Genomic DNA, 144179 nt, shown 5'->3' with positions numbered 1-144179 from the left:
ATAAATCTCATACATACACATACACATAGTACATAAGACCCTCCGGTCTGCACATAGATACCACTCTAGGTAATGTATAGTGAGAAGACTCACCTCAGGTAAATTGGATAATCTCGAACTCGAATACTGATCTAACCTCCACCTAAGGACATAAACAGTTTCATCTAATTAACAACGGATCTCAAAGGCTATATTAATTCCCCTTTATAAATCCTCAGAAGGGTAAAATACCATTTTACCCTCCCCCAAGACCCATAGTCCAAATGTTGACCAAATCCTAAAAGTCAACTCAGTCAACGGTCCAACTTTGACCAGACTCGCCGAGTGTACTCGTGGGACTCGGCGAGTTCATGCGCATCCTCTAAACCTTCTAAGGCCTCACTTGGTCTTGTCGATTTAAACTTTCACTCGACGAGTTACCATTGATCACGAATCGTGGGGCAACCAAATTCGACTCGTTAAGTCCTCTCATGGACTTGGCGAGTTTCCTCCATGGCAACTCCCAAATGACCTCCTGAGGTCAGATCTGTTTCTCTATCTTATAGATCTGACCTTTAAACACTCAAAAGTCACATAAAGGTCCAACCTTTATATTCATGCAACACTCATAAGGCTCTTTTTGGTGAAATAGCTCCTAAAATGGCAACCTAGGTTCAAAACTCCATTAGAATTGCATAAAGTTGGATGTTTGGAACTCCCTGGACCTAAAAGGGTCCAGATCTCGAACACAAGTTGCAAGAGTGGGGTTTGAGGCATCCAAAACCCCAAAAAGGAATGATTCAAGCCCTAACCCCAAATAATGAAATTCGTACGATAGAGAGAAAGAGAGGTCCGATTTGGTACCTGAAAATGAGACTCCTTGCTTGGATAACTTAGAATACCAACCTCCTTTGATCCTTCTTGCTGGAGCTCCTCTCCTTTCTTGCAAAATCACACCAATAAGCTCAAATGGCCTTCTCTCTTTCACTCTACATGCTCAAGCTCGATGGGATTCTCTCTCTGGGATGGTAGCCGCAAATGAAGGCCATAAGTGCCTTTAAATAGGGCTCAGGCCCGTAGATTTAGGGTTTCTGCCAACAACACGGACTCGTCGAGTCCACACACTGACTCGTCAAGTCCACTCATTAATCCGAGTCACCAGGCGCGGTCTGACTCGACGAGTTTAGGCGCCAACTCGTTGAGTCTACTCATTAACTCAAAACAAATACCTCGATTATGATACCTGGAAATTCGAATGTTACATTTTACTTGGATTTTATAAGGACTAGGAATGATTGAAGTAGAATCTTTCTGAAATCAACAACTCAGTTCCGATCATCGTTAGTGTTCACTTCCCAATCATCCCAAGCTTCGGAGACAGTCTGAATTCACTATTCACTTTCCAATTTGTTCCGACTTTTAGAGGTAGTATGAACTAACTGTTCACTTTAGAAATTTTCATATCTTCGAAAATTGTAAGTATTCTCTTTTTGCATTTATTTTTCAAAAATTTAAAAATCCAAATATATATATATATATATATATATATATATATATATATATATATATATATATATATATATATATATATATATATATATATATTTTCATTTATTTTCATAAATTCAAAAATCCAAAAGTATTTTCTTGATTTTGCATTTATTTTTCATAAACCCAAAAATCCAAAAATATTTTCTTTGTTTTTGCATTTATTTTTCATAAATTTAAAAATCCAAAAATATTTTCTTTGTTTTTGAATTTATTTTCATAAATTCAAAAAATAAAAAAAATCCTTATGTTTGTGTTTTGAAAAATCAAAAATACCAAAAATATTTTACACCTATGGAATTGACGATAAATTCATTTATGAATTTTAGTCTAAAACAAGGAATTGACGGTCGACATCATACTTTCTTTCAACCATAACCTTTCACGACTTACACGTAGTCTCTTGATTATTGAAGTAATAACTACTTTGGTATAGGGCTACAAACATTCTGCGTTTATGATCGTAAGTCATTGTTACCATGATTTGTGTGAGACCCACCAACCATTCTTTCCACTTTCTTATTCTCCATTAATTCTAGTTCATGAATTGTAATCCAAAGATTCTGGGTAACAACCAACTGGGGTCGAGCTTACAGAAAGATATGTGTTTATGATCTCGAAGTTGTTATTTCCATGACTTCAGTGAAACCCAACAAACAACTCCTTAATGAATTGAAAATGAACAATTTATTGGTCTCGATTTTTACAAAATGAATTGACGGTGTACCAAATGTTTGACATCTCAAATAATCTTTTGTGTGATCTTAATGAGGTGATTGAATCCGGATCATTTCTTCCAAATAGATCCAACTTTTACATTCAAAATTTTTTGAGATCTTTATTTGATTGACCTCAGTGTTACGATCCATGAGCCATGTTATATATATATATATATATATATATATATATATATATATATATATATATATATATATATATTATTTGAATCACATTGATCAATCAAGGTTTTGCATTTGTATCTCTGCTCTTATTTTAATAGATCTACAAATGGAACCAAGCCTGCCCAAAATACTTAACAAAAGAAGCTTTTCGTAATTTCTTCACAAATTGGCAATCATAATAAAAACGGGGAACCATACAAGTACTTATGAGTCTCTCTTGACTAAGAAGGAAGAGATAGTCGCCCAAGATCATACTGTTTTTTCATATCAAATAATTTTGATATCACAAATCCCATTTTTTTAAATTTGCTTAATTCTTTTTCTTTGGCACAATCTTGCACTAAAGTCCTAGTGATTTTACAAACTCTGATTTCTGTTCCGAATGGTTACTACTATTCCGAAGGTGAATCTTGATTATAATTCCAATGGAAACTATTTTGGCATATGCAGAGCTGCAGGGTGGATCATTGTTTCCGAACTGCCGCAAACCGAAATGGGCATGTTCAATTAAAGATAATTAAAATAATGGTGCATCTTCTTGTATTCTCTGACGTATGCATTGAAAATTCAAATGATGCTTGACGGTTACAAGAATATGATGAGCTGACATTCAGTTATTGGCTACATTTGTGACGTGATCAGCATGGGAAACGATGACTTTCTCTCTCCACTCATCAACTTTGATTTAAATTGAAACTAAACAGTTTTAGTTTCTATCATTACAACTAAAAGCTTAGGCGATTACAGAAAAATTCTCTCTACTGTTCATCATCTTCTTCAACAATCATGACCTCATCTGAGCGTACTTCTTTTGTTGATTAGTCTACTTCAACTATTATGTTGAACACTAAAGCAAATCAAAACCTTATTGTTGATCTCGATGCTTCAAAATACAACACATTGATCAAGCCCTTAATCGAGTGTTTACGTTTCTCACCATTGACGAAGGCTATGACGATGCATGAAATAGTTCCTCTTATTCATCTCTCACAGGCGTATCCTACTGCAAGTTACAACAAACCAGTCGAGATTATCAATTTTGATGTTGCTTGGAACAAAACTTCAATCTCCAAAACACATTTTTTTCAATTGCTAGGGCTCCAATTGTCTACTGAGTCTGTTGATCCAAAATCAATTCAAGCAACAAGTATGATCGAGATGTTCTTCCAGATGGGATATACTTCTGATATTTCGTTGCTCTCTAAATTCAAAAAGTCATTTTTGCTATCAGTTTCGGATGGTTCATTCACCATTTTATTCAAAAGTTTATCAGAGAGGGTTTCAAGATCTGACAGTGCAAGTAAAATCTTTTACACACTGATTTATGGGCTTTATATTGGAACAAAAGTTGATTTTGGTTCAGTAATATGGAATCAGTTTGCACAAAGTGTCAATTCAAATACTCGAAACATGGAAATTTCCTATGCTAGATTTTGGTATATACTGGTAAAGAGTGCTCTTCTTCACTACAAAATTCTAGATATGAAGGATTCGTTGATGGTAGAGATTCCGATGATGAAGAAAACAACTTTTATCACTACAGATCTAAGGAATTTTGATTTTGTTGGATCGATTCCTGAAGTGATGATGGAGAAAGTCCCTTTGAACAATGCAATAATTAGGGCTTATTGGAAATTACCTATGTCTAGTTTTCGTGAGATTCCCTTTGATTTGAAGAAAATTATTGAAGCTGGTGATCTACCAAAGCGAGGAGGGAAAAGGAAGCCAAAGCAACTACAACTGTTGCTACAACTGTCTCTAAGAAAATAAAAAAGCTAGTGAAAAAACCAAAGTCACCACCACATGTGTTTGAGGATGATTCTAAACAGCGAACATATAGTGACGTTCAAGGAGAAGACATTATCCGAAATGATGAAGATGATATTGCTACTAATACTACAGTTCCAATTGTTTCGGAGCCTTCTACAACAGAGGAATCTCCGAAGGTATCTACTCCTTAATCCTCATTTGTTCCACCTGAATCGAATATATTTGAGAATATTATTAATGAGCCATTTCTGAACTTATCTCAAACTCCACAACTACCTCTTTTTCCTACATCCAATTCTCCAATGACAACATGAATTCCGATTTTATCCATTCCACCTTTACCAAAAATCAATTCAGTAAATACATCTCAACCTCAGATTTCTATACCTTTGTCAACTCCAATCTTTACTAAAACCATTATGAATCCTACAACAACCTCAACTACAACTCCACCAGAAGGCCCTACTTTCGAATCCTAAAAGGAGGAGAATATTTCTTCAGACATCACTATTAACACGTGTAATATGGAATCAAATGCCAATATTGTTTTGACTACTGGGAATATTTCTTCTTCAGTTCCTAATTCTAATGCCGATGAAGATGTCATTTCTGGGGATGATCTAGAACCCATTGATGATTTCGTTTTTCCATCTTTTACTGTGAGAGTTGATAGTGGTGATGATGATGCTCCGATAACGAAGGGTCAATTCAGATAGCTGAATCAGAAGCATGATTCAATTTTGAATCATAAAAATACTTTTTCAACAACGAACTAGGAAAATCTTGTGACGACTCATTCGGCTACAGTTGAGATGTTAACTTTTGCAAAGGCAAAGGTTCATGAAGATACAAGGAAAATGGGTGAATCTTTTGCAAAAGCAAAATTTTGAAGGAACTGAGAAAGTCAAGAAGCTTTTCAAAGAAATAAAGGAATTTATGCATGATTTCAGAAGTTCTTCAGAGAAAAATGTTGCTGATGTGAACAAAGTTATTAAAGGCTTTTGTATTTCTTTACAATCGGAGAAAGACACTTTTTCTAACTTAAGGTTTGGCATACAGAAGAACAATGCAGATCATCATACGTCTATTTCAAATACCCTTCTTAGACTGCAAAATGATCTTGCTACTAAAAACAAGATTATGGATGAACTTGCTGAACAAACTCAAAAGGTTAAAGTTCTAAAGGAGCAACTCAAAAATGCTTCTATCAATCTCGGAAAAATACATGAATAGATGTATTTCGTTCAAGGAAGAAATTTTGAAATAAGAAAATGATTGTTAACAAGTGTTGACTCAAGGGATGCTCCGTTTGTTGGTCATGTTGGTCAAATAGTTGATGGCAAGTTGAAACCGATCATTGAAAAGATGAACAATATTCAAGGTGTTCCGAGAAGTGGGACTTTTGTGAAACAAGGGGGAGAACCAAAGGTGAATATTAAAGATCCATATCAGACAGGTTTTATGGAGAAAACAAATGATGTTGATAGGATTGTGCTAGAAAAGAAGAAGTTTTCTAAAAAGATGAAGAATATGAAAGAAGTCAACACTTGTTGGGAGGTTAATATAACTTTCGGATTGGGTAAAGGAAAAGTAAATATTGTTACAGAGGAGGTAATTGAATTGAATCCTGAGATGACAAAGAAGGAAAAGATTGAGAACGAGAAGAGAGACAAGGAGCTGGATGAGCTTATTTCTTTAAAAGCAAAATTGGATGCAGAAGATGTTGAGCTCAAGAATACTAAACAAATTCTTGCGAGCAAGAAAACATTATTTCCTGAATGGACGCTTGATCGGATGCAAGAAGAAGCAATTGATGATCCGAACTTATTGAAAAAGAGTCTTCTTTCTAAGAGTAGGCGTGGAGAGCTTTTTGCGGGGAAACTTGCAAGTACAGTTTGGTTTGGTTGGAACTGAAGAAATCCTTTGATACTAACAACGATGTTGAGTGTCAGTTGGATTTTCTGATCACTCCTAGAGTTTTTCTCTTCCGATGCTTTGAAAATATAGAGAAAGTTCCTTTATCAAACATTGCAACGAATAAGAACCTCTTTTTCGTTTTATCTGAAGTACTCCAAGCCATAGTATGAATCCTAGAGTTTGAAGAGGATTGTAGGACTCAAGGTTGGGATTCCTAAAAATGCTGATAGGTTTCGGAATGTACATTTCAAAGCTTTCAGAGGACATAATAGCATCATTCATGAGTTTACTTTGGCTGACCTTCCATTTCTAGGTCCTTATGATTGGATTTCGATGTTCAATATTGTTGTGAAGGGTGTGGCGAAGTATGAACCAATTTATAACCAGCTGAGAAAATTAATCAGCTGTTATATTCTTGAAATGGAAATGATGGATGTTGAGTTGCCTCGGTGCTGAAGAGGAAACCGATTCTGAAGTCTTTTGATCAACCTGACAACATTGAAAATCTTAAGGTCGGATCAATTGACAAAGAAAGATGGAGTATCGTTTACAAGGCAAAAGAGAATGAAGTGGTCACAAATTGTATGTTCTTCTTAAAAGACGAGCATTTGTATTCTACAACAGCTCTGAATCAAATATTGGCGAGAGAAGAATCGAACAAGACAAATTTAGCTATAGATACGAAGTGCGTTTCTGATATGATAAAGTGATACATAACTATCAAAATGACTATTTTGAATATTATTTCAAAGATTTTTGAAGTTCAGAAGAAGAAGTAATGAAGACTACAACAGCTGCAAATTGACGCAAACAGAGAGATTGTTAGGTTTCAGAATTTGTTGTGTCAACGTTGTAGTGTTCTGAATTGTATTAGTCATTATTTTGATTCCGAATTTAGCATGTTGTTTTTGGAATTTATATATCCTTTCAAGTGACACTTTTCACACCCTATATATAGAGTTCTTGTTAGTAGAATGGGAAGTGATTCGTACATAATAATTCATGTTTTATAGAGTTGTACAATACAATACTTCAATGCACAAATTGTTGTGTATGAAAAGAAATTGTTGTGTACGAATCAGTTCCCTAGTAGAATATGTACGTTGTTCTTTGGAGCAAATAGAGAATAGTTTTGCATTCTTTGTAACGAACTGTTTTAAAGTGCCTATTAATCAAATCAGATCTTATTTACTCGTTGTTGTTCAAAATTTTCGATTATAAAATCTTTTGTTCCTAAATTCTATCATTATCATGTAGTTTTACTAAATGTTATTTTCTACCCGCTAGTATTTTCGGTTAGAATTTCAAATATAGTTTTAGTTGTGCTGGTTTGAATAGAATGCTTCGATGTGATCTAATTTAGCGAGTTCAAATTAATTCAATTTTAAAATATAATTATGAATATTTTGAATTAGATTAAAATTTGATTCTGCCAATCAAATTATAAATTCGGTTGAATCTATTTTGGTAATTCGGTTTGAGAGAACGGATGCATTCCAAAAAAACAAAATTCAATTTTTTAAATATGTCATTGCTTAAGGCTTTTTTTTTTTTTTTTTTTTTTTTCTAGCGAGACATTTAATATACTTGAAAAACCAATTCTAAAAAATTAATATATGATTAATAATATACTAAAACTAGAAAATAAGTAAATAAACAAGATATTGTTATTCCGGTTTTGGACTATTCTATTATATTTATATTTATTTTAGTAAACAAAATCATTCAAAAATACAACATAGTAGTTTTGTATTTGCGAATATCAATTAGAAATTAAATACCATAATACTAATCCCTTATGTGACTAAACGATTAATCCTACACCATGAAAAACGACTTCCAGCAACAGACAATAAGTTGAGAGGTTGGGGGAGGGGGATTCCTTCTTGATTGTTTTGTAAGTGAGGATTGGTTTCATGGAGTCACGGTGGAAGGCGGAAGAAGGTCGATCCAAGGGTCGTCGTAACACATCTACGTTGAAGGGGCATAATGAGGGGATTGTAAAAGGCAATCAACACCTTACAACTTCAACACTTAGCAAAATTTTTAGATTTTCCCTGTAACTAATAATACAATCTTAACAAATCTGAATCAAATTTCCTAGAAAACTTTTCTAACTACATAATTTGTCATAATCACTATAAAGGTTTGAAACTTCATAATATTCACATAAATAACCAATACTCCCTTATGATCATTATAGCTTTCTAATACAGGTAACATATATGTTGTATAAATACTACTTGATATATATAAAATTTCATCTCCATAACACAATTTATAGGGAATTAAATTATAAGTATCACAACATTTCCAAATTATGTCTAATAGTTGATTAACCAATATCCATAAAGGCGAGTTAACTCATCTGTCTTTTTTACTCTTAATTTTTAGTTTAAGGCTATACTACAACGCACCTAGCTACCATAAATCACGATTCAGATACATACTTGTAATATTCGACTTTTTAACATGAAGTACATCCAAAGTTTTCGACTTTTAATTTATAAATAATATGGTGTACATTCATGTTTACTATATATATATATATATATATATATATATATATATATATATATATATATATATATATATATATATATATATATATATATATATATATATATATATATATATATATATATATATATATATATATATATATATATATATATAACATGTACACAGGATTATTTATAAATTAAAAGTAGAAAACTTTGGGTATAGTTAATGTTAAAAAGTCAAATGTTACAATTTGTTTCAGACTCCTGTTTTAAGAGAATTATGTGTCTTGTAGACTTGTGATATATCCCTAAACTAAAATCGACAATCGATGATATAACACTAGTTTTAGTGGGTCATGAGTGGCAAAAAATCAGACTATTTAAATAATTTTCGTAATTGTTTGTTAAATCATGGGAAACGCTTTCTATGATTCGTGTTTACTTAATTAATCTCCTTTTTCAATCTTCCCGATATGTTTAGTGTTTTGTATTTTCATTTAAAGAAAAGCAAATACACCATTTTAAAAGAAAAAGGTCCTGTTACGTATTAAGAAAACTTTTGACAAAAAGCACATAGCCCAAACATGTCTTGGGGGTATTAAGACATTAAAGGGCAGCTCTTATGTGGGGTAGTCATTGTTTGGTTGCACCAAGCATAGTTCCCTACCAAAGGCAAAGCAGGAGCCCTCAGATAAACACCCTTGTTGGGTTGTTCCCATGTGCATAAATTTAATAGCAACATTCCAAGATGCTATTCTCTTTGCACCAAACCGTCTTCTTGTAACTTTTTGTACAAAATACTTATTTAATTTATAAATATCGTTTTGACTATATATATATATATATATATATATATATATATATATATATATATATATATATATATATATATATATATATATATATATATATGTCAAGGTTGCAAAAAACGTTCGACGTTAGCTAGTCGGTGGACTGGAGTCAATTGATTAATCGGCTAGGCGGAGATTAATCAGAGGATTAATCGGATTCCATAATCGATAATTTGTTGAATTTTAAGAAATTAAATATGACTAATATGATATCAAAGTTCATAAATACCACTAATATGATAACAAAATAGGTTAATATGATTAATATAACACTAATCATGCCTCAAATAGTTGTCATTGAGATAAAAACCTCCTCAAAATGTTAAAATTTAATCGTTTAATAATGTTTCATTCATTATATATGCAAGGATTAATTGTTAGGCGCACTCTAATCGGTCGAGCAGCCTAGGGATTAATCGGGACCTAGTCGGGATTTTTACAATAGTGATATATATATATATATATATATATATATATATATATATATATATATATATATATATATATATTCCAAGATGCTATTCTCTTTGCACCAAACCGTCTCCATGTTATTTTTTTGTACAAAATACTTATTATATATATATATATATATATATATATATATATATATATATATATATATATATATATATATATATATATATATATATATATATATATGATCGGGTGAGGACTCATTTTAAAATGAGGATCCGTGACGACATCTTAAAAAATTTTAAATAAATCTAAAAAAATACAAATCATAAAATCGAGCATATATCTATGTTCGGGAGAAAAAAAAATTGGATTATTAAAATTGAATCATTGATCAATTTTAATAATGCGATTTTTTTTCTCCCGTACATAGATATGTGTTCGATTTTATGATTTGTTTTTTTTTTTAGATTTTTTTTTCAATTTTTTTAAGGTGTACTCACCAGTTATGATAAGAAAGCAAGAATATTAATTATCTTAGATCTTCCTAACAGTGGAAAAAGGAATGTTTATTGGGGTGAAGTAATAATCGATAATGGAGCAAAGAAAATATGGATGGTAAAAGGATGATGGATGAAAGAGATGTTATCAATGCTGATATATTTACCAAGTGAAAACCAAATTGAGTATATAAGTTAACTTGGATCATAATATATTGAATTAAATAAAGTTTTTGTTCTATACAACATTTTGATCTTTATTATTTTTTAATCATTTAATTTTGAATCATAAAAAATATAATAATTAAGGATCATTAAATATTTGAATCAAAATATATTTAGATCATAACAAGTTAATGATAATAAAAATATTGAATCATAATACCTTTGAATCATAAATATTTTGAATTATCTCTATTTGCATCATATTATGTTCAACATTTTTTTAAATAACTTTTAATCTTTTAAAATCAAGTTTGGTATCTAAAACATTTTTGTTACAAAGTCATTAGAATAGTGAGTAAAAGTATTTCTTAAATTTTTATAATTTTACTGCATTATATATATACATATATATATATATATATATATATATATATATATATATATATATATATTCAAATTTTCATAATTGTGCTAATTTTGTAGAGAATAAAATTTTAAGAACTTTTGTTTTTTCAGTTTTTTTTCAAAGAAAAAAAAGATTATGGCCAAAAAATTAAGCAGGTGAAAAAAAAAACTCACCAACCAATAAGAGTTAGACACTTGTCATGCTGTGGAGCATAATTGTTATGCTGGTAAGAATGTTGCAAGTTGTTATGTGGTAAGAATGTAATTTTTATGACAAAACTAGTGGAAGCACAATTGTTATGTCAAAGCTAGTGAGAGCATAATTGTTATGCTGGTAAGAATGTAATTATTATGCTAGTTGGAGCACAATTATTACGTTGAGTGTTGCAAGTTAGCAATGCTGTTTATAGGAAACAAAGTTTTAATTTGCAAAGGTGCAGAGTTTGAAAAATTGTTTCGCTATAGAAGGATTTAAGGGAGAGGCTAATCATACTTCATTTCGAATCTAAAAGTTTAGCTTGAAATTTTAATATAACTTAGTCATGGATATATATGAATGTAATGTTGAAATGTTTCAACATTAGAAATTCTATATATGGAAATATTATAGCAAGAGACTAGTCTAGTATCATGTCTTTATGTAAGACATTATGAATCGTATCCCATATGCTCCGGGTATAGAATCGATTGCATAGGCTGTAATATTCGCCTGTTTTGATTTTTTCAAATGCATAGGCATTAAGAGGGAAAAAGGAATAGGACTTGATATGACTAAAGTAGTTAAACAACTATAAAGGACAATCTAATGTTCTCTAAGGATTGGTCGCTTGTGAACAGTTGGAAGTATAGTAATGGATGGACCATATTGATATAAATCTGAATAAATAGGAATCTATTGAGAATAGATAGTCATATGGCAATTATGGAAATGTTTCCATGATGGGAGTTGGATATTAAGAATCTATGTGTAAGATAGAAAATTTTATGCAAGAAGGATGTTCAAAAGAATGTACTTTGAATATGAGACTTTGTGTCCATGGAATTGTTTAGTAACAAATCTCCAATGGAATGTTTTGTAATATCATTGTCCAAGTCTCTGTGACTTTGGTGCATTGACTTTACAAAGGGATCATCGCATATAAGTTTAGACTCTAACACATTCGAGTAGTGACGAGAATTTGGAATTCTTATACTTAAGGATTTGGAATTGTGAAATGAGCATCATTGGAAATGTGTTCAATTGATCTATTTCACAAATAAAGGACTATAGATAAACATAGTGTGCATGCTTAGAGCATGGGATAACTATTGTTTTAATTCAAGTATTAAGTTGGTTAATCGAAACATTATACAATGAATAATGTGTAATCAATATGGTGATTAAATAATAAATGTTTTATTTATATTCAAAAGTTTTGAGACCACTCTTTCAAAAAAAAAGTTTTGAGACCATATAGGATTGGATTATTCTTGTGTTTCACTTCACATGTTTTGACTTCCCGAATAATAAGATTATTCAAACATCCACAGTCAATCATACTTTGAAAGTAAGTAATGAGGTAAGACTGTCATGAATCTGGCTGTAGATTGTCTAAGTGTTTAGACATAGCAAAAGTTTGTTGTAGTATTCATGAGTACTCCTGTAATAAGATTTGAGTATTGGATTAAACCCACACTCACTTGAATCACTTCATGGATTTTATCACGAGTGATTGTGAGACGATAATATCTTATATTCTTGAAACGAAGACATATAGTTGTTGTTTACGACTCAATTGCACATTGATAATACGTAAACGCATCAGTAACTTGATGTTATAAAACGCATTGTTGTGTGTGATTTGATGAGTAAATAGTACAAGTATATGAGTCGATATTTATTTGTTACTTTTACCCAAAGTGGGATAAAAGCGATATTAGTGGGCCCCTCGATGATTTAGTGATAACACACTAAGCGCTTGGCCAAGCCTAGACTAAGTTGATGTGTTCAATTGTAGTCTATAGTCAGTCGTCATAAATCGGAAATCGGGAAACAACACATGGATAGATAGAATAATTATAATCATGTCTCAGTCCATATGATATGTTGTAGAATGGAGGAATATTTGATCTCTTATCTAAAGGACGCGTTACTGATAAGATCAGAGTTCGACAACGTCTTTTGAAAGCTATGATTGCTAATCGAATTCTGAAGTCGTACTTGCAATAATAGTTATTAGACTTATCCAAGTGAGAGACTATTGGATTAGGTGTCTAAGCCCATAACTATTTTTGGTATGTGCTTGATTTGATTATGAGCATGGTCCTTTTGGGTTGCCTTCACCATAGCAATTTGATAGGATAAACTATGTGAAAGTGGTTAATTGTGATTTATTAATATATTATAAGAATAATATATTAATTAAGAAATCATATTATTCAATTAGTATTGATCAGAAATTAATTTAGTGATCGAAAGAAACTGATTAAATTAACGGAGACTAATTATGTAAATCAGTAATAGTTGTAGTTTTGGCTCACGGACCTTATTAATATAGGGTGGACGAAATCTCTGTGAGAGTCCATAACTGTAACGCCTGTGTTTCTGGGCTTGTCGTTAATGTTGATATAATAGTCTAGGTTAACCTTTGTAACCCGTTTTGAAATAATAGAAGTGTATTATTTGAGTATTATGTGTTATGTGCTTAATTGTGTGTCTTAATTTAATTAAGAATAAAAATAAGCATCAAAACAAAATGTTAGATAAAGCCGATATCTATATGGATAATGTTGTAGTAGTTGAAACAAGGTTTCCGAATATATAAAGAATGCCGAAATCCGAGTTACAACGAAGAAGTTATGACCTGTCGAAGTTTTGCGACAGAACAGGCAATGCTAAATGACGTAAAAAGTGAAATTTACGTTAGTGCGATATTTAGCCTTAGTGATCTAAGTGAATGTTGTAGAGTTCCTTAAACCGAGAGCGTGCATGAAAAGAACGCCTAAATCTGACTTCGTATGAGGAAGTTATGATTTTTCGAAGTTTCGACTTAGCGGTATGCTGCCCGAATACTCGAAATAGAGATCGAGTGATATTTAGCCAAAAATTTCTAAATGAGAAGTGAAGATCTCATTGATAGTAGTCCAATGATAAAAAGATAGGCAAAAACGGAGTTCAGATGAAGGAGTTATGAATTTCGAACAGAGTTTTCCTGTCCCGGCCTACTAAGAATAATATATAAGTAATATACTTATAATATATTAAAAAATCAAATCAAAATTAGCCAATGGAGTCTAAACGAGAGTTGTAGAGCATAATCTCACCTTCGCGTCGATATAAAGAACGTTGAAAACGGAGTTCGTATGCGAAAGTTATGAATTTCTGAAGTTCGGGGCGCGAACCCCAAAGCTGTGTCAGAGACCACGACGTGGCAAGCAGTGCCACGACGTGGCAAGTCTCCTGACACCTCCGGGAGGCCCCCAGATGCAACTTGGGATGACGCATGCAGTGACGACTAAGCCCACGACGTGGAAAAAGGTTGCCACGATGTGGCAAGGGCCAAATTTGCCATATAAATAGATTTGAAGGGCCAGCCGTTTAGGGTTGCTATTTTCTCTCTTCTCTCTCCCGTTTTACCTCGATTTGCGTGCCAGAAGTACCCCGAAGCCCCAGTAATATCCCCGACGCCCGAAGCAAGTTTCGAAGCCCCGAAGATCCCGAGAAGTGCGATTCCCGAGCCGAAGCTTTGCCTGCGAGAAGTTCGATTTTTGTAGAGATCTTCCAGATCTGCTGAGGATTACTACTTCTGCAAGCCGTAGTGTTGTCCGATCATCTTCTGATCAAGTGAGTGTGTAGTTACTTTCTTCTAACGCATAATTATGAAGTATTTTATACGAAATACGTGTTATGTGTATATTTTGTTGTTATGTGTGTGAATGTATATTCACTTTCTTCTATCTTATAGATCTGATTATTTCTCTATGAAATACGTGTTGTGTGTTTGCCTCATCTGTTATGTGGAAAATGTATTGATTGAGCATGCTATACAGGTTTTGAAACTATGTATAAAAATGTATATTTTATCTACTAATATGTTGGGTAGAACATGGGTAGATAGTTGGTGTGTAATAAATAGATGAGAGGTCTCAATGTTGTTTTGATCCAGTCATCTAGCGGAATTTAGATCACGGCCACGGACTTTTCTAGACAGTCTAGTGGAACACTAGAAGGCTCTTAACCTTTAGGTGTTAATGAACTTGGGTGTTCATTCGTTGTATTCCATCCCCCTCATGGTTGCCTTATTTGACTTATATTGCTGAGGAACCCCCGAAGCATGTGTAGTCGCCCCGATGAAATATTCTTAGACTAGGTCCCTTATGTTAGTTGTCTTAGGGACGTAAAGTGAGAATAACGGGAATGGGTAATTGGGTTATTGTTGGTTGGTGGAAATTAAATATAATTATTTATTGTGGGTTGAAAACCCTATATGCTCACCAGACTCCCAAGCCTGACCCACTCAGTTTATTTGTATTATAGGAAGTGGCGCAAGGGAATAAGATGGATGAACCATCAAGTTGTTTTGTTTACAAGTCTGTATATGTATATATTTGTTGCATGACTTGTAATGTTATCGTTTATGCTTTATGGTCTGTATCGGAACATGACATCCCGAGTTTTGATTATATATTGAAAATACATTTCTTTTATGAAATGCTTTGGTAAACATTGTTTTATCACGTTTTGTTTTTGGGAACAAATTCCGCAACTCTTTCAAATCAAAAGGATTTACTCTGAAATTATTTTAAAAGCATAAATGAAAATCGGTCTTTTCTGGCCGAGATTTTGGGGATGTCACAGTTGGTATCAGAGCATTAGTTTAAGCGAACTAGGAATTTGTAGGATTTCTACACTTAAACTTAGAATGCTAAGTGAAATTTTGAGATATGTGTCTGTTATGTTTTAGACACGAACACTAGTTTATTTTAGGAAAGTTGCCTAAAATGCTTTATGTGCTAAATGTTATATGTTGCCATATATGATATTATTTGTTCGGATCTATGGTTTGTTGCCGACCGGATCTAGAAACCTTATGTGTGTAGGATTCTAAGCGTATGTCTACGATATTAGAACTAGCATGTAAACGTTTCGGAGTGATAAGGATAATTTGAATATCTATCGTGAATGAGGATCTAATTTCACCTTATTCGGTGTGTAGATAAAAAATGGTGAGAACAAGAAGTGGAGTTGGAAATGCTGATGAAAACAGGAATCAACCACCAGTGATTGAACAAATACCTGTCGTAGCAGCAGCACCTGAGCCAATAACCATGACTGGTGTGCAAATGATGATTCAAACAATGTTGGATCGTCAGATGGATGAAACTAGGCGGTTGCTTCAACATAATCGTGAAGAACTGTCAATTCCCGAATTAAATGAAGGGCACTCCGAAGGTGGAAACTTCAGTGGTTCTATTGGTCAAGCCAACCCACCGATAGTTAGGCAAAACAACCATGATGGAAGGAATGATGGAATGGGATGCAAGTACAAGGACTTTCTAACTTGTAAACCATCGAACTTCGATGGAAAGGAGGATCTGATTGGAGTTATGGATTGGATCTCATAAATGGAATTGGCCTTCATGACTTATGGCTGCAGAGGCAAGTTGCAAACTATCTATGCAGTGCGTCAATTCCGAGGTGGAGCCGTTTGTTGGTGGAACACTCTAGGGAAGACTTTAATCCCTAATGAGCCACTGCAACTGACATGGGCAGAATTCTTGGTGCAGTTCAAGCGTAAGTTCTGCTCGGCCCAAATATCTATTGGAATTAGAGAATAAGTTTTTGGCATTGACGAAAGGCAGCATGTCAGTTGATGAATACACTAATAACTTTAAAGATAAGATGGAGTTTGCTTTGCATATCGTTCCAGATGAGCTGACAAAGGTGGACTGGTATACGAAGGGACTCCCATGGGAGTACGAGGTGCCAGTACATCAGGCACATACTCTAGAGGCAGCTATCTGGGCTGCCAAGTCTGTTGAGAACATGATTAAGGGGAGAACCACTGACAAGGTTGATGTTGGTGAGAAAAGAAAGTTTGAGGGAACATATGGTTCCGGTAAGAAAGGCAAATTTTCGAAATCTGATTCGAAAAAGTTTGGTGGAGGAAAAAGAGGCGAAGCGAAGTGGTGTGATAAGTGTAAGAAAAATCACTTTGGGAAATGTAGTAAGGATGTAACCTGCTATAAGTGCGGAAAAATTGGGCATTTTGCCAATGAGTGTCCGAACAACAAAAGGATGTGTTTTGGTTGTAATGAAGAAGGGCACATTTTGAAAGACTGTCCGAAGAAGGAGGCAGCATAGCCCAACATTCCACCAAAGCCGAAGGCGAGAGCCTTCCAGATGACACTTGAAGCTGCGAAAGATGAAGCTGATGTCGCTTTAGGTACCTTTCTCGTAAACGAATTACCTGCTCAAATTTTGTTTGATTCTGGAGCCAACTACTCCTTTATTTCGCATGAGTTTAGTAGGAAACTAGCTTTGCCTGTTAATAGACTAGATAATGCTTTATTAGTCGAAGTTGCTAGTGGCAAGTTTGTACCTGTTAGCCATCGTACAAAAGACATCTTAATCGACCTTAATGGGAATAAGTTTCACGAGGAATTATTACCTATCGAACTTAATGGTTTCGACATCGTTTTGGGAATGGATTGGCTTAGCGCCAATGACGCCGAGATACTGTGCAAGAAGAAGATAGTTAAAGTCAACCCGCCTGGGAAAGATTCGTTTATGGTGTATGGGGACAAACGCAGAGTGAATTCTGGAATCATTTCCCTAATGAAAGCCAGTAAGTGTTTGACCAAGGGATGTACATCATATTTAGCATTCGTGATTGATGCTAAGAAGGAAAAGAAGGTGATGCAGAGTATTCCAGTGGTGTGTGATTATCCGGAAGTACTTCCCGAAGATCTTCCTGGATTACCACCTGATAGACAAGTGGAGTTCAGAATTGACTTGTTACTAGGAACCACGCCATTGGCAAAAGCACCTTACGGATTAGCACCGACGGAGATGAAGGAGCTGATGATCCAACTTCAGGAGTTATTGGACAAAGGTTTCATTAGACCTAGTTCATCGCCCTGGGGAGCTCTGGTGTTATTCGTAAAGACAAAAGACGGGAGCATGAGAATGTGCATTGATTACAGAGAGCTGAATAAGGCAACAATAAAGAATAGATAATCGTTGCTGAGGATTGATGACCTGTTTGATCAATTGCAACGTTCGAGCTATTTCTCGAAGATCGACCTAAGGTCAGGATATCATCAGCTAGAAGTAAGAGAGCAGGATATAGAGAAGACTGCATTCAGAACCTGATATGGACACTACGAGTTTTCGGTTATGTCATTTGGACTAACCAATGCTCCAGCAACATTCATGGATTTAATGAACAGGGTTTGTAATCCGTTCCTAGATAAATCTGTAATGGCAGACACTTGCAAGAAGTGTTAGAAGTTTTGAAGCAGGAGAAGCTGTATGCAAAGTTCTCCAAATGTGATTTTTGGATTCATGAAGTCCAATTCTTGGGTCACGTGGTTAACCAAGAAGGGATAATGGTTGATCCAGCAAAGATTGAAGCTGTTATGAAGTGGGAACAACCGAAAAGTCCCACGGAGATCCGAAGCTTTTTAGGATTAGCCGGATATTATTGAAGGTTTATCCAAGGCTTTTCTTCGATTGCTACTCCATTAACAACCTTCACCCACAAAGGAGCTACTTATGCTTGGAGTGATAAGCATAAAGAAGCATTCGAAAAGCTAAAGAAGAAGCTATGCGAGGCACCGATACTTTCTCTACCTGATGGAGTTGAAGAATTCGCTGTTTATAGCGATGCGTCTGGGGTTGGATTGGGTTGTGTTTTGACCCAAAGATAAAAGGTGATAGCATATGCGTCTCGACAGCTGAAAGTGCATGAAAAGAATTACCCGACTCATGATTTGGAGTTGGCCGCGGTAGTTTTCGCTCTGAAAATATGGAGGCATTACCTCTATGGCACGAAGTGTAAACTTTTCACTGATCATAAGAGTCTCCAATATCTCTTTAATCAGAAAGAGTTAAATATGAGGCAACGACGCTGGCTAGAGTTACTCAAGGACTACGAATGTGAGGTACTTTACCATCCTGGTAAAGCTAATGTTGTTGCTGATGCTCTCTGTTGGAAAGTCAATCTTGAAAGGAAGAGGCCAAGAGCGTTGAGAATAGAAGTTGTCTCAACAATTGTGGAGAGTATAAAGAAAGCTCAAGAAGAAGCTTTAGAGAAGAATAACCGAAAGGCGGAACGTTTGGGTAAAATGTTAGTGTTCGGTATAAACATTCACGGACTGAAGGTGTTCCAAGATCGGATTTGGGTACCTAAGTTCGGAGGAATTAGAGATCTTGTGATGGAAGAAACTCAAAAGACCATGTACTCGATTCATCCGGGTAGCACTAAAATGTATAGGGACCTGAAACCCTACTACTGGTGGCCGACGATGAAGCTTGATGTTGCAAAGTATGTGGCCGAGTGTGTGACTTGTGCGAGAGTCAAGACACAACATCAGAAACCATATGGGAGTTTAGAACCATTGCCTGTGCCTATGGGTAAGTGGGAAGACATTGCTATGGATTTTGTCACTAAACTGCCCAAAACAAAGAATGGTCACAACATGATTTGGGTGGTCGTTGATCGATTCACTAAAAGTGTGCATTTCATAGCAGCCAAGGAGAAATGGTCTATGGAGAAGCTTGCAAATTATTACATGAAGGAAATTGTGAGGCTTCATGGTGTTCCGTTAACGATTGTATCGGATCGTGATAGCCGTTTCACCTCAAGGTTTTGGAAAAGTCAACAAGAGGAATTGGGTACCAAGTTGTGTTTAAGTACAACATACCATCCGCAGACTGATGGTCAAAGCGAACGAACGATACAAACACTTGAAGATATGCTAAGAGCATATACCTTGGAATTCCTAGGTAATTTGGATGAACATTTACCTTTGGTAGAATTTTCCTATAGTAATAGTTTTCACTCGACCATTAAGATGGCACCTTACCAAGCTTTATATGGACAGAAGTGTTGTACGCCGTCTTGTTGGCTTGAGGCTGGGGAAAAGCAGTTTATGGGTCCCGAGATGGTCCATCAAACCGCTGAAAAGTTGAAAGTAATTAGAGAAAGAATGTTAGCAGCTCAAGATCGTCAAAAGAGCTATGCTGACAAAAAGCGAAGACCGATGACTTTTGAAATTGGAGATTCGGTTTTGCTTAAAGTCTCGCCGTGGAAGGGACTTATAAGATTTGGTAAAAGGGTAAAATTAAGTCCAAGGTTTATTGGACCGTTTAAAGTTCTTCATAGGATTGGGAACCAAGCTTACAAGCTCGAACTACCAGAAGAACTGAATGGAATTCATAACACTTTCCATGTGTGTTATTTGAGGAAGTTCACGGGAGAAGTTCCCGACATGATTCCACTGTCGGAGTTGAGAATCAATGAGAACAAAAGGTTGATTGAAGAACCAGAGGCAATCGTTGACCGAAAGACAAAAAAGTTGCGACGAAAGATGGTCGACTTAGTGCTTGTCCGATGGAAACACACGAATGGGTCGAATCTCACCTGGGAGACAGAGAGTGACATGATGGGTCACTATCCGCATTTGTTTGTTGATGTGTGATTCCGGGGACAGAATCATTCTAAGGTGGAGAGAATTGTAACGCCTGAGTTTCTGGGCTTGTCGTTAATGTTGATATAATAGTCTAGGTTAACCTTTGTAACCCGTTTTGAAATAATAGAAGTGTATTATTTGAGTATTATGTGTTATGTGCTTAATTGTGTGTCTTAATTTAATTAAGAATAAAAATAAGCGTCAAAATGAAATGTTAGTTAAAGCCGATATCTATGGATAATGTTGTAGTAGTTGAAACGAGGTTTCCAAATATATAAAGAATGCCGAAATCGAGTTACAACGAAGAAGTTATGACCTGTCGATGTTTCGCGACAGAACTGGCAACGCTGAATGACGTAAAAAGTGAAATTTACGTTAGTGCGATATTTAGCCTTAGTGATCTAAGTGAATGTTGTAGAGTTCGTTAAACCGAGAGCGTGCATGAAAAGAACACCTAAATCTGACTTCGTATGAGGAAGTTATGATTTTTCGAAGTTTCGACTTAGCGGTATGCTACCCGAATACTCGAAATAGAGATTGAGTGATATTTAGCCAAAAATTTCTAAATGAGAGTTGAAGATCTCATTGATAGTAGGCGAAAACGGAGTTCAGATAAAGGAGTTATGAATTTCGAACAGAGTTTTCCTGTCCCGGCCTACTAAGAATAATATGTATAAGTAATATACTTATAATATATTAAAAATCAAATCAAAATTAGCCAATGGAGTCTAAACGAGAGTTGTAGAGCATAATCTCACCTTCGTGTCGATATAAAGAACGTTGAAAACGGAGTTCGTATGCGAAAGTTATGAATTTCTGAAGTTCGGGGCGCGAACCCCAAAGCTGTGTCAGAGACCATGACGTGGCAAGCAGTGCCACGACGTGGCAAGTCTCCTGACACCTCCAGGAGGCCCCCAGATGCAACTTGGGATGACGCATGCAGTGAAGACCAAGCCCACGACGTGGAAAAAGGTTGCCACGACGTGGCAAGGGCCAAATTTGCCATATAAATAGATTTGAAGGGCCAGCCGTTTAGGGTTGCTATTTTCTCTCTTCTCTCTCCCGTTTTACCTCGATTTTCGTGCCAGAAGTACCCCGAAGCCCCGGTAATATCCCCGAGACCCGAAGCAAGTTTCGAAGCCCCGAAGATGTAACGCCTGTGTTTCCGGGCTTGCCATTTTTAGCAATGTAATAGTCTAGGTTAACCTTTGTAACCCGTTTTGAAATAATAAGAGCGTATTATTTGAGTATTATGTGTTTTGTGCTTAATTGCTTAATTATGTGGTTTGATTAATTAAGAATAAATATAAGTGTCAAAATTTAAGTGTAAAATAAACTTGATATCTTTGGATATTGTTGTAGTAGTTGAAACGAGGTTTCCGAATATATATAGAACGCCCAAATCTGACTTCGTGTGAGGAAGTTATGATTTATCGAAGTTTCGGCTTAGCGGTATGCAGCCTGAAATACTCGATTTGATATCGAGCGGTTTTTAGCCGAAACAATCTAAACGAGAATCGAAGATCTCATTGTTGGTATCAAAGCGATGAAAAGTTAGGCGAGAACGGACGTCAAACGAAGAAGTTATGAATTTATAACGAAGTTTTTTCTGTCTCGGCCTATTAAAAATAAATAATAAAAATAAAATTAAAATTAGCCGACGAAGTCTAAACGAAAGTTGTAGAGCGTGGTCTCACCTTCGCGTGAATATAAAGAACATCGAAAACGGAGTTCGTATGAAGAAGATATGAATTTTCAAAGTTTATTAAATAATTAATAATTAAATTTAATTATTAAATCCCGGTATTATCCGAAGACGAGTCATCGGACTCATCCGAAGTACGCCCCGCGTACACCGAGGTATGTCGACATTCGCACTCGAGTACTTCGGATACGTAAGCCATGACGATCTGAGGTGTACGCCCTGCGTACTCTGAGGTTCCAGCCTCTATAAATAGGATCTGAAGGCAGCCGACTCCTATGCTATTTTTCTCTCTTCTCGCTCCCGTTTTGCATCGATTTGCGTGCCAGAAGTACCCCGAAGCCCCGGTAATATTCTCGAGCCTCGAAGCAAGTCCCGAAGATTCCGAGAAGTGCGATTCCCGAGTCGAAGCTCTGCCCGCGAGAAGTTCGATTTTTGTAGAGATCTTCCAGATCTGCTGAAGAATACTACTTCTGCAAGTTGTAGTGCTGTCCGATCATCTTCTGATCAAGTGAGTGTATACTACCTTTCATAAACACGATAATAATACAAGTATGGTTTGAGTGTATTAAGTATATTGTTGTTTATATGTGTGAGTGTGTAGTTACTTTCTTCTATCTCATAGATATGAGTTATTCTCTATGAAATACGTGTTATGTGTGTGTGCCCCTCATCTGTTATGTGAAATATGTGTTGATTAAAGCATGCTATACAGGTTTTAAACTATGTATAAAATGTATATTTTTATCTACTAATATGTGGGGTAGAACATGGGTAGATAGGTGGTGTCTAATAAACAGATGAGAGGCCTCGTTGTTGTTTGATTAGTCATCTAGCGGAGTTTAGATGACGACCACGGACTTTTCTAGATAGTCTTGTGGAACATTAGCAGGTTCGCCACCTGTAGGTGTTAATGAACTTGGGTGTTCATTCGCTGTACTCCATCCCCCTCATGGTTGTCTTATTTGACTTATATTGCTGAGGAACCCGCAAAGCATGTGTTGTCGCCCCGATGAAATATTCTTAGACTAGGTCCCTTATGTTAGTTATTTTAGGGACATAAAGTGAGAATAACGGGAATGGGTAATTGGGTTATTGTTGGTTGATGAAAATTAATTTAATTATTTATTGTGGGTTGAAAACCTTATATGCTCACCAGGCTCCCAAGCCTGATCCACTCAGTTTTATTTGTATTACAGGAAGTGGCGCAAGGGCATAAGATGGATGAACCATCAAGTTGTTTTGTTTACAAGTCTGTATATGTATATATTTGTTGAATGACTTGTAATGTTATCGTTTATGTTTATTGGTCTGTATCGGAACATGACACCCCGAGTTTTGATTATATAATGAAAATACATTTCTTTTATGAAATGCTTTGGTAAACATTGTTTTATCATGTTTTGTTTTTGGGAACAAATTCTGCAACTCTTTCAAATCAAAAGGATTTACTCTGAAATTATTTTAAAAGCATAAATGAAAATCGTTCGTTTCTGGCCGAGATTTTGGGGATGTCACAGTTGGTATCAGAGCATTAGTTTAAGCGAACTAGGAATTTGTAGGATTTCTACACTTAAACTTAGAATGCTAAGTGAAATTTTGAGATACGTGTCTGTTATATTTTAGACACGAACACTAGTTTATTTTATGAAAGTTGCCTAAAATGATTTATGTGCTAAATGTTATATGTTGCCATATATGATATTATTTGTTCGGATCTATGGTCTGTTGCCGACCGGATCTAGAAACCTTATGTGTGTAGGATTCTAAGCGTACGTCTATGATATTAGAACTAGCATGTAAACGTTTCGGAGTGATAAGGATAATTTGAATATCTATCGTGAATGAGGATCTAATTTCACCTTATTCGGTGTGTAGATCAAAAATGGTGAGAACAAGAAGTGGAGTTGGAAATGCTGATGAAAACAGGAATCAACCACCAGTGATTGAACAAATACCTGTCGTAGCAGCAGCACCTGAGCCAATAACCATGGCTGGTGTGCAAATGATGATTCAAACAATGTTGGATCGTCAGATGGATGAAACTAGGCGGTTGCTTCAACATAATCGTGAAGAACTGTCAATTCGTATGGAAGAGCCCGAATTAAATGAAGGGCACTCCGAAGGTGGAAACTTCAGTGGGTCTATTGGTCAAGCCAACCCACCGATAGTTAGGCAAAACAACCATGATGGAAGGAATGATGGAATGGGATGCAAGTACAAGGACTTTCTAACTTGCAAACTATCGACCTTCGATGGAAAGGAGGATCTGATTGGAGTTATGGATTGGATCTCAGAAATGGAATTGGCCTTCATGACTTGTGGCTGGAGAGGCAAGTTGCAGACTATCTATGCAGTGCGTCAATTCCGAAGTGGAGCCGTTTGTTGGTGGAACACTCTAGGGAAGACTTTAAGCCCTAATGAGCCACTACAACTGACATGGGCAGAGTTCTTGGTGCAGTACAAGCGCAAGTTCTGTTCGGCCCAAAATCTGTTGGAGTTAGAGAACAAGTTTCTGACATTGATGAAAGGCAGCATGTCAGTTGATGAATACACCAATAACTTTACAGATAAGATGGAGTTTGCTTTGCGCGTCGTTCCAGATGAGATGAAAAAGGTTGACCGTTACGCAAAAGGACTCCCATGGGAGTACGAGGTGCCAGTACGTCAGGCACATACTCTAAAGGCAGCTATCTGGGCTGCCAAGTTTGTTGAGAACATGATTAAGGGGAGAACCACCGACAAGGTTGATGTTGGTGAGAAAAGAAAGTTTGAGGGAACATCTGGTTCAAGTAAGAAAGGCAAATTTTCGAAATCTGATTTGAAAATTTTTGGAGGAAAAGGAGGCGAAGCGAAGTGGTTTGATAAGTGTAAGAAAAAGCACTTTGGGAAATGTAGCGAGGATGTAACCTGCTACAAGTGTGGAAAGGTTGGACATTTTGCCAATGAATGTCTGAACAACAAAAGGATGTGTTTTGGTTGTAATGAAGAGGGGCATATTTTGAAAGACTGTCTGAAGAAGAAGGAGGCAGCAAAGCCCAACATTCCACCAAAGCCGAAGGCGAAAGCCTTCCAGATGACACTTGAGGCCGCGAAAGATGAAGTTGATGTCGCTTCAGGTACCTTTCTCGTAAACGAATTACCTGCTCAAATTTTGTTTGATTCTGGAGCCAACTACTCCTTTATTTCGCATGAGTTTAGTAGAAAGCTAGCTTTGCCTATTTATAGACTAGATTATGCTTTATTAGTCGAAGTTGTTGTGGCAAGTTTGTACCTGTTAGCCATCGTATGAAAAACATCTTAATCGACCTTAATGGGAATAAGTTTCACGAGGAATTATTACTTATTGAACTTAATGGTTTCGACATCGTGTTGGGAATGGATTGGCTTAGCGCCAACGATGCCGAAATTTTATGCAAGAAGAAGATAGTTAAAGTAAACCCGCCTGGGAAAGATTTGTTTATGGTGTATGGGGACAAACGCAGAGTGAATTCTGGAATCATTTCCCTAATGAAAGCCAGAAAGTGTTTGACCAAGGGATGTACATCATATTTAGCATTCATGATTGATGCTAAGAAGGAAAAGAAGGTGATGCAGAGTATTCCAGTGGTGTGTGATTATCCGGAAGTATTTCTCGAAGATCTTCCTGGATTACCACCTGATAGACAAGTGGAGTTCAGAATTGACTTGTTACCAGGAACCACGCCAACAGCAAAAGCACCTTATCGGTTAGCACCGACGGATATGAAGGAGCTGATGATGCAACTTCAGGAGTTATTGGACAAAGGTTTCATTAGACCTAGTTCATCGCCCTGGGGAGCTCCGATGTTGTTTGTAAAGAAGAAAGATGGAAGTATGAGAATGTGCATCGATTACAGAGAGCTGAACAAGGCAACAATAAAGAATAGATATCTGTTGCCAAGGATTGATGACCTGTTTGATCCATTGCAAGGTTCGAGCTATTTCTCGAAGATCGATCTAAGGTCAGGATATCATCAGCTAAAAGTAAGAGAGCAAGATATCGAGAAGACTGCATTTAGAACTAGATATGGACACTACGAGTTCTTGGTTATGTCGTTTGGACTAACCAATGCTCCCGCGACATTCATGGATTTAATGAATAGGGTTTGTAATCCTTTCCTTGATAAATCCGTGATAGTGTTCATAGACGACATTCTGATTTACTCGAAAAGCCAAGAGGAGCATGGCAGACACTTGCGAGAAATGTTAGAAGTTTTGAACCAGGAGAAGCTATATGCAAAGTTCTCCAAATGTGATTTTTGGATTCATGAAGTCCAATTCTTGGGTCACGTAGTCAACCAAGAAGGGATAATGGTTGATCCAGCAAAGATTGAAGATGTAATGAAGTGGGAACAACCGAAAAGTCCCACGGAGATTCGAATCTTTTTAGGATTAGCCGGATATTACCAAAAGTTTATCCAAGGCTTTTCTTCGATTGCTACTCCATTAACAGCTTTTACCCACAAAGGAGCTACTTATGCTTGGAATGATAAGCATAAAGAAGCATTCAAGAAGCTAAAGAAGAAGCTATGCGAGGCACCGATACTTTCTCTACCTGATGGAGTTGAAGACTTCAGTGTTTATAGCGATGCGTCTAGGGTTGGATTGGGTTGTGTTTTGACCCAAAGAGAAAAGGTGATAGCATATGCGTCTCGACAGCTGAAGGAGCATGAAAAGAATTACCCGACTCATGATTTGGAGTTGGTAGCGGTAGTTTTCGCTCTGAAAATATGGAGGCATTACCTCTATGGCACGAAGTGAAAACTTTTCACTGATCATAAGAGTCTCCAATATCTCTTTAATCAGAAAGAATTGAATATGAGGCAACAACGCTGGCTAGAATTACTTAAAGACTACGACTGCGAGATACTTTACCACCCCGGTAAAGCTAATGTTGTTGCTGATGCTCTCAGTCGGAAAGTCAATCTTGAAAGGAAAAGGCCAAGAGCGTTGAGAATTGAAGTTGTCTCGACCATTGTGGAAAGTATAAAGAAAGCTCAAGAGGAAGCTTCTGAAAAGAATGACCGAAAGCAGGAACGTTTGGGTAAAACGTTGGTGTTCGGTGTAAACAGTCATGGACTGAAGGTGTTCCAAGATCGGATTTGGATACCTAAGACCGGGGGAATCAGAGATCTTCTGATGGAAGAAGCTCGCAAGACCATGTACTCGATTCATCCCGGTAGCACTAAAATGTATAGGGAACTGAAACCCTACTACTGTTGGCCGACGATGAAGCTTGGTGTTGCAAAGTATGTGGCTGAGTGTGTGACTTGTGCGAGAGTAAAGACACAACATCAGAAACCGTACGGGAGTTTAGAACCATTGCATGTGCCTATGGGTAAGTGGGAAGACATTGCTATGGATTTTGTCACTAAACTGCCCAGAATAAAGAATGCTCACGACATGATTTGGGTGGTCGTTGATCGATTCACTAAGAGTGCGCATTTCATAGCAGCCAAGGAGAAATGGTCTATGGAAAAGCTTGCGAATTCTTATGTGAAGGAAACTGTGAGGCTTCACGGTGTTCCGTTAACGATTGTATCAGATCGTGATAGCCGTTTCACCTCAAGGTTTTGGAAAAGTCTACAAGAGGAAATGGGTACCAAGTTGTGTTTAAGTACAGCTTACCATCCGCAGACTGATGGTCAGAGTGAAAGAATGATACAAACACTTGAAGATATGCTGAGAGAATGTACCTTGGAATTCCTAGGTAATTGGGATGAACATTTACCATTGGTAGAATTTTCCTATAATAATAGTTTTCACTCGAGCATTAAGATGGCACCTTATCAAGCTTTGTACGGACAGAAGTGTTGTACGCCGTCCTGTTGGCTTGAGGCTGGGGAAAAGCAGTTTATGGGACCGGAGATGGTTCATCAAACTGCTGAAAAGTTGAAAATAATTAGGGAAAGAATGTTAGCAGCTCAAGATCGTCAAAAGAGCTATGCTGACAAGAAGCAAAGACCGATGACTTTTGAAATTGGAGAATCGGTTTTGCTTAAAGTCTCGCCGTGGAAGGGACTTATAAGATTTGGTGTTGGCCCCGTCATTCAGCAGAGTATGGATGACAACCACAGACTATTCTAGATAGTCAAGTGGACAATAGCAGGCTCGCAACCTATAGGTGTTTTGGACTGTGTGCTCACCAGTTGTACTCTAAAAACCCTTGATATGTGTTGTGAGAAGAGTCTCGGAAACAACACTGTCAATAGTCGAGATTAACCCTGGCGACTATGCAACGTAGTTCCTAAACCCCTTGACATGTGTTGTGAGAGGAGTCTCAGAATCGATATTGTCGATACAAGAGAATAACCCTGGAGACTATGAGACTTAGTGCCTGTTGAGTAAACCATGCCAACGATGGACTTCGTGTTGATTCCTTAGGATGATCCTTAGGAATAAATGAACGAGAAATAGATGATTCTTATGGTAAATCCTTAATTGTAAAGAAGATAATGGGAATGGGTAATTGGGTTAATTGTTTGATGATTAAACATAATAATTATATTATTGTGGGTTGAAAACCCTATGTACTCACTAGGTTTCCCAACCTTACCCACTCAGTCTATTTATATCACAGGTGTTGATATGAAGTTACATTACACTGAGAGATTAAGGAGATATAATCACTAGTGATAATGAATCTAATTCTGTTTATGCTCATGTTTTTGTATTGACGATGACATCCCAAATGTTTTAAGATGAATAAAAAATACTTTTCTTCGGAAATGATTTGATATTTATCAGGTTTTATTGGGAACAAATTCTGCAACATTTTTATTAAAAGAGGTACTCTGATTTTTATAAAGCATAAAAACAAAATCGGTCTTTTCTGGCCGTGAAAATGGGGATGTCACACATGTACACCAGAGCATTAGTTTAAGCGAACTAGGAATACGGATTTATTTCTAGACTTAAACTAGAATGCTAAGCAATGATGGTGAGGAGTGTGTCTAATAAATTTTATGAAAGTACACCTAAATAGACACGAGCACTAGCTCATTTAGGGAAGATGCCTAAATTGCTTTATGTGCTAAATGATTGTGATGTTTTATGATGTTATCGTTTGTTCGGATCTATGGTCTGTTGCGACCAGATCTGGAAATTTTATGTGATCAGATTTCTAAACGTTTGATGATGGTATTAGAACTTGCATGTAACTTTTCGGAGTAATAAGAAGACTTACACGTCTAAATCTTCTATATCTATATTCTTGTCTCGATGTACTGAATGCATGCTTCCGTGAAAATAACATCATGGTGAAGACTCATAGAGAATTGAGTAAATAAAAGAAATGAAAAGTCTTATGATAGTAAATGACACCTATCGGAAGATATCGTAAGAGTGGTATCTTGCCTTTAGAATATGTCAGACAGTACGTTTAGAGGAGTACGGTACGACCGAAGTACACCTTAGATTAGTAGGATGATGGAACGATTGGTGTAATTCCCGAAGTTGTCCCATCGTATGGCATTTCCACCACCAACCGAGTTGACGTAAAATTGATGATTGAAGATACGCATGGAAGAAGTCCTAGTAGAGTCTAGGGAAAATTTTATGATTGTTTGGACACATTTATATGTGTTAAAATTGTTTTTTGTGATAAATGACTTGGAAAACTGCGAGACAATACTTGGGAAGAGTATGAGTAGGTGTGAATGGTAGTAGAGGCCTATACTACCAGAAGCACAAGACTCACACTTGGATCAGGGAAAGTCACAAGGTTACCAAGAAGCTAGTAATTGATTCCGTTTTGTTTATGTATGTCGTTACAATTATTTTGGTAATGATTAAAAAGATGATTGTTATTCCGACCCTAGTGGTCATATCAAACTGAGTCCGGCTACGATAAGTATGTTACGTGGTTCAGAGAACCATATTCATTGTAACATCTGACTTAAGCCAAAAAGATTGAAGTAAAAGATAATCGAAGCAGTATCACACTCATAGTTAAAGAAGTTGGTAGCTAGAAATGCTACATGTTGAAATGTGATTATATCACATTAGAACATTAAGAAAAGTATATTCCATTCCAGAATTTGACTCTAAGAGACCTGAGTCTAAGCATTGCAACATATGTTGAGAGGTCATTAGAACGTGACCCATCAGTCTATTGTGGAAATCGAATAACTTATCTTAAGGTTGTTAAGAAGAAGAAGGATTCTCCAATAAAGATCGAGATCATGACATGAAGATCATGATTGGAAGTCTAACATGAGATGGAGAGCGGGTCCCAGATCGGGCACCGCCTGCTGTCAGGAAGTCTTAGAGTTAGATACTCGTTCGAAGAAACATCAAAGTCACGGTTATTACTTAGGATGAAGAGATAACGTATGGAGTCATCATGTAATCTCTGTTTCGATGATGATACCGTGACGTAATCATCCTAAGGGGAGATAATTGTAACGCTCGTAGATCTGGGCTAATCAATTTCGAGATAATAGGGGTCGAAAATGACTTTTTGACAAAAGATTATTTAGAATAAATAATCTTGACCAAGTTGTAGAATATTTCTCAAGGGTTCCGTACATATAAAAAACGAGGAAATTCGAGTTATAACGAAGAAGTAATGACCTGTCGAAGTTTTGCGACGGAACCGGCTCGGCACCGGGAGACGTAAATAGTGAATTTGCGATAGGGTTGTTTTTAGCCTTAATGATCTAAACGAAAGTCGTAGAATATGTTAAACCGAGAGCGCCATAAAAAGATCGCCCAAATCTGACTTCGTATGAGGAATGTATGATTTTTCGAAGTTTTGGCTTAGTAGTGTACAGCCCGGAGTTCGAATATTAGTTCGAGCGGTTTCTAGCCGACACAACCTAAATGATAATCAAAGATCTCGTTAATAGTAGCGTAACGGAGAAAAGACAGACAAAAACGGACGTCGGATGAAGAAGTTATGGATTTTTAACGGACCAATCTTGTCCCGGCCTGTTAAAAATATAAATTTAAAATAAATTCAAATTTAGGCGACAAAGTCTAAATGAAAGTTGTAGATTACCTTCCCACCTACGCGTGGATATAAAGAATGTCAAAAACGGAGCTCGTATGCGAAAGATACGAATTATTTAAGTCGGAATGAGAAATTATGAAGTCTGTTACAAGAACGATGACGTGGCAAGATCCCAGCCGTCCGTTGCTGATCTCGGTACTCGCTTCGGATGGAGACACGTCGCCTTCGGTACGCCCAGCGTCCGAGCTCGGAATGCCCAACGTACAACTGCATTTCCTCGGTCCACAAGCCTCCATATCGCACCATCCGGAGTTCGCCACCTGTTGTCCCTATCCGAACTACGCCCGGTGTGTTGTTGTTGTATGCCCAATGTACAACCGAAGGCTCGCACCTATAAATATCTTGCGAGGGTTGCTGAGTTCCATGCACCAAAATCACTTCTCTCTCTAGTTTCTTTCTCTCTCTAGGATCCCAACCCCCCCCCCCCCCCTTAAACCATACGTAAACCCCCTAACACCCGAAGGAAGCCCCGAGGCTCCCAGAGTCCCAAGAAAAAGGGTCTTTCGGTTCGGAGACGCTGCTCCAAGCGAAGCCCGGTTTTCTATAAAACCCGTTGTAAGTGAGATACGCCTATGCTATTTTTAATATAGCTTCTAATTAATTATAGTAAGATTATTAGGACCTTAAAATAATTATTCGGGCTACAATTATGAGTTATATAAGAGTGTTGCTTAACGCTTATATAATAGTAATAATAGCTAGACTATTAATTAGTCACGGTTAACGTTAGACTAAACCCTAGTGGTATTTATACTAGGTTTTGTCAAGGGAAATTCTTTTGAGATAACGAAGCGCTAATCACCACCTTAACAAGTGAGTGCATAATTGCTTTCATCTTACACTATCACACCCCCGAATCTAGACGGCGGAAACGTCCAGGGGCAGATGAATTTGTGTACAGTATCATAACAACTGAATATAAATGAAGCATAGCAACCAAACATCATACATTAGAAATACACACTTACATAGTTTACATATTGAACTTGTTCATCAGTTACACAAAAGTAAGAAAGTAAAATTTCGTGAAGTTGCACCACTTGATCTCCTAGTCGAACTTATTACTTGTTAATGGATTCCTGAGAATACAAGTTGTTTTGAAAAGCGTCAACTAAAAAGTTGGTGAGTTCATAAGCAGTTTTGTATAAAAATGGTTTTTATACTTGTTTAGAATAGTTTCATAGTGCTTTCAGAAATCTGATATTTTCTCAAAAGGAAATGGTTTGAAACATTTGTGTTTGATGTTATATTAATGCATGTGTGTTAATGTTTACGAAAATAGAAAGAGAATGATTTCCAAACAACCTGGTGTTGTCTGCAATAGATAATGCCGAAATCTCAACCCCGGTGGTTGACTACCGGTGCTTATAGATTGTCGTTTTATAAAAAAGAAGGTTTCCCCACTACTAGAAAATAGACCTTTAATGACGCGCTTTTTACGACACGCTCTAATTAACGACACGCGAAAGGACATGCCCTTAAAATAGTGTCATCTCTAAAAAAAATTTAAGGATTTACGTCACGCTTTATTGCGTGCCCTTAATTTAGTGTCTCAAGAAAAAAAATTAAAAACATGGAGGGCGCTTTATCTTAAACGAGCGTCGCCTGTATCTATCGCTTTATAATTTTAATGAAACGCGCTTTTAGTAGACAAGGAGGAAACGAAATCCCCAAAATTTTGAAAACCCGCCTTGTTTTTTCTATCTTCTATCTATCTTTCATCCTTGCAATCCACTCTCCCCCTCTGATACTCTCTCCTCTAGACCTCTCTTCTATCTATCTTTCATCCTTGTTTTTTCTATCTTCTATCTATCTTTCAACATTTCTCCATTTCTTATTTTTGGAGCTCAGCACCATCCATTCAGAGGTCAATGGTGGCAAATATTCTCATTTCTCCACCATTTTCTCCCTCTCAAACGTCTATATTTCTGTAATTGTTATCGTAAGTGTGAAAATCTCTAACTTATAGCTTCAATTTAAACTTTATGTTGTTCTAGGGTTATATTGAACCATAGTAAGAACGCGTACTGGATATGGGATACGATTTCATACCGAAGGCTTGGGAACACGTCTTGGATGATCCAACGATTTTAAAATTGAACCGACCTTACCTTTATTCGTGTATCTGGAACATAGGAACGATGATTTAGATCGCCGATTGAAGTTTGGGAACACCGATTAAAGTTTTGGAACGCCGACTTGAACAACATTTGTGCGTTGGGTGCGTCGACTCAATATATGGTAACAAAATCTCACATTTTCCAGCAATTAATTGTGTATATCTTAATTGTAAGGGGTATCATGTCCTTGACTAAGAATTGGAATCACAGTGTTACATGCTGCTAGTGTTAGAAAAAACTCATGAGTAAAAATTCTTTCATTCCCATTTAGCCCTTTATGAAGCAACCCCATGAGATCAGGATCCACAGTAATATCATATTTTATATTCTTTCCTTTCATGTCTGCTTCTGTTGAAACAAGAATTTTATAAACTGACAAAAAGAATGTTATAAAATAAAACTACTAAAAGAAAGTCAAATGTTAAAAAGTCAAACCTTGATTAACTAAGGGAAACTTTATGACCATTTAACTCTATTAGCTGTGAACTCATATATGTTTCTATTAGGTTGTTCACATCTAATTACCCCTGATATTGACCCTAATGGCATTAAAGATGTTTCTTGTCTAGCATAATGTGTCTTTAAATTCGACTATCCATCTAAATTCATGGTTTGTATGTAAGCAATGCCACTAGGATCACTTGTCCACATTAGCACCATGTCACAAGAGATTCTTTGTTGTTCTCATTACTGTCTGATCTGTGTCTTCTCCAATCCTCGTATCCATCTTTTATAGCAGCTACTGTGAGAACAAAAAGGAGAGGGAAAAGAGAGACTGTTCTTCCAAAGACTGCAAGAGGAGGAAGCTGATTGAGAGCTGCAATGGCTAAAAAGTATATGTAAGCCACTCGATCAAACTAAATGAAGAGATTCTTGGGTAGGAAGTTTATAAGTGTGTATTTGCTAGTGGTGATCTTGTTTCCTGTGAATTCATACTTCATTGGTTCTTTGAGGATTATCAATGTATATCAGTCTAGAATTATCACGTGCTAGGTTTTCATTATCTACTTGCATGCTTTTATAATGAATCTCAGATCAGGGAAATGTATCTGGGACCCAAGAAAAAGCAGCAAGAGATAACACCTTTTCCTTTCACATATAGAGCTTTATAGTGAATGTTGCAGATAGAACTTAGGTTCAAAGGGGTAAAGTTTGATATTTCTTTCCCCTTCATTCACAAAGTGAAAACTGGAACTTCAATCCATTTTGTGTCCCCAACAAGAAGACATATTGGCCCCTAGAAGAGGAGAAGGTCGGTGTGGTAACATGAGGATCCTTTTAAGGCAGCAGCAAAGGGTGAGAGCACTACTCTCTCCTTTTATAAATAATAATGCCTAAACTTATTCTTATTGTGTTCAGATCCTTTTAGTCTTGCTGAAAGTGGGTTGGTATCCAAATGGGTTTGCCTCAGAATATTGTTTTGTCTGAGCTTATCTGGTCCTGCTAAAGTGGGTTGGTCTCCAAATGGCGGCCTACGGACCGGGTAATCTGTTGTTTCCTACATTTACCCTTTCATCATTTTCAATTTCCTTTTGCATTTTATATGCTTATGAGATAATCTTCTATCAGACAAGGTGTATGCCTTGTTTCTGTTGGACCTATTAGTTTCCCACTATTACTGATTAGATGAGTAGGGTGACCTGTAATCATGTATGCTTGCCACATAAAGCTGTATTTTTCCATACTTAGCTTACTTGCACCAACAGTTATTAAGCAAAAAGCTTGTAGTGGGTGGTTTAGTTTTGTTAGTTGGATTTCACATGATCATCAAAGTAATTTGCTTTAGAGATTTGCTGGAGGCTTCTGTTGCTATATGCTAAACCCAACATGCTATTAGTGTTGTTGTTCTTGTAATTGTGATCATTCTTTGCTAATACAGCTATGCATTTGAAATCAGAGGCTATGATTTGTTGGGTTGTCATTGGTAGTGTATTTCTTTATAGTTAGCTCTAAAATGATGTTTTTTAACTGCAAATGAAAATAGGATGTGTTGCTCTTGTTTTATGTTTGAATATCAATGTGGACACACCCGATGTTATAAAGATTTCACCTTGTGCCGGAATGGAGTGTTGGATAGGTATAGTTATGACATTCACATTCTTCTTCTTGCTATTAACTTCTCTTCCTCAAGACTGTCAGTTTTTTTCTAATTACATAGTCCTTCAGATGTTGATATTTAAATGTATTCATTTTCAGATCCATTTTCTATGGCCCCAAAAAAAGCTCTTGAAACAATTGGAAAACATTGAGTTTCCAGTATGAAAGGTGGCCCCACAAAAAGCGAGCAAATGCGATTTCTTCACCTGGTGTATTAATCTGTGATCAGCTCTTCTGAGCGAAGAGAAGATCTGAGTTGGTACAAGGGCATCTATATCGTATCAGAATGAGGTTTAGATATGCATTTTACCTTCTTTCTAACTACATGTGCGTTTAGACTTTAGATTGATTGTGATATGCATTTTACCTTCTTTCTTACTTTTTATTTTGATGTTATTTTAGGAACAAGGGCAGCTATATCGTATAAGAATGAGGTTTTTTGCCTTTTTTGAACCAATATGTAAGTTCATAATTTCCCAAACTCTTCTAAGAACGATTCTAACATTTTGGATTGTATTTTTCTTTCTTGGCTTCTTTTCGAAGAAAAGAACTTCCCACATATTATACCAATCATGTGGACATTAGGGACTTATGTATCAGCTAGCAAACAGTTTGAATTCACATTTTTCTTAGATCAATTTGGCTCTTCTGTTATGAATACATGTTTCTTAGATAAATTTGGCATCAGCGACTTATTATACCATTATTTTTTTACCCTTCAAGGTTTGTATTTTTAACTAGAACAAGGGTATTTTGTAATTTTTTTGTCTACTGATGCTCTTTTTTTTAGTTCAGGTCCTCTCACAGAGGAGGATGCTATTGTAGATATAATGGGACGATATGGATACATCGATTCAGGCTGCAATGTTTATTAAGCTTCTTTTTTCCAACAATACCATCCAAGAATATGCATCTAGTGAGACTGTTAGAGCTATAACCGGTAAATCTTAATAAGTAAAAATTGAAAATACAATGCTATATTGCCTTTAACTTATCTCCTTCTGCTGATCTTTCATCTCTTATTGCAGCTGCTATCGAAAAAGATTTATGGGCAACAGGAACAGTCCATGAGGAATATTTAAAAGCCCTAAACGCACTTTTGAAGCAGAAAATGGTCCCCGGAAAGATCATGCATCACATTGTTCAGATTTCATTTTTCATCTACTTCCATTTCTTTCTTTTATAATTTTCTACTTTCTTTCACAATTTTTCTTATTATAGTGGATTTGACATGACAGGAGCTTTTAGGAGCAGACAATAAAATTTGTCCAGAGGAGGAAAATGTAGAAGTCCCCCCCCCCCCCCCCTGATTTTTCTTATTCACTTTATATAATTAAACTTCAAAATTAGATCTTAATTCCCTTAAAATTTAACTACATGATATGAGTAAAGTCCCCCCCTGCATACATTTTTGCAGCCTTCATCCCAACTCTTATGATAGCTGGGCTTTATTTCTTTGATCATAGTGTTGCTTGACAGTTAGCTCAACAGAAAGAATTCAACCTCAAGAATCCTTCAGCCTATTACTTAATAAAAATTTGTAAGTATAGTTAAACAAACTTTTACATGTTGACAAGGTAACACTTTCTTATTTAATTCACAAAGTCAACATGTTGACAAGGTAACACTTTCTTATTTAATTCACAAAGTCAACATGTTGACAATAGAAAATAGATACAAGAATAAAAATTGCATATGGGCTTGCAAGGCAATGGGTTGGTGCTTCTGCAGTGATAAAGCAATGGTAACATTCTATACTTATGGTTTTCCATAATTAAAATAAAGCAATGTAAATGTAATACTGATGTACTTTTCCATTTTTTGCTGTCAGAATGGTTATTAGATGAACTTGCAGGGTTAAGCACTAAACATGGGCATCTATGTTTTTATGGAAATTGTGTTGTCTGCAAAGCAGATGATAGTTCTGCAACTGCTTTAAGCTCCTCTGATGCTTCCAAATCTTTGTATAAAATTATGAGGTTGTTGCTTTTTTACTTAATGGATTTGATGAGTTAAGAACTAAACATGGGCATCTATGTTTCTTTAAATATAGCTGGCCTAATGTATCAAAAAAATAACCATTTACCTTTTTTTCCATCTTCTTTTACCCTTCCAACTCCCCACATTAGAATTGATGAATATTGCAAAATTTGCTTTTCAGATGTAAGGGTAAAATGGTAATTCGGTCTGATTCAGATGGTTTATTCAGTCTAGAAATGGTATTCTTATTGCTAATTCATGTTTAATATTAATTTCAAATTGTAAACGGTGTTCTTATTTCTTTAAAGGTTGAGTCGAGGCTGAAGGAAACAACTTCTAGACTTGAACAACAATTGGCAGAATAACAGGTTGCAAGATTGAAGGTTGAAGGAAACAATTTCTAGACTTGAACAACAATTGTAAACAGTGTTCTTATTTCTTAATTCTATTTTTTTTTCTTTTTAGTTATATTATAATGATATTGCTGACTCTGCCTTTGGTTATTTTGACCAGGTTGCCCTCATGCTTGAAGGGATGGGTTCATCAGCACAAATCTTGTTTACAGTGAGCAGGGATGGGTTCATCAACACAAATCTTGAAACGTTACTTATCATTCACAACTATAAAACTTGTCCATGATTTTTCAGTGCATGCATCTTTGCAGGTTTATTCTTGTTTCTTGTCATTTGTATTGCATTTAATGATAAGGATCAGGAGGGACTTTATGTCTTTTTTTATCATTCAAAGTTTTGGAGCAGGGAGCTAATTCAGCAAGCAAGCGTATGATATTATTCTCATTTTTTATAAAAAAGATTATGTCTTAATAAGTTAAATCTTAGAAAGATCGAAAAGAAAGTCAAAGTATGTTAATATGTGCAAGTAGTGATATCGTATGATGTTGGCGCAGGAACTTGATCATATTGTGGAAGAACTTGGAAATATTGCTAAAGTGAATCTCCTTTAACACAGATCCATTATTTCACTAATTGAATAGGTTTATTTATTGAAAATTTGTTATCCTGGAGTTCCATAGATAGCACATTTGACTAGTGTCAAATTGTTCTTGCATATGCTACAACTTAAATGGGATCTTACTTAACTTACCAATGTTTTTATATTTATGATAGATTGGTCCATTAAAATGTTGGCGAGGTGGGTTATGCCTTTGAAGATCTATTGGAGATAGAGATGTTGGGGAGTTCATTATTCCAGTTCCTCATGTCAAACAAGTGAAGGTTAGTTTAGTAATTAAACTCAATTTATTCCTCTTTTTATTAACAACTTTTATTTATTCATGATCTTCAGCTATCTTCTGCTGGTGGGTGGCTTGTAATTTCAAGTGATGGAGTCGCAGATTGGCTCCGGAATCAGCAGCAGCACAAGTTATCAAAGTACGGAAACAAAAAAATGTCAAATTTGTAATAAAATATTATGCAATGGATTCTATTTTTTGTATATGATATTTTGTATGAAATTAACTTTTATGAAATGGATTATATTTTTTGTATATGATATTTTATTTTCTATTATGAGGCATTAAATGCAAATTTAATTTGAAAATCAGTAAATCTATAAAAAAAAATATATTTTTTAAACATTTAAAATTATGATACGCAAAACTGTGTGTCATCTTCATTTATGACATGGCCTTTCTTGACAGGGCTTTCTTGATACGCATTGCATGTCATTAACACGCGCATCGTAAGGTTACGACACGCGAATGCGTGTCATCTTCCTTTATAACAGGGCCTTCCGTGATACGCATTGCGTGTCGTAAACGCGCGTCATAACTGTGGGTCGTAAATGAGCGTCGTAAATGCACGTCGTCTATAGACAACACGCAAAAGCGCGTCGTCTCTCTTTATGACAGGGCCTTCCTTGATGCGCATTTGCGCGTCGTCTGAGCCTTTTACGACGCGCAATGAGCGTCATAAAAGGCTGTTTTTCTTGTAGTGCCCATTTTATCCCAAAAAGAAAATAGAATGGTTTCTTGTTTTATCCCAAAAAGAAAATAGAATGGTTTCCCGTTTTATCTCAAAAAGAAAATAGAATGGTTTCTTGTTTTATGTCAAAAAGAAAATAGAATGATTTCCTGTAAATCTTATAACGTTAATTCCTCTAAGTGAGTCGGTATAACCATAGTAAATAATGACAATTTCGCATGTCTTTGCGTCTTTGGGACGCCGATGGAATAGGATAAGGTTTTTGTCACCCTAGACTGGCCTAGTCTAACTGTAGCGAACAGCTCAGGTGTGGGGTGTCACCCCGTATAAATATATACACAAACTCCCGCTTTTCCTACAGGAAACTCTAGTTATAACTATAGGCTATGATTGTACACTCAAAGGTGCCAACCGACAGGTCTCACTAGATCATTAATTGAAAATTTACATGGAAAAGAAAGAAGAACACATATAAAACCCATTTCCAGGCCCAATAAACATGTAAGTGGACCACTAAGGCCCACTATGCGTATCTATTATTTCCAGGCACAAAAGGAATGTGAATGTCTACCCTGAGCCCAATATATATGTAAAAGGACACTAAGGCCCACTAAACATGTATATTATTTCCAAGCCCAATAAGGATAAGAATATCATTTTTAACCATTTGTTATTGTTTTGTTTATTTTAGCTCGATTATTTACAAAATTGATATGAAAAGCCCACTTTTTTGTAAAAATGACGTTCTTGGCCCAATAAGCCACAAAGTTTTCAATTAAGGCCCAATTATAGGAAAAATAAAACTTTAGCCCCCATTTTGTTCAAAACTTGTGTTTTTGACTAGTTTGTGGTAAAAATAACATTTTAAACTCATTTTTTTGTCAAAAATATCATTTTTGGCTAGATTTTTGTGAAATACACATTTTTCTGGTTTTTGGCTTTTCTGACCTAGTTTTTGGAAAATTTGTAGAAAAATCATCGTAAGTCGAAATATGGATCCGTAAATTCTGGAAGTTTGAAAATTTTGTTTACTTTGTTCACAATTTTTCTCATATTTTTTGTTGGTCTCTAACAAGTGTGAAATTTCTCACCTTCACAGGTTGGTCCGAAATTATTTTAAATCTGATAGGCAGTTTTGTAAAATTCGCCAAAAATAGTAGAAAAATCGTATGAAAATGTGAGAGTATTCTAGAGAGGGATATGAGAGAGTTCTTGTGTTGTTTGAAGGGAATAATGAGGTGAAAATGGGGAGGGTTGGGGTGGTTTGGACAAATTTAAGGAGGGGGGGGGAGAGAAATTAAGGTATAATGCATGTTGGTTAATACAAGTGTGCCTAGATGTATGGTGTGTAAATACATTGATATATGATGTATAATATGGAGGTGTCATATGCATAAAATCCCTTATTTTCTCTTTTTTTTTGTTTAATTAACTACATGGGCCGAGAATTGGGATTACGGTTGGAGATGAAATGGTTTTGGGCTCCTTTTTCTTAGCTTGCTCGAATTTATGGAGCTTAATAATAATTTTCGGCCCATTGGGCTCTAAAGGAGGGGTTATCGGCCCATTTGGGCCCAATAAGTGAGTCTTGGTCCAACAAGGGTTTTAGTTTGAGAATTTGTAGGTTAAAGCCCAAATATGATTGAGTTTGACTTATTGGATCGAGTTTTGGGCTTATACAAGGAGATTATATTGTTTTAGGAATTCACATCTTGACCTAATTTTGCCGGATGAGACATACACATAGATATCAAGTATTTTATATAAACTACATGCTATGTGTGCATATTATATGTATAATTGCTATCTATGCTGGATGAATGATTTTATACAACTTTTAAATGAATTGAATTGTATATGTATTTTTTTATCTACAAAATATGTTGGGTAAAACATGGGTAGATGAAATATGAGTTGGGTGATGAAATAAAAGGTGATATAGTCCGTGAGATAAGGGTGATAGGTAAACGATGAGAGAAGCCTTTGACCCATGTGTTGGCCCCGTCATTCAGCAGAGTACGGATGACAACCACAGACTATTCTAGACAGTCCAGTAGACACTAATAGGGTCGCAACCTGTAGGTGTTTTAAACTGTGTGATCACCAGCTGTACTCTAAAAACCCCTTGACATGTGTTGTGAGAAGTGTCTCGGAAACGACACTTTCGATAGTCGAGATTAACCCTGGCGAATATGCAACGTAGTTCCTAAACCCCTTGACATGTGTTGTGAGAGGAGTCGCAGAATCGATACTATCGATAAAAGAGAATAACCCTGGCGACTATGAGACTTAGTGCCTATTGAGTAAACCATGGCAACGATGGACTTCGTTCCAATTCCTTAGGATGATCCTTAGGAATAAATGAACGAGAAATAGATGATTCTTAGGGTAATACTTAAGAGTAAAGAAGATAATGGGAATGGGTAATTAGGTTAATTGTTTGATGATTAAACATAATAATTATATTATTGTGGGTTGAAAACCCTATGTACTCACCAGGTTTCCCAACCTAACCCACTCCGTTTATTTATATCACAGGTGTTGATATGAAGTCACATTACATTGAGAGATTGAGGAGATATAAATCACTAGTGATAATGAATGTAAGTTTTGTTTATGCTCATGTTTCTGTATTGATGATGACATCCTAAATGTTTTAAGATGAATAAAAAATACTTTTTTTCGAAAATGATTTGATAATGCATTTATCATTTCTTACTGGGAACAAATTCCGCAACATTTTTATTAAAAGAGGTACTTTGATTTTTATAAAGCATAAACAAAATCGGTCTTGTCTAACCGTGAAAATGGGGATGTCACACATGTACACCATATGAATGTTGTAGTGCTCAAAACCCATCAAGTATAGCACATATAGCAGCAGTCAAATACGACTTGAAAGGTAAGTATGGATATTTTGGGGAATACTTACTGGAGCTCGACTAATTGCATACAACTTACCCCCTTTTCATTTCAAAATCGTTTTAGAAAATCTCATCAATTCCTTAGTTTGAGTCCAGGCACACCCAAGAGTATGCCTGAATCCCTTAAAACAAGGCTCTGAATCCAACTTGAAACCCCCCAAAATTCTAACCAAGATTTTTCATTTAACAATAAAAGTATTTACTCAATTTATAACAACAAGGATCTTGATAACACCATTTGATTCAAACATTTATCAGAGTATTGTCAAAAAGTTATCATGTACGTAAATCTCCAAATGGATACGATGCAATCAATTCGTGCCCCTCGTTTAATATAAGAAAACCTGAAACATTTAAACCAAAAATCGTAAGTATAAAGCTTAGTGAGTTTCTCCAAAATACCACCCACAACACAAGTAAACCGCTATGGGTAACAGCAACCTTGGAGACTACCCGAAGTCTCAGTGGGAAAATAACACGCCCTATATGTTATCAGCAACCCTGGAGACTACTCAAAGTCTCATCACACACAGTATCACATATCACAGTAACAACAATAAGACCCAGCTGGTCAACACGTATATACTATCACACATGAAAGCATACAAGAGTCACAAGGACAGCAAGCATCCTACATACACAATTTAGTGGGTCGACATTGGTGCCTTCGACCCACGAGCACAGTATAAAGACTCATCTCAATCTGAGATAACTAAAATACACACGCGCTACTGCTATCGAGTTCCTCACACTAAACACATCCAAATTATCCTTAATTAATAATTAGGACAATTTCCCACAATTCAAGGTCCAATTGATATCGCCTCATAACAATGGCTAAAATAGTATTTTACCCTTCCTATACTTGGCCCACCCAAGCAAGGCCCAAACCCAAAATGACTCAAGGATAAAAAATGGCCCAAAATCTAATCAGGCGCGTGTGCCCGACGTACGACGCTGAAGCCCAAATTCATCTCCAAACCTCTTAATGCCTTAAGAGAACATGCATAACTTCTAGATTTGATTCTTATGGGACGTCCTAAGCCATAAAGTTCCTGAGTTTATGACTTCGCAAGGCTTAATGGTGTCCAACCCAAAGCCCTAAATCTCTAACTTCATCAAAACACAACCAACTCATGCATGGAAGGAAAAGAAGGGCCGAGATCACATTTTATGGTTCCCAATAACTCCATAATGGTTAAAATTTCCAACTTTATCCATTAGAATGGTCCAAACTCCCAAGATCTAGTTTTTAAGTCTCATAGGGACAAAAGTGCATCCTTTTCAACCGAATCCATTAAGTCCAAGTCTCCAACTTTTAGATCTGAATAAATATGATGCTTAGATGGAAAATGTTTCCAACTTTATCCATAATAATGTCACAAACTTTCAAGATCTAAACTTTATGCACTAAACTAACCAAAAAGTCATAACACCCAAAACTAGTTAGCTCTAACAAATGCATCATTAAGATTCAAGCTTTATGACTTAATGACCTCAGCAAAGACCAAATATGAGGCTCAAAGGTTCTGGAGTGACTTCTACTCACAATAACCACAACTATGGGACAAAAACATGACAAATCATAACTAAACTAGATCTCCATCAGAAAGCCATCAAAATTAAAACTTTATACCTCTAGAAGCTAGATCAAGATAAACAAGGTCTAGATCTCCAAGCTCCAAGACAACCCACACTTCTCCAAGGAGTTTTTCTTCTTCTTCTTCTTCTTCTTCCAAATGCACCAAAAATCCACCCAAAATCACTCCAAGACTCAAAATCTTTCCAAATGGGACTTGGGTTTTGAATTTAGGGTTAGATAAGATGGAGTTTGAAGATAAGAAGGTTGGGGAATGAGTTAAGGTCTTTAAATAGGGTCCAAGACCCTAAATTACGGTTTGCATCTAAGTCGCGAATGCCCAACGTTCATCTGGTATGCCCAACATACCAGAAAGGAACACCCCGATCAACATACACTAGTACGCTAAGCATACACACCACATACGCCCATCATACGCGGCTTAGCCCAAAATCCACATAACTTCACACGGTCATAACATCTTCATTCCAACTCCATTTTCGATGATCCGTATATCCAAGGAAAGATATTGGGGAACTCTACAATTCTTCCACCCTATTTAAATGATTTTGACATAACACACATCGAACGAAAATCCTTAATTTATAAAAGAAGTCTGAAACACCACTTTTCCAATTTTACCCTTTGACTCCAAAGCAGAAACCGAACTCTTGGATCAAATAATCTACATTACCCACATCCAAATGGGTCTAAACCTCTGTTTCCCAAAACCCGAAACCTCATGATACTTGATCTTCAGGTCACCTGTGACATCCCCAAAATCACGTCCATAAAAGACCAGTTTAATTTATGATTTTAAAATGATTTCACAGTAATCCTTTGATTTAAAGAGTTGCGGAATTCGTTCCCAAAACAAAATATGATAAAATAAGATTTACCAAAGCATTTCTTAAAGAAATGTATTTTTCATTATCTTACAATACTTGGGATGTCATGTTCCGATAAACAGACCAAAAGCATAAACATTTCAATACAGACCTTACAACTATTATTTACAACAACATGTCTATAATCCAAAAATAACTTGACAAGTCATCCAACTTATGCTCTAGCTCCACTACCTATAATACAAACAAACTGAGTGGGTCAGGCTTGGGAGCTTGGTGAGCATATAGGGTTTTCGACCCACAATAAATAATTATATTTAATTCCACCAACCAACAATAACCCAATTACCCATTCCCGTTATTCTCACTTTACATCCCTAAGAGAACTAACATAAGGGACCTAGTCTAAGAATATTTCATCGGGGTGACAACACATGCATCTGGGGTTCCTCAGCAATATAAGTCAAATAAGGCAACCATGAGGGGGATGGAGTACAGCGAATGAACACCCAAGTTCATTAACACCTACAGGTGGCGAGCCTGCTAGCGTTCCACATGACTGTCTAGAAAAGTCTGTGGTCGTCATCTAAACTCCGCTAGCTGACTAAATCGAAAACATCGAGACCTTTCATCTTTTTATCACAAGACGACTATCTACCCATGTTCTACCCAACATTTTAGTAGATAAAATATACATTTTTATACATAGTTTAAAACCTGTATAGTATGTTCATTCAAAACACATTCCAGATAAAATATGAGACACATACACATAACACGTATTTCATAGAGAATATATTATCTCCATGAGATAAAAGAAAGTGAATATACATTCACACATATAACAACAAAATATACACATAACAAGTATTTTGTATAAAATACTTCATAATTATGCCTTAGAAGAAAGTAACTACACACTCACTTGATCAGAAGATGATCAGACAACACTGCGGCTTGTAGAAGTAGTATTCTTCGGTAGATCTGGAAGATCTTCACAAAAACCGGACTCCTCGCGGGCAGAGCTTCGGCTCGGAAACTCTTTTTTTCTCAGGATCTTCGGGCTTCGGGACTCGCTTCAGGTCTCGGGATGATACCGGGGCTTTGAGATATTTCTTGCATGTAAATCGAGGTAAAACGGGAGAGAGAGGAGAGAAAATAGCAACCCTAAATGGCTAGCCCTTCAAATCTATTTATAGGGAAAAATCTGCCCTTGCCACGTCGTGGCACCTTTTTCCACGTCGTGGGCTTGATCGTCACTGCATGTGTCATCGCAAGTTGCATCTGGGGGACTCCCGGAGGTATCAGAAGTAGGGGTGAGCATTTGGACCGGTGGACCGGACCGGACCGGACTGGACCAGACCGTTTTTTTGGACCCCCAGGCCGGTTCTCGGTTCTAAGATTTCTCTCCGGTCCGGTCCGGTTTTTTTCCCGGTTCGGTCCGGTTTTTACCGGGTTTAGAACCGGTTGGAAATGATTAAGATTTTTGTGACGTTTTTTAAACACCTATAACTCATTCGTTTTAAGTCGGCTTGACCTGCGGTTTTTTCCAATATTTAGTTTACAGTTTGTAGATGAATTTAGACTATAATTTTGTTTATTTTGGTATTATATTCACCGCGTTACAATGCTTCAAAGTAGAGCTATCAAAGCTGAAAAAATTCAGTTTTTCAGCAACATTTTGTAATCTGTGACTTTTTTAAACACCAATAAATCATTCGTTTTAAGTTGGATTGACCGGCGATTTTTTCCAACATTTAGTTTACAGTTTGTAGATGAATTTAGACTATAATTTTGTTTATTTTGGTATTATATTCACCGCGTTACAATGCTTCAAAGTAGAGCTATCAAAGCTGAAAAAATTCAGCTTTTCAGCAACATTTTGTAATATGTGACGTTTTTTAAACACCCATAACTCATTCGTTTTAAGTCTGATTGACCTCTGGTTTTTTCCAACATTTAGCTTATATTTTGTAGAAGAATTTAGACTATAGTTTTGTTTATTTTGGTATTATATTCACCGAGTTACAATCATTCAAAGTAGAGCTATCAAAGCTGAAATGTTTCAGCTTTTTAGTATTATTTTATACTATAATTCTGAGTCCGCGTTTAGCATATGTGGTAGAGTTGTAAGTGAGTATCAGACTAGTTTATTGATATTGATAGTTGAAGCTTTGTTATGCACCCAAGATTGGGTGATAAAGTCTACAAATCCGATAGTTGACAACGTTGATGACATCTTGAACGATTATGATATAGCTTTGGGTAAAAAAATTACAATCTTTATTCTTTTTTTTATACAATTATTTTTTTTAGTTAAATACTAACAACATTTTCATTTGTGTTTATGTAGAGATTGCACAAGATTTAAATATGTTACATATGGATGACAATGATATGGGGTAGAGACCAATAGAAGATTAGATTATGAGTTTATGAAGTTTATTAGCTTGATTGATTTTAAAGTTTAAACTATGATTTTTGTTGTTACGGTAATACTTTTGTATGTTTATCTTAAAATTGTTTAACTTTTGTTGGTGAACTTGATTTATATGTTAGTTGCTTTTATTTGGAAAATTAATTTTTGCAAATTGCAAGTTATAAAATTATACATTAATGTAGATTAGTTAGGCATGAAACGGAAACGTATTAATTTTGCAAGTTATAATATTATACATCAATATAGATTACTTATTATACTCTATGTAATTAAACTTGTACCGGTCCAAACGGGTCCAAAAACCGGAAAACTCGGACCTGGACCCGGACACGGACACGGACACGGACACGACTCATCCGGTCCGATCCATGGTCCACAAAATTCTCCATAACCGGTCCGGTCCGGGCCGGTCCAAATGCTCACCCCTAGTCAGAAGACCTATCACGTCCTGACACTACTTGCCAAGTCATGGTCTCTGACACAGCTTTGGGGTTCGCGCCCCGAATTTCAGAAATTCATGACTTTCGCATACGAACTCCGTTTTCGACGTTCTTTATATCGAAGCGAAGGTGAGATTATGCTCTACAACTCTCGTTTAGACTCCGTTGGATAATTTTGACTTTATTTTTAATATATTATAAATATATTACTTATATATTATTTTTAGTAGGCCAGGACAGGAAAACTCCGTTCGAAATTCATAACTCCTTCATCCGAACTCCGTTTTCGTCTGTATTTTTATCGTCGGACTACTATTGACGAGATCTTCGACTCTCGTTTAGATTGTTTCGGTTAAGAATCACTCGATCTCATATTTGAGTATTTGGGTTGCATACTGCTAAGTCAAACCTTCAGAAAATCATAACTTCCTCATACGAAGTCAGATTTGGGCGTTCTTTTTATGCACGCTCTCGGTTTAACGAAACCTACGACTTTCGTTTTGATCACTAAGGCTAGATATTGCTCTATCTTAAATTCATATTTTACGTCATTCGGCGTCGTGTCGGTTCTGTCGCGAAACTTCATTTTACGTCATTTTACGTCATTACGTCATTCCTTATATCTCTGGAATCCTTGTTTCGACCACTATAACTTTATGAAAAGATATCAGGCTTATCTCACACTTTAATTTTGACGCTTATTTTATTCTTAATTCAATTAAGCCACACAACTAAGCATAAAACACATAATACTCAAATATTTCGTCATTAATACTTCAAAAGAATTACAAAGGTTAACCTAGACTATTACATCAACAATAATGCCTAGCCTGGAAACGCGGGCGTTACAATTCTCTCCCCCTTAGGATGATTCCGTCCCCGAAATCACACATTAACAAACAAATGCGGATAGCGACTCAACATGTCACTCTCCGTTTCCCAGGTGAGATTTGGCCCATTCGAATGTTTCCAACGGACAAGCACTAATTCAACCATCTTGCGTCGAAGCTTCTTAGTCTTTCGGTCAACAATTGCCTCAGGTTCTTCGATTAACCTTTTGTTTTCATCAATTCTCAATTCAAAAATTGGAATTATATCGGGAACTTCTCCCGTGAACTTCCTCAAATAACACACATGGAAAGTGTTATGAATTCCATTCAGTTCTTCGGGTAATTCGAGCTTGTAAGCTTGGTTCCCAACCCTCTAAAGAACTTTAAACGTTCCAATAAACCTTGGACTTAACTTTCCCCTTTTACCAAATCTTATAAGTCCCTTCCATGGCGAGACTTTAAGCAAAACCGAATCTCCAACTTCGAAGGTCGTCGACCTTTGCTTCTTGTCATCATAACTCTTGTGACGATCTTGAGCTGCTAACATTATTTCCCTGATCACTTTCAACTTCTCAGCAGTCTGATGGACCATCTCGGGTCCCATAAACTGCTTTTCTCCAGCCTCAAGACAACAAGACGTCGTACGACACTTCTGTCCGTACAAAGCTTGATAAGGTGCCATCTTTATGCTCGAGTGGAAACTATTATTGTAGGAAAATTCTACCAAAGATAAATGTTTATCCCATTTACCTAGGAATTCTACGGTACATGCTCTCAGGATAGCTTCAAGTGTTTGTATCGTTCTTTTGCTCTGACCATCAGTTTGTGGATGGTAGGCGGTACTTAAACACAACTTGGTACCCATTTCCTCTTGTAGACTTTTCCAAAACCTTAAGGTGAAACGACTGTCACGATCTGACACAATCGTTAACGGGACACCGTGAAGCCTCACAATTTCCTTCACATAAGAATTCGCAAGCTTATCCGTAGACCATTTCTCCTTGGCTGCGATGAAATGCGCACTCTTAGTGAATCGATCAACGACCACCTAAATCATGTCGTGAACATTCTTTGTTCGGAGTAGTTTAGTAACAAAATCCATAGCAATGTCTTCCCATTTACCCATAGGCACAGGTAAAGGCTCTAAACTACCATATGGTTTCTGATGTTGTGTCTTCACTCTTGCTCAAGTCACACACTCGGCCACATACTTTGCAACATCAAGCTTCATCGTCAGCCACCAGTAGTAGGGTTTCAGGTCCCTATACATTTTAGTGCTGCCAGGATGAATTGAGTACATGGTTTTGTGAGCTTCTTCCATTAGAAGATCTCTTATTCCTCCTAACTTAGGTACCCAAATACGATCTTTGAATACCTTCAGTCCATGACCGTTTGTACCAAACACCAACGTTTTGCCCAAACGTTCCTCCTTGCGGTCATTCTTTTCAGAAGCTTCTTCTTGAGCTTTCTTTATACTCTCCACAATTGTCGAGACAACTTCTATTCTCAACGCTCTTGGCCTTTTTCTCTCAACATTGACTTTCCGACTGAGAGCATCAGCAACTACATTAGCTTTATCGGGGTGGTAAAGTATCTCACAGTCGTAGTCCTTGAGTAACTCTAGCCAACGTCCTTGCCTCATATTTAACTCTTTCTAATTAAAGAGATATTGGAGACTCTTATGATCAGTGAAAAGTTTACACCTCGTGCCATAGAGGTAATGCCTCCATATTTTCAGAGCGAAAACTACCGTTGCCAACTCCAAATCATGAGTCGGGTAATTCTTTTCATGCTCCTTTAGTTGTCGAGACGCATATGCTATCACCTTTTCTCTTTGGGTTAAAACACTACCCAATCCAACCCCAGACGCATCGCTATAAACAGCGAAGTCTTCAACTCCATCGGGTAGAGAAAGAATCGGTGCCTCGCATATCTTCTTCTTTAGCTTCTCAAATGCTTCTTTATGCTTATCACTCCAAGCATAAGTAGCTCCTTTGTGGGTCAAAGCTGTTAATGGAGTAGCAATCAAAGAAAAGCCTTGGATAAACCTTCGATAATATCCAGCTAATCCTAAAAAGCTTCGGATCTCTGTGGGACTTTTTGGTTATTCCCACTTCATCACAGCTTCAATCTTTGCTGGATCAACCATTATCCCTTCCTGGTTGACCATGTGACCCAAGAATTGGACTTCACGAATCCAAAAATCACATTTAGAGAACTTTGCATACAGCTTCTCCTTTTTTCAAGACTTCTAACACTTCTCGCAAGTGTCTGCCATGCTCCTCTTGGCTTTTCGAGTAAATCAGAATGTCATCTATGAACACTATCACAGATTTATCAAGGAACGGATTACAAACCCTATTCATCAAATCCATGAATGTTGCTGGAGCATTGGTTAGTCCAACGACATAACCAAGAACTCGTAGTGTCCATATCTAGTTCTGAATGTAGTCTTCTCGATATCTTGTTCTCTTACCTTCAGCTGATGATATCCTGACCTTAGGTTGATCTTTGAAAAATAACTTGAACCTTGCAATTGATCAAATAGGTCATCAATCCTCGGCAACAAATATCTATTCTTTATTGTTGCCTTGTTCAGCTCTCTGTAATCGATGCACATTCTCATACTTCCATCTTTCTTCTACACGAATAACACCGGAGCTCCCCAGGGTGATGAACTAGGTCTAATGAAACCTTTGTCCATTAACTCCTGAAGTTGCATCATCAGCTCATTCATCTCCGTCGGTGCTAATCGATAAGGTGCTTTTGCTATTCGTGTGGTTGCTGATAACAAGTCTATTCTGAACTCCACTTGTCTATCAAGTGGTAATCCAGGATGATCTTCGGGAAATACTTCCGGATAACCGCATACCATTGGAATATAGTGCATCACATTCTTTTCCTTCTTAGCATCGATCACGAATGCTAAATATGATGTACATCCCTTGGTCAAACACTTTCTAGCTATCATTAGGGAAATGATTCTGGAATTCACTCTGCGTTTATCCCCATACACCATAAATGACTCTTTCCCTGGCGGGTTTACTTTTACTATCTTCTTCTTACACAATATTTCGGCATCATTGGTGCTAAGCCAATCCATTCCCAACACGATGTAAGTTCGATAGGTAATAATTCCTCGTGAAACTTATTCCCATTAAGGTCGATTAAGATGTTTTTCATACGATGGCTAACAGGTACAAACTTGCCACTAGCTACTTCGACTAATAAAGCATTATCTAGTCTATCAACAGGCAAGGCTAGTTTTCTACCAAACTCATGTGAAATAAAGGAGTAGTTGGCTCTAGAATCAAATAAAATTTGAGCAGGTAATTCGTTTACGAGAAAGGTGCCTGAAGCGACATCAGCTTCATCCTTCGCAGCTTCCAGTGTCATCTTAAAGGCTCGCGCCTTCGGCTTTGGTGGAATGTTGGGCTTAGCTGCCTCCTTCTTCTTCGGACAGTCTTTCAAAATGCGCCCCTCTTCATTACAACCAAAATACATCCTTTTGTTATTCGGACACTCATTGGCAAAATGCCCAATTTTTCCGCACTTGTAGCAGGTTACATCCTCACTACATTTCCCAAAGTGCTTTTTCTTACACTTATCACACCATTTCGCTTCGCCTCCCTTTCCTCCAAACTTCTTCGAATTTGACTTCGAAAAGTTACTTTTCTTATTGGAACTTGAAGTTCCATCAATTTTTCTCTTTTCGCCAACTTCAACCTTTTTGGCGGTCCTTCCCTTGATCATGTCCTCAACAGACTTGGCAGCCCAAATAGCTGCCTCTACAGTAGGTTCCTGACGCACTGGCACCGCGTACTCCCATGGAAGTCCTTTTGCGTATCGGTCAACCTTTGTCAGCTCATCTGGCACGATGCGCAAAGCAAACTCCATCGTATCGGTGAAAGTGTTTGTGTATTCATCAACTGACATGCTTCCCTTGGTCAATGTCAGAAACTTGTTCTCTAACTCCAACAGATTTTGGGCCGAACAGAACTTGCGCTTGAACTACACCAAGAACTCTGCCCATGTCAGTTGTAGTGGCTCATTAGGGCTTAGGGTCTTTCCTAAAGTGTTCCACCAACGAACGGCTCCACCCCTAAACTGACGTATTGCAAAGGTAGTCTGTAACTTGCCTCTGCAGCCACACGTCATGAAGGCTAACTCCATTTCTGAGATCCAATTCATAACTCCAATCGGATCCTCCTTTCCAGTGAAGGTCGATGGTTTGCAAGTCAGAAAATCCTTATACTTGCATCCCATACCATCATTCCTTCCTTCCTAGTTGTTTTGCCTAACTATCGGTGGGTTGGCTTGACCAAAAGATCCACTGAAGTTTCCTCCTTTTGAGTGCCCTTCATTTAATTCGGGATCTTCCACTTGAATTGATAGTTCTTCACGATTCTGTTGAAGCAACCGCCTAGTCTCCTCCATCTGACGATCCAACATTGCTTGAATCATCATTTGTACACCAGCCATTGTTATCGGCTCAGGTGCTGCTGCTACGACAGGTATTTGCTCAATCACTGGTGGTTGATTCCTGTTTCGTCAGCATTTCCAACTCCACTCCTCGTTCTCACCATTTTTGATCTATACACCAAATAAGGTGAAATTAGATCCTCATTCACGATAGATATTCAAATCATCCTTATCACTCCGAAACGTTTACATGCTTGTTCTAATGTCGTCGACGTACGCTTAGAATCCTACACACATAACGTTTCCAGATCCGGTCGGCAACATAACATAGATCCGAACAAATAATATCATATATGGCAATATATAACATTTAGCACATTAAGGCATTTTAGGCAACTTTCCTAAAATATACTAGTGCTCGTGTCTAAAATATAACAGACACACATCTCACAATTTCACTTAGCATTTTAAGTTTAAGTCTAGAAATCCTACAAATTCCTAGTTCACTTAAACTAATGCTCTGATACCAACTGTAACATCCCCAAAATCACAGCCAGAAAAGACCGGTTTAATTTATGCTTTTAAAATGATTTCAGAGTAATCCTTTGATTTAAAGAGTTGAGGAATTCGTTCCTAAAACAAAATATGATAAAATCGAAGCGAAGGTGAGATTATGCTCTACAACTCTCGTTTAGACTCCGTTGGCTAATTTTGACTTTATTTTTAATATATTATAAATATATTACTTATATATTATTTTCAGTAGGCCGGGACAGGAAAACTCCGTTCGAAATTCATAACTCCTTCATCTGAACTCCGTTTTCGTCTGTCTTTTTATGTTTGGACTACTATTGACGAGATCTTCGACTCTCGCTTAGATTGTTTCGGTTAAGAATCACTCGATCTCATATTTGAGTATTCGGGCTGCACACCGCTAAGTCGAAACTTCGGAAAATCATAACTTCCACATACGAAGTCAGATTTGGGCGTTCTTTTTATGCACGCTCTCGGTTTAACGAACCCTACGACTTTTGTTTTGATAACTAAGGCTAGATATCGCTCTTTCTTAAATTCATATTTTACGTCATTCGGCGTCGTGCCGGTTCTGTCGCGAAACTTCGACAGGTCATAACTTATTCGTTATAACTCGGATTTCGGCATTCCTTATATCTTCGGAATCCTTGTTTCGACCACTACAACTTTATGAAAAGATATCGGGCTTATCTCACACTTTAATTTTGACGCTTATTTTATTCTTAATTCAATTAAGCCACACAACTAAGTATAAAACACATAATACTCAAATATTTCATCATTAATACTTCAAAAGAATTACAAAGGTTAACTTAGACTATTACATCAATAATAATGCCTAGCCTGACTTAAGCCAAGAAGATTGAAATAAAAGATAATCGAAGCAGTGTCACACTCATAGTTAAAGAAGTTGGTAGCTAGAAATGCTACATGTTGAAATGTGATTATATCACATTAGAACATGAAGAAAAGTATATTCCATTCCAGAATTTGACTCTAAAAGACCTGAGTCTAAGCATTGTAACATACGTTGAGAGGTCATTAGAACGTGACCCATCAGTCTATTGTGGAAATCGAATAACTTATCTTAAGGTTGTTAAGAAGAAGAAGGAGTCTCCAATAAAGATCGAGATCGTGACATGAAGATCATGATTGGATGTCTAACATGAGATGGAGAGCGGGTCCCAGATCGGGCACCGCCTGTAGTCAGGGAGTCTTAGAGTTAGATACTCGTTCGAAGAAACATCAAAGTCACGGTTATTACTTAGGATGAAGAGATAACGTATGGATTCATCATGTAATCCCTGTTTCGATGATGATTCCGTGACGTAATCATCCTAAGGGGAGATAATTGTAACGCTCGTAGATCCGGGTTAGTCAATTTCGAGATAATAGGGGTCGAAAATGACTTTTCGACAAAATATTATTTAGAATAAATAATCTTGTCCAAGTTGTAGAATATGTCTCAAGGGTTCCGTACATATAAAGAACGCCGAAATCCGAGTTATAACGAAGAAGTAATAACCCGTCGAAGTTTTGCGATGGAACCGGCTCAGTACCGGGAGACGTAAATAGTGAATTTACGAGAGGGCTATTTTTAGCCTTAATGATCTAAACAAAAGTCGAAGAATATGTTAAACCGAGAGTGTCCATAAAAAGAACGCCCAAATCTGACTTCGTATGAGGAATGTATGATTTTTCGAAGTTTTGGCTTAGCATTGTACAGCCCGGAGTTCGAATATTAGTTTGAGCGGTTTCTAGCTGACACAACATAAATGATAATCGAAGATCTCATTAATAGTAGCGTAACGGTGAAAAGGCAGACAAAAACAGACATCGGATGAAAAAGTTATGGATTTTTAACGGACCAATCATGTCCCGCCTGTTAAAAATATAAAATTAAAATAAATTCAAAGTTAGGTAACAAAGTCTAAATGAAAGTTGTAGATTACCTTCCCACCTACGCGTGGATATAAAGAACGTCGAAAACGGAGCTCGTATGCGAAAGATACAAATTTTTGAAGTCGGAATGAGAAATTGTGAAGTTTGTTGCAAGAACGATGACATGGCAAGATCCCAGCCGTCCGTTGCTGATCTCGGTACTCGCTTCGGATGGAGACATGTCGCCTTCAGTACGCCCATCGACCGAGCTCGGAATGCCCAACGTATAACTGCATTTCCTCGGTCCACAAGCCTCCATGTCGCGCCATCCGGAGTTCGCCACCTGTTGTCCCTATCCGAACTACGCCCCGTGTATTGTTGATGTATGCCCAACGTACAACCAAAGGCTTGCACCTATAAATACCTTGCGAGGGCTGCTGAGTTCCATGCACCAAAATACTTCTCTCTCTATTTTCTTTCTCTCTCTAGGATCCCAAACCCCCCCCCCCCAACCCTAGGTAAACCCCTAGCACCCGAAGGAAGCCCCGAGGCTCCCGGAGTCCGGAGAAAAAGGGTCTTTTGGTTCGGAGACGCTGCTCCAAGCGAAGCTCGATTTTCTATAAAACCCGTTGTAAGTGAGATACGCCTATGCTATTTTTAATATAGCTTCCAATTAATTATAGTAACATTATTAGGATCTTAAAATAATTATTTGGGCTACTATTATGAGTTATATAAGAGTGTTGCTTAACGCTTATATAATAGTAATAATAGCTAGACTATTAATTAGTCACGGTTAACGTTAGACTAAACCTTAGTGGTATTGATACTAGGTTTTGTCAAGGGAAATTGTTTTGAGATAACGAAGCGCTGTCTGAGTTCGGAATCACCACCATAACAAGTGAGTGCATAGTTACTTTAATCTTACACATAGATATGAAGTATTTTATATAAAATACGTGCTATGTGTGCATATTATCTGTATACTTGCTATCTATGTTGGATGAACGATTTTATACAAGTTTTAAATGAATTGAACTGTATATGTATTTTTTTTATCTAAAAAATATGTTGGGTAAAACATGGGTAGATGAAATATGAGTTGGGTGATGAAATGAGAGGTGATATAGACCGTGAGATAAGGGTGAGAGGTAAACCATGAGAGAAGCCTTTTACCCATGTGTTGGCCCCGTCATTCAGCAGAGTATGGATGACAACCACAGACTATTCTAGACAGTCCAGTGGACACTAGCAGGCTCGCAACCTGTAGGTGTTTTGGACTGTGTGCTCACCAGGTGTACTCTAAAAACCCTTGATATGTGTTGTGAGAAGAGTCTCGGAAACAACACTTTCAATAGTCGAGATTAACCCTGGCGACTATGCAACGTAGTTCCTAAACCCCTTGACATGTGTTGTGAGAGGAGTCTCAGAATCAATATTGTCGATAAAAGAGAATAACCCTGGTGACTATGAGACTTAGTGCCGGTTCCTTAGGATGATCCTTAGGAATAAATGAACGAGAAATAGATGATTCTTAGGGTAAATCCTTAATTGTAAAGAAGATAACGGGAATGGGTAATTGGGTTAATTGTTTGATGATTAAACATAATAATTATATTATTGTGGGTTGAAAACCCTATGTACTCACCAGGTTTCCCAACCTGACCCACTCAGTTTATTTATATCACAGGTGTTGATATGAAGTCACATTACATTGAGAGATTAAGGAGATATAAATCACTAGTGATAATGAATGTAAATTCTATTTATGCTCATGTTTCTGTATTGACGATGACATCCCAAATGTTTTAAGATGAATAAAAAAATACTTTTCTTCGGAAATGATTTGATATTTATCATGTTTTATTGGGAACAAATTCTGCAACATTTTTATTAAAAGAGGTACTCTGATTTTTATAAAGCATAAACAAAATCGGTCTTTTCTGGCCGTGAAAATGGGGATGTCACACATGTACACCAGAGCATTAGTTTAAGCGAACTAGGAATATGGATTTATTTCTAGACTTAAACTTAGAATGCTAAGCAATGATGGTGAGGAGTGTGTCTAATAAATTTTAGGAAAGTACACCTAAATAGACACGAGCACTAGCTCATTTACGGAAGATGCCTAAATTGCTTTATGTGCTAAATGATTGTGACGTTTTATGATGTTATCGTTTGATCGGATCTATGGTCTATTGCGACCAGATCTGGAAATTTTATGTGTTCAGATTTCTAAACGTTTGATGACGGTATTAGAACTGGCATGTAACTTTTCAGAGTAATAAGGAGGATTACACGTCTAAATCTTCTATATCTATATTCTCGTCTCGATGTACTGAATGCATGCTTCCGTGAAAATAACGTCATGGTGAAGACTCATAGAGAATTGAGTAAATAAAAGAAATGAAAAGTCTTATGATAGTAAATGACACCTATCGTAAGATATCGTAAGAGTGGTATCTTTCCTTTAGAATATGTCAGGTAGTACGTTTAGAGGAGTACGGTACGTCCGAAGTACACCTTAGATTAGCAGGATGATGGAACGATTGGTGTAATTCCCGAAGTTGTCCCATCGTATGGCATTTCCACCACCAACCGAGTTGACGTAGAATTGATGATTGTTTGGGCACATTTATATGTGTTAAATTTGTTTGGGCACATTTATGATTGTTTGGGCACATTTCTATGTGTTAAATTTGTTTTTTTGTGATAAATGAATTGGAAAACTGCGAGACAATACTTGGGACGAGTATGAGTAGGTGTGAATGGTAGTAGAGGCCTATACTACCGGAAGCACAAGACTCACACTTGGATCAGGGAAAGTCACAAGGTTACCAAGAAGCTAGTAATTGATTCCCTTTTGTTTATGTATGTTGTTACCATTATTTTGGTAATGATTAAAAAGATGATTGTTATTCCGACCCTAGTGGTCATATCAAACTGAGTCCGGCTACGATAAGTATGTTACGTGGTTCAGAGAACCATGTTCATTGTAACATCTGACTTAAGCTAAGAAGATTGAAGTAAAAGATAATCGAAGCAGTGTCACACTCATAGTTAAAGAAGTTGGTAGCTAAAAATGCTACATGTTGAAATGTGATTATATCACATTAGAACGTGAAGAAAAGTATATTCCATTCCAGAATTTGACTCTAAGAGACCTGAGTCTAAGCATTGTAACATACGTTGAAAGGTCATTAGAACGTGACCCATCAGTCTATTGTGGAAATCGAATCACTTATCTTAAGGTTGTTAAGAAGAAGAAGGAGTCTCCAATAAAGATCGAGATCATGACATGAAGATGATGATTGGAAGTCTAACATGAGATGGAGAGCGGGTCCCAGATCGGGCACTGCCTGCAATCAGGGAGTCTGAAAGTTAGATACTCGTTCGAAGAAACATCAAAGTCATGGTTATTACTTAGGATGAAGAGATAACGTATGGAGTCATCATGTAATCCCTATTTCGATGATGATTCCGTGACGTAATCATCCAAAAGGGAGATAATTGTAACGCTCGTAGATCCGGGCTATTCAATTTCGAGATAATAGGGGTCAAAAATGATTTTTTGACAAAATATTATTTAGAATAAATAATCTTGTTCAAGTTGTAGAATATGTCTCAAGGGTTCCGTACATAAAAAGAACGCCGAAATCCGAGTTATAACGAATAAGTAATGACCTGTCGAAGTTTTGCGATGGATCTGGCTCGGCAACGGGAGACGTAAATAGTGAATTTACGATAGGGCTAATTTTAGCCTTAATGATCTAAATGAAAGTCGTAGAATATGTTAAACCGAGAGCGTCCATAAAAAGAACGCCCAAATCTGACTTCGTATGAGGAATGTATGATTTTTCGAAGTTTCAGCTTAGCGGTGTACAACCCGGAGTTTGAATATTAGTTCGAGCGGTTTCTAGCCGACACAACCTAAATGATAATCGAAAATCTCGTTAATAGTAATGTAACTGTGAAAAGACAGACAAAAACAGATGTCGGATGAAGAAGTTATGGATTTTTAACAAACCAATCTTGTCCCGGCCTGTTAAAAATATAAATTTAAAATAAATTCAAAGTTAGGCGACAAAGTCTAAATGAAAGTTGTAGATTACCTTCCCACCTACGCGTGGATATAAAGAACGTTGAAAATGGAGCTCGTATGCGAAAGATACGAATTTTTGAAGTCGGAATGAGAAATTGTGAAGTTTGTTGCAAGAACGATGACATGGCAAGATCCCAGCCGTCCGTTGCTGATCTCGGTACTCGCTTCGGATGGAGACACGTCGCCTTCGGTACGCCCAGCGTCTGAGCTCGGAATGCCCAACGTACAACTGTATTTCCTCGGTCCACAAGCCTCCATGTCGCACCATCCGGAGTTTGACCCCTGTTTTCCGTATCCGAACTACGCCCCGTGTAGTGCTGTTGTACGCCCAACGTACAACCAAAGGCTCGCACCTATAAATACCTTGCGAGGGGTGCTGAGTTCCATGCACCAAAATCACTTTTCTCTCTAGTTTCTTTCTCTTTCTAGGATCCCAACCCCCCCCCCCCCCCCCTAAACCCTAGGTAAACCCCCTAACACCCGAAGGAAGCCCCGAGGCTCCCGGAGTCCCGAGAAAAAGGGTCTTTCGGTTTGGTGGCGCTGCTCCAAGCAAAGCCCGGTTTTCTATAAAACCCGCTGTAAGTGAGATACGCCTACGCTATTTTTAATATAGCTTCTAATTAATTATAGTAACATTATTAGGACCTTAAAATAGTTATTTGGGTTATTATTATGAGTTATATAAGAGTGTTGCTTAACGCTTATATAATAGTAATAATAGCTAGACTATTAATTAGTGACGATTAACGTTAGACTAAACCCTAGTGGTATTGATACTAGGTTTTGTCAATGGAAATTGTTTTGAGATAACGAACCGCTAATCACCACCTTAACAAGTGAGTTCATAATTACTTTCATCTTACATTGTCACAGCCCCGAACCTAGACGGCGGAAACGTCCGGGGGCAGATGAATTTGTGTACAGTATCATAACAATTGAATATAAATGAAGCATAGAAACTAAACATCATACATTAGAAATACACACTTACATAGTTTACATATTGAACTTGTTCATCAGTTACACAAAAGTAAGAAAGTAAAATTTCGTGAAGTTGCACCACTTGATCTCCTAGTCGAACTTATTACTTGTTACTGGATTCCTGAGAATACAAGTCATTTTGAAAAGCGTCAACTAAAAAGTTGGTGAGTTCATAAGCAGTTTTGTATAAAAATGGTTTTTATACTTGTTTAGAATAGTTTCATAGCGCTTTCAGAAATCTGATATTTTCTAAAAAGGAAATGGTTTGAAATATTTGTGTTTGATGTTATATTAATGCATGTGTGTTAATGTTTACGAAAATAGAAAGAGAATGATTTCGAAACAACCCGGTGTTGTCTGCAATAGATAATGCTGAAATATCAACCCCGGTGGTTGACTACCAGTGCTTATAGATTGTCGTTTTATCAAAAAGAAGGTTTCCCGTTTTATCCCAAAAAGAAAATAGAATGGTTTCATGTTTTATCCCAAAAAGAAAATAGAATGGTTTCCCATTTTATCTCAAAAAGAAAATAGAATGGTTTCCTATAAATCTTATAACGTTTTCCTCCAGGAAATAGAGTCGTTATAACCATAGTAAATAATGACAATTTCGCCTGTCTTTGCGTCTTTGGGACGCCGACGAAATAGGATAAGGTTTTTGTCACCCTAGACTGGCCTAGTCTAACTGTAGTGAACAGCTCAAGTGTGGGGTGTCACCCTGTATAAATCTATACACAAACTCCCACTTTTCCTCCAGGAAACTCTAGTTCTAACTATAGGCTATGATTGTACACTTAAAGGTGCCAATCGACAGGTCTCACTAGATCATTAATTGAAAATTTACATGGAAAAGAAAGAAGAACACATATAAAACCCATTCTCATGCTCAATAAACATGTAAGTGGACCACTAAGGCCCACTATACGTATCTACTATCTCCAGGCACAAAAGGAATGTGAATGTCTACCCTGAGCCCAATATATATGTAAAAGGACACTAAGGCCCACTAAACATGTATATTATTTCCAAGCCCAATAAGGATAAGAATATCATTTTTAACCATTTGTTATTGTTTTGTTTATTTTAGCTCGATTATTTACAAAATTGATATGAAAAGCCCACTTTTTGTAAAAATGACGTTCTTGGCCCAATAAGCTACAAAGTTTTCAATTAAGGCCCAATTATAGGAAAAATAAAACTTTAGCCCCCATTTTGTTCAAAACTTGTGTTTTTGACTAGTTTGTGGTAAAAATAACATTTTAAACTCATTTTTTTTTTGTCAAAAATATCATTTTTGGCTAGATTTTTGTGAAATACACATTTTTCTGGTTTTTGGCTTTTCTGACCTAGTTTTTGGAAAATTTGTAGAAAAATCATCGTAAGTCGAAATTTGGATCCGTAAAGTCTGGAAGTTTGGAAATTTTGTCTACTTTGTTCACAATTTTTCTCATAATTTTTGTTGGCCTCTAACAAGTGTGAAATTTCTCACCTTCACAGGTTGGTCCGAAATTATTTTAAATCTGATAGGCAGTTTTGTAAAATTTCTATCAAGGGCTGATTTTTGAGTTTAAGTTATCTAAGTTTGTTGACAACACTTGTGTTTTGCTATTTTAAGTGGATAAATCCCAGATCTACAAGTTTACAATTATTATATGTGAGGACACATACTTTTCTCAAGGTTTATATAAAGATCCAAGTGATAAACTTCATTTTCAAGCAAAGATCTAAAAGTTAAACACATAAACATGCATATATACATAGATCTAACACAAAAGCCCAAAAACATTATAAAACCGAAAACAAGGGAGTATGAACTCACCTTGGGGGTTTTTGAGATGTGGATGAAGAAGAAGATGGAACTTTGAACCTAGCTTGAGTTTTTGGTGAAATCTCAAAATGGTGGTGGAGTTAAACATCTTAAGGAAAGATCTTAGCATAGAAAGGAGTTAAACATCTTAAGTGTTAAGTAAACTTACCAAGATGACAATACTTGATGCAAAGCTCTTGAAATAACCCACCAAAGTCACGATTTTTAGATGAGAAAAGGAAGAACTTCTTTGTGTTCTAGAGAGGGATATGAGAGAGTTCTTATGTTGTTTGAAGGGAATAATGGGTGAAAATGGGGAGGGTTGGGGTGGGTTGGACGAATTTAAGGAGGAGGGGGAGAGAAATTAATGTATAATGCATGTTGGTTAATACAAGTGTGCCTAGATGTATGGTGTGTAAATACATTGATATATGATGTATAATATGGAGGTGTCATATGCATAAAATCCCTTATTTTCTCTTTTTTTTTTGTTTAATTAACTAAATAGGCCGAGAATTGGGCTTAAGGATGGAGATGAAATGGTTTTGGGATCCTTTTTCTTGGCTTGCTCGAATTTATGGAGCTTAATAATAATTTTCGGTCCATTGGGCCCTAAAGGAGGGGTTATCGACCCATTTGGGCCCAATAAGTGAGTCTTGGTCCAACAAGGGTTTTAGTTTGAGAATTTGTAGGTTAAAGCCCAAATATGATTGAGTTTGACTTATTGGATCAAGTTTTGGGCTTATACAAGGAGATTATATTGTTTTAGGAATTCACATCTTGACCTAATTTTGCCAGATGTGACATACACATAGATATCAAGTATTTTATATAAACTACGTGCTATGTGTGCATATTATATGTATACTTGCTATCTATGCTGGATGAGCGATTTTATACAAGTTTTAAATGAATTGAATTGTATATGTATTTATTTTTATCTACAAAATATGTTGGGTAAAACATGGGTAGATGAAATATGATTTGGGTGATGAAATAAAAGGTGATATAGTCTGTGAGATAAGGCTGATAGGTAAACCATGAGAGAATCCTTTGACCCATGTGTTGGCCCCGTCATTCAGCAGAGTATGGATGACAACCACAGACTATTCTAGACAGTCCAGTGGACACTAATAGGGTCGCAACATGTAGGTGTTTTGAACTGTGTGCTCACCAGATGTACTCTAAAAACCCCTTGACATGTGTTGTGAGAAGAGTCTCGGAAACGACACTTTCGATAGTCGAGATTAACCCTGAAAACTATGCAACGTAGTGCCTAAACCCCTTGACATGTGTTGGGAGAGGAATCTCAAAATCGATACTGTCGATAAAAGAGAATAACCCTGGCGACTATGAGACTTAGTGCCTATTGAGTAAACTCTGGCTTCGATGGACTTCGTGTCGATTCCTTAGGATGATCCTTAGGAATAAATGAACGAGAAATAGATGATTCTTAGGGTAAATACTTAAGAGTAAAGAAGATAATGGGAATGGGTAATTGGGTTAATTGTTTGATGATTAAACATAATAATTATATTATTGTGGGTTGAAAACCCTATGTACTCACCAGGTTTCCCAACCTGACCCACTCAGTTTATTTCTATCACAGGTGTTGATATGAAGTCATATTACATTGAGAGATTGAGGAGATATAAATCACTAGTGATAATGAATGTAAGTTCTGTTTATGCTCATGTTTCTGTATTGATGATGACATCCTAAATGTTTTAAGATGAATAAAAAATACTTTTTTTCGAAAATGATTTGATAATGCATTTATCATTTCTTACTGGGAACAAATTCCGCAGCATTTTTATTAAAAGAGGTACTTTGATTTTTATAAAGCATAAACAAAATCGGTCTTTTCTGACCGTGAAAATGGGGATGTCACACATGTACACCATATGAATGTTGTAGTGCTCAAAACCCATCAAGTATAGCACATATAGCAGCAATCAAATACGACTTGAAAGGTAAGTATGGATATTTTGGGGAATACTTACTGGAGCTCGACTGATTGCATACATCTTACCTCCTTTTCATTTCAAAATCGTTTTAGAAAATCTCATCAATTCCTCAGTTTGAGTCCAGGAACACCCAAGAGTATGCCTGAATCCCTTAAAACAAGGCTCTGAATCCAACTTGAAACCCCCCAAAATTCTAACCAAGATTTTTCATTTAAAAATAAAAGTATTTACTCAATTTATAACAACAAGGATCTAGATAACACCATTTGATTCAAACATTTATCAAAGTATTGTCAAAAGTTATCATGTACGGAAATCTCCAAATGGATACGATGCAATCAATCCGTGCCCCTCGTTTAATATAAGAAAACCTGAAACATTTAAACCAAAAATCGTAACCATAAAGCTTAGTGAGTTTCTCCAAAATACCACACACAACACAAGTAAACCGCTATGGGTAACAGCAACCTTGGAGACTACCCGAAGTCTCAGTGGGAAAATAACACACCCTATAGGTTATCAACAACCCTGGAGACTACTCAAAGTCTCATCACACACAGTATCACATATCACGGTAACAACAATAAGACTCAGCTGGTCAACACGTATATACTCCCACACATGCAAGCATACAAGAGTCACAAGGACAGCAAGCATCCTACATACACAATTTAGTGGGTCGACATTGGTGCCTTCGACCCACGAGCACAGTGAGAAGACTCATCTCAATCTGAGATAACTAAAATACACGCGCGCTACTGCTATCGAGTTCCTCACACTAAACACATCCAAATTATCCTTAATTAATAATTAGGACAATTTCCCACAATTCAAGGTCCAATTGATATCTCCTCATAACAATGGCTAAAATAGTATTTTACCCTTCCTATACTTGGCCCACCCAAGCAAGGCCCAAACCCAAAATGACTCAAGGATAAAAAAATGGCCCAAAATCTAATCAGGTGCATGTGCCCGACGTTCGACGCTGAAGCCCAAATTCATCTCTAAACCTCTTAATGCCTTAAGAGAACGTGCATAACTTCTAGATTTGATTCTTATGGGACGTCCTAAGCCATAAAGTTCCTGAGTTTAAGACTTTGCATGGCTTAATGGTGTCCAACCCAAAGCCCTAAATCTCTAACTTCATCAAAAGACCACCAACTCATGCATGGAAGGAAAAGAAGGGCCAAGATCACATTTTATGGTTCCCAATAACTCCATAATGGTTAAAGTTTCCAACTTTATCCATTAGAATGGTCCAAACTCCCAAGATCTAGTTTTTAAGTCTCATAGGGACAAAAGTGCATCCTTTTTCAACCGAATCCATTAAGTTCAAGTCTCCAACCTTTAGATATGAATCAATATGATGATTAGATGGATAATGTTTCCAACTTTATCCATAATAATGTCACAAACTTTCAAGATCTAAACTTTATGCACTAAACTAACGAAAATGTCATAACACCCAAAACTAGTTAGCTCTAACAAATGCATCATCAAGATTCAAGCTTTATGACTTAATGACCTCAGCAAAGACCAAATATGAGGCTCAAAGGTTCTGGAGTGACTTCTACTCACAATAACCACAACTATGGGACCAAAACATAACAAACCATAACTAAACTAGATCTCCATCAGAAATCCATCAAAATTAAAACTTTATACCTCTAGAAGCTAGATCAAGATAAACAAGGTCTAGATCTCCAAGCTCCAAGACAACCCACACTTCTCCAAGGAGTTCTTCTTCTTATTCCAAATGCACCAAAAATCCACCCAAAATCACTTCAAGAATCAAAATCTTTCTAAATAGAACTTGGGTTTTGAATTTAGGGTTAGATAAGATGGAGTTTGAAGATAAGAATGTTGGGGAATGAGTTAAGGTCTTTAAATAGGGTCCAAGACCCTAAATTAGGGTTTGCATCTGAGTCGCGAATGCCCAACGTTCATCTGGTATGCCTAACATAACAGAGAGGAACACCCCGATCAACATACACTAGTACGCTCAGCATACACACCACATACGCCCATCATACGCGGCTTAGCCCAAAATCCACATAACTTCAAACGGTCATAACATCTTCATTCCAACTCCATTTTTGATGATCCGTATATCCAAGGAAAGATATTGGGGAACTCTACAATTCTTCCACCCTATTTAAATTATTTTGACTTAACACACATTGAACTAAAATCCTTAATTTATAAAAGAAGTCTGAAACACCACTTTTCCAATTTTACCCTTTGACTCCAAAGCAGAAAACGAACTCTTGGATCACATAATCTACATTACCCACATCCAAATGGGTCTAAACCTCTGTTTCCCAAAACCCGAAACCTCATGATACTTGATCTTCAGGTCACTACCCTGAATTATGAAACGACTTGAAACAGAATTTTACAATTGGAAGCTATGGTAGGCCCTAAAGTTTGCAAGATGGAAAGAAGCCATGAATAGCGAGATTCGATTCATGTAAGTTTGTGTTGGAAATAGGTGTCCAATGTAATAACTAATTTGTATAACTTTCGGAAAAATAACAAGTCCTTTTAGGGTTGCCTTCAAGAGCAAAAAAACTAGAAAATGATTTAAGAGAGAGAGAAATAAATAGTTTATTAATTTTTCATAGCTTGATAAATTAATTAATAACTAGTTAGAACTAATTTAGAATTAATTGCAATAAATTTGGTATTAATTAAAAGCGCAGGACCGAATTTTAATTAGTCAATAGTTAAATATATAATTGCAAATTTGGTATTAATTAAAAGTGCAGGACCGAATTTTAATTAGTCAATAGTTAAATATATAGAACATTATGGAGGCTCCTAGGGTTGGAAAAAAAATTCACGAGGGAATTATGTCTAGTGATTTTGAAAATATCATTTAAGCAAAGAGGTAGAAATTTGAATTAGATAAGGACTTGAATTTTGGTGATTACCCTTGTTAGTTGCCTTGTCTACCGAATATTTATTAGCTAAAGATACCCCCTCATAGCTCCTCATATATGTGGTGAGTTGACAAAAATGTTACCAGTTTACCCCTTTAATTCTTCCAAAGTGACCATTTAGACCCGACAAAAATGACTCTATGCCCATATATTGCAACAAAATAACTTTAGGGACTGAATCGACCAATCTTGAAAACATTGTAGGGCATTTGTGTCATATATATATATATATATATATATATATATATATATATATATATATATATATATATATATATATATATATATATATATATATATATATATATATATATATATATATATATAAATGCATTATAGACCATCGCTTGATATACCAATGTAAATATATGGGTATGTATCGTAAAAAGATTTAGAATATAAAAGGTTATCATCTATAATGTTCTGCCAACTTGTAAGAGTGTTCGTTTGGATGGATTAGTTCGATCATAATCATATCAATTAAATCAAATTGACTTTGGTTTTCAAAAATAAATCCGAATTGTCAAAACCAAATTCTAATATGATCCGTTCCAACACAATTACAGTCCAAATATATCAGTTTTCAAGAGTAAAGACATTATATATATATATATATATATATATATATATATATATATATATATATATATATATATATATATATATATATATATATATATATATATATATATATATATATATATATATATATATATATATTATTTGTCAAATCTATAAAATAAACTAAAGAAAAAGAATTCATTTGTGACAACTACAAAAAAAATATTATTTTTTAATATTTCATTGATATATTTTTTTAATAAAAAGTACACATTAAGGTATCATATTTGTGAAAATTGCTAATTTATTAATCAATTAATAAGCTTATAAACGATTAGTGATGTATATTAAAAATAAATAAAAAAATATTTGTTATTTGGTTTTTTTTTTTATTATTAGGTTCTTGGTTTATAAACCAAAACCAAACCATATCAAAGTATAATAATTTGGTTTTATTGAAAGCTAAAAATCCAAATAGTTCAATAATAGAAATTGTGTAATTACACAATTTGGTTTTATAAAAATAATGAACACCCCAACCAACATGTATAATAGAATTTCTTTGGATTTGGTTTTTTTACCGTATAAGCTAATTAGCTAATTATATGGAGAATTAGGCTATGGTTGGTGTGCTAGAGCTAACTGATAAGCTAGTTTATTTTTTTAGCTTTTTTATGTTGTCATGTTTGGCAAGCCAAAAGGTAGCTTTTAAGCTAGCCTTTTAAAAAGCTACTTAGATTAACTTTTTAGGAGTTTTATTTTTAAATTTTCCAAATATACCCCTTAATTAATTATAGGAAAATAGTTTTTAAATGTCATTTTCTGTAATTTTATATCTTTCAGCTAGTTTTACCAAACATTATTTTTTATCAGTTAGTTTTTCAGCTATCAGCTAGCTTTTTATTTAACAGCTAGCTTTTCAGCTATCAGCTAGTTTTTCAGCCAACAACTAGCTTTTCATCTAGTGCGCTAAACATAACCTTAGAAAATGTCCGTGAATGCATACTAACAATTTTATAGGCTTTAGAAATTCTAATATTAATAATTAATAAAGTAAGTAATTTACACTTATGAAATTAAATCTGAGTGCATGTATTGTGCAATTTAATTTAAAATTGAGAAAATTACACGAATGGTTCCTATGGTTTAGGTTAATTTGCGGGTTTGTTCCTTAATTTTTTTTTTTTTTTTTTTTTAATTTGGAAGGTCTCTACTTTTTATTTTTGTTACGTGCATGGTTCATGTCTCAGCTAAAAAGACTATTTTGTCCTTGATTTTTTAAATTATTTAAATAAACACACTTCCAACCTCATCCTCTCACCTTACCTTACATAATCCATTATTTTTATCTGTTTAAGTAATAGTTTTTTTTTAGATAAAACATGAACCAAACACGTAACAAAAACAAACCATAAGAACCTTCCGAGTTAAAAAAATAAGTTAGAGACCAAACGAGCAAATTACCCCAAACCATAGAGACCATTCCTGTAATTTACTCTTTAAAAATTTAGACATGTTAGAAGCTAAGACGTGAAAATATATATTTGATAGAACAGATGCAAACATATTTTTCATCTAAGTCATTGTCGTAACTTTTCTAGCATTTATGATTGTTGGTATTGTTTGTTGGAGCTCTACGTGAAAAGAATTTGTTAGTGGTCTTCACGACTAGAAGTGTTAAGTGTTATCGCTTCTCCAAACATACTAAGGCCCTGTTTGATATGCATCTGATCGAGTCAGGTCAGACATTTTTGGCTAACTCAGTCAGACGAAAGGTGTTTGATAGACAAAATCTTGACGTCTGACTCGGAAAACAAGATCTGACCGAGAAAGAAGTTGGGAGATGGCTGACCCAGAAAGAAAGTGAAGGTTTCCAATAGTACCCTTGGCTAGGATAAAAATTAATAGCTAATGAAGGTCACAGGATTAGAACTTAGGTCTCTCTTGTAAAAGGGATGGTGTTTACCAGCAAGCTGAATGAGTTTTTGTGTTTTATTTCTAAAATAATATAGTTAATGTCTATTATGCTGGAAGTTTATTATTATTATTATTATTATTATTATTATTATTATTATTATTATTATTATTATTATTATTATCAATGTCTATTATTATTATTATTATTATCATCATCTTCATATTGCATAGAAACGTGTAGAGCATTGGGGTAAAATGGTCATTTTGCACCAGTCAGCACATTCAGTCAGATTTTCAATCAAACAGCATGATTTCTTACTCAGTCAAAATTTCTTACTGAGACAGACCTTTCTCAGTTAACACTTTCTCGATCAGCAACTATCAAACGGGGCCTAAGTGTTGTCTTTCTTAAAATTAATTGACAAAATGAATACACGACTTAATAAACATCGTCTCGTGCCTGTAAAGTATTTTCTATCTTCATAACTATAGTTATGTTTGTATCGTGTGCAAGTGTATCTTTTTGATGTCTCTATTTCTTCCTAGGAATCACTCGTTAGCTCTCCTTTACAATTGGACTATGATCAATTTTGTTGTAACATTTCTAAAAAACACTTTTAGGAATGCTTTTTATCTTCAAAAATACTTTTGAGAAAAGTCTTTATTGACTTATGACTTCTTTTAAAAAGAGTTTAAAAAATATTTAGATTAGTTTTTGCTAATCGCAAAAGTCAAAAAAAAAAAAAAAATAAATAAATGTTTTGTTTAGTTTTTACATGTAAAATGATTAAAAAAACATGATTTAGAATCATTTACTATTTTACATATAATACTTTATCTTAACACTTTTTTTATTAATTGATATTAAAATTACGTTCACACTAGAATAGAATACAAATTGTAAATAATTCATAAAAAATACCATAGACAAGGTTTTATTACATCCATCCCCGTAATTTCATTATATCTTGTGCAATAATATCTCTTATCGTTGTCATATACAAATCATCATCACTCATACAACGTATACTTAAACTTTCTTCACGACAACAAACCAGAAAAAATAACCAGGGCCGATCCAAAAAGTATATGGGGGTCCGGAGCGAAAAAAAAAGACCCCTTACAGACAAATATAATATGGATTAAAAAAACACCATTTATTCTTCACTACAAACACAATCAATTAACAATAAAAAATAAGGCAAATTGTTTATCTTTTGACTTAGTTTGAGTATAAACCAAATTTAGACATTAAAAATCATTCAGGTAATATATATATATATATATATATATATATATATATATATATATATATATATATATATATATGGGGTTAGGATTAAATGTGAATGATATATATTGTGTAAGTGTATGACAAGTTTTGGACTATTAGATTAGATTTTTTACATGGCTAAGATTAGATGTCATACAATAGTTACCATGAAACATAATACATATAAACATTTCTTTTTAATAAAAAAAATTAAAAATAGTAATTATAATGGACAACTTAATTAAGACGCATTAAAGTAGAGAGAATCTAGGAGTTAACAATTGTGATTATTTCAAAACACACATCAGTTACCAATAATAAACCAAAATCTCAATGAAAACTCAATAAACCTTAGTATACGATGAAAAATGCATTTCAAGATTTTAATAAATTCTTTTAATGTAGTAAATTTTTAGAGAATATATTATGTTTTTTAAAGCGTATACATTACTTTAAGAATGTATAACGTTTCTTTTTTCTAATAGTTGATTTAAAAAATAATGGTTTTCAAATATATAGATATAACGATGGTTTTAATAATAATTTTTGAGAATGGTTGTTAATTTTTTTTATCCATTTATATAGTAGTAATACATCACAAAATGATGAATGTAGGAAATTCTTTAAGAATTTATGTGAAAAGAATGTTGTTATGATCATCAAATATATGGTAAATATAACTATATGATATTCTTGAAGAATTAGAATTCAGTTTTCAAGAATCAAACATGAATTACAAGTTTATAACTAAAATTCTTGAAGAATATATAACATGAATTACAAGTTTAAAACTAACGTATCTTGAAGAATAAGAAATGAATGACAAGTGTGTATCAGACATTCTTTAAGAACAATTTAAAGAATATCAATTTGAAACGTCTATTAAATTGCTTCCATATATATATCACTATTTTAATTTGGGTAGATAAAAGGAAACCTTATTTGATTAATGAATCATTTATTTCTTTTTCTAAATTCTCATTGGTTCACACACTCACACAATAATTAAGGTTTATATATGAACCTAACTCTCTCTCTCTCTCTATCTCTCTTTCTCTCTCTCTCTCTCTCTCTCTCTCTCTCTATATATATATATATATATATATATATATATATATATATATATATATATATATATATATATATACATACATACTAGTCGTTTACCCGCGCAAAGCGGCGGGCGACAAATAGTTTGTTTCGACAATTAATTTATTTTCGATGGAGAATGATTATTTTCATTTCAATCATTAGTTTGTTTTAGGAAACATGTCATATTAAAAATAAAGAAAATTAATGAAATGACCAAATTATAGTGTGTTGAATATTTATTTGGATGAAAAAAGATCTGGTCAAAACCTTGGAAGAGAAGATTTATAGGAGTTTGTTTAAATTTTAATATTATTTTATTAGTGATTAGTTGTACAATTAGCTTAATGATTTGGACGTCTTAAAAAAATATTATTATTTTATTCAATCTATTTTTAGAAATAGTGAAATTTGTTTTATAAGATAGTATATATATATATATATATATATATATATATATATATATATATATATATATATATATATATAGGGTTAGGTTTATTTGAAACAACCTAATTTTATGAGACCGCGAAACATATTTTTTTATTTATTATTTATTTATTTTTTATTTTTTTAGTTAATTCATTTTCCAAAAATAATATTTAAAAAAAGAATTTTTGGATTTTTCCATTTATTTTTTATTTTTTAGAATATGTACAGTGTAATATTCTATTAGAATATTTCACGTATTTTAAAAAAAAAAGAATTTTTTTTATTTTTTATTTTACTTAATTCAGGTTCCGAAAATAATATTTAAAAAAAGAATTTTTAGATTTTTCCATTTATTTTGCATTTTAAAATTATATTTTAGAATATGTACAGTGTAATATTCTATTAGAATATTTCATGTATTTCTCAAAAAAAAAAAAAAAAAAAAAAACAGGATTTTTTCTTATTTTTTTTAGTTAATTCAAGTTCCGAAAATAATATTTAAATTTTTTTTTTTTTTGGATTTTTCAGTTTATTTTGCATTTTAAAATTATTTTTAGATTTGATCTCACGGTCTCATAAAATTAGAATGGTCTCAAATGAACATAAACATATATATATATATATATATATATATATATATATATATATATATATATATATATATATATATATATATATATTTAGGTTCAAATGTTTTAACTATCTATTGTGTGCATGTATGATTGATTCTGGACCAATCATTTTAGTTATTTTAAGAAAATAATTAATATATATTAAATGCTGAAGATGTAATTAATATCTATTGTATCTTCAACATGTAATATGCATTAAGTACTTTTTCTTAAAATAACTAAAATGATTGGTCCAGAATCAATTATACATGCACACAATAGATAGTGAAAATAAAATAACCTATATATATATATATATATATATATATATATATATATATATATATATATATATATATATATTACTTTTTCTTAAAATAACTAAAATGATTGGTCCAGAATCAATTATACATGCACACAATAGATAGTGAAAATAAAATAACCTATATATATATATATATATATATATATATATATATATATATATATATATATATATATATATATATATATATATATATATATCCAAGAAATTTTGGGCCCTTAAGAGACATGGGCTCTTGACGGTCGCCTGGGTTGCCCATCTGGACCGTCCGTGAAAACAACCTTACTGTTATCAAATGTAAACAACATAAATACCAAGTATGAACCACAAATTTAAGAGAAATTAAATATCCTTCTACTTTTTGTTTCTACAAATCACCTAACCCAATTAAATAATGACATGTGTAATATTTAATGATTATTTTAATGAAAGTTTATGATATTTTAGTAAACTAATATGACATATGTCATCATTTAATTAAGTAAGAGGATTTATAGGAACAAAAATAGGAGAATATTTAATTCTCCAAATTTAAATATTAGAAAAAAAAATGCTAACATCAAACCAAAGTATCAAATGAAAGACAACAAAACCATAAAAAAACAATCTCACTGTTATCAACTTCAAACCAAGTATGAACCACATATCAGAAAATAAAATCAGGAACCGACTAGAATTTGTTTCCGTGAACTTGTCGATAAGAGTTTCCAGTTATCCACACTCAAAATATTAGAACCGACTGTAACGCCAATCATATTTTTCCATATTTTCACTTCCTTCACTCGATACGACTATCCCCGCCAAACGGCTCTTTTGCAAATTAAGTTTTAACCCCAAAGTTAATTAAAGCACTATAAAATACACACCAGATTCTTCAAATTATATTGTGACCATTCACAACTAAAAACATCACATCATCAAAAAAAAATTAATGAGAAATAGCAAAGTCCCCATACCTAATTTCGCCCCATGAAAATCACATAAAAAATAGTGACACGCAACCCTTTTTTTAATTGCCAAAACAAACAAAAACCGACGACAAAAGATCACTCTGACATAACCCAATTCTAAATATAAATTAAGAAATTTGGCAAACCATTAATAGAGCAGAAGTCGTAGCCTACTTCGAACATGCATATATCCATTTTTTTTTTGTAAAACCATAGGCGGTAAAGCATACCATCTAAATAACCCAATCTAACAGAGTCATAAGTTTTTTCGAAGTCCTAGTTAAACACAATTAACTTTTTTGCTCATATCGGTATACAAGTTTCTTTAACATAAAGAACCTTTAAGAATTTGATCCTTATGGTCTGTACAGTTATGCATTTTAAGTCTAAGTTTTACGATCTTACACGGAAAATCTATATGGTTAGAAAAAATTACATGGTTCTTAAGGATGTTACCGTCAAACTTGCTCTATTAAATGTGTAACATCTCGATTTTCATAGTAAGTTTTTCATTTTTATTTATTCAATTATATCAGAGTATGCTTAAATTATGGAAAACATGATGCCAATGTACGTGTGTACAATCAAACTTTTCCCTTCTCACGATCCGAGGAAGTACCTGAAAAAGATTTGTAATTAATTAGGTAAGCACGAAGTTTAGTGAGTTCCCCAAAATATCATATACCACAATACATATACATGCATACTAACATTAAGCATCTAGAGACTATACTACTAGCTCACATATCCTAACATAAATTGATATATATTGTAATACGTAGTATAGTGAGATAACTCACATGATTGAGTTGGAAGATCCTCGGGAAGCTAGCTCCTGGGCTAATGCTACAGCTAATCCCTTTTAAACAACCTAAGTACGAATATTATTGTGCCTTAGTAATTGTTTGTATTTATACTATTTCCTAAATTCCTCAACAATCCTAATGAATATATCGAGATCTATCAAATAAGGAACAAGTAGGTAAGATCATATCGAATGTAGGGTCTGTTTGGTATACAAAGTATATTGTTTGGAAAACCCACTTTAAACATCTCATTAAATGTAGCCTAGACATCATTCTTGTAAGTAGATCAATCAGTATTATGACTAGAATCACTAATAATTATTATTTATACATTCGTAATAATGATTTCGAATATATAAATATAAGTTACACTTAAAGCGTAGTAAGTGCAACTTAACTTACAGAAATTTCTAGCGAATAGTCAGGAATTGCACGAGTAGAACTCCGACCCAAAAACTTATATTTGTTGGGCTTCTAGATATCTTCGAGCCTTGCTAAAGTTCTCAGAAGCTTGAAAAAAGTCGGACTCGAAGGGTGGGAGAAGATCAGAAAAAAAAAGATTGAAATTAATGGGAAATGGACTGAAAATCGCAGCTATATATCAACGTGTTAGTCTTGTGCGGTGCCATGTGCGCATGCCCGTTGGTCAACGTCGTTCGGTCGATCGCTGCCTGCGACCATCTCATTTGTCACACCGTCGAGGAGCCACATGTCGCCCGCTCAATGGGTCATCTCGACATGTCGGTTGGAAGACCCGGTCGTCTCTTTGCCACATGGTGCACTCTCAGGCCGCCATGTCATCAAGTCATGTATTTTCGCCGATTTTCGAACGACTATAACTTTCGCGTACAAGCTCCATTTTCAACGTTCCTTATATCCCCAGAATTGTCTCGACGATCACTACAACTTTTCTTTAGGTCTCAACATCTAATTTTCACTACATTTTAAATTCATATTTAGACCGGTTTAGACTATTAGAATTCTTGCGAAATTCATAACTTCTTCCTATGAACTCTGTTCTCGATGTTCTCCATATCGACAGATTCGTTTTTAGGAGATCTTCAAATCTCATTTATATTGCTTCGACTAAAAAGCAACACACCTAGTGCTGTCAGGCTGAACACAAAACTTATAAAAATCATAAATTCCTCATACGAAGTCAGATTTGGGTGTTAGAATTCTTGCGAAATTCATAACTTCTTCATATGAACTCCGTTCTTGATGTTCTCCATATCGACATATTCGGAGATATTGCTTCGACTAAAAAGCAACACACCTAGCGTTGTCAGGCTGAACGCAAAACTTATAAAAATCATAACTTCCTCATACGAAGTGAGATTTGGGCGTTATTTATATCTAAGAAAATCGTATTGATGTCTACTACATGTTCATGATGATTATTTTGGCTAAAAAGTAATATATTTATATTTTGAATTCTTTAATTAGCCGTTTATCTTTTAAGGTAAAAATGGGGTGTTACAACTCTCTCTCACTTACAGAGATTTCATCCCTGAAATCTTACTCCTGGCGCACTTAGATGTCCTTTTATTGGAGTTATTGAGATCAACTTGTGATCTATCCGACTTTGTCGCATCGATATTTCATGTAAAACTTTTGTTTTTCACCTTGGACATACTCCTTTAAGAAAATACTAATTATAACATGTAGTCTGCTAGAAGCCTAAAATGATTATGACTCATACGCAATTGCACTCGACGATCTATCAAACATGACCCTTAACTAAACGAACGTATCTTGAAAAATTTTGGTAGTCGCTTATTATCCTTTTGTGTGATCTATCTGTTGGATTAGTGTCTAAGTCCATAACTATTTTGGTATGTACTTGACCCGATTATGAGGATGGTCCTTTTAGGTTGCCTTCACCATAGCAATATGGAGGATGAATTAATGAGAGAAAGGTTTAATTATGATTTATTAATATATTATGAGAATAATATATTAAAGGATAAATCATATTGTTTAATTCATATTAGTCAAGAATTAATAAAGAATTAATTTTGTGGCTAAAAGAGATTAATTAAACTTGGGGGACTGGAATTGTAATTATAAGATAATTGCAATTAGGCTATGGATCACCTTGGAATAATAGGTTGGACGAATTCTATGGGAAGCCCATTAGAAATCATCCAAGGCATGTTCCAGAAAGGGTCCATGGGCTGCTTAGGGCTTAAGCAGTCAAATTAGGGTTTCCTTGTTAGATAACCCTAATTGCCTACCTATTTAAAGAACCCTTGAGACCCAAAAACGTGGCTAAGTGTTCCTTTAGGGTTTCCAGCCGTTTTTGGTGCCTCCTCTCTCCTCCTTCTTCATCCAAGTTGCTTAGTGGTGTTTGTGACTCCATTAGAGGTCCAACACTTAAGGCACTAAGCTTTCTGAAGCCAAGGAATTGATTGTTATTTCTATATAACAATCAAAGGTATTCTCTAAACCCTAATTCAGATTATAATATGTTATATCTAGGGTTTATAGTTTTGGATATTCAATTGCATGTTCATTAGACAAACTAGATCCAAAAGTTATTAGGGTTTGCATGTACACCATAGGAATGATGCATTGCTCAAAACTCTTCAGTGGTATCAGAGCCTAGGGCTGTTTGTTAGTGAATTGATGCTTATTTGATAGTTTAATGGCTGAAAAAATTGTTTTTTGCCCTTCTGCTTGACTGACTCGGCGAGTCAGTTGATGAACTTGGCGAGTCAGGCTGACTCAGCGAGTCCAGCTCTGACTCGGCGAGTCCGAGGGTCTGGCAGCATTTTTTGGCGATTTTCTTGCTGTTTTGGCTTAAGATACTTACCATAAACGTTTTAAATTTAATAAAATCATATTTTTATTTATTTTGGGTGAATATCCTTACCAAGATAGTAGATAATTACCATTTAATCAAATATTTGTTACCTTATAAGATAATGTTTAATTATTTGAGTTATTTGATGAATTATCCTGCAAGATATTTGACTAGTCAAAATTAGATAATTGCCTTATTTGAATAGTTTCAAATTACCCCCTTTAAGTTTTTTACTTTAAATTTGAACTTACAAGTTTTTGTTTTTGAAATTTAAATAGTTAAACCCTAATGTTTTGAAAAGTTTCAAAACTTGCCCTCAAGTTTTGGAATTTAAAATTTTGATTAATAGTTTAATTGTGTAATATTTAAATTCTAAAACCCTAGTATTTTGAAAAAGTTAAAATTACACCCACATGGTTTTGTAAAGTTAATTAAATGTTTAATTAAAAGAGAAAGTTAATAAAACCACCTTGTATTTTAAAAGTGTAAAATACATCCTATATATATATATATATATATATATATATATATATATATATATATATATATATATATATATATATATATATGTAACATTAAAAGTCTAATATTACATATATATATATATATATATATATATATATATATATATATATATGAGTAAAGAGTCAGTCTTATCGTTAGTAGGCCTCATTCACGAAGCTGGTCTATAAGGGGTGAATAAGGAAATTGCCTATAAAATGGCGATTGAATGGGTATACACTCTTACCCACCGCACTCTTGACTAGTGGAGGGTCGTTAGTCGAATGGGTATAATAGTATAGAAACCTTCCATTATAAGTATAATGAAGTACAAAGTAACTACATGCTTTTACAAATTCCCAAATCATAGTTACTTTAGGAAAAATGTGAAATTGTATGCTAATCCATGGAATGACACTTTGTACCCTTGTCGAGATGTGAGTGGAGCGTGTGTTGTTAACCGACACACTAATTCTGGTTTGGCATTGGTAGCGAAGGGTGACTCGATGTTTATCATAAATCAATGAAGCATGTGTGGCTAGCCGGCACATTGATTAGGTGATAGTAGCATTGAGTGCACCATGTGATTCGCATGGTTATTCACACCTTGTTTGTGATCCTCGGCATCCCTCTTATAGGTTGTAGAGTATTGTGTTGGATCCTAGCCTTGATGTTTCATTTAGGTGTTACATCAAGGATTCTAATCAACTTAACTTGAATTTTCTCCCGTTTTTTAGATGTATGAATCTAACAATGGTCTTCCCAAATCCCATGGAACAAGTTTTCCAAATGAAGATGATATTCCATGATATGATCGAGGAATCAGAGATCATGCTTCACTTCCTCCACCTCCTCCAATTATTCTCCCTGAACCACAAGTTCAAAGGATTGAAAATTTCAAGCTCACTCAAGCCCTTTTGGCAAGTAAACACGAAGATGGGAAGCCTATGTGTGCACATGTCTTAGAGATGAAGTCACACATTGATAGGTTAAGGATGTTGGGTGTCGAGATTTCAGGTGAGTTGGCTGTTGACTGGGATCTTCAGTCACTTCCTGAATCGTATAGAGAGTTCGTTAAAGAGTACTATATGATGGACCACGACATGACCCTCATCGATCTCACCTATTTGCTTATAGCTGTTGAATTAATAATGATTTGGCGTGCTGGTTAAGCAAATTTTTCTGGTGAATCAAACTCCCAAACTTTAATTGACACTAGCAACATTGGAAGTCCAGAAAAGACTAAGTTTATGATTGTCCGATGTGCTGTGCCAAAGGAGTCCATATGCTTTTACTGCCAAGAGAATGGGCATTGGAGACGAAGCTGCCCAAACTACCTGAGAGATCTAAGAGATGGGAGAGTCAAGACGTATGACTCTACTTCAGGTAAAATCCAATAACTAACTATATAAGTGCCTATTCTTTGATTTTCAATACATGATGTGATAAGATTACATTTTGATGTTTTGTAGGATCGAAGAAAAGAGAAGAAGCTTAAGGAAAGAAGTAAGCTGAATCTGATCATGAAGAAATGGATTTCGATCGCATTGCTTGAAGATCAGATTTTTGAGCTACTACTTTAGAGTTAGAATAGATTGCTTAGAAATTGAAATAGCATAGTTTTCATTTGAATTGCATTGTAAGGACAAGTTTTTCCGCAATAAAATGAATTTTGATTTCGTCTTATTTATTTATCATTGCAATGACATATGTGAAAATGGATGTTTATGTATTTCTAATTTTAGCAATGTTGAATTGGATGTGATTCTTGATTATGTTATTTGTGAAATGTTGAGAATTTTACAAATAGGGAGAGTTTCTCATGGCCCAAGTTTCAATTGGACAGAAACATGGAATCATGCAACATGCATTGCGTGATGAATGAGAAACTTCATATTTGGGAATTAGACTAAATCTTTGGCAAAGTGTCAAGTGAAGGACTAAGAGATCGAGTACACTAGGTTGTATGTTGATCAAGTCCACCACAAGAGTGTTAAAGATATTCGTCATGATTTACTAAAGTTTAGTAAATATGATTATACTTATAAGATTAAGTGTAATTCTGAGTTGGTTGAAAGAGTTTCAATGAATAGCAGAACGAATAAAGAAGAATTAAGTAGGCAGAAAGATAAAAGTTTCTCCACTCTATGAAGAAGGGAGAGTACCGTTTATTGTGTTTTATGATAAGTCTTAATGATTAAGAACCATATCTCAATTGATCCTCTAAGTGAGTCTTAGTACATTTGTATGTCTTAGAAGAGGAATCGAGAATTGTGGAAATGGTTAAATCAAGAAGTCAATCATACTTCATTCCAATATCAAGTCTTAGAGTTATACTCCAAGATTGTGAATTGAGTGGCATGTCTTTAGTAGGTTTATAACATTCAACAAATGTGGAATTGGAAAAAGTCTTCTTGTTCCTGCACATTTGAGATTAGTAAGTTGTGATGTCTTGGATAAGACAAAGACCAACTATAACCAATTATGTGAAGTGATAGTCTTGATAAAAGCTACACTAACTCTTGAATATTTGTTTTGTCAAGGAAGTTTCTTGACAAGAGAATCTTATATGTCAAGGAGTCAGTGGGAGTCTTAATGGTCTTGAAAGGTTTCAAGAACAAATCAAGAGTTAAACCTAGTTGATCATCACTAGCACACGACTTGATGTTTAAAGCCTATCGTGGATGACATACTCTTTTTCTATGCCATTCCAATTGAGTTAATTATGCATGTGAGTTCTATGAGTTCTCATTTGAATGCATAAAGACAAAGCACATTGATCAATGGAAAGTACATTGATATGAAAGGGTGAGTTGCTTGGAAGACATGGTGGGCATTCATGTTACCATGAGGCAAGAAATCGAGATTGAGCACATTCGGTCCATATGATTTTGGATTTGTCGCAAACTTTGGTTTTGGCAAATTCACATGGATAGGAACACATACACTTTAAAATCTAAGTGTCATGAGGTTTCCCTCCTTCATGAAAATGATTGTAAGAAAATGCTTTCACTAAGAAAGATTTTAAGAAGATTGCAATTGTGAAAATTGTATTCTCAAATTCGATTATGATTACGGCATCCCTCTTCATAGTTCGAATTGTGAGATTTGGCAATTAGTCTGAACATTTGGGACTTAGTAACATAAATTCTGAATTTCTTTAGACACACATGTGAGCTTTCTAAGGAAAATGTGTATGAGGTTAAGAAGCTAAGATAAAGGCTTATCAAAGCATCAGGTATTTAGAAAATATGAACTTAAGAAATTCAATAAACATTGTTTTCTCAAAGTTCAAATGTTTTCTGAATATATGTCAAAGCTAGTGGGAGCATAAATGTTATGCTTGTATGGTAATAATCATCGTGTTAGTGGGAGCATGATTATTATTTCAAGTATTGCAAGTTAGAAATATTAATTATAGAAAACAAAGATTCACTTTGCCAAGTTGCAGGGGTTGAAAATTTGTTTTGCTATAATTAAGGGAGAGAATATTATACTTCATTTCAAATGTAAAAGCTTAGATTGTGGAATTTTAATCAAATTTAGTCAAATATATATATATGAATGTTGCGTTGGAATGGTTCAACATGAGGAAATTCTATATATGGAAAGGAAAATTGCATTCTCAAAATTTGGTTACGATTACGCCATCCCTTTTCATAATCAAAATTATGAGAACATGGCAATTAGAAATATTATAGAAGAAGACGGGTAAAGTATCACGTCTTCATGTGAGATATTATGGATCGTGTTCCATACGCTTCGAGTATAGGATCGATTGCATATGCTATAATGTTTGATCATTCTTAAATTTTCCAAATGCTTAGCGCATTAAGAGGGAAAAGGGACTAGAACGGTTTTGGCTAAAATAATTAAACAACTATCAAAGACGATCTAAGGTTCGCCAAGGATTTGTTGCTTGTGAGTAGTTGGAAGTATAGTATTGGATGGACCATGTTGACATTATTTTGAATAAATAAGACTTTATTTAGAATGAGTCGTCATATGGCAAATATGGAAATGTTTCCACATTGGGAGTTGGATATTGAGAGTCTATGGTTAGATTAGAAACTTTTATGCAAGAAGGATGTTCAAAGGAATGTACTTTGAATGTGAGACTTCGCGTCTATGGAATTGTCTTGTAACAATTTCCGATAGAATACCTTGGAATTTCATTAGCCAAGTCTTGGTGACTTTTGTGCTATGACATTACGAAAGGATCGTTGCATAAAATGTTAGAATCTGATATATTCCAAAAGTGGCAAGAAGTTGGTATTCTTACACTAATGATGAGGATTGGGATTTGTGAAATGAGTTTCATTGGAAAGGTTTTCAATTGATCTATTTCACAAAGTAAGGATCATAGGTAACATAGTGTGCATGCTTGGAGCATGGGACAACTATTGTTGTAATTCAAGTAATAAGTTGATTATCCGGAACATTAAACAATGAATAATGAGTAGTCAATATGGTGTTTAAATAAAAGTGTTTTATTTATGCTCAAAAGTTTAGGGGCCATATAGGATTAAGTATTATCGTTGTGTTTCATTTTACATGTTTTGAATTCCAGAATAACTGGGTGTAGATTGTCTAAAGTGTTTAGACATAGCACAAGTTTGCTGCAGAGTTCATGAGTGCTTTGATAAGATTAAAGTATTGGATTAAACCCACGCTCACTTGAATCACTTCATGGATTTATCACGGGTGATTAGTGAGACGATAACATTGTATATTCTTGAAACCAAGAAGTGTGAGTTGTTATTTGCTGGTCGGTTGCACATTGATGATAAGTAAACGCACCAGTAACTTGGTCTTATAAAGCTTATTGTTGTGTGTGATTCGATTAGTAGGTGCAAGCAATCATTTGAGTCAAAGTTTTTCCATTCCTTTTACCCAAAGTTGGATAAAAGCGATATATGTGGGCCCCTCGATGATTTAGTGATGACACCCAAAGTGCTTGGCCAAGCCGGGACTAAGTTGATGTGTTCAATTGTAGTATGTTGTCAGTCGTCATAAATCAGATGTCGGGAAACAGTACATAGACAGAGAGAATGATTTAAATCCATGTCTCATGTCTATACGATATCTTGAGAACGGAGGAATATATAATCCCTTATCTAAAGGAGACGCGTATCTGATAAGATCAGAGTTGACAGCGGCTTTTGAAAGCTACGATTGCTGATCAGGTTCTAAAGTTATGCAAAATAGTTATTAGACTTATCCAAGTAGGAGACTGTTGGATTAGTGTCTAAGTCCATAACTATTTTGGTATGTACTTGACCTGATTATGAGCATGGTCCTTTTGGGTTGCCTTCACCATAGCAATATGTAGGATGAATTAAGGAGAGAAAGGTTTAATTATGATTTATTAATATATTATGATAATAATATATTAAAGGATAAATCATATTGTTTAATTAATATTATTCAAGAATTAATAAAGAATTAATTTTGTGGCTGAAAGAGATTAATTAAACTTAGGGGACTGGAATTGTAATTATAAGATAATTCCAATTGGGCTATGGATCACCTTGGAATAATAGGTTGGACGAATTCTATGGGAAGCCCATTAGAAATCGTCCAAGGCATGTTCCAGAAAGGGTCCATGGGCTGCTTAGGGCTTAAGCAGTCAAGTTAGGGTTTCCTTGTTAGCTAACCCTGATTGCCTACCTATTTAAAGAACCCTTGAGACCCAAAAAAAACGTGGCTAAGTGTTCCTTTAGGGTTTCCATCTGTTTTTGGTGCCTCCTCTCTCCTCCCTCTTCATCCAAGTTTCTTAGTGGTGTTTGTGACTCCATTAAAGGTGTAGCACTTGAGGCACTAAGCTTTCTGAATCCAAGGAATTGATTGTTATTGCTATATAACAATCAACGGTATTCTCTAAACCCTAATTCAGATTATAATATGTTAGATCTAGGGTTTATAGCTTTGGATATTCAATTTCATATTCATTAGACAAACTAGATCCAAAAGCTATTAGGGTTTGCATGTACACCATAGGAATGATGTATTGCTCAAAACCCTTCACTATTAGCCTAAGCGAAACCTTGCACCCTAAAAGCTTGAATAGTTTCGTGATAATATCCTACCATCTCACCGTAACTCTAAATCTCAGAGGAAATCCTTAGATCTTTTCTTTGTAGGTCGATCTTTTATTGACATTAATACAACAAGATCTTAACTGACAAGATGTCTCCAAAATTGAATTTTCAACAACTATCACTTATTACATGAGTTTTAACGAGGAGTCACTCCTATACTTGAACTCTTTACTAATTCATGATAGGGACTCATAGTTAACTTCAACTGATACCAATAACATTAGGACGAAGTGGTCGAACCCGGATCAACAAAGTGATCAGCTAATCCTATTATTTATACCGCAGATACATCTGCAACGTAACGTCGTGATTTTTACCATAATTTTTTTTTCTTTTTAAAACACTTATTTAACAGAATACGTTAGCGGAAGACTTAGTTTTAATTTGAAACATTTTCAAAAGCACAACGTTACTCCGAAAACTCAAACGAAATTCCAAACCATTTAAAATGTAAACAAAAGTACTTATGGTAAATAATCAAAGTGTGTCCAAGAGTGGTATCATTACTATAAGACTACTACCCATAAGAACCCCTCTCACCAAGGCCAATCTTCTAAATTACCTTCATCAATCATAAGGCACAAAAGAGAAAAGATACAAGTGTCAGCCCCCACTGAGTGAGTTCATAAAGTTGCACATAAAACATACAAGCCCCAAATGGGTCAATCATTCATTTTATGATGAAGCATAAAAGTGATAGACAAATACCACTTAGAAAACAACAGCATATCATAATTATTCAACCACATATATGCATATATGTTTAATCACAATTCTACCACATAACATATATGATCAACCAAATACCAAATAAGCAATCGCGTAACATATAATTAATCACATTTCATATATAAGCAACCGTTAAATGTTCAACCTTTTATTATTAAGCAACCTTTGATATATATACAACCTTTTAATATGCAACCAACCTTTTGTTACATGTTCAACCTTTTGTTAATAATCAACCATTGTTATATATTCAACCTTTTAATATGCAACCAACTGTTTGTTACATGTTCAGCCTTTTATTATATCTATCCAACCGATTGATAGAAAAGCGTCTCTTAGTGCTACCTAACCCAAGAGAAACACCCCGTTCACTACTTGTGTATACGGCCTGCCGAATGCTCTAAGTGGCTCATGACTTCCACCCGAAACACCAACCCCGTGACTCCACTTTCGCTACTCCGACTATGCAAAGTACAAGTACCCCGCGGTGTCGTTCAGGATCGGTATAAATGGTGCCAACTCCAACGATACACCTCCCGATTCCCACGTGATGTTTGTGCTGGCCGCGAACGAGGGACCAACATCACTCCAGCCCATAAACACGGAAGTGCCCGCAAACCATGTGTCACACGGTCATCTAGAAAGACCGGAAACTAAGCACTGTTGTGGCTATAGATCTTCTTATAGGTACTATTTCAACCTAGCAGGCACCCTCAATGATCCAGATAAGGTTTTAGGCAAAGATCATGAACTACCCAAACCCTCTACGCATAACCCCGCAATGTCATTTATAATTTAAGCAAGTCATATAATGCATACCATATGAATGTGTATTAAACATGCAGTGTATTCATAACCAGCACATCAAAACATAACCATACATCATATTTCAACCAACTTAAGATAGCATGTCATATACATCAAGTACATCAAAGTGTATGCAACATAGCAATTACGTCATACCATGGCATTAGCACAAAGCATATATTAGAATCACAAATATCATATCATCATCAAGCACAAGTAATGACATGGTCATCCTAAAGTGAATCAAATCACCATCTACGGATTGCACGTTTCAATAATGCAACCTTAGTGAGTTAAAACTATTAACTCACCTTTAGCCTTGATGAAATCTTCCTTCTATTCCAAGTCTTGAACTTACTTGAAGTTCTCAAGGCTCCACCTAAACACCACACATAACATTCAATTAACAAATAAAGTATATGTTTCAAAAATACAACTTTATTCTAACTTTTATATTAATTTTTATATTTTCCCTGTCCGACCCCCATTCAGTGTTTTAAGCATAAAACCTAATCTACAACTCCATTTGGGATGAAATCAGACATTTTGGAAACTAGACTTGATTTCCTAGAACTTCATGAGATAGCAGCATCTTCCAATTCTGCCCAGATTAGAAGCTATAGCTCTCGCAATATGGGGAAAAGTTGCTGTGCAGAATTCCAACATTCACCAAAAATCACCATATGCATTAAGACTTTAGGTAAAGGATTATAGTCACTCAATTTTATACACAGGATGATTGAATGATAGTATTAAGACATCGATTGGGTACTTTATGAGAATATCAAACAGATGACACAAAAATGTTGAGAGTTGAATGTCTAAACATATAGACGAACATTTAGAACAAAGTTCAAGATTTTGACCCGTAACAGCCACCCGTTCAAAGCCATTAACACCACCAAGGACTGAAAATTATACAATATTTTTGTATATTACAGTATTTTATACATTTATCTTTTCAGAAAGTACTTTTAAAAGTCCAAACAATTTTATATGATTTTTACAAAACAGTCTACCCGTACAGCTAATTTCCGACCAGTCAGTGAAAAAGGTGAGTTTTACCTAAGTTGGAGGCAACAACAGGTCTTGGAAAAATTCATGGACAAACTAGACTCGAATTTCAAACTTTGAGAATTTACGGATCATTAATCCGACTTTTAATGATTTTTCTAGATTTTTCTGAAAACAGGGACAGATTGGTAATTTTGTTGAATTTTCCAGCTTTGAATTTCAAGGACTTTTTGACCACTTAACCTATTAAGCCACAACCAAAATCAACTATAAAGTTGTAAATCGAGTTCTTAACAGTATCAACATATCAAGAAGTTAAAATAACAATTTCAACCTCAAGCCATGATTCAAAGTACAATGCTTATATGAGAAAAATACGGTACTTTGCTAAAAGAGAAAACACCACTAGGGCTTGAGTTTTCTCCACCATTAAGCCTCACATTAAGACCTTTTAGGGACTGTTTTGAGGACCTTTTGGATGGTTCAAAACAAGGTCTTAGATGAAGAAAATTAATCACACGAATCTAAAGGAATGAAGATAACAAAAACATGAACTTGAACAAGGAAATCATTCAAGGTGTTCATAAGAAATTTTGACAACAATTAAGCCATCAAAAACACCCTACACCAACGGAATTAAACCATATGAATTTTCAAAGGTTGCTAGGAAGAAAATATGAGATTGTAATCATCAATTAGGAAGGGGATTAACAATAACAATCTTCAATTGACGAAGAGTTTGATATATGAACACAAGGAAAGAGATTAGAAGAGAATTTTTTTTTACCACAATTAGCCAAGAATCGCAGCCCTTCTTCCCTCTAGGATCGATCAAGAAAATCCTTCTCTCTTCTTCCTCCTTGCTCGACTCGAATTTTCTTCCCCTCCAAGCCGCTCACATTTTTTTTCTTTTCTTCTTGGCCTTCAACCGACGACGCACACAATGAAGGAAGAAGTAGTGATCGTGTTTTTTTCTTCTTCTTATGTATTCACATGAATGGATGGACACAAGGAGAATGATCGATCCTTCTCCTTGGGGGTTACTCCAAATGTTTGCCATCTAGCCCCTTAATTCTCCATATGGTACCCCTTTTACATTAACCCTAGTATTCTTGACAAATTAGATTTCTATAAATGACACCTTAGCCCCTCAACTCATAATAAACCCTAAAATGAATTATTTTTACCCTAATAATTCCATAAATCAATTTCATTAATTTACACATTTCTTGTGATTAATTCTTTTTGATATTAAATAATACTATTTTTAGTTAATTTATTCCCTTTTAACCTCATAAAACTAAAATATTTTGCATAAATAGTTCTTTGAGTAACGGAACAACTAACGTCGTTTACGATAGGATTTTCGGGTCGTTACATGCAACCTTTAGAAGGTATTACCGCCTCTCTTAATGGACATAGTCCATTTTGAATGATCCCCTTCTAGGCGTCTCTTATTTCACATACACACATCAAACGATGACTTGAAATGGCCGTACGACGTAAACACTCTCTCCTTTGACATTGATCCTACCACTGTAATTCCTTGGCACGGGGTAACTAAATACCTACTACAGTTTTAAACATACTCTCTAAATCTGGTATATGTCTTTAGTACTCGATGCTTTCTATGGTGAACACATGAGCTTCTGAATTCCTTGTCTAATAGCTCCTCTGTTGCAAGGATAAATGTTGGAATAGGTGTCTAAGCTCATAACTATAATTGGTATGAACTTGAATTGATAGCAACACAATCCTTTTGGGTTGCCCTCAAGCCTAGCAATTGGACATGATATTTTTTTGAGTGAGAGATCAATTTATTATTTGATTAATAAATTGGAATAAATAATTTGTTAATATATTATAAAAATAATTTATTGATTAGAAATAGTAATATTTAATTAATATTTAATCATAAATTAATTGGAATTAATTTTATGATTAAAGGAAGTAATTAAAAATGCATGGAGTAAAGTGTAATTATTCAATAGTTGAACAAGAGGCATTTTAGAACCTCCTTGAGGCCTTGGACGATTTTGAGGAGGCTTTAGGGTTTCTATAATTATCACTGGTGGATAATTAGGAAGCTGGATAATTACCCAATTCAAGATAATATTATTATATTGGGTTTGGGCTTATCTTGGGTTTCCTGGTTGCACTATATAAAGACCCCTAGGGCTTCATATTTCGGTTACTCATACCTTAGAAGAGCTAGGCCGAAATTCCAATCTCCCCCTCCTCTTTCCTCAATATCCTTCTTGCTTGTGTTGGGTGTGAACCACTAGAGGCACGACGCTTGTGGTGCTTGCTTCCAAAAGATCAACAAAAGGGATTCTTGATTGTTTACTTCAACAATCAATAAGGTATGTATTCTATCTCATGAACTCAGATTTTAGATAAGAAATTTTGTAGTTTGATAGTTCATAGTATGTTGCTTTTATGTGAAAGACATAGATCCTTCATAGGTTGCATGTGCCCTGATCATTTAATTCTTAAATGTTTTTCCGCTTAGAGCATAGAATTTTGTAACCTACGTTTTCCATCAGTGGTATCAGAGTCTATGGCTATCTTTCATGTTAATTGCACATTGGTTAATTGATCAAAGCAATGTTTTCTAAAAACTGCATCACACGACGTGAGCATTGATGCTCACGACGTAAGATCAGATCTGATTCAAAATTTTTAAATTTTCTGCCTAATATGTTTTGGATGCTTTTAATTGATAATTATCTGCTTCAAATATCTTCTAAATCCGAATTTATTGAATATTTGATGATAAATTAAAAGCCTAAAATTTAGGAGATAAATTTTTGACTTGAATAATTATTTTATTGATTAATATGATTAATTTCTAAGTGTATTAATAATTGATTTAGATATTAAACCTAATAATTAATGTCAAATATTATTTTATGGTTTATATTAAATTTAAATTAATTGTTTAATTTTTGAAAATTGAATATAAACCGGGTATTTTTGAATAAGTTTTAAAAAATACACCTTATACTATATGTAAAATTAAAAGTCTAATTATTATTGTACGTATAATACTAAGTCAGTCGAACCGCTAGTACGCCTCATTCACGAAGCTGATCTATAAAAGGGGTATAAGGAAACTGGTAGTTGATTGAGTGTCCACTCTCACCCACCGCTTCCTTGATTAGTGGAGGGTCATTAGCTGAATGGGTTTGATAGGATAATGATTTCTCACTAATAAGTATAATGTGATTAAAGGTAGCTAAACTCTTTTATTTTAAATCCCAATCTTAGTTACTTTAGGAAAATGTGAATTTGTATGCTAACCCATGAAATTACACATTACACTTTATACTAGTTAGTGGAGCACGTGTGGTTAACTAACACACTAATAGTGACTATAAAGAGTGATAATGAGCATCTAGAAAGTTATCATTGATTAATGGAGTGTGTGTGGTTAACTGACACATTAAAATGAGATATAAATAACATCCAGAGTGCCAAGCTAATTTGCATGGTTATTCACATCTTGTTTGTGATCCTCAGTATCCCAATCACAAACTGAAGAGCATAATCTGATATTAATCATACCATTGAACCGTTTCAACGAGTCTCAAAGATCTAGGAATTTCACTTAACTTAATTTCCTCAAAATTTTGTTTTTCAATGGTGGAATTGGTAAATCGTCATTTACCTACCTTGATATAATTTACAATTAGATTACGGCATCCCTTTTCTAAGTTGTGAATTGTTTAGTTGGATCCTAGCCTTAATATTTCACTTTTAGGTTGTTATATTAAGGATTGTTCTTATCTAACTAAAACTACCTTTCTTTTATAGATGTCTACTCCAAATGATGCTTCTGATTCCTCCTCCTCCTCCCATAACTTTTATTTGTTGAACATCTACTCCAAGGTGACATTGGATGACACCAACTATAATGGATGGATGCGCAACATCAAGATGGCCCTTCATTTTGAGGACAAGGAGTATGTACTTGCGAGACCATTAGATGATATTGACAAAGAGAAGTCCAATCCTGAAGAATTGAGAAGCATTATAATGATGCAATAAAAGTTGCTTGCATCATGGTGGCCACCTGACTCCTAAATTACAGATATACTATGATGATTACTGGTCGTATGAGATGAACAAGGACCTTATAAAAAAGTACCATAATCGAAATCATGAAGAAAAGTACGAGGTGGTAAAGCCCCTCATAGAAAGCAAGATGAAAGAGGAATCTGTTAGCAGCCACGTACAAAGAATGCAAAGATACGTGGATCGACTTGTCAAACTCAATGTGAATTTTGATAAAGAGTTAGCAATCGACATAGTCTTGAACTCCTTATGAAGTTGTTATGATCACTTCATATTGACCTATCATTTAAACAACAATGAGACCACTTTGTCTCAATTGAAAAACCTCCTGCAAACAGATGAAGCAGGGATGAAGGGAAATGGAAAAATAGGTCAAGGGAAATGGAAAAATGGAAAAATAGGAAAGTTCCTCCTAGTGCTCCCGTTCTGGCTATTGGTCAAGGGAAATGGAAAAATAGGAAAGTTCCTCCTAAGCAAAAATGGAAGGGAAAGTCTCAAGTTGGGTCATCAAGCAATGGACCCAAAGGTAAATCTAGTTTTGATGCTCCCCTATCTCTGATCCCAAACCTGCCACTTTCTTCTACTACAATGGTGAAGGGCATTCAAAACGAAGATGCCTTATGTACCTGCAAGACATCAAAGATGGCAAGGTGAAGCCGACTTCTACAAGTATATGCACAATCTTATCTAAAAACTCATCATATTCTTGTTCTTGGGTCCTTGATACAGGATGTGGATTTCAGATTTGTTATGATTTTTAGGGTTAAGAAGAAGTGAGAACGTGGAGCATGGTAGAATAAATTTGATCATGAGGAATAGACGATCTTCACATGTCACCAAGATTGTAGTTTATAGTCTAGAGCATAGTAATGGAACTAGTTTTGATTTATTAAATTGTTGCTACTCGTCAGAAATGACATGAAGCATTATTTCCTTTCATTCATTGTTTAAACAAGATTTCAAATATTCTTTTAATTATGAGAATGGTTCTATTACTGCTTATAAAAATGGTATTTTTTTATTTTCAAGCTTTACATTGTGATGATGTGTATGAAACTGTGATGTATGTATACATTTTAGGTAATCGTGTATTTCAAATTGATTCGTCTAAAGGTATAGAAAAATCATGCTTGTGTCATTGTCGTCTTGGACACATTAACAAGAAACGTATTGCCCAAATCCAAAAGGATGGAGTGTTGGAATCATTTGTGTAACATCTCAAAAATCACAATAAATTGAAACTAAAAAACTCATAGTCATAAAAAATTTACAAAATCATAGTTTCAAAATTCTTTATCCATATCAGAGTATCCCAAAATTATAAGTCATAAACAGAGGATATGTACGGTCACGTCTTCGTCTTCCTGCGATGATCCGAAGTATCTGAAATGAGAACTAAAAACCTAATCCAAAGCTTAGTGAGTTCCCCGAAAGTACCAACATACAAACAGATAGCATATACAATAGCTTGTTGGGTCCAATCAACCATCGGGTTAGAATACCCCAGGCCTAATCAACCTCCGGGTCCAGTCATCTTGGGGATGGAATACCCCATGTTAGAATGCCAATATATAATGGGTCCACTCAGTCATCAGACTAGAATACCCTCAAGCCCTCAGCTCGTATTTGCAATGCTCCCGAGCCCTAAGTATGTGTCTGGCATGCCAACCGGCCCTTAGCTCATATATGAAATTTTCCCGGGTTTGTTGGCTACAACACAAAGCAATACAACGTCAACCCACCACAATATGTCAACATATAATAGATAACAAACATAAGCAACATACAGATAATCATACAGACAGAAACACAGGTAGTCCTACAGATCTACCAGACTAAGCATATCGGCAACTAGCATATAATCATGCAGATCTATTCCATACTCAGCATATCGATGTATATGAGTATATCAATCCAATAGGCTGGTCTTGGTGTCTTCGACCCATAAGTACAATGAGGAAAAATCACCTCACAGTCTGAACTATAGCTTATGAGGTCCCGACTCTAAATCTCATCTCTAAACGACACCTATTCATCCTAATGACCAATTCTCAAAGACCATTTAAAATACCCAAAATAACCTTGGTCAAACTTGGTCAAAGTCAAAGTCAAACAGGTTAAAATCAACAAGTCAACTAAGTCAACCTTGCCGAGTCAACCTAGTTGTGTAAACTCAGCCGAGTCGACACATAACACGTACGCGGAGCGTACTCCTAATGTACGCAGGGCGTACTGAAGATCTAACCATCATTGGGGAGGTTGACCATGCACGCTCTGCATACTCAAATTACGAAAGGCATACACCCAATCTTTCCAGACTCTCATTAAGAACTTAATTCCTTAAGCTCTTACGTCCAACTTTTAGATCCAAGGCTAAATCATCCTCAAGAGTCATAATGTTTCCAACTTTATGACTTTGCATGTCCATTAAGTGCTTAACTCAAGATCTTAATACATTAAATCACTATAGAGAATGCATGGAGCAAAACCAACCACTAACACCCCATTTTTATGATCCAAGACCCTTCCTAAGGTTTAAAATGATGACTTAATGGGTCAAGAACATACCATGCTCAATGATCACCATTTTGGGACCAAAAAGTGTCTTAAAATAGCAAAAACCTAGATCTACAAGATGGAGTGGTAAAGTTGCAAGCTTTATACCTTTTAGAGGTTGCAATCAAGGTACAAATCACAGATCCAAGTTGCTTCCTAACTCCAAGCTCTTTAGACTTCACTCTTCACCTTCAAGAAATCCTCTAAAACACTCCAATGGCTCCAACAAGGCACCCTTTCACTTGGGGTTGCTTTGGGGTCATTCTCACAGATGATGGCTGAAGAAGGAAGGGGACATGAGGTTATAATGATGATTATATAGGGCCAAAACCCTAAAAATTAAGGTTTGCATGACCTTCATGTACTCCCTGGGTATGAGGTATATGCCAATGTACTTGTAACACCTATTTCAGGTATTACTTAAATGATTTAATTTTTAGGGTTTTGAGCATGGACTCGACGAGTTGGGAGTCTAACTCATCGAGTAGAGATATTTTAGGGACGCGGGATCGAGACCTACTCGACGAGTCGGAAGGCCCCGACTCGACGAGTAGGAGCTGTAAAGAGAAACCCTAATTTTTAGGGGTTGCACCATATTTAAAGAACATAACCTGCCTCTTGTGGGCTCCCTTAGCACTCTGTCAGCCAGATAAAACCCTAGAATGACCTTGCACCCTGTTGAGTGAGAGAAAGAGCCTTTGTGAGCAATTTTAGAGTATTTGTGAAGGATTTTGGATCTTGGAGAAGAAGGAAACAGGATAGGAATAGTAGATTCAACATCTACTTCATATTTGACATCATCCTAAGGTATAAAGTCATGACCTTGACCTCTAGTTGTTTAGATCTCTTTTCTTGGAAGTAAATGGCCATTTTTGGGGCAAAATGGAGTCATGCTTAGATATGGACTTATCACCAGAATATGGTTCTAGATCTGGATCTCTTTAGGTCCCCAATGACAAAAAGTTGCTTCCTGTATGCAATTTAGCCTCTTTCCATGCATAAGAACCTTATAAGATGCCTGGTTTTGAAGATATAGCCTTGGAGGACCTTGCATGCACGTAAAGTTTGGAACTTTGCATGGTATCTACATGAGGAGAAGTTGGATCTGAAGTTTGGGACATTATATCCCACTGAAAAGGGCTGAACTTGAAAAAGTCTGAAGGAACTCGACGAGTCCCTTGGCTGACGAGTCAACTAGGGTTTACTCGTTTTTGGATTCGGGATTTTTCGGTTGTCATGAATTTTCGGTCTCATGAGTTTTCAGAGGGACTTAGTGAGTTACACATGTGACTCGATGAGTGGATGACCATCTCAATAGGAACTCAACGAGTCACTAGATGCACTCGACGAGTTGAGGTCAACATGGACTGTTGACCTTGACTTTGACCAAGGTTGACTTTGAGGGTAATTTTGGGATGATGACAAGTTAATCACATAATGATTATAGGCAGTTGAGGAGGAGCAGTATGGATACTTGACTTTAGCTTACTAGTTCAGTATTCGAGAGGTGAGTCTTCTTACCATACCAATGGGTCTAAGGCACCAAGGCCGTCCTATTTTATGATATGTGGTACACTAGCTATAGTAGAGATTTATGGTATGATAGTTAGCTTTATGCTAAGTTGTATGCTAGTGATTATGTTATGTTTGCATGAATGACCATGGGGGGGGGGGGGAGCCCATGGCACTTGGATTTAAGACCATGTGGGGGAGCCCATGGCTGTCCGATAGTGAAAGACCATGGGGGAGCCCATGGCACTTAGGTTTAAGACCATTTGGGGGAGCCCATGGCATCCTTATGCAAGGATATGTAGTAGAGATAGCTTTAATAGATAATGTTATATGTGGTAGAGATAGTTGTTATAGCTAATGTTATATGTGGTAATGATAGCTTTTATAGCTAATGTTATATGTGGTAGAGATAGCTTTTATAGCTAATGTTATATGTGGTAGAGATAGATTTTATAGCTAATGTTATATGGTAGAGGTAGCTTTATGGCTATCATGATATGTGTATATGGCAGAGATAGCTCTACGGCTAATATGATATATGCTATGTGGCTTGTGTGTGGGGTATGCTTTGGGGGACTCACTAAGCATTAGCTTACAGTTTATGGATTTGTTTCAGGTACATCTGAGCCAAGGGCAAGGGCAAGGTTTGATGGCGCGGTGTGCACTCTCTCATGCGTTTTATGGGACACTCTAATATTTTGAAATAAAGTTGTAATTGATATGGTTTTGAAAACAATTGTAATTGGTTTTGTGGATGATGGAACCGTAATTTGGATAATGAAAATTTTCTTTTGAAAAATTGGGTTGTTACAAGTTGGTATCAGAGCCTTGGTTTAGGGGATTCGGGCACACTCTCGGGTGTGTTAGGACTCAAACTAAGGAAATGGTAAAAATAGTTTTCAAAAATAAAATAAAATTTCAAGGTTTTAAAGAAAGGAAAAGATGAGAGTGCAACGCGTGTGATTAGCCGAGCCAAGTAAGTAGTTCCCCAAAGTGTTAGCCACATTATACTGATATTTGAGCTTTGAAGATTGTATGAAACTTGCTATGTGTACGCTTTAAAATTGTATACGGTTAGGAGCTTATAGCCTTAGAATTATTGATTTGGCCTTATTTGATCCTTTTCTGTGTATAATTTGCATGCATATAGGCAACCTGTTATGATTAATCTGTTTGATGTGGGTAGAGCAAATCTTAGGACAACATGGGATTTGATATATGCGGTAGTATGTGGGATATGGTTTATTTTGGGATGAATTGGAGTTATCAGGTAGAGCCTTGGGGAAAGGTACATGTAGGTGTGGAAGGTAGTATTGGGCCCGTACTACTGAAAGCACATGACTTGTACCCGAACCAATGTTAGATTTGACAACTCTAAGGAGGACCGGTGTGGGAAGATACCCTATACAGATATCCTGATCGTTATGATTTATGACATTTCAGTTCAACATGGTGGTGACACGATTTGTAGCATGGGGACCAAGATCAGGATTTGGATCTGGGGCCGGGTCAGGTGACACGACTGAGCCCATCGATGAGAGGCTGCGAGAGCTTATTACAGCAGAGGTTACCAGGGGCATCCTTGATGCTACCCCAGTGATATTTGGGACGGTCAAGGAGGGTATGATGGAGATTATGGAGGAGAGGCTCAGGTCATTCAAAGCCGATATTGTTGCGGGTCAGGTTGGGGCCCGAACTCCTCCGTTCCGAGAGTTCAAGGCGTGTGGGGCGCCGGAGTTTTTCGGGGCCAGGGACCCCATTATCAGCAGACGCTGGCTGGCGGATATTGAAAATGTCCAGCGCACGAGTTCATGCTTGGATGCGGGAAAGGTGGGTTTTGCTTTTTATATGCTGAGAGAGAGAGAGCCCACGATTAATGGGGTGAGGTTACTAGCCAGGTGGGGGCAGCCGGTGTGGCTGAGATGACATGCGCTGAGTTTGTTCGGTGATTCGATGCCGAATTTTCACCTCCTGTCGAGGTGCAACGACTCATGAGGGAGTTTCATGACCTTCAGCAGACCACTGATGTTGTGGCGGAGATCACCGCCAAGTTTCGAGAACGAGCTTTGTTGATCCCACAATATGCTACCAATGAGGACGTGAGGAGGACACGGTATCATTCCATGTTGAGGGGTGATATCCGGGAGTTTGTGAGCTTCACATGGTGCAAAACCTAAACAAGATGGTGGAGAGGGCCCGTGAGCGGGATATGGAGTTAGACTTCCGCACCAATTGGAAGCCTAAGCAGGCACAGACAGCAGTGGGTCAGGCTAAAAAGCCTAAGACCTCAGATTCATCTAGTAGAGGCCAGTAGGGCCGGGGGACGGTGTGCCAAGTGCGGTAAGACGCACAGTGGAGCTTGTCGAATAACAAGATCAGGATGCTACGCATGTGGCCAACATGGCTACTTGAGCACGGATTGCCCCAAGAAGGGCATGATTTTTTTTCATTGCAACTAGACCAGCCATAAGCGGGTCGATTGTTCGAAGTTCCAGGGAGGGAAGGAGTAGTGGCGGCGCCCGTTCCCGCCACAATGAGGATTACGGATGGCCACCCTGCTAATACGGATGCTCCAACGGTGAAGAGTCGCACATTTTAGCTGACTACTGAGGAGACACATGCAACACCAGACATTGTGGCTGGTACGTATTTATTGTCCTCGGCTCTATGTTTGTCTGTATTGCTTACGTGTATGTTGTACTTACATAGGGAACTTTTTGGTCAATGGTATGTCGGCTCATGTTTTATTTGATTCGGGTGCTACCTGATCGCTCGTGTCTCTTGCGCTTAGCAAGAAGTTCCGGGACGCACTGAGAACTTTGGATTCCTAGCTCGAGGTAGAGATTGTAGATGACCGCACTGTGAGTGCTACGAGGGTGTATCGGGACTGTGTTCTGAATGTGCTTGGCGAGAGGTTCCGCATTGATCTAGTCCCGATACCATTGCGTGGGTTGAACGTTATTATCGGGATGGACTAGTTGGAGGCCAATGGGGCCATGACCGATTATGAGCGCCAGCTGGTGAGGGCTCGAACCCCAAGTGGGGGAGAACTAGTTATAAATGGTGAAAAGGCCTCGCAAGGGTCAACTCTCTGTTCGCCTACGAGGGCTAGGAGATTTCTGCAGCAGGGATGTATGAGATTTCTGGCCTATATGTCAGATACAAGGGTTGAGACCTCGACGGATGTGGTCAGTGTGCCGGTTGTATAGGAATTTCGGATTCTCTTTCCCGAAGAGTTACTAGGAGTGCCTCTAGAGAGGCAGGTGGAGTTTCGCATTATTCTGGTGTGGGTGCGACTCCGATAGTAGGAGTTATCTACGCAACTTCAGGAGCTGCTAGACCAAGGTTTCATCCGTCCGAGAAGTTCCCCGTGGGGAGCACCGATCCTGTTCGTGAAAAAGAAGGACGGATCACACAGGATCTACATTGATTACCGAGACTTGAAAAAACTAATGGTGAAGAACCGTTATCCGTTGCTGAGGATCGATGATTTGTTCAATCAAATGCAGGGTGCGTCTGGGTTTTCCAAGATTGACCTTCGGTCGGGGTACCATCAGATGAGGATATATCGAAGACAACTTTCAGGACTCGATTTAGGAATTATGAGTTTGTGGTGATGCCATTTGGGCTCACTAATGCCCCAACAACATTCATGGATCTCATAAACAAGGTGTGTAGACCAATGCTGGATCGGTCGGTGATCGTCTTTATTGATGATATCCTGGTCTACTCCAAGACCAAAGAATAGCACGAGCAGCATCTGAGGGAAATATTGGAGACCCTGAAGGCGGAGAGGTTGTATGCCAAGTTTTCCAAGTATGACTTTTGGCTACGAGAGGTGTAGTTTTTAGGGTACATCATTAACCAGGAGGGCATTTCGGTTGATCCAACCAAGGTTAAGGCAGTGATGCGGTGGGAAGTACCAAATAATGCGTCCGAGATTCGTAGATTCTTGGGTTTAGCGGGCTATTATCGGAGATTTATCCAGGATTTCTCCAAGATTGTTGTGCCATTGACCCGCTTGACCAAGAAGAATGTGGCATTTTGATGGGGCGCGGATCAACAATTGGCTTTTGAGACCCTGAGCCGGAAGTTATGTGAGGCTCCAATCCTAGTTTTAACCGAGGGGTTAGATGATTTGGTGGTGTACTGTGATGCATCGATTTCGAGGTTAGGCGCGGTACTGATGCAGAGGGGACACATGATAGCTTACACCTCGAGGTAGTTGAAACCTCACGAGGCGAATTAGCCCACTCACGACTTGGAATTGGGGGAAGTGGTGTTCGCCCTCATGATCTGGAGGCACTACTTGTATGGAGTGCGGTGCACCATCTATACCGATCACAAAATTTTGAAGTATTTGATGGATCAACAGAACCTCAACATGCGTCAGAAGAGGTGGTTAGGTGTACTGAAGGATTATGATTGCGAGATCCAATATCATCCAAGGAATGCCAACGTGGTGGCCGATGCCTTGAGGCCGCAAGGTGGCAGGTTCCCCGATTGGGAACATTTGTATGAGGATGACGATGACCTCTCCATTGTTGGATATGATCAAGGAGGCCCAGGTTAATGGAGTGAAAAGGGAGAATTAGAAGATATAGCGGATTCGCGGACAATATCCTTTGTTCGTTAAGGATAGTCATGGCCTTTTGACACAGTGTGGCCGAGTGTGAGTGCCAGCGACTGGAGGAGTGAGGCAGAAGATATTATAGGAGGCACACAAGTCCATGTTCTCTATACATCCAAGGGCTACGAAAATGTATAGAGACTTGAGACTGAGTTACTGGTGGCCCTACATGAAACGGGAGATCGCCTGGTTTGTGGAGTGCTGCTTGACCTGTTGGAAGGTCAATGCCGAGCATCAAAAGCCTTATGGCATGGTTCAGCTGCTACGCATTTCCATGTGGAAATGGGTAGAGATTACTATGGACTTCATCACGAAGTTATCGAGGACGGAGAGGGGTGTGGACGCCATATGGGTGATCGTGGACAGGTTGACAAAGAGTGCCCACTTCATTCCAATTTCAGAGAGTATATCCACTGAAAAGTTGGCGGATATTTATGTGCGGGAGTTGGTGACTAGACACAGGGTGCTAGTGTCGATAGTCTCTGACAGGGATATTCGGTTTACATCTCGATTTTGGAAGAAGTTCCATGAAGAACTGGGCACTTAGCTGCATTTTAGCATGGCGTACCACCCCCAGACAGATGGCCAAAGTGAGAGGATGATCCAGACACTTGTGGATATGCTATGAGCATGCGTGTTGGATTTTGGAGGAAGTTGGGATATGTACATCCCACTGGCAGAGTTTATGTACAATAACAACTACCATGCTAGTATCGATCGACCTCCATTCGAGATGTTGTATGGTAGGAGATGCAGGACCCCGGTTTGTTGGGGTGAGGTTAGAAATCGGGTCATGGGGAGCACTGAGGTAGCGCTCAAGACTAACGGGCTGATTCAATAGGTGCGCGACCGGCTGCGGGTCGCGCAAAGCCGTCAAAAGAGTTATGCTGATCGGCGGCGATCGGACCTTGAGTTCCAGGTGGGGGACTTTGTGTTATTGAAAGTGTCTCCCCGGAAGGGGGTCATCAGGTTTTGAAAGAGGGGAAAATTAGGGCCACGATATATAGGCCCTTTCAGGATTACTGCCTGGGTGGACAAGGTGGCATGTCACTTAGATCTGCTTGGTGAGCTTAGCCAGATTCACAACACCTTCCATTTATCACAACTTCGGAAGTGTGTCACCGACGAGGCCGCAGTTGTTTCTTTGGACGACATACATGTGGATGAGAGCCTGAACTACATTGAGAGTCCTGTTGCGATTCTAGATAGGAAGACCAAGGTCCTTCAGAACAAGGAGGAAAAGTTGGTGAAGTTGCAACGACATCACCAAAGGGGCTCCGAATGGACATGTGAGCCGGAGGATGAGATGAGAGAGCACTATCTGGATTTGTTTGGATCAACAGACTATGAGGATGAAGTCTAGTTCAAGTGGGGGAGATTTGTAACACATGTTCCAGGTATTACTTAAATGATTTAATTTTTAGGGTTTTGAGCATGGACTCGACGAGTTGGGAGTCCAACTCGTCGAGTAGAAATACTTTAGGGATGCGGGATCGAGACCTAATCGACGAGTCGGAAGGCCCCAACTCGATGAGTAGGAGCAGTAAAGAGAAACCCTAATTTTTAGGGTTTGCACCCTATTTAAAGAACATAACCCGCCTCTTGTGGCCTTCCTTAGCACTCTTTCAGCCAGATAAAACCCTAGAACGACCTTGCACCCTCTTGAGTGAGAGAAAGAGACTTTATGAGAAATTTTGGAGTATTTGTGAAGGATTTTGGAGCTTAGAGAAGAAGGAAACAGGAGTGGAACAGTAGATCCATCGTCTACTTCATATTGGCCATCATCCTAAGGTATAAAGTCATGACCTTGACCTCTAGTTGTTTAGATCTCTTTTCTTGGAAGTAAATGGCTATTTTTTGGGCAAAATGGAGTCAAGCCTGCATCTGGACTTATCACCAGGATATGATTCTAGATCTAGATCTCTTTAGGTCCCCAATGGCCTAAAGTTTCTCCCTTTATGTAGTTTAGCCTCTTTCCATGCACAAGAACCTTGTAAGAAGCCTAGTTTTGAAGATTTAGCCTTGGAGGATCTTGCATGCACGTAAAGTTTGAAACTTTACGTGGTATCTGCACTAGGAGAAGTTGGATTTCAAGTTTGGGACCTTAGATCCCACTGAAAAGGGCTGAACTTGAAGAAGACTGTAGGAACTCATCGAGTCCCTTGGCTGACTCGCCGAGTCGAGTAGGGTTTACTCGTTTTCGGATTTAGGAGTTTTTGGTTGTCATGATTTTTCGGGTTCAGGAGTTTTCGGTTGTCATGAGTTTTCAGTATCATGAGTTTTCGGAAGGAATTTGCGAGTTACACAGATGACTCGGCGAGTGGATGACCAAGTCGATAGGAAATCGACAAGTCACTAGATGCAGTTGACGAGTTGAGGTCAACTTGGACTGTTGACCTTGACTTTGGCCAAGGTTGACTAGGGTTGACTTTTCAGGTAATTTTAGGATTATGACAAGTTAATCATATGATAATTATAGGTAGTTAGGGAGGAGCAGCACGTGGGGAGATACTTGACTTTAGCTTACCAGTTCAATATTCGAGAGGTGAGTCTTCTCACCATACCAATGAGGCTAAGGCACCAAGGCCGACCCATTTTATGATATGTGGTATGCTAGCTATAGTAGAGATATGTGGTATGATAGTTAGCTTTATGCTAAGTTGTATGCTAGTGATTATGTTATGATTGCATGAAAGAACATAGGGGGAGCTCATGGCACTTGGATTTAAGACTATGTGGGGGAGCCCATGGTTGTCCGATAGTGAAAGACCATGGGGGAGCCCATGGCACTTAGGTGTAAGACCATGTGGGGGAGCCCATGGCATCCTTATGTAGGGATATGTAGTAGAGATAGCTTTAATAGATAATGTTATATGTGGTAGAGATAGCTTTTATAGCTAAAGTTATATGTGGTAGAGATAGCTTTTATAGATAATGCTATATGTGGTAGAGATAGCTTTTATAGCTAATGTTATATGGTAGAGGTAGCTTTATGGCTAACATGATATGTGTATATGGTAGAGATAGCTCTACGGCTAATATGATATGTGTTATGTGTCTTGTGTGTGGGGTATGCTCTGGGGGACTCACTAAGCATTAGCTTAGAGTTTATGGATTTGTTTCAGATACATTTGAGGCCAAGGGCAAGGGCAAGGCTTGATGGTGCGACGTGCACTCTCTCATGCGTTTTATGGGACACTGATATTTTCAAATAAAGTTGTAATTGATATGGTTTTGAAAACAATTGTAATTGGTTTTGTGGATGATGGAACCGTAATTTGGATAATTAAAAATGAAAATTTTCTTTTGAAATATTGGGTTATTACAGTATTAAGGCACGTACTAGTATGCTTAACGTACACACGTACGCTCAACGTACTCCCAAAATCTTGAAATTACCAAAATCCCACTATGGGACTTTTTTGTACTCTTTCATTCACTTAAAGACCAATATGCAATAAATATCAATATAAGGGCCAAAATTAGGAGTGCCTCATCGTCGGGATGTTATAATATTCCCCACTTGACTTAGACTTCATCCTTGAAGTTTGCAGCAACGAATAACTCAAGGTAATGCTCCCTCATCTCTGCCTCCAGCTCCTAGGTCCACTCGGAGCTTCTCCGATGCTGCCATTGAATCTTTACCAAGGGTATCTCCTTGATGCGCTAGGACCTTCATATTTCATTCCAAAATAGCTATCAGTCTCTCAATATAATTCAGGCGCTCATCGAACTTAATGTTATCCATAGGAATCACTGTCTCTCTGTCCAACACACAGTTCCGCAACTGAGAGACATGGAAAGTGTTATGGATCTGACTGATCTCGCTATGAAAATCCAACCGGTAAGCCACCCTGCCTACCTTGGTGATCACATGGAAAGTTCCAATATACGGGGGCAAATATCCCTTTCTTCTTAAAACATATCTCAACTTTCTAGGGAGAGACCTTCAGGAGCACCATATTGCCGACCGGAAACTCCAACTTTGATCGGTGCCGATCGACATAACTCTTCTGCCAACTCTGAGCGGTCACCAGTCTCTTCCAGATCTGCTGAATAGGCTCCATGATCTGAATGACTACTTTGGTCCTTCCCATCACCCTATGACCAACCTATCCCCAATATATCGGACTGCGACAACTCCAACCATACAAGAGATCAAAAGGTGGGGCACCAATGTTGGAGTGATAACTATTGTTGTAGGAGAACTCCGTAAGAGGTAGGTAAGAATCCTAACTCCCACTGAAATTAATAACACATAACCACAACATATCCTCAAGGGTCTGGATGGTCCGTTCACTCTGACCGTTGGTCTGTGTATAATAAGTCGTGCTAAAATGTAGTCTCATGCCCAGTTCCTCGTGGAATTTCTGCCAGAACCAGGAAATAATCTCCCAGACGTACACATCGGCTAACTTTTCGGTCGAAGAGCTCTCCCGAATCGTCAAAAAGTGGGCACTCTTGGTCAATCGTTCCACGATGACCCATATACCATCAAAACCTTGGTCGTCTTCGACAACTTGTTGATAAAATCCATGGTGATTTGTTCCCACTTCCATATGGGAACCTCTACCTACCAGGCTAGCTCCCTCTTCATACATGGCCACCAATAGATCAATCTCAAATCCCGATACATGTTGGTGGCTCCCGAGGGTATAGAAAAACGAGACATATGAGCCTCCTCTAGCACTATTTATCTCGTCCCACCGGAAACTGCAACCCAAACCTGACCGCATATGGTCAACAACCCCCAACTATCAGTGACAAACATGTCAATATCGCCCCTGATCCTTTCCTATTTCCAGTTCTCTTTCCGAACTCCCTCTCCCCGGGCCTCCCTGATCAAAACCAAAAGCAGAGAACTAATGGATATCCTAATACACGTCTCTCCAATGGAAGACCCGTCTAACTTGCAGCTCAATGTATCCGCTACCACATTCGCTTTACCCGGATGGTAGAGGATCTTGCAATCATAATCCTTGACCACGTCCAGCCACTTGAGCTGCCTCATGTTTTGGTTCGGCTAATCCATAAGATATCTCAAACTCATTTGATCCATGTAAACAATACAATGGACCCCATAAAGATAATGTCTCCAAATCTTGAGAGAAAACACCACTACCCCCCAACTCCACGTCATGCGTGGTATATCGCGTCTCATGCGGCTTCAGCTGTCGCGAAGCATAAGCGATCACTCGTCCTCTCTACATAAGGATCACCCCTAAATCAGTGATGGATGCATCACAGAATACCGCTAAATCCTCAACTCCCTCTAGAAGGGTCAATATCGAGGCCTTACATAACCTTCGTCGAAGAGTCTCAAACGCCAACTGCTGCTCAAGGCCCCATCGAAAATCCACTCAATTCCTCGTCAGACGAGTGAGGGGTACCATAATCTTGGAGAAACTCGAAATAAATATCTGATATTATCCTACCAAACCCTAGAAACTCTTGATCTATGAGGGAGATTTCGCAACCTCTCACCGCATCACAACCTCGATCTTGGCCGGATCGACTAAAATCCCATCCTGGTTAAGGAGGTGCCCTAGGAACTGCACCTCTCATAACCAAAACTCACACTTCGAGAACTTGGCATAAAGCCGTTCTCGCTTCAATACTCCCAAAAGCTCTCGAAGGTACTCCTCATGCTACTCTATGGTTTTGGAGTACCCCAAGATATCATCAATAAACACAATGACAGATCGGTCGAGCATCGGCTTGCACACCCAATTCATCAAATCCATAAACACAAGAGGCGTATTGGTGAGCCCAAATGACATCACCATGAACACATAATGCCGATAACGAGTCTGGAATGTGGTCTTCTCCATGTCCTCCGATCTCACTCTCACCTGATGATACCCGAACCTCATATCAATCTTTGAGAACCAAGATACACCCTATAACTGATCAAAGAGGTCATCAATCTGTGGAAGGGGATAAAGGTTCTTCATCGTTAACTGGTTCAATTCCCAGTAATCAATGCACATCCGGTGTGAACCCTCCTTCTTCTTGAAGAACAATAACGACACCCACCACGACGAACTACACGGTCTAATGAATTGCTTGCCTAATAGCTATTAAACCTGAGAGGACAACTCATGCATCTCATGCGGTGCCAAGAGGTACAACACCTTGGCTATTGGAGCTGCACCTGGCACTTGATCTATCTTGAACTCAACCCGCCTCTCAGGAGGAACATTGAGTAAATCCTATGGGAAAACATCGAAAAACTCCCTGACAACTGGTACTTATGAAACTAAAGTCTGCTCCCCATCCTAAGTATCAAGCACATAAGCCAGATAACCCACACACCCATGCTGAATATACTGTTGAGACCTGGTTGCTGAACAAAACCCTGAATCAACCCTGGTGCCCCTCCATACAGAACTCGTTCTCCCCCACTTGGGTTTGAGCTACCACTCGCTGGCCCTCACAATCGATCATGGCACCAAACCTGCTTAGCCAATCCATACCCACTATCATGCATACATCCTCCATGGGGATAGGGATCAGATCAATCAGATAAGGCAAAAAATATAATCAACATTCTAATAAATAGAAACATACCGGTTACGATGTGTGGTGCCACCATGGCCTCCTCTACAGTGAGCTGGAAGGCGCGACCTTGAGCTCTCTGGGGCTCCATCATGCCCTTGCCCCCATCTGTGATCCTTAGATTATCCGGTGTTGGAGCATGTGTTAGCCTAGCAGCAAGCAATGGATAGTTGGCCTTCACATGGCCAACCTGGTCGTAGTGATAGCAAATACTGGTGTTGGGTACTAGAGCCTGCTGATGTCAATCCCTCACAATGTGGCCCTGCCTACCATAATTGTGGCTTCTAGAAGAAGATCGACAAGCACCATCATGAACCTTTCCACACTTTCCACAAGTGTGGCCCCTCCGACTCCCAGACCTAACATCAGCGGCCTTGAACCGCTTCATCGCAGGCTGACACAGCACTGGGGCCTGCCTCTGCTCCCTTTTTTGGAGAACCATCTCAATCTCCCGCCGCCTAGCGGCCTCCTACAAATTTACCATTGAACCACAACGTTGCATGGACACAAACTATCGTATGTCCATCTTTAGCATGCTTAAGTACTGGGTCATCTAAGCTTGCTCAGAAGCAGCAAACTCAGGGCAAAACTTGGCTCTTTATGTAAACATCTTGGTGATCTCCGTCACTGACTTGGTCCCCTGCCTCAAATCCAAGTACTCCTGATCTAGCCTCTCCGCTCGGCTAATGGAACATATCTCGAGCGGACCATATCAAAGAACTACTCCCATGAAACTGCCTGTTGCTGCTCTGGGGTGTAAGAACTAGTAACCAACCTCCACCAATCCTTCTCTCCGAACTGAAGAAGGTTCAGAGCTCACTTGACCTTCTGTTCAGCTGGGCAAGAGCACATAAAAAAACATCCTTTAACGTCAAACAACCACCTCATGTCTATGATCGGATCCTAAACTCCGTTAAATACCAGGGGCTTCGTATTGTCAAAGTCTCGTTACTGAAATGCCCTCCTAACATCGATCCCACACCACCAATGGCTGCAGTGGCTACAAAAATAGAAACAACCTCCTCCTGAATGATCTCCCTAACCCGATCCTCAGTCAATCCCGACCCATCCTGGCCACCTGTCCCAACTCCTGATCCAGATCCCGACTCAAATTGCCTCGTAATCACCATACTGAAAATAAACCAGGGGATATCAGATAAACACATATCATACCATGGGAACCAACTCCTAACAAATCCCCAAGGCTTGTGACTTCCCTGCTACGCGTACAGGTCCTGAGCGTCTAGTAGTACGGGCCTATACTACCTTCCACATTTACCCGTATTTGTCTCAGAAGATCATCACAACAACCCTAACAGTACTCACTGTCACTTCCTATAGGAAGGCTAGACATTATACAACTGGCTGATCGACCCCACATAACTCATCCATGAAACTTCCACCAACCCTGCAGAGGATGTATACAATCATGCCTTTGCCTTTCCATGATCATCCGAAGTACCTGAAATGACAACTAAAACCATAACCCAAAGCTTAGCGAGTTCCCCCAAAGTACAACACACAAACAAATAGCATATACAACAACATAATCAACCTTTGGGTACAACCATCCTCGAGTTCCCATCCCATAATCGTAACCCTAAGGGACTCATCAGCCACCACTTGTAACTCAGCCACCACCATGCTCATTCTTTCGATCAAACAAGGCCGACGCCTACTGCCTTGCCGATGAGCGCTGTCACAACGTGGTTGCCGGAGATGTAAGTGAATCCAGAAGAACCACCGAGACCAACGAAGAAGTTGTGAACACTATAGCTTCGCCATCGATACGCGACCACAACGTTGCTGTCGGACGTCATGGCAGATGAATGAACCACCGAGACTGGTCGAATGTGCTGCTGTTGGGCCTCGTCATTTCTTCTGCCACCATGCGACTGTTTCACCATTAGATGATGCCGCCATCCTTCTTCTGTTCCTTGTCGCTACATCTCAGCTCTGTTGGTTCCACCATTTCCCGTTTCCGTTGAAGACAAAGTTGTCGCCATTTCTGTTGTGGCTGAGGACGAAGACCGACAATGGGACGTCGGGAGTGATGAAGGGCAAGCCACTGCCGCCGTAAACGCCGCTGTTTCCGCCATCTTAGGCCTATGCCGTCGCCATACGCCAGCTGGTGGGTGTTTCGGTCCATTTTGCAAACAAAAAGCATGTATCTGTGGTTCTTTGTTGGCCGGATTTCACGAGAAAAACCACCACCACCACCACCGTGAGGTGGTGGCTGCCACCTCCAACCACCGCCTTCCGCTACAAGAGTGGCTGGGTGTGTGTGTATGTGTTATTTGTGTGTGTGTGTGCGTTCATTTGGATACTGCATTGTAATATTGTATTTTGACTAGAAGAATTAAGGAAATTTGTCACCACCACCGTGAGGTGGTGGCCGCCGTCGTGAGCCACCATTAACCACCACTACCCGAGGTGGTAGTGGGTGGTGCCCAACTTGACTAACAGTTAATTAACCTAAAAACTTAACAAATGGACTAACTGGAACGCGATTGGGTTGGAAACCCTAATTAGGGTTTAGAAAACCCTAATTTTGGATTTGTTGGTTTAGACTTATCGGGACCCGCATTTTGGGCCATTGGAATTGAATTATGAATTACACCTGATCATACTGTATGATTTATCTAGTAGAGTGATAGACTTAATGGATTAAGTCCTTAATGGGTTAAGTAAGAAACACTTAACCTTAATCGTCATTTATGTGAAAACCCTAATTTTGCTTGGGCCTTGAGTTGGGCCTTTCTATTGGGCTTTGGTGATTGGGCTATTGATGGGCCATCCATGAACAAGAATATGGACTAGAGTATTTAGATGGGCTTTAGGGTAAGGCCTATATGAGGGGTTTGGGCCTAATTTGGAAAATTAGGCCATAGAAGGGCCATAACTGGGCCTTGATGATTATGAGGTGTTGGACCATTAGAATGCCAAATGTTTGGACTGGAATAAATGGTTGGGCCTTAGGGTAAGCCCATGTAGAGGATTGGGCCCAATTTGGAAAATTGGGCCATATGTTGGGCTTTGGTTCATTGTTTGACTTTTGGGCCTTTGGATTGGGCGTTGGGCTTGAATCAAGCTAAGATGGGGGTGGAGTAGTCTTTTACCCCAAGCATGGATTATGGTTATGTGTTGAAATCCAATTATTAATTAGGTGTTGTTTTGATGTTGAGAGTTGGGAATCTATCATTCAGTAGCTAGGGTTTTGTCTGTGGGACTTCAACAGTGCAAGGTGAGTTACCTTCCAGTAGAAGTGGGTCGAAGGCACCAATGCCGACCCACTAGTAAGAGTATAGTAGAGATGATTGTATTTGTGATAATTATCTGGAATGCCACTATCTGTTATGCTTTATGTTCTAGTATGCTATGATATTATGTGATAATGGTAGGAGGGGTAGGATAGGCCCCAGTACTGGTTGAAAGGACCGAAGGGGTATGTTAGCACCCTAATAAGCTAGGCAGTGTATGACTTATGTGTTTATGTACTAGGATGTTATGTGGTAGAAGTAGGGGGTGAAATAGTCCCTGGTACCAGTCAAAAGGACCAAAGGAGTAGGCCAGCACCCTAATATGCAAGGCAAGGTACTGGTCAAAAGGATCTAAAGGGTAGGCCAACACCCTATATGCTAGGGAAGTTACCGGTTGAAAGAGATTGAAGGGGTAGGCCAACACCCTGATATGCTAGACAGTTATCGGTTGAAAGAGACCGAAGAGGCAGTCTAGTACCTGGATATGTTAGACGGTATGTTTATTGTATGGTATGTGGTATGATGGGGGAACTCACTAAGCTTCGTGCTTACGGTTTTCAGTTTTGGTTTCAGGTACTTCTTTTGCAAAAGGGATGGAGCCGCCATGATCACAGCGCATCACATTATGTTTTCCGCATATGAGATCTTTGGGATTACACTCTGATATTGTTTTATGATAACATGTTTTGATTATTGACATTTTGGTTTTGACATATGATGTTATTATGAATGTTTTTATAACGTTGGTTTTATAATAACTTAATTAAAAATGAAATTTTTGGTCTTAAATTTTGGGATATTACAAGTTGGTATCAGAGCCTTGGTTTGAGAGATTCAGACAAACCTTTGGGGGTGTCTGGACTCAAATCGTGGGTTTGAAAGATTTTTACAAGAAAATAATTTTTCTAAAATTAAAATCAAGGGTTTTAATAAAGAACAAGGAGTGTGATGTGTGCAATCAACCGAGCTCAAGTAAGTTTTCCCACAAGATATCCATACATGTTATGTTATGCTATGTTATGATGTGAATTGAGAATATGTGGACTGCATGCTAGATCTACAAGATGGAGTGGTAAGGTTGCAAGATTTATACCTTCTAGAGGTTGCAATCAAGGTAGAAATCACAGATCCAAGTTTCTTACCAACTCCAAGCTCTTCAAACTTCACTCTTTACCTTCAATAACTCCTCTAAAACACTCCAATGGATCCAACAAGGCACTCTTTCACTTATGGTTGCTTGGGGGTCGTTCTCCCAGAGGGTGGATGCAGAAGAAAGGGACATGAGGTTATAATGATGATTATATAGGGTCAAAACCCTAAAAATTAGGGTTTGCATGACCTTAACGCATGCCCTGCATACGAGGTGTATGACCAACATACAAAGGAGCTCCCTATTACTCTTAGCATACATACGTACGCTTAACGTACTCCTAGAATCTCAAAATTACCAAAATTCCACTATGGGCCTTTTTTGTACTCCTGTATTCACTTAGAGACCAATATGCAATAAATCTCAATATAAGGACCAAAATTAGAAGCACCTCATCATCAGGATGTTACAATTTAAACTAAGGTCAGATGATGGATGAGAATCTTGTCTTTTGGGTATGATGACAAAATTACCTTTCACTGGATCTTATGAAAAGGTGAAGGTTTGTTGGATCTCATACACATAGATGTGTGTAGGCCCTTCAGATCCACCATAAAGGATGCTAATTGTTTCTCTGTTACTTTTTTTTGATGATTATAGCAAATATGGCTATATTTACTTAATCAAGAATAAGTCAGAAACATTTAAAAGGTTCAAAGATTTCAAACATGAAGTCGAGAATCAACTGGGCAGGAAGATAAAGATGCTTAGATCGGATAGAGGCGGTAAGTATCTTAGTATCAAATTCCACGACTACCTTAAGGAATGTGGAATAGTTTCACAACTAACATCTCCTAGGACACCACAACTTAATGGTGTGGATGAGAGATGCAATCGGACCTTGTTAGACATGGTCCATTCCATTATGAGTCGATCTTATCTTTCAATTTCATTATGGGGGTATGCCTTAGAGACTGCTGCCTATATTCTTAATCTTGTCCCAACTAAGAAGGTTGCCAAAACACCTCACGAGATGTGGACATGGAAGGTTCCCCTGTTAGGGCATATCAAGGTTTGAGGTTATGAAGCTTTTGTTAGACGAGTGACTTACTAAAAGCTTGAACCTCGAAGTGAGATATGTATTTTCATCTACTACCCACAAAAGTCCTTTGGATATTTGTTCTAAAGACCTAGTGAGAACGTGGTCTTGGTGGTTGTGATACATTTATTTGGATATTTGTCCTTTGGATATTACTGCAGATCGTGATACGTTTATCAGTGATATTACACTAGTAAATTTGGATGAACCGACTAACTACAAGGAAGCGATGGCAGGCCTTGAGGCAGCCAAATGGCAAGAGGGAATGTACAGCGATATCAAGTCCATGTATGACAACCAAGTTTGGAATTTGGATGATAATGTACCATGTCGTAAGACAGTTGGGTGCAGTGGATCTTCAAGAAGAAACTGACATGGATGGAAAGGTACACACTTTCAAGGCTTAACTGGTTATGAAGGACTTTACTGAAACCCCATGGGTTGACTATGATGAGACCTTCTTGCCAGTGGCTAAGATAAAATCTATTAGGATAATGCTCTCCATAGCTACATTTCATAACTATGAATTTTGGCAGATGGATTTCAAAACCGCTTTCCTTAATGAGAAGTTGGTTGAGGATGTTTACATATGTCATTTAGAGGGTTTTGTTAATGCAAAGTTTCCCAATAGAGTGTGTAAGCTTGAGAAATCTATCTATGGATTAAAACAAGCTTCTCATAATTGGAATCTTTGCTTTGACGAGAAAGTCAAGGAATTTTGCTTCAATAGAAGTAAAGATAAGTCCTGTGTATATGTCAAAGCTAGTGGGAGTGTATTAACCTTCCTAGTATTGTATGTTGATGACATACTTCTTATAGGAAACGATATTCCAACTTTGCAAGAGGTTAAGTCTTGGCTTGGAAAAATTTTCGCTATGAAGGACCTGGGAGAGGCTGCTTATCTTCTGGGGGTAAGAATTATAAGAGATATGAGTAAAAGACTAATTGGTCTTAGTCAAAGTACATACTTGGAAAAGGTGCTAAAACATTTTAGTTTGGAAAATTCCAAGAAAGGAGAACTACCTATACAGTGTAATACCAAACTGAGTAAGTACCGATGTAGAGATAGTAGAGATAGGTAGAGTTCCATATGCTTCTTCTGTTGGCTCTATCATGTATGCTATGACATGTACTCGCCCTGATGTGACCTTTGCTTTAAGCATGGTCAATCGTTATCAGAGAAACCTAGGTAGAGCTCATTAGACAGTAATTAAGAATATTCTTAAGTATCTTAAAAGGACTAAAGACTGGGTCGTGGTACTTGGTGGTTGTGATACATTGAGAGTAACTGGGTATAGTGATGCCAACTTTCAAACAAACAGATACCACTTTCGTTCTCAATATGGCTGGGTGTTTAACTTTAATGGAGGAGTAGTAACCTGTAAAAATTGCAAAAAAGAGACAACGGCTGATTATAGTTGTGAGTCAGAGTACATAGCGGCAAGCGAAGCATTAAAGGAGGCCATTTGGTTGAAGAACTTCATCGGAGACCTCGGAGTTGTTCCAGCCATCAATGAGCCAATGGAAATTTTCTATGATAATGAAGGATCGGTTGCCTTAACAAAGGAACCAAGAGATCATGGTAGATTGAGACATATTGACAGTAAATAACATTTCATCCGACATAGGGTAGAAGAAGGTCACCTCATCATGAACAAGGTATCATCAGAAGAGAATCCTGCATATCCTCTCACAATGGGTCTGAGTAGGGTCAAACACATTCAACATGATAGGAGCATTGGTCTGAGAGATGATATTAATTTTAGTAGTTAGATAGTTTGCTGAAACTTGCAACACGTAAATGTAATTGAATAATGGTGATTAAATAATTGTGAATTATTTATGAGTTTGTGTACTACCTTTTGTCAATTATTTATTATTGTGTTTCATTGTGCATGTTTTACTTCCCGAATAATTCGATTATTCAAACTCCACAGTCGTTCGTACTTTTGGAAGTAAGTAGTGAATTAAGACTGTCATGAATTTGATAGTAGATTTTCTGAAGAGTTTTACACATAAGAATGGGTTTGTTGCAATGTTCATGAGTACTTCGAAATGGAGATTTAAGTATTAGATTAACCCAGGCTCAGACAATTACTTCATGGAATTTATCACAAGTAATTATGAGACAATAATATCTTGTAATCTTAAAATGGAGATATATGAGTTGCGGTTTACAAGTTAGTTGTGCATTGATGATATGTAAATGCACCAGTAACTTGATGTTATAAAACATATTGTTATGCATGATCTGATGAGTAAATGGTACAAGCATATAAGTCAAATTTTATTCGTTCCTTTTGCCCTAACTGGAAAAAGCGATATCTTTAGACCCCCCGATGATTTGGTGTTGACTTATAGTGTCGGGCCCGACCATGACTAAATTGATGTGTTTGATTTGAAGTTCTATGTCATTATAAATTAGAAATTAGGAAAAAAGTATAAGACAATAAGACTGATTCTATTCCATGTATAATGTCTGAATGATAGCTTGAAGAACAGAGGATTATATGACCACTTATCTTCAGGACACATAACTGAATGGGTCAGAGTTTGACAGCGGATTTTGGAAGCTACAACTTGCTAATCAATTAAGAAGTTATCCAAGTTTAATTCTATTGGATTAGGTGTCTAAGCCGAAAACTATAATTAGTATGAACTTGAATTTGTAGTAGCACAGGCCTTTTGGTTGCCCTGAAACGTAACAATTGAACAATATATTTTCTTGGGGAGAGAGATTGATTTATTATTTGATTAATAAATTGAAATAAATAATTTTTTAACATATAATGAAAATAATATATTGATTAGATATAGTAATACTTAATTAATATTTAATCAGAACTTTATTGGAATTAATTTTGTGATTAAAAGAATTAATTAAAAGTGCAGGGACTAAAGTGTAATTATTCAATAGTTGAACAAGAGGCATTCTAAAACCTCTTGTAGGCTTGGGATGGTTTTGAGGAGGCTTTCGGGTTTCTAGAATTATCATTGGTGGATAATTAGGAAGCCGAATAATTACCCAATTCAAGATAATATTATTATATTGGGTTTGAACTTATCTAAGGTTTCCTAGCTGCACTATATAATGACCCCCAGGGCTTCATATCTTAGTCACTCATACCTTAGAAGAGTTGTGCCGCAATTCTGATCTCCTCTATCCTCTTTCCTTAATATCCTTCTAGCTTATGTTGGGTGTGAACCACTAGAGACACGACGCTTGTGGTGTTTGCTTCCAAAAGATCAAAAAAATGGATTCTTGATTGTTTACTTCAACAATCAATAAGGTATGTATTCTATCTTATGAATTCAGATTTAAGATAAGAAATTTTGTAGTTTGATAGTTCATAGTATGTTGGCTTTATGGGAAAGACATAGATCCTTCATAGGTTGCACGTGCCCTAATGATTTAATTGTTAAATGTTTTTCCGCTTAGAGCATAGAATTTTGTAACATACTTTTGCCATTAATAAATCCCTCACCCGTGAAGGAACAAATTTATATAGTTCTCTTGGCTATCAGAGCTCCCGAGAATTTGGCCGTTCTTAAATCCTACGAGACGCTTGGGAGGTAGTCCAACCTTTCCTTGAGGAGTAATCCGAGAAACTTATAGCCTATGGGTTGATGAGTTAAAAAACTCTTTGATCGTTTAGATCTTGAACAGGTTAATCAGAAAAATACTAACAAAAATATCAAACTCAAGAATGAATCAAAATATGCTGAATGATTCAATAGATTCAAGCCTCAGCAGAGCTCGACAAAGAACTTCCGCTGTAGTGGTTGTTTAGGGTTACAATCGATAAAAAGTATTTGCTATGAATGATCGACTCTAAATCTTACGTACCAAGATGCATGCAAGCATCTATAAATACTAAACCCTAGAAAATTAATCACGGATGGACAGGCCCAATCCGGATACAAAATTGGACTAAAGAACGAGCCCAAGATGCAACACATATCAGACCCTACAATCTCCACCTTTGCGTCAATTGGAGCGAGACTCTACTTCAGCTTGCTGGGTCCAGCTGCAGGAACTTTCTTTGTGGTGTCGAACAGACGAGGAATGATGGCAAGGATGGTCTTTCTGAAATGAATGTACCACTGGATCATATCATCGAAATATTTCTTGTCATCTTCAAAGTTCTACTTGCATCAATTGATGATCCCCAAAACATGTTCCAAGCACGCAGTGGTATATAGATGCTTGTCTGCCAAGGCGAACGTGAATTTTTGGCCTTCATTCCTTGTGAGCATGATTGAGTTCCTCTTTGGGTCAATCCTCCCCATCTGCATTTTGTTCAAGTCGCTTGCAGAGCCAACTGGAGAGATGGTGGGCTTTTTCATGAAAACACTTGCGATCTCCTGATCCATCTTGGCAACCTCCATGATGTAGCAAACTAACATCCTTTTGAAGTGATCTATGATTGGCCCATATTCAGCTTCATTAGTAAGGAGGATGTTATGAATGATGATCCAATCATGTGGATTCAGGTTAGGAAGATCGGCAAGAGAAATGGCAAGTTCTGTTTTAGCAGACCCCCTCAACACTTTGAACCTAACATTGGTGAAGTTACCCTCCCGAAAGGGTTTGAGGACCCGAACATTTATGATCTTCTGCGCACTCCATGTCTGATAATGAGGCTGAGCAGACCTCATATAAAATTCAACAAGCTCCCTATCAACCTTCGGGTGAGGATGAGGTACATCAGCAACATGGGAGAATGCATGAAATATGAAGGCCTTTCGGGTCAAGGGCATGTCAAACTGAGAGTCGACAGAATTGACACTGTCTAAGGAAATCACCGGTTCGATCCATAAGATGTTGGGTGTATCGATAGCTTCTTTGATAAGCTTCTCGAGAGTCCACGGAGGGAATAGAGTTTTTCGACTCTTAAGGAGATCATGAGCCTCCTTCATTTTTCTTTCGTTCACCTCTGCCTCTCTGGCAATCCGAGCACTCATGTCAGAATCCTTTTCCCTGGCTTGTTTCTTCTAGAGATCAGCAATGGTCTCTTTGTCATCATCACCATCACTGTCACCAAGAATCTTTTTCCCTTTATCTTGAGCACCCGAACCTGAAGCCTGACCTGTTGTTGGAGGTTCTGTTGCTTTAGTTGAAGCTGATGTAGAAGTAGAAGGCGGTTGAGATTGATTTTCAGCCTTTGACACCCCTTCTCCCCCTTGTTTTGGATGGGCCAAAAACTCAGGAAGCCCTTCAATTTTGCTGAGTAGGTCAAGGGCAGGAGCAAGCTTCTCTACTAGAGTTCGCTTCACGGAGTAATTCAGATTGGGTCATGTGCTTCAATGATGTTGGTGAGAGCGGTGTGGACATCCGAAACACACGTGGAAATGACCGCTCGCTCAGATCGGAGAGACGCAACCTCCTTTTCTGATTGGAAAAGTTGAAGACTCTTGACCTTTAGAGAAGTGGTTTTGCGAGCAAGCGCATCCATTACAGTGTTCTCTGAAGTAAGGTCTTCTTGGAGCTTGGTCAATCGCTCCTCAACAGCTGCTTGAAAAGTTGAATGGTTAGCTGCAAGGGTCTGACGAAGACCGGCAAAGAGTTGTTGTTCTGATGCGAAAGAAGTAACCAGCTTCTCAACAATGGAATCGACCTTCTATGCACTGGATTCAGCGCCCCCCTGTAAAGACTGTAAAAGATTGTTAGCATCGAGAAATAGTTTTTTCAACTTTTTCGGTCGCAGCAGCACAAGCCTTGGTAGATGCGTCGATAGCAGCGACAACGGAGTTGAATGAGGCTTCATGTGCCTTTGTGAACGAATGAACTAGCCCCTGAATAGCAGCCTCTGAGATATTGGACCGAGAGGAGGAGGAGTAGGAAGCGATGAGACTATTGATTTTCTCATGAAGTACCTTGAGATGCTTTTTAGTGACAGGAGCATCATCATCATCATCACTTTGAACCTGGTACGGACTATAGTAGACAGAGTCAAAAGTCATGTCTTCCCCTCCAAGAAAAGTCTCGTCATCTGCAGAGTGATTGGGAGATGAAGGCGAAGGTGGAGGTTCAGTTGTGGTAGTAAGTTCGGGTGTGGAAGTATGTTCAGTGGCGGGTGTGTGTTTGGGTGCTGAACTATGAGCCCCCGTATCAGATACGTTGGTTCGAACTCCATTGGTAGTTGTTATTGTAGCTTCTATGAAAATAGGAGGTGGTACAGGGATAGAAGTGGGTGGAATATGAGTAGTGGAGGTTATAGGGGGAATGGAAATAGAGATAGAAACTGGGGGAGGAGAGACAAGTTTAGATGAAACGGGTACCTTAGGTGAAGGCGAAGGAGGTGGAGTGTCGCCTCGAAGTGACTCCTCTGAGTCAGAACTCTCATCCTCTGATTCACTGGAAGAAGAGGCAAGAATGAGTTTTCGCCTGGGCTGGGTTTTCCTCTTCTTTGGTGGAGGAGATTGGGCTGCCTTCATAGGTTTATGCTTCTTTGGAGAAGGGCCTTTCGCTCCTTTGACTACCTTCTTGTCTTTCCCCTTTTCTGGTTTCTTGCCCCTGGGAGCAGGCTTGTCAGCGTCATGGATAGATTGAATCATCTCTGGAGTGAGCTCTCTGGGTCCTGAACGAAGAAAATCTTTGTAAGTCTTGATGATACGACTATCCCTTGATACACATGCATACATTGACTTAGGAATTGAGCCAACAAACTGAAACTTAGAAGGGTCAGTCACGATGATCTTTGTTGTGTGGAAGATGCCAATAGAGGAGAGTGGAGAATTGGCTACCACAGGGACATGATACTTGTCCATTGACCACTTGGTGACCAGCGTCCAGAATCTGGCGTAAGAAATTACAGAATGGCGAGAAGTAGAAGCAAGTCTTTAAATCAACTGCTGCCATAAAAAACAGAGCCATAGTCGAGATTATCGCCATGGTACAACCCGTAGAGAATCTTCATGAACAGATGGCTAGCCCTGTCAGAACCTGCACTTCTTTCTGATAAACCCTTGAACAGTACTGTGAAGAAGCCATTCCACTGAGGAGGAAGACAAGATTTCTTGAACTTTGTAATAGAGGTGAGAATCTCAGTGTATCCCATGTTATAAAACATGGAGAACAATTGTCCCACAGGAATCGACTCAGGGGTAACCCTCGACTCATCAGGTTCAAACCCTAGAAGCGAGCAGGATCGCTTTTTGGAGATGGAGGTTTTGGTATCCAGAATGTCAAAGAAAATGCGATTGACAGATTTATCATAGTGGGCAATAGAGAAAATTTGGGATAAACACTCCATAGGAACGATTTCAACCTTGGTTAGTGCTAGAACTAGTGGAGAGTGTTTAAGACACTTCATAATTTGGAACATGAAGGCGTCATAGGAATGTGGGGTGAGATCAATGATCAGGCTTTGCTGGGGTCGGATTGGGAGAATGTGGGAGGTTTCATGAACAGAGGATGAATCTGCCATTGATGAGCGCTTCGAAGAAGAAGATGAATAGTGGGAGAAAATAATCGTTTCTTGCTCTCTAAATTTTGGGTGCAGTAAAGAGGTAAAAGAACTTAGGGTTTACCCTTTATACCGAGTATAAAGGAGAGAGAAAAATCCGCCCCCAAATCTTCTTGAAAAACGAAGCAGTTCTTGAGTTGATTGACGCGTGACAGTTAGCAACCCATATGATTACGTAGGAGAGAGAAAAACTCTTCCGTTTTGCACGCCTTCCCACCAAATGCCTTTTTGAATTCCTAAACCGATAGTATCCCGGCTGAGTTATCATCTTATCCTTGAAATGAGCTATCTTCACTAAATAAAAGCGAACACATGTAGTATTAACCACAAGATCCCGTTGAGAATATAGCATTAAAACCCGGAGCCATAAAAATAGCTTGTAATGAACGAAACCAGATTTTTGGAAAGTAAAAAAGATTTTTCGTGTATAGAGTGTCAAAAATAAAGAAATAAAGCAACATATATGTGGGAAATTGTGATGTCAATAGAGACACGAAACTGTGGATTCCGGGCACGAATCTCTTCCTTCAAAGTCAAGAGAGACTTTAAAGTGTTTGTGTGGTTTCCCGTTGAATTACGATCAATCACTTGTTAGTAAGTGTTGAAAGGCATGTTTTAATGAGGCTTATTTGGGTGGCTTTCGCTTCAGTTCAGAATTCCTAATCTTGACATAAGATAGAAACCGAATGAAGTACTTGTGAAACCAATGTGGTATGTTGAACAAGTAGGTTTGGACATTGTGTTAGTGACTTGTTGGAAATACTAGGTGTGAAATCTCAAGAAAATTTGAAACCGGATTCTAAGGGAAGAAATGTTATGGTATGTAACGATTTCATAAGAATCACACAAAGAGAAAATTAGAGATTTCATGGTGCAGCCACTTGGGTGGATTCGTTACTTCATGAGTGAAAGCTAGAGAAAATTTAATTGTTCACCTTCAATGCATAATGGGTATTGAATTGTGGGTTTCACTTAGCACGTAGTGACACAAAGCTAAGATCACAAACACAGAGATTGTGTAACCATAAACCTTAGTGGTAATTTCTGAGAGTCTCAAGGGTTACATGTATGAAGTGAATATGATGGAGAAAAATATTTGAGGTGGTGTAAGGAAACCAAAGTACCTCTGCTATAAAAATAATGACTAAGCAGAAAACTCTTATCTCATATGAGAAAAGAGTAAGGTATCTCATGATTAGAATAAATGTAGTAGCCTAATTGGGAAGACAAGGTTTGTATATACCAAGTCAGTAAGGCTTTATTCAGAATCAGTTGAGGCTTTGGACAACATGCAGCAGCATGCTTCTAGGGACACTTAGCTAGTAAAAAGTGTAAGAAAGATACCTGCCCCATCGATATTCCATAAACTTTCAACAAAATTGGAGAAAAAGAAAATATTTTTGGAATTTTTGATATTTTTGTAAACAGAAAAACAAAACAAACCAAACAACAAAAAATTTTTTTGGAACCGAACCCAAAATGGACCGAACGCTCGGTTCATTTCGGTTCCTAAAAAAATATTTTTGGAATTAATTTTTGGAAAATCTATTGTACAAAAGTATACAACCAAAGATATCACCTTTTTGAGATAAGCGAAAACAAGGGCAATGGGACTGAACCCGAAATAGACCGAGCGTTCGGTTCATTTTGGTTCCCATGTGAACCGAGCCCGAAATAGACTGAGCGTTCGGTTCATTTCGCTTCCACCTTTTATTTCTAAGAAGATGTTTTTGGTACTGACTCCAATTCCATCATGCCTAGCCCATGTAGAATTTTATTGAAACTTGCTTCATGAAGGAATTTGGTAAAGATGCCGGCCAGTTGATCAGTGGTTCGAACAAAGTGAATTTTGACGTTTCCATCCTCCACATGATCCTTAATAAAGTGATACCTCAGTGCAATATGTTTGGTCTTGGTGTGTTGCACTGGGTTATGACAGATCCTAATTGCACTTTCTGAGTCGCAATATAGTGGGATCTTTTTCATATTGAGTCCATAGTCCCGGAGTTGACTTTGGATCCAAATCACTTGAGATGGCAGGAGGCGACGGCAATGTACTCTGCTTCGGCTGCAGACAAAGAAACACATGTTTGTTTCTTAGATTGCCAGCTCACCAACTTTCCGTCGAGGAATTGACAGCCTCCTGTAGTGCTTTTCCTGTCTAAACCACATCCTCCTAGATCTGCATTTGAGTAGGCTTGAACAAAGAAACCTGAGTTTGATGGATACCAGAGACCGAGAGAGGTCATTCGCTTCAGGTACCAGAATATGTTCTTTACGGCCAGCATGTGTGGTTCACGAGGGTTTGCTTGAAACTTGGCACAATAGCACACCAAAAACATTATATCGGGCCTGCTAGCTGTAAGGTACATTAGGGAACAAATCATTTGGCGATAAAGCGTTATGTCGACAGCCGATTTTTCAAAAGATGGCGTGAGCTTGGTACCGAACGCCATAGGGACTTTGACCTTGAAGTCTCCTATCATACCGAACTTGGCAAGAAGAGTCTTGGTATATGCTTCCTGGTTGATAAAGATGCCTTCGGGTCCCTGTCTAATATTTAAACCAAGGAAAAAGTTAATCGGACCCATTGAGCTCATTTCAAATTTAGTCTCCATCAACTTTCTGAATTCAACTGTTAGGCTAGGATTCGTTGATCCAAAGATGATATCATCAACATAAATCTGAACGATCATAAGGTGGTTACCTTCCTTTTTACGAAAGAAGGTTGGGTCAACCGAACCTTGTTTGAATTTAGACATCTTTAAGAATTTGGTTAGTGTTTCATACCATGCCCTAGGTGCTTGTTTCAGATCGTAAACTGCCTTATCCAGGATGTAGCAGTGATCTGGATATTTTTTGTTCACAAAGCCAGGAGGCTGCTCCACGTACACGGTTTCTTCAAGTTCCCCATTCAGAAAGGCGCACTTCACATCCATCTAGTAGACCTTGAAATTCTTGTGTGCAGCATAGGCGAGAAATATTCGAACAGATTCCAATCTTGCTACCGGAGCAAATGTCTCTTTGTAATCAATTCCTTCTTCCCTGCGATATCCTTTCACCACTAGCCGAAGCTTATTCCGAATTACATTCCCCTCCTTGTCCATTTTGTTCCTAAGCACCCATTTGAGACCGACAACCGCGACATTTTTTGGTGTTGGAATGAGTCTCCAGACCTTATTTCTTACAAACTCATTTAGTTCGTCTTGCATTGCCTGAACCCAATCAGAATGATCAAGAACAATATTGATGGTTTTTGGCTCAATTTTGGACATGAAAGAATTAAACATGCAAAATTCTACTTTGGAGAATAAAGCAGTTTGCTTCGCCTTCAGTTGAGATCGTGTTATAACTTTTTCTGATGCATCACCCACTATTTGAGATACAAGATGATCTCTGGTCCATTTGGTGAGAGGAGGATAATTTGGGTCATAGGATGGATCCAATTCAGCATTTACCATTTCTTCTAATTTTGATTGAACATCATCATCATCATAGAGCATATTAGAATTCTCCCCCTCGACAAATGATGAATCATTTGGATATGACCCAAAAATTCTTTCTTCAACTGGGCTTTTGGGCTGATCCGGACTTTCGGTTGTAGCTGGGCTTTCGGGTGCTACAGGACTTTCGGGTCCTTTAAAGATTAGATTCTCCCGCTGGATATGTGAGTCCTATTGCTTTGAAGAGAATTGATTCTCCCCCTGGACCGAAGTACTGCCCTGTGGAGGTTCGTTTCGAACTGGTTCTCCTTCTCCCATTTGTTTGGCTGCATCTTCGATAATCTTCTTAAGGTGATCAATTTTGTTATTTGCTGCCATGGCCTTAGAGTGAGCAGCTTTCTCAGGTTCATCAAATAGATCCATGAACTGGTCAAAGAGATTGGCGATTGAGGCTGTGACTTGACCTGTTTGAGAGAAAATTTCTCCAATTGCTTCTTCGGTACACTTCAACTTCTTGACGTAGTTATCATCGAACGTCACATAATAGGTTTATTCAATTCTTTTAGAACAGTTATTCAAAACCTTGTATGCGTTTGAAGTAAGAGAATATCCTAGAAAGATACCTTCATCAGCTTTGACATCAAACTTGTTGCGATGTTCTTTGGAGTTGAAGATGAAGCACCTTGAAGAGAACACGTGAAAGAACTTGCATTCGGCTTCCTGTTGTTAATTATCTCATAAGGAGTAAGAGAGAAGCGCTTGTTGAGATAAGACCTATTTTGAGTAAAACATGCTGCAACAATAGCATCAGCCCAGAAATATAAGGGAAGGGAAGCGAAACTTAGCCTAGTACGGGCCGCCTCACACAGGGATCGATTTCGCCTTTTGACAATACCGTTTTGTTGAGGTGTATATGGGGCTGAGAAATTGTGACTGGTGCCCTTTTCTGCTAAGAAGTCTTTGAATTCTTTGTTCTTGAATTCCAGTCCATTGTTGCTCCTGATATTTCGAACGACTTTCCTCAGTTGCACTTCAACTTGCTTGATAAAGATCTTCAGTTTGGGAGTCGCCTCAGATTTGTGCTTTAGAAAGAACACCCAGGTAAAACGTGAGAAGTCATCGACAATAACAAGGATATACTTGTTGCCGCCAATGCTCTTGATTGATGATGCACCACATAAGTCGATATGAAGCAACTCAAGTGATTCAACAACTTTGGTGTTTATGATGGTTGGGTGACTTTGACGACTTTGTTTCCCCATTTCACATGCAACACATAAGTGTTCTCGATCAAACTTAAGCAGTGGAAGACCACGAACATGACCACCAGTGACGAGCTTATTGATGTCTTTGAAGTTGATATGTGAGAGCCTTCGGTGCCACAACCAACTCTCGTCTGAATGAGCTTTGGAAAAAAGACATATGGTTGGATTCCCTTTGATTGGTCTGAGATTGAGAGCGAACATATCACCTTTTTGATCTGACTTGAGAATTACTTTGTTGGATTTCTTCTCTATTATCTCTGAACCTTCGTCGTCAAACGAGACTTTGAGACCTGTACCTCCCACCAGTTGAGACACAATGATGAGGTTATGCTGCAACCCTTCTACATACGCCACCTTCCTTATTCTAAAGTCTCCATTGGTTATCATCCCATAACCATTTATCGTTCCATAAGAGTTGTTACCGAACTTAACATTGCCACCATTTTGAAGTGACCGAAACTCCCTTAGCTCTTCCTTCCTTCTTGTCATGTGACGTGAGCAACCACTGTCTATGTACCATTCGTCGTCAAACTGCTCGTCACTAATAACCTACAAAAATTAAGCAGATTTAGGAACCCAAAGTTTCTTGGGTCCACGTGAGCCTTTTATAGAAACGGGAATAGTAAGAGAAACATCAACAAGATACGTTCGTTTTATTAAGGTTGTTTCATCTTTCCTCTTAATGGTAAACACTTTGATTTTATTGGAATTAGATGAAGGTATTTTGGATTCTGGTTTGGGCGTTTGGACTTTAGCCTACTTTCGGTCTTCATTTACTGAGGAAATGTTCCTTTTTCCTTTCAAATCCTTCAACGATTGTGAGTTTGGTGTTGGACGAGAATTAGCTTAGAAGAAGAATGAGAGCGAGAAGAATTAGAAGCGTAGAAGTTAGCATGAGAATCTTTCCTGACTTGAGGTTCGAAATGACCCTTTCGGTTGTCATCATTTGAGGGACCGAACCTGGACCTTCGGTTGCTGTTTGATGATGAACCGAAGCTGGATTTTCGGTTTTTGTGGGTTGCTGAACCGAAATTGGGTCTTCTGCTGTAAAAGCTTGATGGGCTGAACTCTGGTCTTTGCCCGTTGTTTGGCAGAATGAAACCAACCTTTCGGTTGTTGTTACTTTCGGGACCGAACCTATCCTTTCGGTTTTGTTCTTCCTGTGGCCCAAAAGTCTTCTTCTGGTTCTTTTGAACTGATGAATCGAAGCTCCTATTACTCTTGTTTTCTTCTCCTTTTGGCTTGGAGTTTCTATCAAAGTGAGTATAGTGAGGATTTTGGGAGCGCCAAAACTGCTTTCGCTCTGAGAGATTTTTCTTGTATCTCAAATTTCTCTGCTGCTTTTGATTTTTCACCTGTTTCGGTTGTATGTGAATGTTTGCCTTCTGTTTCGGCTTCTTAGCAACAGGTTCACTTTTCATGGAAGAGGTTTCACTAGTTGAGGTGACATATTCCACTGGAACCTCTTTTGTGCCGCTGGAGCTGGGCACGTCAAAGTTGGTAGGTTTGTTCAGTGGTTCTGGTACATATCTCCCTTTGGCCTTCCATGATGTTCGCTCTGAAAAAACCAACTGTTTCATCTGCGTTGTCTATCGGTGCAGACCAGAAAAACTCATCACAGCCATCTACATTATCTTCATTCACTATGGCAGTGAGTTTGGCTGTCTGATGTTCGGTTACCCCTGTGACCTTATAAACCTGATTGGGAGTGGTTCTAACCTTTTGGTATACAACGACCTTTTCTTTAAGGATTGGGGACTTATTTTTGGACAAACGAGCGAATTCCACAGAATTTTCAGAAATAAAGTTTTTGTGGTTTTCAGGTTCACTCCTTATGAACTCGGAACAGTCAACCTCATATTCTACAGAGATTTCACTCATGTCATCGTCCTCATTAAGTTCAGATGCATTTTTAACATCAATTTTATTTTCTGAACTTAATTTGGTACTCAATGAGTCAAATTTTTGTATATTTTCGGCCCTGAGTTTCAACTTATCATTTTCATCCAGAAGATTCTTAAGCATGTCCTTATGGTCTTTGGACTTTATAAATGATTCAATTTTGTCCAGACCATACATGTAAGTGGGATTGACATCATCCGAAGATACAACACTTTCATAGTTCTATGCTTCGGCATCGATTTCATCCTCCTTAAACTCAAGGAAGGGAAAAATCATGCGATGTATCTTCTGGCCTATTTCACAGTCTAAATGCAGCTGAGTAATGTTAGTATAAAGCCTTTTAGCAATTAAACAAAAAACATTTCTCTGTATTAACAATTTAGGATTGTCTCTTTGCAAATAGATGTTTTCATCCCTAGTTTTGACTAGCTCCAACTCTTTCTGCTCAATCCACATCCTTCGCTCCTCACTCTTGGATGATACCCTGCTTATTTGGTCAGTTAGATTAGAATTCGTGACACATGTTTGAGTTAAACAACTATCTAGATTTGAAATTCTTAAATTCAAGTTTTTTAATTCCTTTTCATATGATGTTTGTGGAATTTTAAATGAAACAAAAATGGATTGTACCTTCTTGATCAGTTCATCTAGCTCATTGATCTACACAGTAAGAGGCTTTGCTGTAAAGCACACATCCTCTCACTCCTTAGCCACTTCGCTTCCACCATCAGTGTTGTATTCTCTCATCTGGGATACATCTGTCACCATCAGACACCTTCCACCAGCATCACCATTCTTCGCCACATAAGCCATTCCATGAGAAGGCTTCCTCACTTCATCATCTTCTGAGTCGGTTGACCAAACCTGCACGCCACCGAACTCATCATCATCCACCGAACCCTGCACAACAAGAGCATTCATAGAGGGATTAGCAGCAGCTTTCTTCCTCTTAATCTCCTCCAGTCTTTTCAGGAGACTTGCTTCTTCATCCTTCTCTTCGTATTTCTCTTCCATCTTCTTCAACACGCAATCTTTTGCGTAGTGATTTTTCCCACCACAGTAAAAACAACTAACACCAGAGTCAGCTTCACCCTTCGCTTCTTTCTTTGATTCTTCAAGATTCGGTTCCTCTTTCACCTTCTCAGAGCTGTAGCTTCCCTGCCAATTTCGATTTTTGTTGGCAGGGAACTTCTTCTTAATGAACCTTCTGGGATTTGACACCATCATATCATAGTCTTCAGCAGTTAAATCATAGTCTCCCAGATTTAAATCTTCTTCTTCTGCTGCTGCACTCTTACCTTTGGATAGAAGCACCAAAGACCCCAAATTTGAAACCACACTTTTCTCTTATAACACTGTCTTTTCCTGGGACTTTAGAATCCCCACTAGTTTTGCCAAAGAATACGATTTGAACTGCTCATGCGCTTTAACCGTTGACACAACTACTCTTCATTCGGGTCTTAGGCCATTCAAGAAAGTGACCTTCTGTTCGATGAGCTTACTTTCAATGTCATGTTTGATCTTCTTGATGAGAAGATGATTGAACCGATCAAATGTTTGTGTAACAACCTCCTCTGGCTTCTGCTTGAACTCTCCGAATTCAGAAAGAAGTAGGGTCTGAATTGAGTGCTCCAGATCTGCATCTGTGGAGTACAGCTCTCGCAGCCGATCCCAGATTTCCTTTGTTGTACCACAAGAACTCACTAATCGAAACGTGTCAGATTGAAGAGCGAATCGAATTAGTCTCAATGCCTTAATGTTGCATTGAAACTTCTCCTTTTTGTCATGAGCGACATCTTTCACATCTTTCAATAGATCATTGTACTCCTTTTGAGTTTTAATGATTCTTGAGGTGCCTGAGTGAGCAAAAGGGCCAGATATAATAGCTTCCCATATCAGATACCCATTATCTTCAGATCCAATAACGTAGTCTTCTAAGTGGTGCGTCCACACTTCGTAGTCTTGAGTGTAGAAAATTGGAATCTTGGTTGTTGATCTTATGCTGTTAGAGATGTTAATAGGATTGGATTGAGAATCGTCCATGCTTGATCGTTTAACCTGTTATAAGATCAGACTTTGTAATACGTAACATTAGGGCAAGATGAATAATTAATGAGATACGTCATTTATGAAGTGACGACTCAATAAATATCAATGAATGCGAAATAAACCCTAATCACTTCTTTAAAGAAGAGATGTGTATGAATTACACAGTCTCCTGCTCTGAAACCAATTGATGAGTTAAAAAACTCTTTGATCGTTTAGATCTTGAACAGGTTAATCAGAAAAATACTAACAGAAATATCAAACTAAAGAATGAATCAAAATATGCTGAATGATTCAATAGATTCAAGCCTCAGCAGAGCTCGACAAAGAACTTCCGCTGTAGAGGCTGTTTAGGGTTACAATCGATAAAAAGTATTTTCTATGAATGATCGACTCTAAATCTTACGTACCAAGATGCATGCAAGCATCTATAAATACTAAACCCTAGAAAATTAATCACGGATGGACAGGCCCAATCCGGATATAAAATTGGACTAAAGAACGAGCCCAAGACGCAACACATATCAGACCCTACATGGGTATTCTTGTAGAAGACTTCCTTCTTCTTTTACCCCATATAACGAAAAATGAAACCAACAACTTCCACCTAATTGTGTCACAATTCTTTGGGACCTTATCGTTAAAATCAAAGGTCAAACTGTCCTTCGCACTTTCTCCTTAAGGGTCGGTTATCCCCCACTTGGGTTCGACCCATCATCTGTTGCTACTCATAACCGATAAAATCCCAATTTGGTTTTTCCTATGTGACTCATAGACCCTTTTCGACATTGAAGAAACCCTTGATTGTCATATCTAATGACCTTGATGTTCCTAATGTAGCATCAATGCTTGTGCTAACAACCACCGATTTTCTCGTATAACACAACCAAAAAATGAATATGATTTTGACAAGCTCAACATTTTTTAGAACTGTACTAATGTACATGTAAGTCTAAATGGTATAAGTGGGCATTACCAGTATAGTCGAACTACTAGCAACAACGACGGTTGTTGGATCCACTCCATCATTCCCGTGCTAACAACTCGATTCTTCCTTCTTAGGTTGCGGGAGGTGGACATACAACAACATCACAAGAGGTAGAACCTTTATCTCTTAGCTACTCATCCCCAACGAAGGCTATAATCGTTCTATCAATTACTTTGATCATCTCCCTCTTAAATGACTAAAGTGGGCACTATGTCAGAAAAGGTTCTTAGAATAAAATCTCTTCCACACATCAACTTTATTTGAACTCGATCTTTTATGGACACTTGGGCTTGAACTTAGGGCCAGTCTCCTAGATGTCACCATAAAGCAGGTAATGACAGCAAGAACACAAAATGAATTTATAGTGTTAGCTATGCTATCTACCTAACTACCAAGGGCTTAGTAAATTTGTGACTCTTCATGATCCAAGTGTAAGTCCTTTGCTTCGGGTAGTATAGGAATCTACATTTTTTCACACCAACTCATACTTGTTCCGAGAATTGCCTCAAAGTTTCCAAGTCACTTCCAATACTACTCACGATGACCGTTAAACATATATGTATGTGTCCCAACGAGGACAAACAACATATTTTCATATACTACACTTGGATTTTGCATCTCTACCAACGCCCTACCTCATAAATATATACCCTATTAAGCATGTACTATACTTCTTAGAATTTCCTTCTAGGATTTCCTTTACTTCACCCCTGCTATCACTCTAACATAACCCAATTCTAAAAGAAAATTAAGAAATCTGGAAAACCATTAATAGAGCAGAAGTCGTAGCCTACTTCGAACATGAATATATCTATTTTATCTATTTTCTTTATAAAACCCAGGTGGTAAAGCATACCATCTAAATAACCCAATCTAACAGAGTCATAAGTTTTTTCGAAGTACTATTTTAACACAATTAACTTTTTTTTCTCATATCGATATATAACTTTCTGTAAGCTAAATAACCTTTAAGAATTTGATCCTTATGATTTGTACAGTTATACATTTTAAGTCTAAGTTTTATGATCTTACATGGGTAATCAATATGGTTGGAAAAAAATTACATGTTTGGTTCTTAAGGATGTCACAGTCAAACTTGCTCTATTAAATGTGTAACATCTCTATTTTCATAACAAGGTTTTCATTTTTATTTATTCAATTAAAATAGAGTATACTTAAAATGTGCATAAAACATGATGCCAATGCGCGTGTGTATAGTCAAGCCTTTTCCTTCTCAAAATCGGAGGAAGTACCTGGAAATATTTGTAATCAACTGGGTAAACACTAAGCTTAGCAAGTTCCCGAAAATACCATATAGCACAATACATATACATTCACACAAAAAATTGCTCACGACCTTTCATCGATCCACTGATAATATACAAACAACGGCTCACATTCTTTCGCCGATCCACTGATTGGCTCACGATCTACTTGCCATTTTGTTGTCAAGACTCGGGTCTATAGGCTTCCGACCTGTCATCGTTCCACTGTCAACCCTTATTCTAACCGTAATGACTAATTCAAGTACAATAACATTTAAGAACATAGAAGCTATACTTTTATCTCTACTAGTACAAACACATATGGACTATATTTTCTACTCTACTAGCTTCAAGTACACTAATATTATGCACCTAAAGACTATACTACTAGCTCTTATATCCTAACATACATGGAAACGTATTGTAATACATCGTATGGTAAGATGACTCTCTTGATTGACATGGAAGATCCTCAGGAAGCTATCTCTTGGGCTAATGTTTCAACTTATCCCTTTTAAACAACCTAAGTACAAATGTTACTATGTGTCGGTAATCGTTTGTATTTATTCTATTTTCCGGATTTCTCAACAATCCCAATGAATACACCGAGATCTATCAAATAAGGAACAACTAGGTAAGATCGTATCGAAGGTAGGGTCCGTTTAGTATACAAAGTATATTGTTTAGAAAACCCACTTTAAACACCACACTAAATCTAGCCTAGACATCATTCTCGTAAGTAGATCAATCAGTATTATGACTAGAGTCAATGATAAATCTTATTTATATATTCATAATAACAACTATGAATATAAATATTAGTTACACTTAAAGCGTGGTAAGTGAAGCTTAACTTACAAAAATTTCAAGCGAAAATTCGGGAATTGGGCGAGCAGAACTCCGACCCGAACGTTTTTATTCGTCGGGCTCCTAGATATGTCCGAGTCTTGCTAACGTTCTCAGAAGCTTAGTAAAATTCAGACTCGAAATGTGGGAAAAGATTGGATAGAAAGAAGATTGAATTGAATGGGAAATGGGCTAAAAATCGCAACTATATATCATCGTGTCTTGTCTTGTGTGGTGCCACGTGTCACATGCCCATCGGTCCTCTTCGTTTGGTCGATTTGTGCCTCCGATCATGCCATGTTTCACGCCATCAAGGAGACATGTGTTGCCCGTTCAACAGTTCACGTGGACATGTCGGTTGGAAGACCGGTCGCCTCTCTGCCACGTGGCATACTCTCGGGCCGCCACATCATAAAGTCATGTATTTTTCGCAGATGTTTGAACGCCCATAAATTTCATATACTATAACGTCCCAAAAATACCGATAACAATTTTCATTTTCAAAATCTTCATTCCATATAAATATTTGTTCAAAACCGATTAGAGTAAAATGTATCTCTAAAACATCATAGTAAATGGCAGTAATCAATGTGGAAAAAGCCTTCTGGGGATGCAATGCAGTCAAGATGGGTCATTCCCTTTGGAATTGGAAGTACCTGAAAACATTTAACCATAAACCGTGTGACATCCCCAAATTTCTCGGCCAGAAAAGACCGATTTAATTTATGCTTTTTAAAATCAAATCAGAGAAATCTTTATAAAAGATGTTGCGGAATTGGTCCCCAAAACAAAATATGATAAAAGTTTGTCAAAACCTTTCTTTAAGAAATATATCATTTCCTTTTATATTAAAACCTCGGGATGTCATGTTCCGATACAGATCAAAAGCATAAACAAGACATTATAAGCCTTACAACAGTTATTTGTAACTACTGGCCTATAATCCAAAATTCACTCATCATCATCATCCGACTATGCTCGGGGTCCTCTACCTGTAATATAAACAGCTGAGTGGGTCAAGCTTGGAAGCCTGGTGAGCATATAGGGTTTTCAACCCACAATACATAAATTTATTATGTTTAAACATCAATCAATCAACCTAATTACCCCAAACCCCATTATTTTATTTATTTCTTAAGGGTTTACCCTAAGAATCAACTATCACTCCTTCCTAAGGATTCATCCTAAGGAATAGACACAAAGTCACCTCGTGACCGGGGTTTATACAACGGGCACTAATTCCATAGCTGCCAAAGTTTATTCAACATGTGCTAAGTCCATAGCTCTCATTTATCGACAGTATTATTTACAGGTATTCTCTCCTGCAATACATGTCAATGGGTTTTAGAGTATAACAAATGAACATATAGTTCATTACACCTACAGGTTGCGGGCCTGCTAGTGTTCCATAGACTGTCTAGAATAGTCCATGGTTGTTATCCATACTCTGCTGAATGACAGGGGCCAACATTTTGGGTAAGTGATTCTCTCAAATTTCACCAATCACCCTCAACTCATGATCAATATTATTGATCATCTCCTTTATCCAACTCATCTTTCATCATACCCACTATTTCATCTACCCATGTTTTACCCAACGTTTTTCGTAGATAAAAATACATATATAGTTTAAATTATTTAAAAACATGTATAAATCATTCCTTCAGCACCCATCTCAAATAAAAAAACAATATATATTCACACAACACGTATTTTATATAAAATACTTCATATCTATGTGTAAGGTGAAAGTAACTACACACTCACATGATTGAATGAAAATCAGACAGCAAATTCGTTTCCTAAAACGATCGTTTCTAATAAAACCGGGAGTTTTATTGAGAAACCGGGCTCTACGAAAGGTCGGGCTTCGAAACCGAAAAGATAAATTTTCCGGGCTTCACGGGAACTTCGTGGCGTATTCCGGGGCTTATAATTGATATCGGGGCTTCGGGGGATGATAATATGAAAGCAACACGGATAAAGGGGCTAAAAATGACAAGTTTTCAAAATACCCCCGGGAGGTCTCGCACCCTTCTATTTATAGGGTGGAGCTTCTGATCGGACGGCTGAGAATGAACTACACGTTGCAGATCCGAGGGCTCGCAGGCGAAGGCTCGCACATGGTCTGTGCATTCGAGGGCTCGCTGGCAGTCTGTGATTGGTCCGAGGCATGTTTCCGATGCGCAGGTGGTCAGCAGGAGCGAGGGTCTCGGTGACACTCGCTGATTGGACCGCGGAGTCGTCTTACACGTGCGAGGCTTGGAGCTAGGCTGCACACGCATCGCTCCTCGGATGTGCCACGGCTTCGGATGACTCAGCAGCTCGGTGACTCAGCAGCTCGGATGACTCAGCAGGACACGTGGCACTTTTTCAGCGAGGGTGACGTGCCAACTCGTGACTATGCAAATTTTCTCGATTTTCGCGCCAAAACTTCTAAAATCCATCACTTTCGCATACGAGCTCCGTTTTTGACGTTCTTTATATGCACGCGTAGCTAAAATTACGCTCTACAACTTCCGTTTAGACTTCGTCGGCTAATTTTGACTTTAAATTTTATATTATTATTTTTAACAGACCGGGACAGGAAATCCGTTAAAAATTCATAACTTCTTCATTCGACGTCCGTTTTCGTTAGACTTTTTACCGTTGTGTTCCTACTGACGAGACCTTCAATTCTCATTTAGGTTGTGTTGGCTAAAAATCGCTCGATCTAAAATTCGAGTTTTTAGCTGTCTACTACTAAGCTGAAACTTCGAAAAATCATAACTTCCTCATACAAAGTCAGATTTGGGCGTTATTTTTATCGAACTTCTCGGTTTAACGAATACTACGACTTTCGTTTAGATTACTAAGGCTAAAAAGTAGTTTATCAAAAGCTCACTTTTTACGACATTCGGCACCATACCGGTTTTGTCGCGAAACTTCAACAGGTCATAACTTCTTTGTTATAACTCGGATTTCAACATTCTTTATATCCCCGAAATCCTTGTTTCGACCACTACAACTTTATGTAAAGACATCGGGCTTATCTCAAACTTTAATTTTGATGCTTATTTTTATTTTTAATTAATTAAACCCTAATAATTAAGCATAAAACACATAATTCACATAAAATTCCATAATTCCTTTTCATTTCTTCTAAATGAGTTACAAAGGTTAACCTAGACCATTATGTCAATATTAATGCCTAGCCTAGAAATACGGGCATTACAACTCTCTCCCCCTTAGGATGATTCCGTCCCTGGAATCACACAACGACAAACAACTACGGGTAGCGACTCACTATGTCACTTTCCGTTTCCCAGGTGGGATTTCAGCAATCTAATGGACTATTTCAAGTCCCATAAACTGCTTTTCCCCAGCTTCCAGCCAGCATGATGGCATCCAACACTTTTTCCCATGCAAAGCGTGATAAGGTACCATCTTGAGACTTGAGTGAAAACTATTATTATAGGTGAATTCTACTAAAGGTAAGTGTTCATCCCAGTTACCTTGAAATTCTAGGGTACATGTTCTCAGCATATCCTCCAACGTTTGAATCGTCCATTCGCTCTGACCATCGGTTTGCAGATGGTAAGCTGTATTCAAACACACCTTGGTACCCAATTCCTCTAATAGACTCCTCCAAAACCTTGAGGTAAAACGGTTGTCACGATCAGATACAATCGTTAATGAAACACCGTGAAGCCTCACACTTTCCTTCACATAAGAATTCACAAGTTTATCCATAGACCATTTCTTGTTGGCTGCTATGAAATGCACACTCTTAGTGAAGCGATCAACAACCACCCAAATCATGTCGTGACCGTTCCTTGTTCTGGGCAGTTTAGTCACAAAATCCATGGTGATGTCTTCCCATTTACCCATGGGTATGGGTAAAGGTTCTAAACTCCCATACGGTTTCTGATGTTGTGCCTTAACCCTAGCACAAGTTACACACTCGGCCACATACTTAGCAACATCGAGCTTCATCGTCAGCCACCAATAATAGGGTTTTAAATCCCTATACATTTTTTTACTGCCGGGATGAATCGAGTACATGGTCTTGTGAGCTTCTTCCATCAGAAGATCTCTTACTCCGCCCATCTTAGGTACCCAAATCCTATCTTGGAATACCTTCAACCCTTGGTTGTTTGTATCGAATACTAACGTTTTGCCCAAACGTTCTTCCTTTCGGTCACTTTTCTCTAAAGCTTCCTCTTGAGCTTTCTTTATACTTTCCACAATTGTCGAAACAACTTCAATTCTCAACGCTCTTGGCCTTTTCTTTTCAAGGTTTACCTTCCGACTGAGAGCATCAGCAACCACATTTGCTTTACCAGGGTGGTAAAGTATCTCGCAGTCGTAATCCTTGAGTAACTCTAGCCAGCGTCGTTGCCTCATGTTCAATTCCTTCTGATTAAAGAGATATTGAAGACTCTTATGATCAGTGAAAAGTTTACACTTTGTGCCATAAAGATAATGCCTCCATATCTTTAGGGCGAATACTACCGCTGCCAACTCCAAATCGTGAGTGGGGTAGTTCTTTTCATGCTCTTTCAATTGCCTCAATGAATACGCTATCACCTTATCCCTTTGGGTCAGAACACATCCTAACCCAACTCCAGAGGCATTACTATAAGCTGTGAAGTCATCAACTCCTTTAGGTAACGAAAGAATCGGTGCTTCACACAACTTCTTCTTTAACTTCTCAAAGCTTCCTATGCTTCTCATTCCATGTATAGACAGCTCCTTTGTGGGTCAAAGCTGTCAATGGAGTCGCGATCGAAGAAAAGCCTTGGATAATTCAGTAATAATATCCAGCTAATCCTAAAAAGCTTTAGATCTCCATAGGACTTTCAATTGTAACCTTCGAGTTACAAAATAAATCCTTATTGAGGACTCCTCCTTCTTCTTGGAATAAGTATTTTCCTTCATTAATTGTAACAGGCCGATGGGTCATGTTCTAATGATCTCTCATTGTATACCGCACTACTTAGACTCAGATCTCCTAGGGACAAATTTCAGAACAAATTATACCTTCCTTCATGTTCTAATGAGATACAATCACCGTTCAACATGTATCATTTCTAACAACCAACTTCTTTAACAATGAGTGCGATACTTCTATTGATCGTTTTGATCATCTTTCATTTCAATCTTCTGGCTTAAGTCAAATGTTACATCGAACTTGGTTCTCTGAACCACATAATAAACTCATCGTAGTCGGACTCAATTTGATATGACCTCTAAGGTCGGAATAACAATCATCTTCTTAGTCATTACCGAAACGATGGTAATGATAGACTAGAACAAGACGGAATCAAATAATAGCTTCTTGGTAACCTTGTGACTTTCCCTGATCCAAGTGCGAGTCCTGTGCTTCCAGTAGTATAGATCTCTACTACTATTCACACCTACTCATACTTGTCCCAAGTACTGTCTCGCAGTCCCCAAGTCCTAAAATCACAAAACAATTTAACACATACAAACGTGTCCAATAAATCATAAAACTTTCCTAGACTCTACTAGGACTTCTTTCACGCGTATCTTCAATGATCAACTCTACTTCAACTTGGTTGGTGATGGAAATTCCAGATGATTGGGACAACTTCAAAAATTACACCAGCCATTCTATTCATCAGACGACAAAACCAGGGTTTATTTCCTTGAAACGATTACACAAAGGTTAAGGTTTACCCTATATTATGCCTCTCATAGGATAAACTACTTGTTACTATTCACATTACTACTTCGTAACTTGATCTTCGGGTATCAAGTCTTGACTTCTACTTCCTAGTATTATTAATCGCTTCGTCAAGGATATCCTGAAATTCCTTTGGCATTGATGGTGCACTTGGCCTTGTTACTTCATTGTCCTTCTGACAATTCTTAGAAATATGGCCTTCTTCTTTACATCTGTAGCACACCTCCTTGGGAATCGTACACTTATTGGCGTAATGCCCTATTTCTCAACAGTTAAAGCACTTCACCTTCCCGTCACAATTCCCAGAGTGTTTATTTTTGCACTTCCCGCACCATTTTCCTTTATCTATTCGTTTGCCAAACTTTGAGGATATGTTGCTCTTGTTGGGCCTTGAATACCCCTCAAATTTCCTCTTCCTGCCAACTTCAACTTTGTTGGCGGTTGTGTCATTGATCATTTCCTCAATAGACTTAGCAACCCTAATAGTTTCCTCAAGAACAGATGTCTGACCTATTGGCACAATAAGTTCATCCTTACTTTGTTGAAGTAAACGTTTTGTTTCTTCCATCTGTTCACCTAACATCGTACGTACCATTGCCTGCACTCCAGTCATCGTGATTGGCTCAGGCTGTGGATTATCACTTCCGAACCCACTTTGAGTACTCGGCATTTCGATCTATACACCAATCGAAGGTGAATTTAGATCTTCATTTTCGTTAGATGTTAAGTCTTCGAAACGTTTATTTGTTAGTTCCAATATCGTAGTCATACGTTTAGAATCCTACACACATAAGGTTTCCAGATCCGGTCGGCAACAGACCATAGATCCGAACAAATAATAGCATCATTATAGCTATAACACAAAACATTTAGCACATAAAAGCATTTTAGGCATCCTTCCTAAAATAAACTAGTGCTCGTGTCTAAAATATGGTAGACACTCATCTCACAATCATCACTTAGCATTCTAAGTACAAGTATAGAAATTCTACAATTTCTTAGTTTGCTTAAACTAATGCTCTGATACCAACTGTGACATCCCCAAATTTCTCGGCCAGAAAAGACCGATTTAATTTATGCTTTTTAAAATCAAATCAGAGAAATCTTTATAAAAGATGTTGCGGAATTGGTCCCCAAAACAAAATATGATAAAAGTTTGTCAAAACATTTCTTTAAGAAATATATCATTTCCTTTTATATCAAAACCTCGGGATGTCATGTTCCGATACAGATCAAAAGCATAAACAAGACATTATAAGCCTTACGACAGTTATTTGTAACTACTGGCCTATAATCCAAAATTCACTCATCATCATCATCCGACTATGCTCGGGGTCCTCTACCTGTAATATAAACAGCTGAGTGGGTCAGGCTTGGAAGCCTGGTGAGCATATAGGGTTTTCAACCCACAATACATAAATTTATTATGTTTAAACATCAATCAATCAACCTAATTACCCCAAACCCCATTATTTTATTTATTTCTTAAGGGTTTACCCTAAGAATCAACTATCACTCCTTCCTAAGGATTCATCCTAAGGAATAGACACAAAGTCACCTCGTGACCGGGGTTTATACAACGGGCACTAATTCCATAGCTGCCAAAGTTTATTCAACATGTGCTAAGTCCATAGCTCTCATTTATCGACAATATTATTTACAGGTGTTCTCTCCTGCAATACATGTCAATGGGTTTTAGAGTACAACAAATGAACATATAGTTCATTACACCTACAGGTTGCGGGCCTGTTAGTGTTCCATAGACTATCTAGAATAGTCCATGGTTGTCATCCATATTCTGCTGAATGACACGGGCCAACATTTTGGGTAAGTGATTCTCTCAAATTTCACCACTCACCCTCAACTCATGATCAATATTATTGATCATCTCCTTTATCCAACTCATCTTTCATCATACCCACTATTTCATCTACCCATGTTTTACCCAACATTTTTCGTAGATAAAAATACATATATAGTTTAAATTATTTAAAAACATGTATAAATCATTCCTTCAGCACCCATCTCAAATAAACAAACAATATATATTCACACAACACGTATTTTATATAAAATACTTCATATCTATGTGTAAGGTGAAAGTAACTACACACTCACATGATTGAATGAAAACCAGACAGCAAATTCGTTTCCTAAAACGATCGTTTCTAATAAAACCGGGAGTTTTATTGAGAAACCGGGCTCTGCGAAAGGTCGGGCTTCGAAACCGAAAAGATAAATTTTTCGGGCTTCACAAACACTTCGTGGCGTATTCCGGGGCTTATAATCGATACCGGGGATTCGGGGGATGATAATATGAAAGAAATATGGAGAAAGGGGCTAAAAATGAAAGGTTTTCAAAATTCCCCGGGAGGTCTCGCACCCTTCTATTTATAGGGTGGGGCTTCTGATCGGACGGCTGAGAAGGAACTACACGTCGCGGATCCGAGGGCTCGCAGGCGAAGGCTCGCACATGGTCTGCGCATGCGAGGGCTCGTTGGCAGTCTGTGATTGGTCTGAGGCATGTGTCCGATGCGCAGGTGGTCAGCAGGTGCGAGGGTCTCGGTGGCACTCGCTGATTGGACCGCGGAGTCGTCTTACACGTGCGAGGCTCGGAGCTAGGCTGCACACGTGTCGCTCCTCAGATGTGCCACGGCTTCGGGTGAATCAGTAGCTCGGTGACTCAGCAGGTTGGTGACTCAGCAGCTCGGATGACTTAGCAGGACACGTGGTACTTTTTCAATGAGGGTGACGTGGCAACTCGTGACTATGCGAATTTTCTCGATTTTCGTGCCAAAACTTCTAAAATCCATAACTTTTGAATACGAGCTCCGTTTTTGACGTTCTTTATATGCACGCGTAGCTAAAATTACGCTCTACAACTTCCGTTTAGACTTCGTCGGCTAATTTTGACTTTAAATTTTATATTATTATTTTTAACAGACCGGGACAGGAAATCTGTTAAAAATTCATAACTTCTTCATCCGACGTCCGTTTTCATCAGACTTTTTACCGTTGCGCTCCTAATGACCAGACCTTCAATTCTCGTTTAGGTTGTGTTGGCTAAAAATCGCTCGATCTAAAATTCGAGTTTTTAGCTGTCTACTGCTAAGCTGAAACTTTGAAAAATCATAACTTCCTCATACGAAGTCAAATTTGGGCGTTCTTTTTATCTAACTTCTCGGTTTAACGAATACTACGACTTTCGTTTAGATTACTAAGGCTAAAAAGTAGTTTATCAAAAAATCACTTTTTATGACATTCGGCACCATACCGGTTTTGTCGCGAAACTTCGACAGGTCATAACTTCTTCGTTATAACTCGGATTTCGGCATTCTTTATATCCCCGAAATCCTTGTTTCAACCACTACAACTTTATGTAAAGACATCGGGCTTATCTCACACTTTAATTTTGATGCTTATTTTTATTTTTAATTAATTAAACCCTAATAATTAAGCATAAAACACATAATTCACATAAAATTCACATAATTCCTTTTCATTTCTTCTAAATGAGTTACAAAGGTTAACCTAGACCATTATGTCAATATTAATGCCTAGCCTAGAAACACGGGCGTTACAAACCGTAAGCACGGAGCTTAGTAAGTTCCTAAAATACCACATACCATACATATCAATAGGCCCAACCATAGGGGTGTATTTCAACCTTATGTGAACACTATGATCCTACCATATTATTACAATCACTTCCAGATTAGCCCGACCGTAACCTTTCTGCCATGATCCTACCATGGTCTTCCATGCAAGTCATAAAGATAAAAAGGTGTTGTGATCCAACCACAATCTTCCTCGCAGACGTAGTCAATAGCTATCAGCTCTCACAGCTAATGAATGGGTGTTAAACACCTCCTAATAAACCACACAAGGTAATCCCTTAATCCGAATTCTAAAACTACCTAGTTGACCAAAAGTCAACCATATAAAAAGTCAATGGTCAAAGTCAAAGCCAAAATTAACTCCAAATGGTCGCCACGTCGTGTCCATCCTTATCCATGTCGTGGTCGCTTACCGACAAAACAGTTGAGTAAATCCTAATCGTCATGCTGTGGACACTGGGCTTTTATAGCCTAATGAATTAAGCTCCCAATTAATTTAGCCAACCCATTCCAACTTTCCAGAAATATTCCTAAGGCCTATCATAACAAAAAAAAAAATCGATCATTTTCATAAATGCCTGGCCTATGCAAGTCTAGTAATCCAATTAGGTCAAAAATCGAGAAATGTGACCTAAAACTCATACTAAGTTCACATACCACATCCAAATCTTAGATCTATAAGATATAATGTTCATGGGACTCATAAAGATCATAAAGTTGCTAACTTTATACCGCCCATTCACTCTAACCAATACCATGGACCAAAAACCCCATACAGTGACTTAATATTAGATCTAAGGATTTAATGAGCAAGGTGAAGACTTTTTACCACCAAATGATTAGAAATGAAGTGAAGATACGAGATCCAAGCTGGAACCAATCACACAAACACCAAGATGAGCTCTTTCTTCTTTCAACCTTCACAAAGATGGCTTCACACACTCAAACATACCTATAGAAGCTAGGGTTTGGATGGAATAAGATATGAGAGGGTGGAGGCTGCCAAATGAGGTAACCATAGGAGTTAGTGCCCTTAACTATGGCAACAATCCCAAGAATTAGGGTTTGTCCCAAAATGGCTGCCACGCCGTGACAAACATAACGCCATGTCGTGGCATCACGTAGGTGCGCGTTTCTTTTTTAATGGATGCCACGTCGTGGCCACGGCAAAAATCCATAAAATGCATTAATTAACTCATGAAAGGAATACCTGAAAGATGGATGTTCCACATACGGGCTTCGTTTTCGACATTCCATATATCCCAGAATTATCTTGACGTGACACTACAACTTTCATTTAGGTCTCAACATCTAATTCTCAATACATTATAAATACATATTTAGATCGGTCTAAACCGTTAGAATTCTTGCGAAATTCATAAATTTTTCATACGGACTCCGTTCTCGACGTTCTCTATATCGATGGATTCGTTTTTATGAAATCTTCAACTCTCGCTGACATTGCATCGACTAAAAGCAACCGATCTCAAATTCACTTTTTGTTACACACCTAGTGGTGTTAGGCTAAACGCGAAACTTAGAAATATCATAACTTAGTCATACGAAGTCGAATTTGGACGTTCTTTGTATCTACGAAAATCGTATTGATGTCTACTAGATGTTTATGATGATTAGTTTGGATAAAAGGTAATATATTTATATTTTGAATTCCATAATTAGTCGTTTGTAGTGTAAGGTGAAAACGAGATGTTACAAAATGTCTCTAAAATGACAATTTTATCCTCAACTTTATTATTCTTTGTTTTAATAAATTGGTTCTCTCTCCTTTATTTGTTTAATTATTTTACGATTATGTGTATAAAAAGTACAAATTACTGGAGATATTCTTGTATACCAATCTTTTGTATTAATTTATTCAGTCGAAAATATAAAGTTAATAGTTCTGCTACAAAATACGAGCCACCACCATTCATTTGTATAATTTTACAATTTAGAACAAAAGAAAAATAAAAAATAAAAAATTGATATATGAAGGTATTATGTTGACTTTTAATTATTTTTGAGTTAAAAACATGTTAAGGTAAATATAATTATATTGTATCAAACAAACAATTATGATTTTATTTATAGCAATTTTTAAGTAATCTGCATTGATTATTTAATATTATTTTCAAATAAAAAAATAACATAGTTATTTTATTTATATTTAGACATTTTATTTAGACAAAATGCAAACAAAATTTTATATGTACATCACCTACTTCAGACATGTGTTATTTATATATCCAATATTTTATCTAAAAATGCCCTATGACCACAAAAAAGATAATAATAAGTATATGTTACTCCGTCATTGATGACTTCTAATTGAATTGATAGGATATTCACATTTGATACAGAATTTGAGTGATTCTTGCACTATTTTAAGTGACACACTGATTAAATTTAACTTCAACACATTTTTAGCCGTGAAATATAATATACTATAATCTATTCCTAAATTAACATATAAATCCATTTACGCACACGATGACACTTGAACACTTGACTTTAAGGAGGAAGGACACCACCTAATACCGTTTGGCTAGAAGCCCTTTGGTAACACATGTTAGATTTCACTACTACACACTGCAATATTAGCAATTTGTTTTTATGAAATTGAAAAAGAAGTTTTTTTTGTTTTAATTTAAATTTGTAACTCTACCATCTTTTTAGTATTTAAAAAAGGTTCACTAATTTATATTTTTTTATTAAACAACAAAATTGATTTATTATCAATTTATGCAACCAAGTTTTAATATTACTAAGAATTTACCAATATTGGAAGGAAAATATTAATATAAAATCAAATTTGTTATATAAATAGTAAAAAAGAAATGGGAAAAAATGAATAGTTTGTTAAGAAATCCAAATTGCTAGGTAAATTAAGAAATGTAGGTCATTTTGTACATACATGAGGACCGAAGGTATGCCTCAAACAACATAGTGCAGAAAGGTGACTCAGCAATGAACCAAACCCAAAACACCACTGGGAATAAGTAATAAAATTAGACTTTCATGGACTTACGAATCAACCACCATTGACAACATATTGTATCAAAAGTTGACTTTGAGAAATTTGTGTCATGAAAAATTCTTTTCTTTCAATAGATATGATGGCGTACGCATTTTAAAATTCTTTGTAAAAAACATTGAATACTTTAAGATAAACAACTATGACTAATTGCACGTATTGCTATCATTCCCAAGTATCTCATACTCATCTCATTTACTATTAATATAATTTTTTTTATTTGTGATATTTTTTATTTTAATATGGTTTTAATAAATTCAAGTAATTTAAAAAAATAGATACACAATAAAAGTTAGCGAATTTAGGAACTTGGGACTAATTCACTTGATAGAGGCTTTGCCTCTTAGTTGTAAGGTATCGAGTTTTAATATGAATGTTGACGAGTTCTACTAACTTGGTGATATAAAATTATTGATCAACCGTTAAACAAAAAATCAAATATAACTATAATATTTGTTGCAAAATAACCAAATAACTAGATCCCTTTCGTTATGCATAATAATATCCACAAATTTTGTTAGTTGGTCCATGTGAATCATAGAACCAACCCATTGCGAAATTACCTTTTGCATAATAGCCTCCACATCGTCATAGTTAAACTGTTGCAAATAAACATTGCAATGCCACATAATATCTATGATTTTAAACATGGGTGTTGAAATTGCAATGCCTCATAAAATCTACCTTTATATATATATATATATATAT

This window comes from Lactuca sativa, chromosome 5, assembly GCF_002870075.4.
Source record: "Lactuca sativa cultivar Salinas chromosome 5, Lsat_Salinas_v11, whole genome shotgun sequence".
NCBI classification, from domain to species: Eukaryota; Viridiplantae; Streptophyta; class Magnoliopsida; order Asterales; family Asteraceae; genus Lactuca; species Lactuca sativa.
The sequence above is the reverse complement of the archived record's forward strand: the minus strand, read 5'-3'. Positions refer to the sequence as shown.